Source organism: Dipodomys spectabilis, unplaced genomic scaffold (genome assembly GCF_019054845.1).
Source record: "Dipodomys spectabilis isolate Male_0828 unplaced genomic scaffold, ASM1905484v1 ptg000054l, whole genome shotgun sequence".
In the NCBI taxonomy this organism is placed as follows: domain Eukaryota; kingdom Metazoa; phylum Chordata; class Mammalia; order Rodentia; family Heteromyidae; genus Dipodomys; species Dipodomys spectabilis.
In genome coordinates, this window is record NW_024870731.1 from 29486822 (window position 1) to 29598928 (window position 112107).

The 112107-nt window shown below is 41.2% G+C and overlaps 3 protein-coding genes across 5 annotated transcripts; 1 reads left to right on the forward strand and 2 right to left on the reverse strand.

Moving 5' to 3' along the window:
- Window positions 1–29696: 29696 nt before the first annotated feature.
- On the forward strand, window positions 29697–39235 carry LOC122108101 (tropomyosin alpha-3 chain-like). The gene is made up of 3 exons (XM_042680075.1): window positions 29697–29717; window positions 34041–34080; window positions 38784–39235. Exons 1-3 carry the CDS (start codon window positions 29697–29699, stop codon window positions 39233–39235), a joined length of 513 nt encoding a protein of 170 aa, XP_042536009.1.
- A 1343-nt stretch (window positions 39236–40578) lies between these two features.
- On the reverse strand, window positions 40579–76652 carry Eogt (EGF domain specific O-linked N-acetylglucosamine transferase). Of its 3 annotated transcripts, none has more exons than XM_042679943.1 (18): window positions 76608–76652; window positions 75423–75598; window positions 74773–74824; window positions 71704–71923; window positions 69284–69384; window positions 68109–68217; window positions 66161–66255; window positions 65023–65127; window positions 60603–60709; window positions 56544–56647; window positions 53680–53772; window positions 53276–53347; window positions 53098–53184; window positions 51139–51207; window positions 48339–48400; window positions 46488–46607; window positions 44802–44904; window positions 40579–40653 (listed from the first exon to the last, which is right to left on the reverse strand). In XM_042679943.1, the coding sequence occupies exons 4-18, from the start codon at window positions 71908–71910 to the stop codon at window positions 40627–40629; spliced, it is 1461 nt and encodes a 486-aa protein (XP_042535877.1). In that variant the 5' UTR covers window positions 71911–71923; window positions 74773–74824; window positions 75423–75598; window positions 76608–76652; the 3' UTR covers window positions 40579–40626. The 3 variants fall into 3 exon arrangements, with proteins under 3 accessions (XP_042535877.1, XP_042535875.1, XP_042535876.1); XM_042679941.1 differs by lacking the exon at window positions 40579–40653 and adding an exon at window positions 43560–43863; XM_042679942.1 differs by lacking the exons at window positions 40579–40653; window positions 76608–76652 and adding exons at window positions 43560–43863; window positions 76350–76411.
- A 7729-nt stretch (window positions 76653–84381) lies between these two features.
- Window positions 84382–110476, reverse strand: Tmf1 (TATA element modulatory factor 1). Its single transcript, XM_042679886.1, has 17 exons — window positions 110301–110476; window positions 106426–107651; window positions 104669–104772; window positions 102098–102224; window positions 100136–100241; window positions 98613–98755; window positions 97336–97502; window positions 96937–97093; window positions 95294–95386; window positions 94250–94406; window positions 90622–90814; window positions 89067–89136; window positions 88764–88856; window positions 87748–87849; window positions 87438–87590; window positions 85509–85634; window positions 84382–84617 (listed from the first exon to the last, which is right to left on the reverse strand). Exons 1-17 carry the CDS (start codon window positions 110440–110442, stop codon window positions 84474–84476), a joined length of 3303 nt encoding a protein of 1100 aa, XP_042535820.1. The 5' UTR covers window positions 110443–110476; the 3' UTR covers window positions 84382–84473.
- Between the last annotated feature and the right edge of the window lie 1631 nt (window positions 110477–112107).

The following is a 112107-nucleotide window of genomic DNA, read 5'->3' on the forward strand; positions in this document are numbered from 1 at the left end:
TGCTGAACCTTACATTTGACCCTGCAGTGTTTGGCTTCAGAATTCAAGTCCTTCTTTCAATATTCAAAGTTAGAGCCAGCAGAAGCATTCTGAGAACACGTTGTAATAGCATACTTTCAACATTATATGCATAATATTTGGAAAGCATTACTGTGCTTGTTCACTGTCATTGGCTTGGCTTATAAACTGCTGGTTGGGCATGTGTGCATGTGTGTCAGTATTGGGGATAGAATTTAGGGCCTGAGCAGTGTCTTCATAGCTTTTTCACTAAAGGATAGCACTCTACCACTTGATCCACAGCCCCTCCTTCCACTTTTTGCTGTTTAATTGGTGAAAAGATTCTCACAGACTTTCCTATCCAGACTGGCTTTGAACCTCAGTCCTCAGATCTCAGTCTCCCAAGTAGCTAGGAATACAGGCATGAGCCTCCCGTGCCCAGCTCAATGGCTAGTCCTTGTATTCTGTACTGACATAAACTCATGGACCATTCTGCCTCAGTACATTCAGAGTACATTTGCCCTTCTCCATGCCTACTACTTGTACAAATTCATGGCAGACCCCTTGCTTCTGCTCCCCCAAGCCTTTGGGCTCCACCCATGTGCCATCATCATATTACCTTGCTGACTGTTAAACATTTTCAATCATTGACTCTTTTATTATCAAAATCGGAGCTTTGCTGTCAAAAGTCTTATTATCAAGTTGTCAACCGTTCAAAAGCTGAGGGTTAAAATTCCATGAAGGAAAAGAGAAGATTCAAGCAAAACCTGAAATGCATGTCAAAACATTTCCACACCATTCATTCATTCACTCCACAAAATTAAAGCTCTACTCCCTATCAGGCGAGGTCACAGATGCTAGCATATACAGAAGGAAACATAACACAGATTCTTTCCAGTGGGAAGACAGGCCATTAAAATGATAAACAAGTGAATTATGAGAGTGTAATCGAAGGTATTACAGAGAAGGGGAAAAGGGGAGAAGAGGAGATGTGTACCAGTGAGGAGGCAACTTTTTCAGATATCACTGAACAAAGACCTGGAAAAGGTGAGAGATTGAGTCACTGAGAACAACTTCACATTCATTCATTCACAAGTGTTAGTTGATGCACTGGCATCCATCTGTATGTTTACTGAGGCTTTTGTGTTCTGATCTTCAAGTTTTCCTTGACTGGGTGTTTTTGTCTTCACAGGGAAAAACAACCATATAGGCATCTGTGTGTAACTCAGTCAGACACCATAGTCTCCCATTATGAATATTTTGTACTGACAGTGTGCTACAAACTATCCCTTTCCTCGAGTTCATGGGTAGAAGACTCAACTCTTACTAACACAGAATATGACCTTATTTGGAGACTAGGTCATAAGAGAGGTAATCAGGTTAAAATGAAGTCTTTAGGGTGGCTTTTAACACAAGATGCCTGTGTTCTTATAAAAAGGAAAATTTTGATCTGGGTACCAGCAGCTCATGCCTGCGATCCTACCTCTTCAGGAGGCGGAGATCTGAGGATCCCAGTTTGAGGCCAACCCAGACAAGGCAAATCCATGAAACTCTTATCTCCAGTTGACTAGCAAAAAGCCAGAAATGGAAGTGTGTCTCAGTGGTAAAGTGCCAGCCATGAGCAAAAAGAAAAAAAAAAGCCAAATGAGAGCACCCTAGCCCTGAGTTCCAGCCACAAAACTGTTGCAAAAAGAAAAGGAGAAGGGAGGAATTGGAGACACACATGAAGAACACTGTAACATCAAGGTAGTGAGTGGTGTGGTTTGTCTACAAAACAAGGAATGTCCGAGATGACCAGCAAATCACCAACCAAAAGAAAAGGAAGATGTGGGATTTTCTTACAGCAGCTCTCGCCGGCTCAATCATGTGTGTATGTGGGTGTGGGTGTGCACACATGCACGCACACATCTATGGAATAATGGTTCAGATAGAGGATTTATTTGAATATTTCCAGTGAACTAACATCTTTCATAAAGAAGCAAGAAGCAGCATAGTATGCCAAGGTGCAATGGACCCAATCACTACCTAAAAAGAGAGGGCAAATAATGGGACCGGAACAATGACATATACATTTGATCCCAGCTACTTGGAAGACAGAGATCAGAAAGATCACAGTTCATGGTCAGTCTAGGCAAAAAAAAAAAAAAAAAAATTCAGACCCTATCTGGATGAATAAACCAGGCATGGTAGTAGACATCTATCATTGCAACTATAAGAGGGGTCCTTTCTACCATCCATTTTGCATCTTTTGAGACCCTGTAAAAATCAATGTCTGTAACATGAAAATGGAGTCTATTTACTTGTTTTATTATAAGAATCCAGGAAAGCTGAGCACCAGTGGCTCACGCCTGTAATCCTAGCTACTCAGGAGGCCGAGATCTGAGGATCATGGTTCAAAGCCAACCCTGGGTAGGAAAGTCCATGAGACTCTTATCTCCAATAAAACCACTAGAAAACCGGAAGTGGCGCTGTGGCTCAAGCGGTAGAGCGCTTGCCTTGATCTGAAGAGCTGAGGGACAGCGCCCAGGCCCAGAGTTCAAGCCACATGACCGACCAAAAAAAAAAAAAATTCAGAAAAGTCATACCATCAGGAGTTTGAACACTCCAAAAAGCTCACATACACCTGATTGGTATGCCTCCCTGATGCCTGTACCTAGGGCACCACATGAGTTCGACACTGAGCTTGTTTTTCTTCGTTTATATGACATTTAGAACACAATTATGTACATCCTGATGCATAATCAATATACCAACACAACTACCAAGGAACATTCTGATTCTCCTAGGCCTATTGATAAAATCCTCTTGTTATCAGGCAAAGCTCTAGTTTTAAATTTTTGAGATGTTCTTGTATTTAGACTGTAATTTTTCCTTAGGAGATTAATAAAACCAACAGCTAATATCAGTTTGAAGACTGTATACTGGCTGTGCTAAATGCTACACAAAAACCATGCTCACAACTCAGTAAGGTACATTCTCCTCTTCTATCAGAGGAGAAAACTGGAGACCCAAAGGGGTTAATGAGTCCAAAGTCAAAACCACTAACTTAAATGGTCATCTTCTGCCTTTGAGACAATCTCTTTTGACTAGAAGATTGTGCCAGGGTAGCTAGGCAGAAACAAACAAAACAAGCACAGAAAGAATACAAAATCTATTGGTCTAGTCCTTTGCATTTTGTCTTTGAAAATTTCAAAGTGTTGTTTTCCAACTTCCTTTTATTTATCATCCCCAGCCCTCTAGCTTTCAAGTTCACTTTTCTAGCCAGATATTTACTTTGCTTTCCTGCGCATTAAACTGGCAACTTTGATAAATGAAACGATTGATAGTTTTTCGTTTCCCATCTATCTGTCCCTTAGCTTCACGCTTCTTAGAGCTCAGCATCCTTGGACACACATTTGGTACAAGTTGTGGGGCCAGAAGTCAAGTAAGGGCACTCTTAAGTCACAGACTTTCTACCACTTGAGACACAGCCCCATTTCCAATCCTTTGTTGGTTAATTGGAGATAAGATTCTCACACACTTTCCTGTCCAGGTTGGCTCTGAACTGAGATCATTCCATTTCAACCTACTGAGTAGGTAAGATTACAGGAGTGAGCCATCATTGCCCAGCCTGACAACATCTGTACCTTCCATACTGAAAAGTTCCCTAATATAAAGGGGCACCCTCCCCTTACCCAAATAGTAGGAAAAAACCATCTTACTAATCACCAAAGCAAACACTGGGCAACAGTGTTCAGTGCCAACTCTGGCCCTCTTTATACAGATTCTAATAGAATGTATCAATCTCCCGCTTAAGAATGAACATCTAAAAGTGTTTGCAGCTGGTCTTTGTGAATCACTTTCTATTCTCGTGGCTTCCCCACAGTCCTGGTCAGGGAGAAAGCCCAGTCAACTCGGAAGGATGAAAAAGATGTGCAGCTCTTCTACGGGATGCTGGATTCCCACCCCGGCTCAGGAAGTGGGCGGCCGTGTTAGCTGTTAAGTGACTTCCTGCCTTCATGGCTTGGTCAGGCTTGTTTTAGATTTCTGGAACTCAGACAAGGTGTCTGGCTATTTGCTTTGGAAGGCTCAGGTGGGTTTCATGATTCTTCCCTTTGCTGACCACAACCACTTCAATAATTTATACCTTGGGAAAGGACAGCACTTCAAAGCAAATTAGCATGAAAGGGATTTATGAACCTGAGGGAGGGCATTTTTAGAGATAACGTGGGGCCTGTTACCTCATGAGATACAAGCAAGGTTCTAATCAGGACCAGCCGCTGGGAGAATCACTAAACAAGTAATGCTCTTTTCAATTTTCTCTCATACTAGGGTTTGCAGTCAGGGCTTTGCACTTGCTAGGGAGGTGCTCTACCACTTGAACCATGCCTCCATCCTTTTAGGCTTTTTGATTATTTTTCAGGTGTCTTGTTTTTACACAGGAGCCAGCCTAAACCACGATCCTCCTCCCTATGTGTCCCCCATGGCTGCAAACACAGGCTCACATCACCACGCCTCGCTTGTTGGTTGAGAAATGAGTCTCACTAACTTTATACCTGAGCTAGCCTCTAACTTCAATCCTCGGAATTTTCAACTCCTATGTAGCTGAACCCCAGCCCTTCTCTCTCAACATCTCCTAATATGGTCATAAAATTGTTGCCTACACAAAAGACTGGTGTGGTCATTCATTCACTCACTCACTCACTCACTCATTCTTTTACTAATTCATTGAAAAAATATTTATCAAAGAGAAACTTGTGCTCATGGCAGCTTGCTTTCCAACAGCCAAAAGGTAGAAACAGCCAAGTCCTTCTAATAACATCTCTTCTTTGTCTGCTAACAACACTTGGCTTCTCCTAAATGATAATCTAGATAAAGACGGTAACCCAGACAGTCTAAGAGTTGAATATCTCCAAGATTGGATTCTGAAAACGCTGTCTGTATCTTGTAAGTTCATATTGTCACAAAAGAAAGGTGAAAAGAGAACTCCACTTTCAATCCTGAGCTGTCCTATTTTTATTTTTCTCTTAGACTTCTAGGGCAAAGTTTTGAAGAAAGCAAAAAAAAAAAAAAAGACAAAAATTGAGTTTCCTTCCATTTTCTCCCTCTAACCTATTTTAATACATGCAACAAAAGTCACATGCCATTTGACTTTTATTTGGGGACTTTATTTATTTTTACCTCTACCTTGGGACGACATTATTTAGTAAAAGGTCACAAATGTTAAAGTAGGATTAAGAAAGCTGCACTTAGACTTGTGACATTTGGAATCCTCTGGGTCAGGGACTTTCCTACCAGGAAAGCTAAAGCTCTCTGTGGACCTCAAAACCCAAGGATTTCAAGCTACCTGGGGTCCTAGGCATTTGCCTGCCTGCCAGACATCTCCTTCGGAGACAACACACCTGGCCAAAACCCTTGATTGCAAGTGACAGAAGCTCAGCAGATGTTGGCAGAGGCAAAAAGGGACTGCTAGCCCTTCACACATGGGAGACGCTCTAGAAGTATAATTGGAGGCTAATACTCCAAGAGAGGACTCAAAGTTGTAGCTACACCTTCCCCATCTCTTGGCTTTGTTTTTCTATTTGAATGGGCCTCCTTCTTTCTTACCACAAAGAGACTCCTGCAGGCTGGCCTTCAATAATGCTGAGCCATGTCTTTGCAGCCTGTGACCTAAGGCAATCGGAATTCTTCAACCTCAAAAATTTTAAATATGGCCCAGTTGTTGTTGTTGTTGTTGTTATTGTACACCAGGACAGAGTGAATGACAGCCCTGCCATAATGTCAGGGTTATAAATTCCTGGAAAAGGAGAGTAAACATTGGCAACTGATGCCCATTGAAAGACTCTTCTCAACCCACTGTTCTGAGTAATCAATTAAGGAGTCATGTTCTCTATTATGCAGTCTCACAGCAAAGGCGATTTAGATGAAGCCTGGGTCCATAAGCCTTGTCCTTACCCTCCAGACCATACCTCTCGCTTGTGTATTTTTGTCTAGCTGGAACAGTTACATGTGCCAGTCAGCCAATCAGAATGCCCACACCCTTGAAATTTGAATATGGGAATCCAAAGAATGAGTCACGTCCTTGAGGTAGTTGAACTGAAGAGCATTAACACAAAATAACAGGACGATCATTGTGGAAGCTGTGGTGTGAAAGGAAAGTCTGCAGAGTGGAGATGAGAGCGAAGAGAACTCAGATTCTGAGCCAAATCACCTCTGGAGGAGAGATTCACTGAGCAGATGCCTTGGGTCCCTGGGAGTTCCAATGCCCGGGAATTCTGTGATTTAACTAGATAATTCAAGTAAGAAATGACTGCTTCATATAGTAGTTCTACCCGTATTGTCTTATTCTCAATTTGTAGCAACTCTGTTACACAGCATTTATTTTTCTCCATTTTCTAGATGAGTTAAGTCCCAGAGAATCCATTTGTTGTTCCTTTGTCATTTTTTCCCATCCAGTAAAGTCTCTGCATCATGACTGTTTTTCCCACTTCTGAGTTGCCTCAGTTTGTATTGAGATCTCAGCCGAAGACATAGATTTGAAAATCACCTACTTCGACACTTAGAAGTGCTTACTAAAGCACAACTAGAAATCTACACCATCAGTCATCTATTGCTCAGGCCTTTGCTTTCCGGAGTCTCCAGGTTGCAGAAAGCAGATGGTGGAACTTTTCTACCTCCATAATTACATGAGTTAATACTTCATCATAAATCTTATTATATTCATGTGTACTTGTATGTGTTTCACTGGCTCTGTTTCATTAGCTAATGTGAAGAGAAGTTATCGGGGTGAATATGGTGACATCTCCCATCTAGTCTTGGGAAACAAGATTCCAAATTGAAGTGAATTTTCCCTGATGAATTCAAAACATTGTAATGTTTTTCAGAGATTTTTTTGAGGTGCAAGGGTCTTGTGTTGTATAGCTCCAAAGGACCTGAATTCAGTCTGTAGCCCATGCTGTCCTTGAACTTCTGACCTTCCTGCCTTACCTCCTGAATGCTGAAATTAGACGCATGTGCCACAATGGCAGGTAGATCTTTGACAAAAGTAAAGTGTGTTTTGTCACGCCAGTGCTTTAGTTTGCAAGGCAATTAGCACACATGGATATAACTTTTAAATAAAACAAATAACTGAAATTTGTTGAGATGAGTTTCTTAATGTCCTCGGTGTTCCCTTTAATTCTATGACCTTCCTTCCTTCTCAGCCCTCCACAAATTCCAGCAGCTAGACAGTATGCTTATAGCCTTAGGGAGAAATATACCAAAGCAAAATTCTAAGAACAAAGACCCAAAGCCATGGCTTATGAGTTTTGAAATAGGCTGCTGAAATTCAGGCCAGAGATAATAGTTTTGAAAGGATTTCTAAGCCCTAGAAGCTGGGCTTCTGAATATCAAAAAGCCATAGCATACCCTGAATAACAAACTTGGTAAAATAGCGTCAACACATGGGTACAATGAGTTGACAGGCAGATGGGGGAATATGTCACCTTGGTAAGGCAGTATGGACAGTCCCTTCACACTTCAGCCTTGTTTCTGAGATTGACAGCACAGACCTGGCCTAGAAGGAAAGTTCCGTTTCTCTCAACAATTGCCATTTTGGCTGAAGAACTCTGCATTTTAGGAGGCTATTCATGGTAGCATTCCTGGCTTCCAGCCACTAAATATGAATAGGAACTCTCAACTGTGACAACCAAAACTAACTCCAGATGTTTCCATTTTCTCCTGAGGGAGGGGACACAAAGTTATCGTCAATTGAGAGACAATGAGATCACATATTTAGAGATGCGCTTTATATAGAATGCTCTGAAGTATAGATAATCATTTTCCAAATAAAAAGGCATAGGGTGGGAGGGGTAGTTCACCAGTAGCACACTTCTCATGCAAGTGCAAGGACCTAAGTCCAAACCACAGTAACGCAAATAAACAAATACATCACCAAAATGATCAGTGATCTGCTCAGTTAGAAATGATCATCCATATTTTATCTGCTACCAACTTTGCCTATTTTATTTTCACAAAACCTAAAACTGAGGTCATGTAGGGTTCAAAATTGTTACATTATCTAAAGTTTGTTTTGCTTAACAGTGTCATGGCTTTGAATAGGAGAGCATTATTCCTTAATAGAACTGTAACATAACCCAACCACCCAAAGTCCTATTGTTGGATGTTCATGTGACTCGCAAAAGTTCATCAGCGTGAGTGATGCTTTGATGAACATCTTGAGACACTGGATGAATTCATAAGAAATGTTCTTGAAAAAGAAAACTCTAGATTTTTAAATCTAAAAATCTAATTTTAAATTATTCAATTTTTTATTAGGTAATTGTACAAAGACGTTTCAATTCAACAAATCAGTTGAGAAGTACAATGCATCTTGGTCACCTCCCCATCCTCCTCTCCTACCTCTCCCAAACTCACTCAGACTCTCAAGTTACACGCTTTCATTTCCACATACGTACATTGACTGTAGTGACTGTATTCACCCACCGGTCCTCTCCCCATTCCTCTGATCCTCCTCATTCCCACACTCCCTTCCTCTGCAAACGGGCCATCCAGAAACTGAAATGTACTCAGTTTAGGATCTCGGTGGTTTAAGGCTTATTTTGCTAGTTTCACCTGTATGTTCGGTATCTCTACTACTTTTAACTTTCCCCAGTTCCTCTCACTTTGCTAAGCTTACATACTGATGAGAATGTTAGCAGTAAGTAGGGGTTGAATGACTTGCCCGTGGCAAGTTGTTCAGCAAGCCTGAATATTCAGTCTCACCGGAGTCCTGGAGTTCTCTTCTTGTGCATATTTAGGCAGAATGTACTGCTAATGCTAAAACAGCCAAAGAAAAAATAACATGTCCTTTGCTCACAAAAGACATGGGCATTTGTACAGACTAGAATGTTGGAAACACTGGGAGTAAACTAAATGTTCAACAATGGGATTTTGAGTAGGTAAGTTACATTAGTTATGAATCCTGGCTCTAAGTACAACTTCATTTGCATTCCCAAAGGCCCCAAAACACTATGAAGGCTACTTGTGTGCCCCTTGGATGGGTAAATTGTCCCATTTTCCATGTGAAACTCTACAACCCATTGCATTTCCAAATGCAACTGCAAGGGTTAATATTTAAAGATGCAAAACCTCCAACATCTACTTGTTTCTTATCCATGAAGCCACATTCAGTTGGTAAGTCTGTTTTTACTTCCAGTTACATTCTAACACAGATTTATTACCAATTAATTTCTTATTGAGGAAAAACAAACCTCATCATAAGTATTTTAGATAATGACATCTAAGTATTGTGTGGTATTGCTTCAAGTCTGAGCAGTTAGAATAGAGAATGCATCTAGTGTTCATTACCTCTTAATGTATTTGCATTTGTTTTTATGTCTCAATTTACCAAAAAAAAAAAAAATGAGAATGCTATCCATTGCCTAAGACATTTCTTAGCTGTAACACAATTAAATAAATTCTGGGGATGGGGAGCACATAGCTAATAATGTTTTAAGTAGTCTGTAGAAATATTCTTTCTGCACAATCTTTAACTAAGTCCAACTTCTGCAATGCTGTTGAAAGCTGATGAACACCTTAATCACAGAGGGAAAACATGAGTTGATTAGAGACAGAAATCTGTTAGACCTCTGAAATACAGTTACAAAAACAGCTCAATTGCATGTAAAGACAGAGGCCATGACAAAGGTCATCCTAACATCTCATTGAGAATAAGTGATTTTTTTTTTTTTGCTCGTCCTTGAACTCAGGGCCTGGGCACAGTCCCTGAACCTCTTAGTGCTCAAGGCTAGCATTCTACCACTTGAGCCATACAGCCACATCCAGCTTTTTTTGTTTATTAGAGATAAGAGTTTAGTTTATTAGCGATAAGAGTCTCATAGACTTTTCTGCCTGGTTTCAAACTGTGATCCTCAGATCTCAGCCTCCTGAGTAGCTGGATTATAGGCAGGAGCTACCAGAACCCAGCTGTAAGTGATCTTCCTCACAGCCCACGCTGGGGTCAATTGACACTCACTGATTTAGTTAGACTTTAAAAGTTCCATATAAGTCTTGAACCAATTTCTCTTCATTCTAATAATGCCTTCTAAAAACCAAATCAGCTAACTTAGAAAATCATGTTAACTTTTCTACTTCTTAGAGCCTGGTTTATGCTAGCCCTTCTTCCAGCTAATCAAAATTCTTTTACAAGGATGCACCTTTACTTTATTTCCTTGGTACTGGATTTTTTAAATTTTATATTAACTTTGAATTGTTGCACAACAGGGTTAAAGATTTCAGTTCCACATGTCAATGTGCCTTTTCTTTTAATAAAAAAATTCAATAGACACTTCTAGAAATTTTATTTTTCTCTTCCTGATTATATGTCTAAGTCATTGAACTATTTCTTTCTCTCTCTCTCTCTCTCTCTCCCTCTCTCTCTCTCTCCATTTCTCTCTCTCTTTATTTATCTATCAGCTACCTTCAAATAGACTTTACAATAGTTACACTTTCAGTCATTTAAATGTAAATTACACAGTTTTGGTTGGTTTGATTTATCCTTGGAATCTCAGGCAACAGAATACACTAGAAATGACAGTGTTGGTCAAACAAGAGAAACACAATATAACAAGCCTATCTGGCTACATGCACCATTACAAACTCTCCAAGAATGCAAAAGCATAGGCAAGGCAACAATAAGAAGCATGAAAAGCTGACCCACACTATACCATGGATGAAACTTGAATACCTTCTGCTAAATGAAATAAGCCAATCACAGAAAACTTCACACTGGACTGTGACATTTATAAGAAATGTCTCCAAAATAAACATCTATACAGAGAGAAACAAAAGCAGAAGCCAGGGATTGGGGAAAAGGGTAACACACACTGGGATGATTAATGACTGGGGTTTCTTTTGAGGGTGAAGAAAATGTTCTAAAATCAAGTAGCAATAATGGCTGCACAACTCTAGCAACATATTAAAACCACTGAACTGCATATTTTAAAGGGGGTGAGTTTTATTGTGTGTGAATTATAGCTGGATAAAACCATTTATAAAAGAATTTAAAAGAAGAGATGAAAAAAGTGAATTGAGATTGATTGGGGCAGTGAATTCAGATACCAAGAACAATTTTTTTCTAAGTCTAAGGGTTTTTGTTTATTTGTTTGTTTTGTTCTGGTCTAAGTTCACTATTAAGGTTTCCAGGCACATGTAATGTGATTAATTAGATTTTTTTAAGCAAGATAAAATCAACACTGCTCAATGATCTAGATTCAGCAGATGTTGCCCTTTTACCTACTATAAACTAACCACATCCAATACATAGAGCACGGCTCTTTTGTTTTGTTTGTTTTTGGTGCTAGTACTGGGGCCTGAACTCAAGTTCTTGAATTGAAGGCCTCAGCACTGTCCCTTAGCTTTCTCTCACTCAAGGTTAGCATTCTAACACTGAGCCATAGCTCCACTTCTGGCCTGTTGCTGTTTGGAAATAATAATCTCACTGACTTTCCTGCCTGAGCTAGCTTTGAGTTGTGATCCTCAGATCTCAGCCTCCTGAACAATTAGTTATTACAGGCAAGAACCACCAGGGCCTGACTTGGAGTTATAAGCTTTTAACTAAAAAGTGAATTATTTTCTAAGAGGAAGGAAGTACACAAGAATGAGTATTCACTTTTTTTTTCCAGGAGTCTAGAATATAATGACTTTATATTATAAAGAAGGGGAAATTAATTTTTAAAAGGGAAAAGTATTTGTGGAAAATATGGTAAGTGCTTTGTTAGGGTAAAATATGGTTAAGTGCTTTATTGAAGCAACAGGAGGAAGGGTGAGCTAAGAATGTTTGGCCGATCTCATTCATTGTTAACTCCAATAAATGGGATTTGTGGGCTTGGAAAGGTCTGATGATGTTACTCCCTTCTCCAGGCCTACACCGGAGACTTCATGGTCCAAGAAAATGTAGTCAGCCCTTCTCTGTGGTCTCCACCCATCATTAGGGCCTGTCTTGAGCTTCAGGAAAGACGGAAAGACTGCTCACGAGTAGGAGTCAATAGGAAAGAATTAGCCTCTGGATTTCGGCCACTGGATACCAAAGCAGAACCTTTTAATGGTTGCCAAAACACATCATGGGGAGGCAGTGGCTCTGTCCCTGCAGCAGTAAATGCAACGAGCTGTACTCTTCATGCTGGGGGGCAGCCACAGGTGGAGAAAAGCTGCTACTGGCTCGCTTATTCTGCAGGAGAGATGGCCGGCTTTCCAAAGTGGAGGCAGGAAGCTCATTTATTACTGTGCGCTGCCCACTCCACCACAGTGCAGACCCCCACCCTGCTTTGCTGCGCTTGTACTTATCCCAGCCTTCTTTGATGGAAAGAAATAAACAGCAAAAGCCACATTGGCTCATACCCCTGGTCCATCTCTTCTCTGATTTGCACACGGCAGCAGAGATGAACTACTACAGTAAAGGAGGATGGACTTCAGATAAAAAAAAATCTAGGTTTGAATCCTGGCTTCATTGACTAGTACTTGGTAGTTATTTTAGCTCTCTGGGGCTTCCTAGTCTCCTCTATCAAGTGGGAAGGTAGCCAGAGTCCTAAGCCAGTGGCCCAACTCCAGGGGTTCCAACATAGCCCTAGTCACCCCCAACTCATCCCAAAGAGTGGAGTTGTGGTGATGGCCTGTGAAAGATTTGTTAACACACTGGCCATGTGAGGGAAATGGGCAGAAGCATTTCTACCCATCTCTGGGGTACAGACAGGAGCACTGGGTTTAAATAGAAGAAGATCTGGGTTAAGGGGAGAGAGGAATGCATGGTTCAGCAGTGCCTGAGGAAGTGTGGCTTAGTTCATAACCGTGTCAGTTCTGGTTCTGAGATGCTGTCTTCACTTGAGAGGAACAGTCTGGTTCTTACGAGATGATTCCTCTTGCTCCAGGATGCAGCTTCATTGTTACAGATCTTGGTCCTCATTTGGAGGTGGTCTGTCCTGGGAGACGCTCATGGTCCTTTCTTTAAAGATACTTTTGGTCTCTTGTCACAAAGCTGTAATCCATCAGTCCTGTCATTCCCCATCTCCAAGGTGACTGCAGGAGAGAAACTCCAAGCAAAGGAGACAGATGCAACAGAGAAGCAAGGATGTCAAGCTTTAGTCACAGTTTTGGTTAACTTGTGGGGCCCCAGGGAAAAAAATCAGTGACTGTTGTTTTTTTCTGGTTTTTTTTGTTGTTGTTGTTTTTGCTTGTGTGAGGACTTACTACTTTTTGTCTTGTTTTGTTTTTCAGCAAAAACCATTTCTAAATACTTGTAATTGGGACAATATTAACTCTTTTCTCAAAGTTGACTGTGATCCTGACTTGAAATAACATCAGTCACCTGACATCACAGGTATGGATCAGATTTGAGGTCATTTTTTTGTAGCTTTCCTTAAAAAGGATGCTCTAGGCTTGGTGTGGTTACCATGCCAAAAATCTTAGCTACTCGAGAGGCAGAAATAGGGAGACTAGTGGTTTGAGGCCAGGGTAGGTAAAAAAAAAAAGTTACAGAAGCACCATCTCTATCAATATCTATAGAAAGGCAGGAGATATGTAAGCTTAAAAATGCTAGAAACAGGAAGTAAATGGAATATGAGTCTTTGCACTGATTATCTTTGTTGACAACCTCTCCTCCAGTCCCAATCTATTTTTGCCTCTTGTCTGACCTATTCCATGCTCTATGAAGCTGAGCTTTATGGAACTGACAAGATCACCTACCTCACACATCTGGCTGGGCTTGCCCCTAGGTGTGTGTTCTTTACTATGCACTATCTGCCCTGTAGCTGGTGAAAGACAGACGCTAGGAGGTTTCACCACAGCTTCCAGATTTTCTTCACTCACACCACGCCTTTACAAAATGCCCGGTGACTTCATTCTGTGCATTCAAAATCTCTGAAATTTGCCAAACCTGTAATTCCAGTTACTCATGAGGCTAAGTCCTGGAGGATTTCAGTTCAAAGCCATTTGAGACAAAAAGTCTGAAAAACTCCATCTCGTATAAGCAAAAAGTCAGACTGGAGGCATGACTCAGGTGATACAGCACCAACAAGTTTAAGGAGCAAGTTTAAGGCTTTTGTTTTGAGATTCTTCTTCCACTAAAAAAAAAAAAGGCAGAGACTGGAGGTATGGTTCGGGCGGTAGACTACCAGCCAATGAGCAAAAGCGTCCGATACCAAGTTCTAGTGTTGGACTAAAACACACACACACACACACACACACACACACACACACACACACACACACACACACATACACTATTTAAAATTGTTTTGTGACTCTGTTGATATAAGGATATACATATATAATCCAAGTTGGATTGTGTTTATTTTTTTCCTTCTGATTTTAAAAGAAAGCAAAGCAGTTTCATGGCTCCTGACAGGATCTTGGGGATGAGGCACTGAGCTCTTAAAGGAAAGGAGAAGTCAGACCCAGCTGTTTTTATTCTGACAGATGCTGTCTCTTCTCCCTATGTAGCTAACAAGCAGGAACTAAACAGAAGCTCCCAGGAAGGTAAGCTCCTATCAGGAGAAAACCATGATCTCTGAATCAAATTCCGCAAACAGTGTACTGCTATTAAAGTGAGCCCAGCATTCTTATACCTAAGCAGATGCTATTTCTAAGTCACAGCTAGGATGAGGAACTAATAACCAATAAAATGGATGGATCTACTATTGAGTTAACGTCTAATACACTGACTATGGACTACATCGCAGTGACTCAGGGTACAGCAATCATATAGTTCATTAATTACTCTCCATTTCCTTAATACAAAGACATCACCCTAGACTGACAAAGAAGATAGCATTTCATATATGTATATATGTAAATATATACATTGTGTATGTACATATATGTATACACATATATATTATATATTCATATATATTCTCTCAGAAGGATCGCATTTTTACTCTCAGTGCAGCAAAACAGAGTTAGAATTTATTTTGTTTCTAAATGAGATCTGAGAATTTTTTGATGATGAATACTGCCTATAATTGGCAATTTGTTACATATCAATGATATTGAAGGTTATATTTAGGATTCTATTTGCTCACCCAGCTCTCAATTTGTGGCCATCTCATAGACCAGGCAGAGAGAAATGGAAAACGTGCAATTATGCTGGGAAGAAGACAAAGCTAGACAGCAGAAGTATTTTAAAATCTAAAACAAGCCGTTATTGATTTTCTGCTGGATATAAACATCTCATACCCTACGCAAATGTGGGACCGATACCACTTCAGAGCTTCTGCCTTTGTGACATCTTCAACTCTAATTGCAAGTCTGTGCCAAGCTTAGAGCCTTTAAATATGTGTCTTTCCCTACCCCTTCTCATTCGGTTCTCTGCCACAACAGAGGACTGACACGTTCCACCAAGGACAGGAGAAGCTGAGAATTTGCCCCTCAATGCCCAAAATATCATCCATAAAACTAATGAACTGTGGCAACTGAATTGTCTAAGTTCATTCCAAATTATGTCTTGGTAAAGTTCATCTTTGTTTTCAATTATCGTGCTGGAGTCATAAATGTCGAATCTAGGGAACAGCATCACAGGTCTCTGAGAAATGGCTGACATCCTTCTTCTCAGAAAGCTAACCGCCCACTACAGTGGAGATTTAAGGCAACTGGCACACGTCCTCTACTAAAAATAAATAAATAAAACAAAATAGGAGCTGGGAAGGTGGCTCAGTGGTAGAGTGCTTGCCTTGAATGCAGGAGGCCCTGGGTTTGATTCCTCAGCACCACATAAGCAGCAAAGGCTGGAAATGGAGCTGTGGCTCAAGTGGTAAAGCACTATCCTTGAGATGAAGAGCTCAGAGACAGCACCCAGGCCCACAGTTCAGGCCCATGACCAACAAAATTAAAATAAAATATACTTTTTAAAGCCTGGAGTAATGGCCCATGCCTATAATTTTGGCAACTTAGGAGCATGAATCAGGAAGGTGTGGGGGACGAGTCTGAACTGGTTCACAAGATCCCATCTCAATGTAAGAAACTGATAGAGACAGCCTGAAATAGGAGGATTGAGGTCCAGGCCCCAGCCCAAGCAAAAAACAAAACTCTATCTCAAAGTAACTAGATGAAAAACAGATCTGGAAGCCTGGCTCAGCAGTACCTACCTCGTACAAGGTCTTTGGCTCAAATTCCAGTGCATCCTCCCGCGAAAAAAGCAAAACAAAACAAAACAAAAAGCCTCTTCTACTTTTTAAAGAATAGATCTGAGAGTCAATGAAAAAAATATTCTCTGATTCCACACAAGAAATATAAGTACCTATATTCTCACATATACCTATATGTTTGTATGTGGAAGTTTGCAAAGCTAATTTCAAGGGGCGACCTCCAAGATGTGTGGTACACAAAAATAGACATATTAAATTGTAACCCCCTTATACAATAATTTGAAGATAAAATAAATATAGGTTTTAAAGTTAATAGCTGGGTGCTGGTAGCTCACACCTATAATCCTAGCTACTTAGGATCCTAAGATCTAAGAATTGCAGTTCAAAATGAGCCTGGCAGGAAGGTCTGTGAGACTCTTATATCCAATTAACCAGCAAAAAGCCAGAAATACAAATGTAGCTCCAAGTGGCAAAGCTCTGTCCTGGAGCACAAAAGCTTGAAAATAGCCCAGGCTCTGAGTTCAAACCCCAGGGTCAGCACAAAAAATTAAAATAACAAATAAAGCATAAATTTCATAGAAGTAAAGAACAGAATAGTGGTCACTAGAAGCTAGGAAATGGAATGAAGGAGAGGGACAGCTCCTAACTGAAACCCAAATACAGTTCAGGCAGAAGGATACATTCCAGGGTTTTACAGCACAGCAACACAACTAGTTTACAAAATTTATTTTATGTTTCAAGAGAAAGGCATTCTAAGTTTCCCAACACAAAGAAATGGTACACTGGGTGCCAATGGCTCGCTCCTATAATCCCAGCTATTCAGGAGGCTGAGATGTGAGGATTGCAGTTCAAACCCAGGCTGGGCAGAAAAGTGCATGTGACTTTTATCTCCAATTAAGCACCAAAAAACTGGAAGTGGGGCTGTAGTTCAAAATGGAAGCATGCCGGCCTTAAGCACAAAAGCTCAGAGACAATCCCAACCCCTGTTTCAAGCCCCAGTTCCAGGAAAAATAATAATATAATAATAATAATAATATACAAATAAAAGAAGAAAGGATCGATGGTTAAGGTATTTTGAATGACCTGATTTGATCATTATACCATAAGGATGTGTGTTGAATTATCACACTATGGTTTATAAATATGTAGAACTATTACATGTCAATTATAAGCTTTTCCGATTACCCTGAGTCAAACCTTTTTAACAGTTACTAAGGATAATGTTTTTAAGTACATTCCTCTTAAATATTTGTAGCCCATTTACAAATTCATATTTGTCTTTTTTTCCTTCATCTGCTTTTGATTGTATAACATTTACCTTGACAAGTTTATAAAGAATTGAGGTTGATATTTGATAGTCTTAGTAGAAATTAATCAAAATCCATCTGTTCCCTTCTTAGCCTGGACAATTTCATTACAACTAAACCAGGGATTAGAGGATTCTTACATCTTTTTTTTTCTAATTTTTTCCCCTCCACAGTTCAGTTGATTTGGAAACAATGATTAAAGCTGCTTACTTTAAGGAGGATTGTTTCCAATCTTCCCCTCTTGCAAGGCAGAGAAAGATGAAAGCATCTTGATCCTGAAATATTTATATCTAAGACTGGAAATCTGTATCGGAGGCATGATGAATGATTGCAACCAAAGACTTTTTATTTTAAAGTTGTAGAGTTCTTATCTTTACACTTTGATATTCCCACAAATACGAGGAAATGGGCAGCTGCTCTACTCACTGCCTGGATCTCAAGTAGATTTTCTATCTTTATTTAATTGTAAACCCAGTGTGGCATAATAAAGAGACTTGAAGAGAGAGAAAGAGATTACCTTTCTGACATGGGCTATTTATAGGGATAAATATCCCTTATCCTTATGCGCCCTTAGATGGCTGCTTTCAAAGGAATGCAGGACACAAATTAGAAGGAATGAATTTAAACCCCCCACAAGGGGATACCTTGATCTGGGATTCAAGAAATCTAAAGAATTAGAAGTGATTACTAGAAAATAATTCTGGGTTTACCTAGCCTCAGACAAGGGCTATAATTAACCATTCCCGCTCTTCTCTCTCCCCCAACCATGCCCTGTTAATTGAGATAAAACGCTCAGCTCTTATGTTTGCAGTTGGATGTGCTTTGACAAATGTAGGCGCCATGGAAGCAGCATCCCAATCGAGATCTAGAACATTTCATGTTCTTATTTGTTTTCCCCTACTGTTTTCAAAAAATGTGGGCATCGTGATAGCCTTCCACTACTAGGAACAAATTCCCTCTCAATCCCAGAAAGACAGAAACACCACCAAAGATCTCCACATGGGGCCCCTATGGAGAATATATGGTTTGAAACCAGCCCACGGGGAGTGTGTCCAAGGCCTTTTAACAACATAAGAAAAAGAGGAACTGATCTTGACCCAGGAAGAGGGGATGGAGTCCATCTAAACAAATATTAGATTAGAAATAGAATGACTCCCTGGGACCTAATGCAAGATCCTAGCAACCAGTGCAGCCTTTCATCTTGTGAAACAGGTAAACTGAATGAAGCAAGGCCAGTTCTGAGCCAGGCTAACTGTTCTACATAGACATGAAGACAGCAGACCTAGAAATTGTCCTTCTCTCCTTGACATTTCCTCCCTCCTGCACTAGCTCCTTTGTAAGGGGAGGCTGCAGTCCATGCTCAGACTCCGGGGCTGACCACTGCACCTCAGGGGTTCTTCCGCATGCCTAGGAATTCCCCCCAGATGAAAGGAGAATGAGAAGAAGCACCCATTCTTAGAAATGTGGAAGGGAAGACATACACAGCCCTGGGAGGGTAAAACTGCTCTTGACTTCATTCAGCAATCGCTGCACAGGAACTCTTTAAGTACAAAAATAAATGGTGAACTGACTGTAAAGTGTAATCAAAAGGAACTGAATTCCAGGGAGTTATTTTTGCCGACTTGTTTTTAAAGCCAGGAGTTTCTATACCAGCAAATGATACTGTTACCATATTGGGACACTGCTGTAGAGTTAAGCATCTCTGAAACCAGGCTATTTGGGTTCAAATCCTGATGCTGCCACACAGTCTTTCAGTAACTGAGAACAAATTATTCTGGCTGTTTCTCCGTGCTCCCATTTCTACCTGTGTAAAATGAGGACAATCACAGGGTTTAGTTCGACACCCTTTTTTCTATCAAGGGTCAGATACTAAACATTAGGCTTTGTGGTCATGAGGAGTCTGTCCCAAGGACTCAGCTCTATCTAGAAGAGTCCAAATGGCCACAGAGGTCAATAAGAGGCAAATAAATAGGTGTGGTTGGGCCTCAAGAAAATGTGATTGTCAACTCAGACATTTGAATCTCATAATTCTCACAGTTCAAAAAAGTTCTTTTTTTTTTTTTTTGGGTCCAGTGGTGGGGCCTGAACTCTGGGCCTGGGTGCTGTCCCTCAGCTCTTCAGCTCAAGGCTAGCGCTCTACCACTTGAGCCACAGCGCCACTTCCGGCTTTTTTTCTTTTTGCTTATGTGGTGCTGAGGAATCGAACTCAGGACCTCAGGCATGCAAGGCAAGCGCTCTACCACTGAGCCACCTTCCCAGCCCTCAAAAAAGTTCTTTTCTCTCTCCCCCTCTCTTTCTCTGCCTCCTTCTTTCCTTCTCTGGCCCTAAGTTCAAGCCCCAGAACTAGCAAAAAGAAAAAGAAAAAAAAGGGTATCATGGTCTTTCCTACATGGGCTGCCTTTGAATTGGGATTCTTGGATCTTAGCCTCGAGAGTACTTAGGATTCCCAGCAATTTTTTTCCCTCAGGGGGGAAAAAATTCATAGGGCTTGAACACTGGGCCTGGGCCATGTCCCTGAGCTTTGTTGCTCAAAGCTAGCACTCTACCACTTTGAGTCACTGTACTTCAGGTTTTCTGGTGATGAATTACAGATATGAGTCTCATGGACTTTCTTTCCTGGGATGACTTTGAACCCAGATCCTTAGATGTCAACCTCCTGAGCATGAGCCACCAGTTTGGGCTGACAGATTGAAATATTCTTTTTTATGATCTTGTTATTCAGTCACTGAAAAATATAACAAATTCTAGCACTTGGGCTATATGAATGAGTCCAGAGCCTGTCAACTCCTGACCTAGCTCATAGGGCTGTTTGAGTATTACCACAGTTCAAACTCTGACATCAGAGCCCTGCACGTTGTAAATGCTACCTTTGTGTTATTATTGTATCATTATTATCTAGTCGATGAATGTGGCTCTCTTGAGGGGTCTGTTGTAAGTACTACTTCCCAGCAAGTCAACCATATGGGCATCTAGTTTTGAGGGGAAAAAAAAAGAGAGAGAGAGGTCTTAAGAGATCTCCCCTCAGTATCTAGGAAAGATATAGTGAGCACTCATACCAGATATGGATCCAACATACAGGGTTTACCATTGCATATGGTTATCATCAATTGGGCAATGATTTTTTTAAGCCATCGCTGTCCATTTTTGCACATTAAATCCCACAAAGAGATTTATTTACAACATTAAATCATTTCTTTGTGCTGCCTGGCTACATTTTTAACTATTAAAATATTCATCACACACTCTAAGAACCTAATGCCAAGTGTTTTATGACCTTTTAAAGGATGACTTCTTTAAAAAAAAAATCACCTTCAAGTGTAGATGTCAGTTTGCAAGTGGGGCTAAGGAAGAGCAATCCACTGTCAAATATCAAGGGGATAAACAAGAGATCATTGCCCAGGAGGAAATACCACCAGAGATGGGCTGAGTAAACAGAAATGTATGTGATGGGTAAACAGGTGGACTGGTGGAGTAGGGTGGAAAGTGGAGGATTTGTTTGCTTCTTAGGTTGGAAAGCCCACAGCTGTCTACTGTCATGGTTTTCAACAGGAGATGTTTGGCTACGTGTATAGACACTTCCGGTTGTCTTAGTAAGTTTCTAGTGGCTAGGACTCATCCTTGATGCTATATATCCTGCAATGTGATGCACAGCCCTGCACAACCAAGAAGTAGCTGGCCCCAAAGGGTCAGTGAGAATGCTGGCAAAGCCCATAGCCTACCGGAACTACCCACTGATGCTCATCTCACAATTGACTTTGCTCTCTCTACTGTGATCTGGCCGTTATAGGCATGTGTTGAACAACTGAAGCATCCTCTAAGGATCACAACTCCATCTGAACTCTCCATCCACCCATTTTAGCAAAAGTATCATGATGGGGGGAAAAATGCAGGATTAGTGTTCATAGAAATTCCACAAATTAATTCAATTACCCTGAAGAAACGGGTACCAGATCACCAGACTGCTGAGCAACTGATGCTAATTTTGTAATTCAATTTACTAACAAGAATATGTGACAGATGCTTGATGCCTAGTCAGCTGTGGCCAGAGCCAAGCTATCCCAAGAAAACTGTTCCTGCTGAGGATCAATGTAGATTTTGCTCTTCACCAAAATGACTCTGCTTGATTTCCTTAAGTTAACTAAGGCCCAGTATAATATTAAAAGAAAGGCTCATAAGTAAAAGTCTATCCTTTTGCAAAGAATCAACACACTCTAAATATGCAGAAAACTGACAAAAAAAAATAGCTCCCAAATCAAGGTATGGAGAGCCCAATTCATTCTGGTTCCTCTTAATATAACTTACAATTATAAGTATACTCATGAACATTGTATATTTAACATCATTTTAAATATTTGTTTAAAATTTGCACTTGACAATAAAATTCTATTTAAATTAATCTATTTGGAGAGCACTTGACAAAGTCTGTTTAAATTCATCTGTATTGGAAGAGGGCTTTATAATTTATGAAGTGCATTCACATATATTGGCTCACTTGATCCTTAAAATAATTCTGGGAAGAAAGGATGGCAAGTATTGTCACCCTCGATTTACTGATGAAAAGAGAGGTTCTAACCCAATGTTACAGGTTGGATTTGGGGCTTAGCCAGACTCTACTTGTGATAAAGTGTTTCACAGAGTTGAGTTAGAAGAGAACGAAGTACAATCCACTCTGTCAGTTCTCTACTCCTGAGTAAACACCTCACCACTCACTGACTTCAAAACAACTTATCTTTTATTGAATCTTACACTTATTTTTTTTTGTTAGTCATGGGACTTGAACTTGGGGCCTGGGCACTGTTCCTGAGCTTTTTTGCTCAAGGCTAGTGCTCTACCACTGTAAGCCACTGCACCACTTCTGGTTTTCTGGTGGTTAATAGGAGATAAAGAGTCTCACCAGATTACCTGCCTGTGCTGGCTTTGAACCTTGGTCCTCAGATCTCAGCCTCCTGAGTAGCTAGGTTTACAGGCATGAACCACCAGTGTCTTCCCTTGAATCTTACCATTTGGTGAGATCAGAATACAGGAGAAGCTCACTGTGCATTATTTATGCTCCATGTGTTATCTGTGGCCTGGTCTCCATGGGCTACAGTCAGTGGGTGGGAGGAAGATTAAGACAACTCTGCTCACATATTTAATGGCTGTGTCCATTAGCTTGAAGGAGGGACACAACTGGGTCCCTCTCTTCACACCAACATCAAAGTAGTCAGCATATTTTTTCATGGTAGCTCAAGCACCAAAAGCAAATACTCTGAGAGGAAAAGGAAAAAGAACGCTTCCAGTCTCTCATGCCTGGGTTTGCTCACTCACTTCTGCCATCTTGGACTGGTGTTTCAGAGTTCAAGCAGACTTGAGAGGAGGGAGGAAGAGAAATATATTTCACCTCTAGAGAAATACATTTCACCTCTTTGATGGCCATGTTTAATCAGCCAAATGATCTTGAGAATCTTCCAGCTTAAATATCAAATGGCAACCTAGTGACTTGGGCTCCTGTTTTTGAAACACAAGACATTCTTCCCCAAGAAACTACAGTAGTCACCCCTTTATTTACAAGGGACATGTTCTGAAACATCTACTAGATGCCCAAATCTGTGGATACTGTGGAACCTCTCTTCTTTCTATCTCTACTCATCAACCTAATTATATTGTTTTTCCTGCACATACATATCCACAATAAAGTGTAATTTAACCATTAGACATAGAAAAAGACTAGTAATGTGGGTTTCTACACAGCCTTTACATCAAGGTAGTCAGATTATTTCTTCATAGTAGCTCAGCAATTAAAGCAAATACTCTGAGGGGAAGTAGTTGAGAAACAATTTTTATAACAATATACTGGAATAAAGCCTGTTTAAAATTTCATAAATCCTCTATTTCTGGAATTTTCCATTAATATTTTCAGTTGATTACAATGGGCACCAAACCTGCCGATACTGCAGACTACCATGATTACACTTAGGGTAAATACAAGCTGTAGGGGCATAAGTAAGGCTCAGCATCTGTGTGTTCACCTATATTCTCTGCTGATTTTGAGCTATCACTGATCCTATTCATTCCGATGGCTTCCAGTGTGTGTGTGTGTGTGTGTGTGTGTGTGTGTGTGTGTGTGTGTGTGTGTTGTGTGTGTGTTACTGAAGCTTAAACTCTAGGCCTTGAACTCTTGTTTTTGTTCATGGCTGGTATTCTACCATTTGAGTTACATCTCTAGTTCTGGCTTTTGATGGGCTACTGGACTTCTGGTGGTTATTTGGAGATAAGAATCGCATGGACTTTCCTGCCCAGACTGGCTTTAAATCATGATCCTGAGATATCAACCTCTTTGGTGGCTAGGATTATAGGAATGAGCTACCTCATTCAGCTTTCAAATGCCATTTTTAATACCAGTGAAGACTATTCTAATATTTAAGGCTGAGCATCCATCTGATCCATTTGAATACAGATAATTCATACTCAGCACGTCCATGATAGAATTTGCCGTCATGCCTAACAAACCTGCCTCTCCCTGTCTCTCTGTGACTTGCAGGTAATACAGTCATCTCTCCTGTTTCCCAAATCCTAGGGCCATCCTTGATTCTTCCCCATTCCCTGCATTCAGTGAACAATGAAGCCTGATGGATTCTCAATGCCAGTAGCTGCCTATTTTGTTCCATGTTCCCTGCCATTCTCCCACTCATGAACTTGAAGAGGCCAATATTTCTTCTGCTTCCCACTTTGCTTCTCTACGATCCATAGTGACCTTCCTAAAATCCAAATATAATGATGTCACTTGCCATTTTACTTGGAAGGCACGCTGTGGAGGATAAAATCCAAAGTTCTTAATGTGATTTACAAGTTTTGGTCTTGTGTGATTTGAAGATACCAAATGCCTAACATGTCTCTCAAGAACACTGCCCCTCCCCCAAAATGTCCATATTATCCATTCCTTCCAGTTAAGGCAGCTGAAACTCTTGTTAATTACACATGGTATCTAAAAGGAGGAGCCCCAATTAACACCTTATTAGCAGCCCAAATTAACATCCTATTAGCCATTAACTATTTTACTTAGGTAAATTCACCAAAGTAACTCCTTCCTTGTTTGAAGATGAGTCATAGGATAGATCCATTGTGAAAAAGGCTAACAGCTGTCCAAGGAAGTGTCTGAAGTACTTTCTGATGCACAGTAAACAAAATAATTTGCAGGTGGACATGAAGGTACCTGGAAAGACACTATATTGTGAAGTTATCTACATGTCAATTTTTTTTGGAATAAAGGTAGATATTGACTCCTAGTTAAAAGAAAAAAAGGGTATCCAGTGAACAGAATCATGGAAGCACTGGTAGAGTTAAAATTTCAAAGCCATCTAACTATCTTCATTTGGTAAGATTCAGTTAACCAGACTGTCAATTCAAGGATGACTTAAAATGTATTGCTTATACATAAATGTGCCATATCAATCCTTTTCCGGAAATGAGGGACCCATCAGACAAGACTTGAAAACTGTTTCCATATATAGCTCAACTTCTCCATTGTGGTATTATTTATTATTTATTATTCAACCTCTAACAGAATTTAATTTTTTTTTGTCGGTCTTGGGGCTTGAACTCTGGGCCTGGGTGCTATCCCTGAGCTCTTCAGTTCAAGGCAAGCGCTCTACCACTTGAGCCACAGCACCACTTCCAGTTTTCAGTGGTTTATTGGAGATAAGAGTCTCATGGACTTTCCTGCCCAGCCTGGCTTTGAACCGAGATCCTCAGATCTCAGCCTCCTGAGTAGCTAGGATTACAGGTGTGAGCCACTGGCACCCAGCAAGAACTTCACATTTTTGAAGCTCCAGTTCTTGGTCTAGTCCTCCCCATTGTCTACTGTTTCTGTTTCCCAAATTCTTATCCAGTTGCCTAAAACTTGAACACCCACCTGTGGCAATCATCCTAGCAAAATTCACCTCCTTCTCCTCTAGACTGTGAGTCCAGGCTGTTGATTGTGGCCACACCTGTGTGTCCTCATCATCACACTTACTTGACTGCTTTTTCTAAAATACCTACCACATTTTCCACCTTCCTCTTTTCCAGAAACTTTGAGATCTCCTGCATCTCGCCCAAGCTTTCAATACGTTTATTTGTCAGTTATCTTCAGAACCCAAATTCTACTTATAATGATTCATTAACATTTTCACCACTTTGATGTTATGTTGCCTGGAACCGTCTCCCATAATCCTCACGATGGTGTCTAAGCATCTCTTTTAGGGGATGGGAAACGGGCTTCGAGAAACCAAGTAATTTTACAGAAGCCTTATCATGAATCAATAATTTAAAGGTTTTCTGACGGTGCTGAATTAGCAAACAGAATTGACTGGGGACCAATCAGTCCAAACCACTTTTTTATATACTGAAGTATTCATGAACATAGTGATATCTAACCTTGAGGCTTTGTTTCAAAACAAGTGCAGAAGCAGGTAGAGTGAAGATGGAGACCAGACTTGCCATAGACTTACGATTAAGTTCCTCATGTGTATCTGCATATTCATCACACAATTCACACTACTGTTTTTTAATAGGGTTGAAATTTACCATAAAAGTTGGAAGAACTGAGGTTTGAACTCAGGGCCTTGTGCTTGCTAGGTAGGTACCTACCATTTGAGCCACATCCTCATCCCTTTTTTGCTTTCATTCTTTTTCTATTAGTCTCAAGCTTTTTGTCCTATTCTTCTACCTAAGCCTCCCCCATGCACACCACTACCCCCAGTCCTAAAAATGATTCTTAGTATCATCTTCTTTATACAATTACAAACAATCAGTACTAATCAGTATTCCGTGTTGGCAGATCATTTGTGAAAATCCTTCATTATGCACCTAGATTTATGAATACCTAATATGCTAAGAGAAACTCTAGGTTTAAATACAAAAGGTCTCAATTTTTGTCACACAAGTTTATTTTTTTTCTAGGCCTCTGTAATATGCATTACATACTTATCTTAGTGGAAGAAACAATTACCCAGGCATTCTGTCTAACTGCCTGGTGTTATCTTTTAATTAACCTGTGTAGCCTTTTTTACTTAACCTAGTTTAAGAAGTGACAGCCACTTGGGCTGTCTATTAAATAATGTATGCCACTGCTCTTTTATTGGGTTTATTCAATCAAAAACAATAGTTCCTGGGTGCATGGTCCAGCCTTTCAGGGCTGGTTATACTTCATGTGCAGACATAATCCTGAACATTAATGTTGCCACTATTCTTATTCACCAGAACACTTAGATTGTTTCAATCATGAAACAGATTGAGGTAGATGCATCTACTCAGTGTTTCTGGGTAAAGGCTACTTTGCCACTATACCCAAAACTTAGACCATCTGGAGCCATAAATATGGAGACTAGTTAGATACTCAAACTTCTGCCACAGAGTTACATAAACTAGCACCATACTTCTACATGGATCTATTTGTCAGTATGTAAGTAAAGCTCTACACTGCATATGTTTTGATGCTCAGCTGAGTCACACCAAGGAATTTATCCTAGGGACATAACTGGACAGATGCTAAGCTATTCAATGCAGTGAAATTCAAAAACACTATTAAGTAGACAGAGTTCAACTTTACATCATCATGAGATTGGCCCAATGAAATCATTCACCGACATTGCAAGTGTCCATGTAAATATGTCTATGGTCATGTAGAGGTAAGGTGTTCACTAAATCCTGTTTGTAAACATCAGGTTATCCAGAAATATGTATATTGTAAGTATAAACTATATAAATGTATATATGTAGTTTACATGTATATCTATATATATTTCCAGAAATGTGTGGATTGTGGCTATCTCTCTCTATGTATGTGTGTGTGTGTGTTTGTGGGGGTGTTGGAGAAGTATGCAGTCTAGACTGGATAATAAATGCTGTGATCTCTTTTCAGTGATTTTTCTTATCTATATTTTCACACATTTCTACAGTGAAAAACCACTCCAGGTAGTAGATATGTAACAAATACTTCTTTAAAAATAAAAATAACAGATCAAACTTTCTCTGTCTAAAATGTGTTGCAAGCGCTCAGATAAAAGGGAAGTGAAATGATGCGGAGAAGATGTGGGAAAGCTTCGGGGAGCACTGTTTCAATACAAAAAAGGCTTTCCATATTAATTATTGAATAGAAGTGATGGAAAAGGTAATGGGGGACGAAGCAGAGAGAAGAACAAAGAGTCACTCAGCAAATGGTGGTGATAGCTCACCTTGAATGCCGGCGCTGGGAGTTGGACATGGTCTCCAAACCAGTGATGGACTCCAACGCATTTTCCTCCCATTTCTGCAGTGCCAGAGCTTGTTGAAACTCCTGTGATTTCTGGGTATCATGTACTGATCTTTTTCTTTTTTTGTCAGTCATGGGGCTTGAACGAGAGGCCTGGGCACTGTCCCTGAGTTTTTTTTCACTCAACGTTAGCGCTCCGCCGCTTTGAGCCACACTGCCACTTCCGGTTTCCTGGTGGTTTAATTGGAGATAAGTGTCTCACAGATTTTCCTGCCCCAGCTGGCTTTGAACCACAATCCTCAGATCTCAGCCTCCTGAGGAGGTAGGATTACAGGCGTGAGCCACTGGCGCCCAGTCTCCTACACTGTACTTTATAGAAACTCTTCAAGGAAGAGCTATCTAAACAGTAGCACAGGTGAGTTCAATGTCTTTCCCCGAGTCAAAGGGCTGGCAGCTTAGTAACTGAGCTACCCTGTATCACCACATCAGCAGCTCCTCATGACAAAGAGAAGACTGAAGAAAGCTCACAGAAGGCAATGTCACCTAGCAAGCAAGGCCAGACAGACAGCATAGGAACCTCTGAAAAAGAATCAAGGTACACAGAGTTGTACAAGCAGCAATGGAAAAGCATTTTTTGGAGGGGGAAGCAGAAGTCAGTCATTGTGATTGTAAATTATGCAAGCTAGATGTTTACAATGAGCAATTTAGCTTCGGGCCAATATTAACTTCCGTTTCTATTACTATCAGATTAATTGCATTTTGTTGCTTTTTCTAAATACACTTCAAATCAGGAAGCCTATAATTCAGCAGTTAGTCATTAGAAAAGCAGTTGATCTGCCACTGTGTTATCTAGGGTTCATTTGCAAAATGAAAAAAAAAAACCTAGTGCCTCTTTTGGTACTACAGTAAAGAGAATATTAACACTAAGTAACTAGGATATTGTTTATCTAAGGCAAAGAAAAAAAAGCCTAAATTTTAAAATTTCTCAAAGAAAAGAAATCAAGGCAAATTCAACCCCCAAAAAATGGTTGCAAGAACTTGTATAAATGTTTATCATAATATAGGTATAGTATGATAAAAATAAAAATAAAAAATACAGTTGAAGCCAAGCACTGGTAGGTCATACCTACACTCCTAGCTACCCAGGAGGCTGAGATCTGAGGATCATGGTTCAAAGCCAGCCTGGGCAGAAAAGTCCAAACGTCTCTTATCTCCAATTAGCCACTAAGATGCCAGAAATAGAGGTGTGGCTCAAGTGGTTTTGCACAAGCCATGAGCAAAAAAGCCAAGGGAGACTGTGAAGCCTCCTGTTCAAGTCCCAGTACTCACACACACACACACACACACACACACACACACATGCACATATACACACATATCCATACACATATACACACACATACTGAAGTAGGGAGGTCAGGTCTGGCCAGCACCAAATTGGCTACATGGTGGATGGTAGGGTCTAGCATCTTGTCTTCATGCTGGGGAGGAGGCAGGGGCGGGCACTTGGCTGATAGGTTACTGAACCTGTCAATCCAGTGCCTGGGACAGGGAATTTCCTGAGACTGGGATTTCCTGAGACCCTGTCCCTTGCCCTGACCCTATTTAGGGCAGGAGGAACATAGGTACCATTCTTTACACATGCCTCCTTGTTTCCATCCTGTGACTTGTCTCCTGGCTCATCTCTGGTTACCATAGCATCCCAATTCAGCTCCGATGGTCTGTTGGTATGTTTCCTAGCTGCAGGCCTTTGTAACAACTGGCTGCCTGAAGACTGCTGTGTAATAAAGACTCCAAGATTCAATCCTTCAAAATGTGGCTTCTTTTACCTTATTATAATACACACATACACAACATACATATACACACATACACACACACAAAATATAGTTGAAAATTCTGTACCAAGGTTAAGCCAGAATTAAAGAAGTGTTAGTATTATCCGACAAATTCAAATGTTCAAGTATAAAAATCATCATGCTTTCTAAGCACTGTAGAAATAATACATAGATGTGTGCATGCATGTACACGCATGTGTGCAGACATATGTGTGCTCCATTGTTCTCTGTGATCTCAAGCCTTTACATGCAGCTAATATCAAACAGGGTTTCGTAACTAATCAATAAAACACAGTTTATATCAAATGACCAGAGAGTTGTCAATTTTTTAAAAATCCCAAGCCTCTCTTGCAGCTTGCTGACTTCAAAGGCATGCATTAAGATTATTAAGCAAGTAATGATTGATTTATTACATAACATTAAGAAATGTTTTCTTTGAAGCACAAATTAAAAGGTCATGCATGCCTGGATTTTTCTTCAGGTTGATAGTTAAACATGCAGAATAGATAATATCGCTGGCTGTGAAGGACACATGAAGGGCATTTGAAGTTAACTCTCCTATCTGGGCAATATTATAATGAAAGACTTGAATATTCTGCAGTAGACTAATGAGACAGTTCTCTATTTTCAAACAATGGGTGAACAATTAAGAACTATTCCTGAGGACAAATCGGTACTGCCGTTATTTTGATGATATTTAAAAATGATCCTTGCAATAGCAACATATTAATAAAAATAATCAGATAAATGAAAAATAAGCATTTATGTCAAGTGCATATAGTCATTTGTATCAGGTGATTCGGTGCAGATTTTCGTTGGGGGGGAAGGGAGGGAATGTGGCAGCTGCTATCCCTAAAAATAAAACTGACATTTTTGGATGAAAGCAATTTGACCAGCTGAAACCCAAACATGTTTTGTGCCATGCTAAGAAGGTACCCAGAATGCCCGCCAAAGTGCTAACGGATCCCCATAAAGCTTGCGAGCTGAGCAGATTTCTCAGCTATGTTTCAAAACACCCCCAAAGGAAGGAGACATGGGTGTAGTTCTTTGAAGAGGTCAGATGTGAGAGTGGAGGAAATGAATGAATTCCTGGGGGGGAGTCAGAAAAACAATGCATCAAAAATTTGGCAATTCATCGCCCAGTGGAGATTAACTAGGGAAAATGGCCCTTCACATCAAATTCCAAGTCCAGGCCAGCACTGCCTTAAACACCTGCACATCCTAAATAATCACTTAACTAGACTTCTCCCCAAGCTTGTGTAACAATACAAACCCAACACTAAATAGCCCTTGATTCCCATGCCCCCCTTCCGGTCCCCCCTGCATTGTAATGGAAAATGAGTATGCAAACTTCTACAGATGGTCAATGGAAATAAACTTGGTTTCCTATCCAAGAGTCAAAGTCAGGGAACTTTGTGAACTGTAATTGTTTCTTTATCTCAACCTTCCAATTCTACTGCACAGAGCTCTCCTCTTCCCTTCCCAGGCTGCAAAGTTGTTTTGCTTGCTATGTGAGCAAACTTCTCTAATTTAGTCCCTTCTCCCACCCCATCACCACCCCCACAAAAAAAGTCTATATGGCCAAATTGATGGGATACAATGATAGGTTTAAAGAATAATTCATTATACTATCAAGATCTTGGCATGCCAATTGCTAGGGAGACTATTTTGGGGCTGTCAGTTGTGAAGCACATATTTTTTCATTGATTGACATGCCAAGTGCTTGATGGAATAATGGATTGCTCCCATTGACATCACTGTCGCACAACCCTTGGGCTCCCGTGGCAGTTTTCCAGGGTGATGAATGTGGTCGCTCTGCCCCTGGTGTGTGAGGCAAAGAGCAAAAGGTCAGACTCAGGGACTCGCTGAAGAAGAGAAAGGAGGTTTAGGGGAGAAGGGAAGAATGGAGTGAGATTCAGAGATTGATTAAAAATGTCCACCTTGACTAGAATGAATCTCATCACATCCCATAATAAAAAAAAATGTACCGATGCACATTCTGACACAATTGTGGAAAGCATCTCCCAAATATTCTCCATTCTTGCCTGGGAAAGGTTTGAAGGTTCATTTCTGTATGTGTGTGGTGGTGTTTAGTTGGTGTTTTGTGTTTTGTTTTGTTCTGTTTTGATGTGGGAGAGAGTTGCTAAACCTACAGGCAACCTGGAAGTCCAGCTCCTCTGGCTTAGACTTATTATATGTATATAATATATAATATACATATATGTGTGTGTGTGTGTATCTATGTGTGTGTATATATAGTATCCTTATGGCTTTGTATGTGTATGCGTATGAGCCATTGTAACAATGTAACATTGTACCCTTGTAACAATACACATACATCCAAGCTAACCCTGTTGCTAAGACATACCTGCACCATCCACCATCCATCCCCACCTCCACCTCAGGAGAGACCCCGTCTCCACCAATTTACCCACACAGGACAATTTCTGAAAGCCTCCCCAGAGCAAGCTCATGAGCATCCCTTGGCAGTGACAATGCTTAACACCGACAAAGATCTACACAATGCCTTAACACTGAGTCACAATCCACAGAGATAGGCACTCATCCATCTGGCACTCGCCATTTCTGCCAAGAACTCTTCTCTACATAGCAAAGGCAATCTGGAACCTTCATGGAGACAAGTTTCCATTTGAAGGCTTTCCCTATGCATAAGATTGCAAGAACTATAGTAAGAACACTCTTTTCAAGATCCCACACACAGCACATAGCAACATCTTGAAGAAAGAGAAAAAGATCTCCCATCTTGATAGTCGTTTTCTCTCCTTTCATTGAAGATTTGAGATTATATCAAGCTTCATTGCCTTAGCCCATCTTTCAATTCTTCAGTGAGGAACAAGTCTTTTACGGTCCTCAGGATAAAGACTACCAGCCTTTGTAACAGGAACCTGCAGCATTTATGATATTTGTTTAGACTTTAAGATACTGGTAATAGCTGGGCACTGGTGGCTCATGCCTGTAATCCTAGCTACTCAGGAGACAGAGATCTGAGGATCACAGTTCAAAGCTATCCTGGGCATTATTGTCCATGAGACTCTAATCTCCAGCAAACTACTAAAAAGCCGGAAGTATAGCTGTGGCTCAAGGGGTAGAATACCAGCCTTGAACAGAAAGAGCTAAGGGATCAGTGCCCAGGCCCTGAATTTAAGAACCAGTATTAGCAAACTTGTGCACATATGCACATGCACACCACACGCGCGCGCACACACACACACACACACACATACAAATGATACCAGTAGAGTGATTGTCTAGTGAGAGCAAGGCTCTGGGTTCGATCCTCAGTACAGTTGGGGGAGAAAAAGGTTTTAGGATAAGGTCTTCCCCCAAAAAACATCTTTCCATCACAGTCACCAATTGGCCATTTTACATAAGTACACTATGGATTTACCTACCTGAAAATATTATTGCTTCACTTAATCAAAGACTCAATATGCACAAGTGTGGCCTGGATAGCTGTGGCTTAGCTGCCACATTCGAACTCCTGTCTTATGAGTCCAGGTGAACTTGGCAGAGAAGCTCCTTGTGAAGCGGTGCTCAGACACCTCTTACCAAACCACCAGAAGGCAGAAGTTCAAGTCCCCCAACCCTGGAGCTCAGGCTCTTTTTCTGGGCTGCATCTGTTCCTACCTGGCTTTCTAGATGCTTGTCGGATGTCTACCTCCTAACCTGCAGCTCACCATCTTTACAAGCAATCCGGGCCTCTCATCTCCGTACCTACTGTCACAGTACCGTGCCAGATTACAGTTCATCTGTGTGATGGTTTCTGCGCTGTGTGTCTGTTCCAGCCTTCTCTTCTTCATCTGCCTCCCTTTATCCTGTCTATCCTCCCTCATGGGATTATTGGACGGATATCGCTCTTCCCTATTCCGTCACAGTCCTATCAAAGAGACTCCTGCACAGAACAGGCAAATCGTCCTATCCTCTCAAGGGGCAGCATCCCTCCACAGCCCCCACTCACAGGCGGGAAAGCAGAGCAGGCCCCCGTTGGTTTGATGATGCTACTCCAGCCAGAAGTGGAAGCAGCACTGAGCCTGCGCGGCTCTCGGAACAGTATCTCCCAACAGAAAGCCTGGATGGGGGTGTCAAGAAAGATCAGTGGTGCACAGGCATTCTCCACAGGTGAATCTAGGTTCTCCCTCAAGATCCAGGGACAGGCCCCCAACATAAGAAGTCAAAAATCTGCTACAATTCTCTATACCTATCGTCACTTGTCTCTAGCATGCTGTTACCTAAGAATCAGCAAGTCAGTACCTTTCTGCAGGATTCTTGGCTAATAAGTGCTGTTTAGCTCCACCATGAGATCAGATTTATACCACAGCGGGAGGGGAGAAAGGGCAGGAAGAGAAGAACATGAGGAAGAGGAGGAACAGAAAGAGGAAGAGGAGAAGCAGGGCAGAAGGAGGAGAGGAAGAGAAGAAGGAAGAGGAGGAGGAGGAGAAAGAGAAGAAAGAAAAATAGAGCAAAATGGAATAGGAGAAAGAGAGGAAGAGGAAGGAGGAAAAGAGGAAGTTGGAAAAGAAAAGAGAAGAAAGGAAAATAGAGCGAAAGAGAGGAAGAAGCAAAAGAGAAGAAGATAGAGGAGGAGGAAAAGAGAAAGGTGGAAGAGAAGAGCAGAACACGACAGCTTTCCCAGCTACCAGAGACTAGGTGCCTTTTTTTTCTGGGTATTATTTTATTTCGTGGACCTACCATTGTATTATGGCACCAAGTAACAGCCACCATAAAACTCTTCTTTCCAAGAGACCATTATCTGAATTGCAAAAATGAGACCATCCAACAACGTATGATCAAGTAGAAAGTAAATAGGATAGAATTACAAAGCAACTTCTGAAGGCCATTCATTTGCATAGAGATGCCTGCCAAGCCAGGCCCAAAGCTCATCTCAGCCTTTAGCAACTACACAGGGAGGAACTCTATCATCACATCTCACTTTTAGTTGTATAGAAAAGCCAAAGTGGGGACAGCCTCCTACATGGAGGAAGGACACACTCATGGGCCATTTCCACAGGTAAACCATAAACACCTCGCAGAGCCTCTGCGTCAATGCTGTCTGTGAAGGTTGTTGAATATTTCCTGTGTGTTTGAAAAATGATACGGAGACAAAGGTATTTTTCAGAGCATTTCCATTTTCCGATCATCGTCAAAGCGCTCTTACTGTGAATCAGGGCTTGGCTGTCTTTTTGCTCCATTTACCACCTGCCTAGAGATTCGCAGGTCTCCGTGGTATGAGGTGTTGTTTTCTTACAGTTTTCCCATTTTCCTTCCCATCTTGCCTTTTTTGCATCTGGCTTTCAAATGCTAATGCTGGCCTTTGCCTGCCTGGTCTTAGGTCTGTTTGATATCCCTTGTCCTTCTCCCCATTCATTCCATCACCTGCTTTATTTACATGTCTACAACAATTAAACTTCCAGTTTGCATCTGGGAGTTAGGAAAGTCACTTATTTTTTGTATATGGGAGGAAGGGGGTGCAGAGGGTACTGGAGTTTGAACTTAGGGTCTCATGCTCTTGCCTGACTTTTTCTGCTCAAGGCTAGTGCTCCACCACTTGAGCCACAGCTCTACTTCCAGTTTTTTTTTACTTAGTTAATAAGAGAGTCTCATAGACTTGACTGCCTGGGCTGGCTTCGAACCCCAATCCTCAGCTCTCAGCCTCCTCAGGAGCAAGGATGACAGGCGTGAGCTACTGGTGCCCATTCTAAAAAGTGAACTTCATCTACTGGCTGATTATCATGCAGTTCCCTCACCTTTTTTTTTTCTAGCATCTTTATTTAACACTATGCCACTAAGTGCTTCAACTGGATTGTATCATTGTAATTTATTCTCCAGGTTTCTTTGGAAATCATAATTGTTTTTTTAACCTACACTTGTCCTGCTGAACCAAATTCGAGAGGCAACAAGGCCTTCATGTGGCTGGTTGGCATTTAACATGGAGGCCCACGTCCCTTGCCTGCGGTCAGTTACCACAGTGTCGTAAGAAAGATTGTTAAGAAAGAGATAATCCAGTTTAGGAGCTAAATAGACACATGGTCTCCTGAGTAACTGAAAAGTGGCTCATAGCCGACTCCAACAAGAGGAGCGCCAGTAGCTCAGACTGACATTTTTGTACCAGAACTTTGGCATTCTCTTTGCAGAAGGAATCCCAAAGGGCCATCGCTTAACCTTTACCCTTTCATCTTGTAGCTTCCCGATTGGACAGACTGTAGCTCAGCTATTCATCCTTGGTCCAATCAGCTGTGACCAAGTAGCACCCTTGACTTCAACAAACAAAATGCAATTAGCCAGAGCAACGGTATGCTAAAGAGATAGCCAGGGACCCCTACAACCTGCCTGAGAACTGCAACTTCTCGTGCTATTCAAAAAACAATGCAGTGTGACCAGGTGCTGGCGGATCACGCATGTGATCCTAGCTACTCAGAAGGCTGAGATCTGAGCATCTCAGGTGGAAGCCAGCCTAGGCAAGGAAGTCCAAAAGGTTACCTTTGATTAAGCAGCAAAAAGTCAGAAGTGGAGGTATGGCCCTAGAGTGGTAGAGCTCCAGCCTTGAGAGAAAAAGCTAAGGGACAGTACCTGGAGTTCATACCCCAGTATGCATGTGCACGCAGACACACACACACACACACACACACACACACACACACACACACACACACACACACACACACACGATACAGCACAAATTACATCTTCCATTGAGAAATAACTCCTATTGACAGCAGCTTCACAGGTGCTGACTGAGACCTCAGGATTGTTACTGCCACAAGCTTTATTGGTCTTCTCAAAGTCAAATTCATCCAGGGACATTAAACCTTGTGGCTCACTGCTAGACATACTGACTGGCTTGGTCTGAAGCAAACTTCTGCCGAACAGAATTCAAATTCTCCAGGTTCTACACCTTTAAATAATGTCTTATGGTCATAATATAAACTTGCATTGACTAAACATATTCTATGAACCAGACACTAAATAAGCATGCTTTAGTTTTCTTAAGTTTACCCTAACACATGCCCCTGCCAATCAATGAGAACTCCAAGCTCCGAGAAGCTGGATTGCATGCACATGGCCACAGACACTGTTCATGAATGAGTAGATGCCATGTAAAGTGGCCAGAGGTGAGGAATAAATAAATAAATAGCCCCGGCATTCTGTGAAACATAAATTATACAAAACCCTTTGAGAACTACACCAGGTCAAACCCATAACAAGATTCAGTTCTGCCACTACTATGCTAAACAGTGCTCGTAAAGGGGGGATTGATCATTTGTCAGACAAAACAATGAAATTCTCATGTCTGTGATAAACTGTAAGCCCAACACATGAAAGAAATTCGCTCCAAAGAAGACAGGAAAGGTTAACATGCCATGTGCCACCCCCAGCAGAGCTGGAACCCAGCTCATCTCCCTAGCAAAACAATGAGAATGCATCTTGCCCAATCTCCCCTGACGTGGGGATCACCTTCTAGGGGCCAAGCCCACCTTCCACAAGGTGACCAGAATCTCCTGGATGAGAAGAAAGGCCCCATTGAAACTATTGCTGACCATCTTCTCACAGCAATACTGGGAAAAATCCCAGCGCAAGCCAAAGCCAGCCCCTGCTCCTGGAATTCTTAACACTCCACCTGCGGACACACAGGCCATTTGGAAGGGCTCGCCTGCCACCTGCTGGTAAAGACTGTATACTGTGTAAGGCGGGTAGGGACAGATCAGGAGCACGCCACCATAACGCACTTTTCCCCCTTTATGCCCCTAAATAAGCTGCAGGGGAAGAAAGGCCTTTGTGGGTTCCAGAAATGTCACATGCTTTGGAGAAGGTTATTTTAAACAATGGTTTTCTCCAGAGAAGTCATCCCCGGAGCCACTTCCATGCTTCTAGTGAAAAACTTTTTTTTTTTGTTTGGTGGGTTATGGGGCTTGAACTCAGAGCCTGAGCAGTGTCTCTGAGCTCTTTTGCTCAGGGCTAGCACTCTACCACTTTGAGCCACCGCACCGCTTGCAATTTTCTGGTGGTGAATTAGAGATAAGAGTCTCATGGACTTTCCTGCCAGGGCTGGCTTTGAACCACAATCCTCAGATCTCAGCCTCCTGAGTAGCTAAGATTACAAGCATGAGCTACCAGCACCCAGCTAAAAAACATATTTTCGAGTGTTCTCTATATTATATTAAAGAAAGCTATTTTGTAACTTCTTTCAAAGGCCTAACTAAGCACCAGGACTATTTTCCCCATTTCTACTAGCTCCCAATTAACTTTCTTCCCTTCTTTCCAGCACTGCACACTATTACTATCGCTGGTTAAACTTTTTCATCACAAATACCCTATCCCTAATCTGTCTGCTCCTTAGAAGTTGTACAGCTTTGGGTAAATTAGCATCTCTACTCTATTGAAACATCTTAGTCTTTGCATTTTAATAAATATTCTAAAGGCAGAAAAAAAAAAAACAAATTGTATGCAATAGAGATCATATGTGGTTCACAAGGCCTAAATAAACACAATTGGCCCTTGTTCCAAGATATAGAAACCTGAATCTCTTGCTAGCCCACCAGGCTACCTACAAGCCAGCCCCACAGCGCCCCACTGAGGCCCCATGTGTTTACTACATGGCAGTTCAATTTCTCCCTCCGCCTATTCCCAGTTGCTGATCCTCACAATCTTCCCCCATTAAACACCAGAATCATCCTCATCCTAGCGTCTATTTCCATTGAACATGATTTCTCTGTACAGCCTAATCCCCACATAGCAGCTACAAATTACCCTGCTCACAACTAAGGCTTCTTTGCCCAGAATCCTACAATGACTGACATCTTAGCAGCAGCAAAGGACCAGAGCTGGCCACCGGCATCCCTGCCCCATTGTGTTTGACCTCAGGGCTTTCTGCTACGGAAAGCTTCGTTCAATGATCTGCAGATGTCTCTCCCTCTCCTCCTTCCAGTCTCTCCTCACATGTCATATCCTCAGATGAGGACTTTGCTGACCCCTTAATTCAGTGCTGTTCATTGCTCTATCCCCAGAACCCAGACTGCTAACTGGTAAATGACATGAGCAAGAGAAGAATGAAGGACAAAAGACAGGAGATTGCAGGCCTGTGATCTTTAGGGAAGTACCTTACACAGAAAACCATAATACATCATTTGGGGAAAGTTTATGTAACATTGTAGAAAAATGGATTTTTAAAAACGTTAGTCTTTGTTCAAACTGTGGTGTGTGTATGTGTGTGTGTGTGTCTGTGTGTGTCAGTGTGTCTGTGTGTGCCAGAACTCAGGACCTGGGTGCTCACCCTGTGTTTTGTTTTGTTTTGTTTTATTGCCAGCCCTGGGGCTAGAACTCAAAGAAGCTAAGCACATTGCAGAAGAGGCAGATAGGAAGTATGAAGAGGTGGGTCATAAACTGGTGATTATTGAAGGAGATCTGGAATGCACAGAGGAAGGAGCTGAGCTGGCTGAGTTCCATTGCCGAGAGATGAATGAGCAGATCAGACCGATGGACCAGAACCTGAAGTGTCTGAGTGCTGCTGAAGAAAAGTACTCTCAAAAGGAAGACAAACACAAGGAAGAGATAAAGATTCTTACTGATCAATTCAAGGAGGCAGAGACCCGTGCTGAGTTTGCTGAGAGATCAGCAACCAAACTGGAAAAGACAATTGATGATTTGGAAGATAAACTGAAATGCACCGGAGAGGAGCACTTCTGTACACAAAGGATGCTGGACCAGCAGCTGCTTGACCTGAATGAGATAGAGCTCCCCAGTCCCACCTGCCGCTGCTCCCCCCTCTAACCCCGACCTTGAGACTGAGGGCTGATCTTTAACTGAAAAAGGCTGCTTTCTCCTTTTGCAACCCTTTCTACCCTTTCTCCTTCATGTCTTTTTTCGCCTAACTGTCTCAGCCTCTTCCCAGAGATTCTAGCTGGGCTAGAGGCTGTGCACTTTGGGGAACAACATTTAAGGGACTGTGAGCACAATGCGAAATGTCTTTAAAAGCATGCTGTGATGTACATGTTGTAATTAATTTTTTGTGTCGTCCTAGCAGCCATTTGTAAAACATCCCAAATATTTCCACAGCTTTCGGAAGCAGCAGTCGAATTCCTTTCTCCCTTTGGAAGGTTAACTTCTCAGCCTAATGCTTACTGCCCCCCAGAGGAGGCTAAAAGGTATGGGCCTGCCTTGTTGAGAGCCAAATAGAGCCCAGGGAAAGAAAGACTCCACCATGGAAAACTTCATTGCTCTGTACAAAGTACCAGCCAAACCAGATAGGTGATTCTAGGAGTTAGCCACAAAATGAAAACAAGTATCATATCATGCTGTTCCGGTTTTCAGCTTTAAGGTATCTTTGGACAAGCTTATTTTTATTTACTTTCTTTTCATCAGAAGGGACCAAATAAGGATGCTGAGATGTCTGAGAACCTCCGTCACCTCCATTTTTCCCTTACTGCAAAGCTGGGGATCAGTGTAGGCAAGTGCTCTGCCTTGGAGCCACATCTCCAGCCCTGCGACCAAATTTTTGTCTCATCTGTGTCTCCTTCCTACGTCTTCACAGAATGGATTATGTGTCCCTCAAGTGTTGAGATGACCACGTAACTCCTTCAACTAAATTAAGAAAATTATGTTTTTGCCACTGATTTAGCCATATAAACGCATCACCCTGTTCTGGGTCTGAAGCCGCTCTTTAAAGTGCCATCTCATTGTACTTTGCATCCATGCTGGACAAATCTGGAATCGCTTATGTATAAACTTTGTATATCATTTTGAAACGCTGCTTTAGGGTTGGGGAGCCCTGACCACTCTGTCTGGCTGTGAGAGTGTTCTACAGTCTGAGGACTGGCAGCATGCTGATCTTTTGGAGTGTCTTTTCCCATCCAGTTCTCACTTTTAGATGAGGTCTCTGTGAGGTCTGTTTGGTGTACATCCTGCAGCTTTGGCTTATAATGTACTCTCCTTTCTTTGTGGTCTCTTTGGGGCCAGTTAGGAGAAAGAGAAAACAATAATGCAGCACTTTTGAGACTGAATATTGACAAGTGTCTTCTTGAAATAAAGTACCAGTCCTTCCAAAAAAAAGAGTCTCATAGATATTTCTCAGGCTGGCTTCAGACCTTGATCTTCGTATCTCAGCCTTCTGAGTAGCTAGGATTGCTGGCCAGTGGTTGGCCACACTGAAACTGAATTCTTTATCACTGGGCTCCTTTAAAATTTGTCATCTAGGAGATACCAGATTACAAAAAAAAAAAGAAAAACAGAAATGAAAGAAAAGATATTACATTCAGAAAGAGAAAACCCTGAAAAATATTCAGATATTTAAATGAAACATAAAAAACATTTATTCCAAAGCCATACTTGAAATGTACAATGAAATCTCATCCCTTTTAAGACTCAATAAAAACAGCAGTATTTACATTTTAAATTTTATAACACTCTGAGGACATTCTGTTGCTCCCAGAAAAAGGAAATCTGATAAAAGTTAATTCCATAATTAAAGTGTCAAAGTACATTACTGCTTATATAAAATGCATTCTCTTCAAATGCAAAATAGTCAAATACAGTGAAATCATTTTCAACGTCTGGAATTCTCATTAGTCTATGGAATCACATGTCTACGTACTTCTTAAAATGAAGTAAAAAAGTAAATATTGAGGGTTTTTTCCCCAAATAATTTCCCAAACAATTATATCTCACTGACTTGTAACATCATCTTTTATGGTTGGTGTGTGTGTGTGTGTGTGTGTGTGTGTGCGTGTGTACCTGCACACACACAACAGTATGACATTTGAATTGAGGGCCTTACACTCTCCCTTAACTTTTTTGTCAAGATTGGTACTCTACTACTCTAGCCACAGCTCCACTTCTGGCTTTTTGGTGATTAACGGGAGATAAGAGTCTCATGGAATTTCCTGACCAGGCTGGCTTTGCACCACAATCCTCAGCCACAAGACTCCTGAGCAGCTGGTGTAAACCACCAGCACTCAGTATAACATCTTTACAATTCCTTTCCTCCAGAAACTTTTCTTCATATTTCCTTAATATTATGGACCAAAAAGCATCAAAATACCTGTCATTTAAAGTTTATAGTTATAATCGTTTTATACAGTCTCATGATCCAAGTCAAAAGTATTACTAGGCCAATACAAATTTTCATTATAGATCTTTTCATAAATATTGCTAAACTCTATAGAGTTCTCTGCATAATCCTTTGAAGCAAAACAAGGGTCAGCAGCCTTTGACAAGGTGCAGGTATAAATACTCTCTTTTGTGGGTCACTTCTCTGTTGCATTTTTATTTAAAAACTAATTTTTTTTAAAAAATTCTTAAGTTTTGCTGTTAATGTCTAACCTCTAATTGAAAAAAACACAGAACTAGTCTCTACTTTAGACAACTCAAATGTTAAAGTTCACACTGGGCAGTGAAATGAATACATGATTGGTAACATCAAAACTGAAAGTTGTTACACATAGATTACAGCCAACAGAAGTATTTGTTTCAGGTTTCTTTTTAGTCAGTGGAAATTCTTACAGCTTTTTTTTTTGGTCAGTCGTGGGGCCTGAACTCTGGGCCTGGGCGCTGCCTCTCAGCTCTTCAGCTCAAGGCTAGCACTCTACCACTTGAGCCACAGCGCCACTTATGGCTTTTTCTACTTATGTGGTACTGAGGGATCGAACCCAGGATCTCATGCATGCAAGGCAAGCACTCTACCACTGAGCCACCTTCCCAGCCCCTCTTACAGCTTTTTATTTTGGCTGGATAATACACACACCTACTTTTTTTGTTGTTTTTTTAATGATCTTCCTTTTCTATAAGGAAAAAAGTCTCTTTATGAAGCTACTTCAGTTTGTAAAATCAAAGACCATAATGTTTTGCTAACAGAGGTAGATTTGTACACACACACACATACACTGTGCACTTGCAGATACGTGCGTAAGAATAACCACTGGTTCCACTGGATGCTTAGGAAGCATCAGCAGAGACCAGCAATAAGGTGTGTGGGGCAGCACGCCAGGAGGTTTGGATGGGCCTTTATCACATGATTTGAATACAAAATGAATCCAGCGGCATGACTCAGATTTTTTTTTCTTTTTGTGGCAGTACTGAGGTTTAAACACAAAACCTCACACTCCAAGACTAGAGCTCCACCACCTGAGCCACATTTCTAGCCCCAATTTACTCAGGTTCTTTTGTTGTGGTTGTTGGTCATGGGGCTTGAACCAAGGGCCTGGGTGCTGTCTTTGAGCTCCTTTTGCTCAAGGCTAGCGCTCTACCACTTTGAGCCACAGCTCCACTTTCTGGTTTTCTGATGGTTAATTGGAGATAAAAATCTCATAGACTTTCCTGCCTGGGCTCGCTTTGAATAAGGATCCTCAGATCTCAGCCTCCTGAGTATCTAGGATTACAGGCGTGAGTCACCAGTGCCCAGGTGCACTCGGCTTCTTAATAAATACAATGTAGAGCAGACTTAACACTGATCTATAACACTGTCTAATGGCTTGGAATTGAGTATTACAACTCAGTGTGTTCTGTCCTTTTTCCTTTCCTACAACAATCAGTATTACAAACAGATTATGGCAAAAAATAAAAATAAAAAAAATAAACAAAAACGCAAACCTGAATGTGCCCCTGTATGTCAAAAACAAGTTGGAACACTCTGGAATTACAATCATATAATATTTTATATTAAAAATTACAAAAAATTCTAAAGCTGAGAAAAAGTTGAAAACTTTGGTGGCCCTAACAAGAAGGCTCAATTATGTGAGCCTCTGCTCCTAAAAGTAAGAATTCTCAGTGCAAAAATATTACTGCTCTTGATAAATAACAATGACTTGATAATCACACGAAACACTTAAAGACAATGAAAGACAAAATATCCTGAAGATCTGCTTTGGCAGAGATCAAGTCATTTTGGGACCAGACCTGGTAGCATATAGCTGTAATCCCAGCACTATGGAGCCTGAGGCAGGGAAATTGTGAGTTCCAGGTCAGCCTTGGCTACATAGAGTCCATATCCAAAAGAAAGAGAAAGAGCGAGTTAGAGAGAGAGGAAGGAAGGAGGGAGGGAGGGGGGAGAGGAGAAGGGTAGAGAAAGGGAGAGGAGAAAGGAGGGGATGGGAGGGGGAAGAGGGAAGGAAGAAAAACAAGAAAAGACAGAATAAAGGAAAGAAGAAAAAGAGAAAGGTCATTTTTCACTTTGGACTAGCAAATACCACACAGTCGCCTCTGAGCTGCGAGGATGGGTATTTAGATGGTCCTCCCTCCCTGTAGACAGACTGCCCACATCACAGCTCATCCCGGGTCTTTTTAAATGGCCATTTTGGGTGTTGTCGCACATGATCTGCAGCCTGAAGGACCAGGAACATGAATTCCTCTACATCGAAGGAGTAGTTGGTGAATTTCGGGTGCTCCCCAAGGGTTGGATGGTGACCCTATAACAGCAAACCAGATACAAGGCCCTCATCAGGCAGGCACAAGCCGCTTCTCTACAGAAAGGAAGTTCTTTTACTCTGGCTCAGCAACGATTTAAACTTCAATGTATAACAGAGGTCAGCAAACTGTTTCTAGAGAGAACCTACTAGGGCCAGGAGCCTAGCTACTCAGGAGGCTGAGATCTGAGAAGTTAGGCTCAAGGCCAGCCCGAGTAGAAAAATCCTTAGACTCATCTCCAAGTAATCATTCAAAAGCCAGCACTGGAGCTGTAGCTCCAGTGGTAAAGCACCAGCCTTGAGTGAAGAAGATAAGGAATAGCATCTAGACCCTGATTCAAGGCCCTAAACTGGAGAGGGAAGATGGGAAGGGAGAGAACAGGGGGAAGAGACAGAGGGGAGGGAGGGGGGGAGAAAAGGAGGGAGAGAGAAGGAGGAAAGAGAGGGAAAAGAAGGGAAAAAGAGGAGAAAAAGGGGAGAGAGGAGAAAGAGGAAGGGAGAGAGGGAAAGGGGGAGAGGGAGATAGAGCAGAGAGAATGTAAATATCTTCAAGCAAGTAATAAACACCTTCAGCTCTGCCCCAACTATAAGTACTCAGTCAATTACTGAGTTTGGCCACAGACAAGCCATAAATAGGTGAACCTGATCCCAATAAAACTTTATTTACAAAAACAGCAGGCGGGCCAGCTTTGCTCCCACAGAGTTGCAGTTCACTGACCCCTGCGATAAACACAGTCTATTAGATCTCCGTACGCCCCACACTGCCTTCCCAACATGACAACTGTCTCCCATCGGCAAAGATAAAAATCCAACTCTTATTTTAGAAAATAGTTCATCTTTCAAGTCCAATGATTGCCTCCCCCCACAGACCCTATTTTAATAACTGGACAGTGGAAGCCACATAAAAACTGCAGACAAGGTGAGTTGCAGCTGAACTTTACCTTATCCTGAGGAAATACTTTGTTCTGCCTTCGCCATGTGATGTAGTGGACGCCTCGCAGCCTGGCCAGGTCTAAGTAGCAGCGATCATCTTCACAGTTGTATCTAAGCACACAAGGGTGATCAACCTGTCACCTGATCAACTTGTCTCCTGATCAGCCATTCTTGGGGAGGGGGGGTGCATACATATATATGTATGCATATACATATATATTAACATGATCAGAACCTTACCTTAACTTTTCAAACACAGAGAGATGAGGAATAGCTTTACTCAACAGGTCCTTCTGCCCATGAACCTGATACTACTTTGTAAGATGTCTTTCTCCTTGGGGAAGTAGACTGGGGAGCGAACACATCCAAGGTTGCACAGCTAGTTCACACGTGAGGCAAGCATCCCAGGTCTACTGAGCTCCACTGTCCCTGGTACATTTCCCCACTAGCCTCCTTCCATCCATCACTTCATCCTCTAGGAGGATGAATCCACAATTATCTGCCTACCACATTAATAGTTATTTTTACATGTTTTGTAAAGCAGAACATGGGAGCTAGAGATATGGCTCAAGGAGTCAAGCACCTGCCTAGCAAGTTCATGGCCTTGAGTTCAAACCCCAGTACAACAACAAAAGGCCAGTTGTGTAAGCACTCTCCTATAACCCCAACTATTTGGGAGGTGGCAGGAGGCAGATCACAGTCTGAGGCCGACGTGGCAAAAGCACAAGGCCTTACCTGAATAATAGCTAAGAAAGAGCCGGGGCATGGTTCAAGTGGTAGAGCACTTGCCTAGAGCGCCTGAGTTCCCGAGTTCAAATCCCAGTATAAGGAAAGGACAGGGAAAGGAGAACCATCAAGGTATTCAGACACAATGGGGAAAAGGAAATAAGGCGAATTGCTACCAGTAGCTCAGAAGCCCAAGGTAGGCCTGGTATCAAAAGTCGAGTTATTAACCCTGTTCCATAACTTATCACTGAGTCAGAGGGATGCGGTGGCTAAATCATTTTCACTCCTGAGGGCCCATTTCCCTGATTAGTGACTACTAAACAACTATTAGTCTCTCCTCCCTCTCTCTCTCCTTTACCCTGCCTCTCTCCCCCTTTCTCTTCCTCTTTCCCCTCCCTCTCTCCTCTCTCTCTCCTCTCCCCTTCCCCCTTCTCCTTCTCCCCCTTCTCCTTCTCTTTCCCCTCCCCTCCTTTCCCTGTCTCTGTCTCTTTTTCTCTCCTCTCTCTTTCTCCCCCTTTCTCCTCCTTTCGCACCCTCCTTCTTTCCCTCTCCCCCTCTTCTTTCCCCTCGCCTCCTTTCTCTGTCTCTTTCTGTGTCTCTTTCTCTCTCCTCTCTCACTCCTCTCTTTCTCCCTCTCCCCCCCACTTTCTCCCTCTCCTCCCTTCTCTTTCCCCTCTTCTTTCCCCTCCCCTCCTTTCTCAGTCTCTGTTTCTCTCTATTTCTCTCCTCACCTCTGTCTCTGTCTCTGTCTCTCTTTTTCTCGGGTTGTACATCACACCCAGGACCAGTGCATGCTGGGTAAGCATGACAACACAGTAACACTAAACACTGATTGTAGGGAGGAGCTCACAGTTAGGAGAGGCAAATAAGAATGAAGTCAGTCAGGAAATCATACACCCACATCTAAAGCACGTCTAAGGCTTAGCCTTACTATTTGTCTCGGTAGAAAGCTGCCGTCAAACACTTACAGTTCAAACACAGCGGCCCAGTCTGGAAGGAAGAGTAAATGGGTGAGACCAGCTCCGTGCATTCCGATAAATATGTCCGTGTTGTGTGTGATCCTCAGCTGATCCAAAAACCCGAGCTCTCTGTAACAGAGAACAGCCCAGGAGAGATGAAGAAGGAAAGACCATGCATGATCATGAACAATATTGACACACACAGATAGGCTGGTTCCAATCACACGCCGCATCTACCTTCTTGCCAATTTCAAGCACACTCTAGTAATGAATAACTTCATTCCTTACTAATTTGACCTTTTTTTTCAAAGTGAGCTCACCTGTCTTTCTGTTCTTTGTTTTAAACTCAGGTCTCCTCACTAAGCAGATGCTCTACCCCTGAGCCATGTCTCCAGCCTTTTTTTGCACTAGTTATGTGAGATAAATAAAAATCATGGTTTTTCTGTCTAGGCCTGTGCTTGGAATTTCATTTAAACTAAAAAGTTTCCATAAGGTAATAAAAGGATCTTTATTAAACAAAAATAAGTTTCTTTTCTCAAGATGTGAGTTACTAGTGCCAACTAAGTAGATTTAAAATAATCTCAGCAGGCTGGGGACATGGCTCAAGGAGTAGAGTGAGTTCAATTCTAATATCACCAAAGACTCACATAAAATATAAAAATAATCTCTGAGACTATCAAAGCATCCTTCTACCTTTGCAGTTCCATTCTTGGCTTTTTAATGGTTAATTGGAGATAAGAGTTTCATGGCCTATTCTGCCTGGGTGGTCTTTAAACTGAGCCCCTCAGATCTCAGCCTCCTGAGTCCTTAAGATATACATGTGTGAGCCACCAGCTTCCAGGAAACATATTTTTTATTTTTTTCTGATCCTGAGCCTTGAACTTGAGCCTCTACCACTTGAGCCACAGCATCACTTTTAGCTTTTTCTGAGTGGTTTTCTGGTGGTTTATTGGAGATAAGAGTCTTATAGACTTTCCTGCCCAGGCTGGCTTCAAACCATGATTCTTAAACTTCAGCCTCATAAATAGGATTACAGGTGTGAGCCACTGGTGCGGGACCCAGTTAACAGTTTTAACATGACACAAACTATTCATTATCACACATCTGGGAAACAGGTTGGTAATTGTGGCTGAGCGAGGAGTAGAGACAAGAACTTTTCCTTTTCCCTTTTATCTTTCCCCTTCATATCTTGCATAACACCAGACTACAACCAGGATCTGTGCTCCTACAAAAGCAACTGGGAGAGGGGTCTGGGAAGTTGGCTCAGTGGTAGAGTGCTTGCCTCGAATACATGAGGCCCTGGGTTCGATTCCTCATTACCACAGAAAAAAGCCAGAAGTGGTGCTGTGGCTCAAGTGGTAAGGCACTAGCCTTGAGCTGAAGAGCTGAGGGACAGCGCCCAGGCCCAGAGTTTAGCCCTCAAAACTGACAAAAAACAAAAACAAAAAACTTTAAAATAAATGAAAATAATTTTTTTAATTCTCATGCTATTCTATGACCCTGAAATTATTCTCTTAGAAATAATTTTAGGGGAACAGTTGAAACTTTGTAGCTAGCAAAGTCAATAAAGCCTACAATGTATTTTTTTAATTCAGAACTACCTGCCAAATTTTAAGTCTTTAGAAATTTCAAATGCAAACCTGGACTCACCACTTCTTTTGAGTAAGAAAGACAATGTCACAATATCAGACCCTACAACTCCAGGCCACCATGTATACTGGAGGGTTTTGTCCACTTTGTTCACCAACTGGTGTGTGACTGTCCTTTCTCTACACCTGCCAACAGCCCCCACTTGTGACCCACCATGAATTCATTGAAGCAAAAGTGTACAGCACCTGCCCAGGGGTGACTGTAACTCACCTGTACTTGTAATCGACAATCTGGACTTCGAACGTCGATACTGTCTTCAGCGCATTCACAAGCTGGACAAACAAAGACACAAAGTAGAACCACTTTCCCTCCTTTTCTGTTGTACCTTCCTTCCAGAAGCCTAATATTTCTGACATTTTTGCATATATTTTTCAGACATTGATCATCTTTTAGGTCCGTGGTTCTGGGTGTTAGTTGAGGTCAAATCCTGGCTCTTGAGCACATGACCCGACTAACCTTGCAAAACACTGGGTGTGAGGAGGCTGAGGAGCCACAGCCCAGAGGCACAGCACTCGATACCCAGCACTGGAGGCTGCCATCACCATCATTTGCTAGTTATTCCTGCAGCTTTCAATCTGTGTGGATTGTTCCTGCCATGTTCCAGATGCTACAGTAAAATTTCTTCCCTTCCACATCCTGCTTCAGACAATTGTTTGAAGCACTTTGCTGAAATCTTGACAGAAAAACATTTCAGCCTGATGCCAGCTGTTATCCTGTTATGTCTGTTATCCTAGCTACCCAAGGAGGATGAGATCTGAGGACTGAGAATCAAAATTAGCCCAGGCAGGAAAGTCTCTGAGACTCTGATCTCCAGTTAAGCATCAAAAAGCCAGAAACAGAGCTGTGATTCAAATGGTAGAGTGCCAGCCTTGAGCATAGAAGCTAAAGAACAGCGTGTAGGCATTGACTTCAAGCTCAAGTATACATACACATGCATGCACACATGCACATGCACACACACACACACACACACACACACACACACACACACACACACACACACACCCCACTTCAATAATTCTACCTAGAAAAATGATTAGTCGGGACTGGGAGTGTGACTTAATGGTAGAGTGCTTGCCTAGCATGCATGAAGCCCTGGGTTTTGAAACCACATACACACACAAAGCCAGCACCACATACACAGAAAAAGCCGCAAGTGGCTCTGTGGCTCAAGTGATAGAGTCCTAGCCTTGAACAAAAGAAGCTCAGAGACCATGCCCAGTTCAAGTTCAAGCCCCAGGACTGGCCCCCAGGACTGGCCAAAAAGAAAAAAGAAAAAAAAGAAAGAAAGAAAAATGATTAGTCTTCTAGCAAACGGAAGGTAACAAAACATAATTAATGTATTACCAAAATCATAGCCACAGTTCTCCACACCCCTTGCAAGCAGGCTAGTGCAACTCAACACTGCAGATCACCACCATTCAGCAAGTTCTGAACTTGCGTACAAACAAGAGGCCTGCAGCACACACCATATACGATACTGCGACAGCCCCAGCACTGGGGCAGTGGTGAAGCTCAATGGTGGAGTGCTTGCCTAGTGTGCATATCTGGGTTCCTTCGCCAGCACCACACACACACACACACACACTTCCATAAACACACACACACACACACACACACACACACACACACACACACACACTTCCATAAAGCAGGCATTTTCAAGGTACCTTAAGCCTACTAAGTATTCATGTAACAATCATACCATGTCAGTAATGTGACTGCTATGCTGGTCATTTTGTAAACGAGACAGGGAAGGCTTAGAGGAGTTAAAAACTTCCAGCGTAGGGGCTGGGAAGGTGGCTCAGTGGTAGAGCGCTCGCCTTGCATGCATGAGGCCCTGGGTTCGATTCCTCAGCACCACATAAGCAAAAAAGAAAAAAAGCCAGAAGTGGTGCTGTGGCTCAAGTGGTAGAACAGTAGCCTTGAGCTGAAGAGCTGAGGGACAGTGCCCAGGCTGAGTTCAGGCCCCACGACTGGACCACCCCCCCCAAAAAAAAACAACCTTCCAGCATACAATGCAGAGCCCAAATTAAATCTAGGTCCTCTGACTCCAGAATCTGTCATCTTTGTGTGTGTGTGTGTGTGTGTGTGTGTGTGTGTGTGAAAGAGAGAGAGAGAGAGAGAGTGCATATGCATATATGCACCAGTACTAAGGCTTGAACTCAAGGTCCTACTCCTTTGTTTGGGTTTTAATTGTTCAAAGCTAGCACTCTACTGCTTCAACCACACCTCCACTTCTGACTTTTTGCTGGATAATTGGCGAGAAGAATCTCCCAGACTTTTCTGCCCCATTTGGCTTTGAACCTCGATCTTCAGATCTCAGCCTCTGAGTTGATAGGATCACAGGGGTGCACCACCGGTGCCCAATCTATGATCTTAACCAGGGTACTCTGCTCTTGTGTGATGGAGAGCAACAGACAGTGAATACCATCTAATTCCTGCTACACACACACAGAGCTACATAAACAAAATTTCTCCAGTCCCTGGACTTCCTTGACTATATTGCTCACATTCAACAGCTGCAGACTGATAGGGGATGTTGGACAGCACATAGCCACCTCTCTGGTGTGGCTAGAAATTGTGACACAGGGATCCCAGTGCTGTGGGATTGTCTCTTTTTATAAGGAACCTCTCCTCATTAAAAGACCAAGGTTCATGTAAATTCTGGCTATAAAGAATCCTAATCATGATTAGAATTCCTCAACTGTTGGATGTGAGGACAAATATTTCATGATCTGCTACATTCAGGGCAGGGTTCTGTTTCTGTCACTTTCCACTCTGAGTTGGTTATAGGGGAACAAAGCAAAGTTGATTTGAGCATCAACGGTTGGTGACCTCCATTAGGTACTTATATCCAATGGCCATGCTAGACCATTTACCAGACCCACCTCTCCTAAAAACTAGTAGTTTCATATCAAAACTTTGAATGGGATGTGAAAAGCCAGGCTCACGAGTCATAGGAAGACAAGGGTACTGTGATAGGAAAAGTGCACACCCAAAAACTCACCTCATTTTGATTTAGTATTTTCCTGTATTCTGTGCTCCGAGCAAGAATGGTGACTCGAATTTTTCCATCCTGTAATAAAATGGAAAGACAAAATGACACTGCAACCTGTGCCAACACTGAAGTGTGAACAAATGAACCTAAAGTGGGATTTTCATGAAGAAATGCAGCCCAGTAAAAACACACTTAGGCAGTGATGAGGTTTTCAGCCCGATTCTTAAGTCATTCTTCCAGAGAATAAAAAAAGTTTCCGCTTTCAAAGGAAATGTGATCTGCATGCATGATGGAGTATTACTCAGTCATTAAAAAAATTAAACACTGTCATTTGTAGCCACATGAATAGACGTAGAAGACATCATGTTAAGTAAAATAAGTCAGCATAGACAGACATTACTGCAGTCCTCTGTGGAGGCTAAAAAAGTTGATCTCATGGAAGTAGAAAAATAGAAAAGTGGATGCCAGAGGCTGAAAATGGTGTGAGGGGAGACTAGAAAAGGGCTGGCTAATGGTCACAAAAAATAATGAAAGAGGAGGATTAAGCTTCACTACTTTAATAAAAATTGATTATATATTTTCAAACAGCTAGATTTTTCATTGTGCTTGAACAGAAAGATGTGATAAATGTCAGAAGCAACTCATGTGCTAAGTACCTTGTTTTTTAACTTTAAATTTTGTTCATAATCTTTAGTTATACAAAGGGGTTTCTACTCAACACGTCAGTTTATGTCAACAAAGCATCTTGACCAACGTCACCCCTGCCATCATTCACCTCCCCATCTATCCCAACCCCACCCCTCCCCTCAAGTTTCTTGGCCCCATTTTCATGTCTGAAGTACCCTGCTTTGATCATTACACATTCTATTATGAAATATGTACCATTATTAAGTGATGGTAAAATATATAAACAGATTGACTTTAGTCATAAAAGACAAAAGCTATTCATTACACTGTTTGGATGTTGGTTGGTAGATTTGTGTGTGTGTGTGTGTGTGTGTGTGTGTGTGTGTGCACAATACTAGGACTTGAACTCAGGGCCTGGCACTCTCACTCAACTTTTTTTTTTTTTGGGGGGGGGGGGGTCTGGTCATAGTCCTGAACTCTGGGCCTGGGCTCTGTCCCTCAGCTCTTCAGCTCAAGGCTAGCGCTCTACCACTTGAACCACAGTGCCACTTCCGGCTTTTCTTCTTTTTGCTTATGTGGTGCTGCGGAACTGAACCCAGGGCCTCATGCATGCAAGGCAAGCACTGTACCACTGAACCACCTTCCCAGCCCCTCACTCACTCAACCTTTTTAGCTCATGACTGACACTCAGTAACTTAAATCATACCTCTGCTTCTTTTTGATGGTTTAATTGAAGGTAAGAGGTTTACTTGCCTAGAGTGGGTCTGAACCTCAGTCCCCAGATCTCAGATCTCCTGAGTAGCTATAATTACAGGTGTGAGCCACCATCACCTAGCTGAGATGGTTTTGAGGGTTTTTTTCCTTAGCAGAGGTGTGTGTTGTGTGTGTGTGTGTGTGTGTGTGTGTTAGATAGGAGCTTAGCAGAAGGTAGAGAAATAGGACCAAAACAAAGGAGGAAAAAAGCTCAGTCTTGCAATAGCCTGGGGCTTGAACTCAGAGTCTGGGCATTGTCTCTGAGCTTTTGTGCTCAAGGTTATTGCTCTACCACTGGAGCCATAGCTCCATGTCCAACTCATTGGGGATAAGAGATAAGAGTCTCACAGACTTTCCTGCCAAGGCTGACTTTGAACCACAATCCTCAGATCTCAGCCTCCTGAGTGGCGTGAGCCACCAGCACCCAGCCCCTTAACGGTTTTTGATACCTGAATTCCAATGACTCTGGATTGAAAATATTAACACAGAAAACAACTGCCTCCTTCCCCGCCCCCTCAGGAATGGTAGCACTGATTTTTGTTGGGGATGTAAACAAGGCCACCTTAGAGCCCATCCTGTGTCCTTTACCTGAGGTCCCTCTTGGATGATGCCCAGTCTATACAGCACGTGCTGGGAGAAGGCCCTGAATAAGCCAGTGTGTTGACAGCCAGATATCTAAAACATAAGCAGCAGTATTACAACATGCACCACTGCATTCCAATTTCCGATGTTTTGAATAACACGAGTATTATCTGCAAGTGCTTACCAGAGGGGTGTTGTAGAAGAGCCCGTACCTCATGCGGGGCAGTAAGGAAAAAACAGCTTCTTTGAAACACACCTAGGAATAAAGAGATTTTAAAACATAAGAGAAGATCATTTACACCTTGACACCAAAATCACTCGCCTAATTTTTTCAAACTACATTTTAATCAGTCTCTGGTTTGCATCAGAATTGTCTGCATAGCATCCTATTTCAAAGAGAGTGAGATTCACATTTGTGGAAGCCTGACAGAAAGGTAAGAAAGCTACATGGTTAAAAACAACAAGAGTCAGAAATCAGAAATGAGTGGTAATAGCTAACTGTTATTCAAATTTAATAAGTATCACAAGAGTAAGACATGGGTATACCACAGTTGCTTACTACGAAGACTTCAGTAAAGTTTCCAGTACCCTTTTGCTATCGTAGGTTTTCAGATGTATGACATCATAATCCGTAAATGCTTTCCAGGTGTCAGAGAAGAGGTCACCGTATCCATAAGAACTCTGCAGGTGGAAACAAGCTAAGTTAGGGCAATGAAAGGGCCTGACGCGGCTGCTCAGAGATGTGAGGAAACACCCGGATAAGGCTGCTGGTGTCAGCTTCCACTGTGGGCCACAAACAGCTCCCAAGAACAAATGGATCTTCACCTTGGGCCTAAGCAAATGCCTAATGGGTGAAACAGCATCAGAAAAAACCACTACGGCTCTACTGTTAGTGTCAGTAGTGTTTGGTTTTCTGCTCTAACTCCTTAGAGTCTCACTTTTTGTTTCTTCGATCCTGGAGCTTGAACTCTGGGCCTAGGCACTGGCCCTGAATTCTTTTTTCTCAAAGCTAGCACTCTACCACTTGGAGCCACAGCTCCACTTCTGGCTTTTTCTGTGATTAACTGGAGATAAGAGTCTCATTGATTTTCCTGCCTGGGTTAGCTTTGAACTTCAATCCTCAGGTTGAGGCCTTCTAAGAAGCTAGGATTTCAGGAGTGCCACTGGTGCCTGGCTTAGGTTTCTCGTCTCTTAAATTATAATTGTGAGTTTTTTTTGTTAACTTTCTACCCATATCCATATCACAGGTAAATACAACACACACACGTACACACACACAGACTGACATGCTCAATAGCAAAAACTGGCAGAGTAAACAAATCAAGTTTGGAAAGAAATTTCAAAGCATGAAAATGGATTAAAAGCTTTAACATTAAAGATGTAATATACGTAGCCATAAGAGATTCTCTCCATTAATTAATGAAAAACACATGATAATTCCCCATTAACATTGATGAAGCTAATCATAATAACATTATATAACTACTAACTGGGCACAGTTCTTATGTACCAAGCACTTTAGGAAGCCATTAATATTAACTCTGTAAACAGACCCACAAGCCTAATGAGCTAGCTAATATTTTTATCCCTCTTGTAGATGAGGAAACTGGGACACAAATTTAAGTAATTTGTTTAAATTGCATTGCAGCTGGGCTATGGAGTTGGGATTAAACTCAGTTCGTGATTGCAGCCTTGACTCTCATGAGCACCATAAGAGATGTCTCTCAGATATTTCAAAACACATTCTGTTTGGAAAATGTAAGTTAATTATGAACTCCTACATCCAAAAGAAGGAAATCAATTAATTTCAAAATGGTGTAACTTAGATTGAAATATTCAGCTAAGAAAAATCAGAAATACATGTTCTGAGGTTCTATTCAAAGTTTACACTTATTACACTCATTATATAGAACCTTTTATCTTTGTAGCCTTACTTTGTGAATTTTGAAACTTTTATTTTGCACATAGTATCATTACTTTAAAGTTATTTAGAGCAGTTATAGTGATTTAAGACAAAATTCCTTCCTTAGGTATTTCTCGAATGCTGTTCAAATAACGGCCCTTCTCACAGAAAATAAAACACATTTAAGTAAATTTTTCTAAATTGCATAGCTGCTGAGTTACAGAGCTGGGATTATTACAGTTCTGGCTCAGTAACAAATAAAGGGCAATTGAAAGAAGTAAATTCTAGACAATTTCTTGAGATAAAACACGTCAAATCAAATAAGATGCCTTTTAAAAGAGTCTTTACAGTAAATAACCTTTACTGTTCCCCTATCTAGAAACCACACCATACTCCTTGGATGATACAATAATACAGCCACTTGCATATCCTTCACAATGCAGTGATTATATAGCACAGGATGGTTTACAGTATGCATCAGAGCCAGGCACTGGTGGCTCATGCCTGTAATCCTAGCTACTTAGGAGACTGAGATTTGAGGATCCAAAGTTCAAAGCCAGCCTGGGCAGGAAAGTCCAGGAGACTCATCTCCAATTTACCACCAAAAAAGCCAGAAGATCTGTGGCTCAAGTAGTAGAAAGTTAGCTTTGAGGGGAAAAAAAAGGTAAGGGTAAGGGATAGAGCCCAGGCCCTGAGTTCTAGCCCCAGTACTGGCACACAAAAAAAGGAAGAAAGGAAGAAAGAAAAGAGAAAAGAAAAGAAGAAACAAGCCAGGCATGAAAGTCATCATTCCAGCTTTTCCAAAGGCAGAAGTAGGAGGATCTCAATCCAAGTCCAGACAAAAGTTCAAGGCACTATGTAAAAAAATAGCTAGGACATGGCTCAAGTAGTAGAACATTTGCCTAGCAAGTGTAAAGTCATGAGTGCAAAACCCCAGTGCTACTAAGAAAAAAGAGACAGGAAGAAGGAAAAACATACCATACTGAAAACTGATAGCAGGTATATATGCATGCATGCTTATATACATGTCTAAGACTTGTCCTGAACAGCAAGCTGAAATATACAGCACAATGTGGCATGTGGCGCATGCCACTATTAGCAAAGACAGAGATAATGAGTGTAGCTTGGTGGTGGAGCCTTGCTTACAATGTGTGAGGCTCTAGGTTCAAGCTCTAGTCCTTAAGAAAAAAAAAAAAAAAAGCAAACAATAAATTCCAAAGGACAAACTCCATAGCAGCTCTCCCAATGTGCATTAGAGGTGGGGCAGATGAGCATTTTCCAGCATCTCCCTCACAGCAATTCTGAAACAACCAGGCTGAATTTTTGCTCTTGGAATCTCCACCTACTAATAAAGGGGGGAAAATTGTCCACTGCTTTGGAGAGCAAAGAAGCACACGTACATTTGTGTGTGGGGGCACTTGCCTGCATGAGTGTGAATACATGTGTATATTTAAATGTGTGTCTTAGACACGTATTTGTTTCACAAGGCCAGAGCTACAGAATGACAGAGCAAGGTGACAGGGCTGGAGCAGAAGGCACACTCACTCACCGTGTCCCACATCACCACATACACGTCTGTGCTGAAGGAGTTGTTCATGTGCTGAGTGACATAAAGATTGAGAAAATCACAGAAGTGATGATACATGTTCACACCTGGCATGGGAACAAAAGAAAGCTATGTTAATGAAACCCAAAGAACACAGGAATGAGCAGATTCTATGCTATACCCATTGCTCAGCGTTCGGTAAACTTTTAAATAATGGGAGAAAACAAGGTGGGCGGGATTTTTTTTTCCAGAATTGAAATGCTTTATACACAACTTACAAAGGTATCGGGTTCAAACACACTTTTTAGATGACTTGTTCAGAAAGTCAGAAATTCACTTTTTTATATATAATAAGTAGCAAATGATCAGTAAGGCCCTGGAGAAAGAATGTGTCAGCCTATTAAACTCGAAATGCACCTAACTCTAGTCAGTGTCCAGAAGATTAATCATTATTCTTTAGGATTGCTCTTTTTCTTAAAAATAAATCAAACAAGCCAGGTGCCAGGGACTCATGTCTGTAATCCTAGCTGGTTCAAAGCCAGCCCAGGCAAGAAAGTCTGTGAGACTCTTATCTACAATTAACCAGAAAAAAACCCAAAAGTGGAGCTTTGGCTCAAGTGGCAGAGTGCCAGTCTTGAGCAAAACAAGCTAAAGGTCAACACCCAGGCCCTGAGTTCAAGCCTCAGGACTGGCAGTAAAAAAAAGAAAAAGAAAAAGAAAATCAATCAAATAAGCCCTGGCCTTAAAAGCATAAAGAACACTGGCAACTACTAATATTTGCCAGTTTTCATTCTTGTACCATGTTTGCTCATACCATTCTCTTGAGCAAACACTAAACAACTAAAAGAAGTGAACGTCTAGTCCTCTAATTGAAGTAACTGAAGGAATATAAACACTGGAATCAGAAGAACCAGGTGAGTCCTAGCTCAGTTGCTCATAGGCAAGGTACTTAGGTATGTTTCTCAAGCCCATTTCTCCTATAGGATAGGAAACAGTATGAGTAAGTGCCAACTTGGTGAGGATGCACCTTTGAGTGCTGATCCCCGAGGTTCATGGGAAGACCTTTGTGGAGGGCCTCCCAGTTCAGACAGAGTAGAGAGGACTGAGGCTGTCACTATTCATAAGTTCACTCAAGTCACCAAAGAGAAAGAGAGCATGCACCCCTTGATTTAGGAATGCATCACCCGGAAGTCAACCTAGAAATAGAAATCCTAGATGGGAAGATGTTCAAAGAAGTGACATGCAAAACATGACTTTTCAGGCTGGTGATATGTCAAGAGTGGCAGGAGCAAAGCCCTGAGTTTAAACCCCAATATTGCCAGAACGAAAGGGAGAAAGGAGAGAAAGGAGGGAGGAAAGGAGTGAGGGAAGGAAAAAGAAAGAAGGAAAGAGAGAGGGAGGAAGGGAAGGATGGAGGAAAAAAGGAAGAAAGGAAGAAAGAGGGAAGGAAGGAAGGAAGGAAGGAAGGAAGGAAGGAAGGAAGGAAGGAAGGAAAGAAGGAAAAGAATTAAAAAACAAGCTCATGCATTTTCAAGGAAGGAAAAAGCTGAGAAAAAAAGAAAGCCAGTGAGTCTTAAACGCAGAAACTGCAAAATATTCTGACCTCATTTCCACAGAGAATAATAATATTGTGTGCCAGAAACAAAAGAGTGAAAACACCCAGTTTCTTTTTTCTTCCCAGTCCTAGGGCTTGAACTCAGCCTGGGCACTGTCCCTGAGCTTCTTTTCTCAAGGCTAGCACTCTACCACTCGAGCCACAGCACCACTTCCAGCTTTTTCTGTTTATGTGGTACTGAGGAATCGAACCCAGTGCTTCATGCACGCTAGGTAAGCATTCTACCACTAAACCACATTCCCAGCCCCAACCCCTACTTCTTTTGCAGGCTGGAATCTTACATAAATGTTTGGAAAAGTTCAAGTTTTTCCTCCAGGAAAGTCTTGGGAAGGAACATATTTTCCAATTAACAAGAAAATAAAGTTCTCATGGAACACATCCCCCTCTCCCCAGGTGAACCACAAAGCTCACATTTGCTTCCAGGTAACATTTAGTGTGTTCATTGGCTGAGAACTATAGTTGTGTACACAATAATATTTCTACCACAAAACATTCATAAATTCTCATTTATAAATGAGGTACCAAACATAGGCTTCATCCTGGAGAAATGTGCACCCTACTAAATTTTGTCCCATAGAAAGCTCATTCTCCCAAGGTAAAAGTTAAAAAAAGGAAAATTGGATGACAGTGTAAATTAGAAGGGAAAAAAAAAGTAATGATTATAGGAAAGAAATAGTGCATGTCTACCTTTGCTTCCTATTCCCACTTTACATACTTTATTGCATAAGATCTGCATAAATGTCACTGTTAACACATTATTTGCCTCTTTTGTAGGCAGATCACAGCACCTTCTTTGCCCCCTTTTAAATTTGCATATTTATAAAAATGAGTTAGAACCCTGAACATAGCATTTTCACTTGGTCTTTCAGAGACGTAAACTTGTCTGATCTCTGAATCTAACCCTTTGTAATATAAGAATTATGACTTCAGAAGACAGAGCACACTAAAACTATGATCAATAAATTATGCTAATCCTTGAATATTTATAGTAGCAGGCTTTCTATATTTCATCGTAGGCCCAGCCTCTTATGAATTTTGATATGACACTGCACAGTAATCTTTGTCACTCAGGATGAGTGACATGATACCCTACAGCGTGTCTCTTCTCGCCCAGGCAACAAGTTTACCAGACCTAGAGGCTGCCAACATAAATAGCAAAATCATTCTCATGTATTTACAAAAATAGACTGCAGTGGTAACTTCCAGGACAAAAAAAAAATTTTACTGTGAAAATACTATACAGAGGAGTTACAATTACATGAGCAAGGTAATGAGTACATTTCTTATCTAGCATTGATGCCTCCTCATTTGTTTCCCCTTCCCATCCCTTCCCATCTCCACCCCCACCTCCCTTCCCCCCCCACCACACACCAAAGTTGTAAAGTTCGTTTTTCGACTTAACAACTTATAGATCTCATTGTTGCAATGGGTCCACCTGTATCCCTATTTAAACAATTTGTTTTTTCTTTAGTCATGGAAACAGTAATACAAAGTAAGCATAAGAGGTAACCACCTTCTGATTCACAGAAGTCTGATAATTAAATTTTTTTTAAAAAAATCATATTGAAGCCAGACACTAGTGGCTCACACCTGTAATCCCAGATACTTAAGAAGCTGAGATATGAAGCTTATGGTTTGAAGCCAGCCAAGGCAAGAAACTTGGTGAGACTCCTATCGCTAATTAAGCACCAAAAAAGCCAGAAGCAGAGCTATGGCTCAAGTGGTAGAGTGCTAGACTTAGGATAGCACCCAAGCCCTGAATTCAAGGCTCAGGACCACCCCTACACACACACACACACACACACACACACACACACACACACACACACACACACACACACACACACACACACACACACACACACACACACACACACACACACACACACACACACCATAATGAGAGACTCTAAACCCATAGAAATCAGATGGAACAAATTTAGTTACAAAAAGTACACATATGTCTAGCTTCATCTTCTGATTGTGATTGAGCCACTTGCTATAAAAATGAAAGTTTCTTCTATAAAATCAATAGTAACACATAACTAGAAGTTCAAACTTGTTCTACTTCAGGGAAGAAAAAAGCCTTAAAATATTCATTGAAAAATTACATATATTCACCTATGGCTCATACCTGTAATCCTAAGGAGGCCAAGATCTGAAAATTATGATTCAAAGCCATCCTAGGCAGGAAAATCCACAAGACTCTTATCTCCAGTAAACTACTCAAAACAAAGCCAGAAGTTCAAGTGATAGAGCACTAGCCTTGAGCCAAAAAGTCAGGAACAGCCCTGAATTCAAGCCCAAGGACCAGAACGAAAAGGAAAAAAAAAAAAGACTGCTACATACAGAGAAAAAAATAGTCTCATTCGCCAATATATAAATGACAAACAGTTACATATTGATAAGTTGTAATAACAGATAATACCAATAGACTAACTGCTCACCTGCATCCAATTTCATGAAATAAGTCGGTTTTTCAATAATAACATCACATTGAGCATCTTCTATAGGTCTGAAATTGAGCTGAGTGTAGCTTTGTAGCTCAGCAAACCTGGAAAGATGGATTGTGATATAATTTCAGTGATTCCTCCAAACTCCCCAATGCAATGTTGTAAATGAGGATCTATCACTGGGCAGGCAGCTTTTATTTCTAGTATGAACAAGACATGAACTCTTCATTTATATAGCTTGATACCAGTTTTAATGTAAAGACAGGAACAAATCTATTTTAAATTTCACCCTAATGTACAAGACAGTTATAATGGAAATCTAAAACACCAAAAAAGAACTTACATATTAGACTGGTTTAATAGTCTACCAGTGAAGCAACAAGATTTGCTATATACACTGGGACAAGGTTCTGTCTATTGGGAGACTCAAAGGGCCAGAAAAGACAAGACCAGAAAGAGTCTCATGGTAGATTATTGGATTCTGAGAAAAGATTGCATCCCCTGAATATCTAGTACCTCAGAAAGACAACACAAAGATAAACTTCTTAAAAGAACAGGAAGTCTATTTCTCCAAAAGGTCTTTCGAAGCTACATGATAGAATATTCTTCCAAACAAAAGAAGATAAACACAAGCATGTGAGAAGAGCTACCTAGAATTTACATGAAGATCTTTAACTCTTCATCCTTGTGCTCACATTACATGTAAATATATTTGTATCAAACAGATCCTTTTCAAAGGCAATAACAAGCTAGTCACCAGTGGCTCACACCTGTAATCCTAGCTACTCAGGAGGCTGAGATCTGAGGATCACGGTTCAAAGCCAGCCTGAGCAGGAAAGTCCATGAGACATTTTTGGTGGGGGGGTCTGGTCGTGGGGCCTGAACTCTGGGCCTGGGCGCTGTCCCTCAGCTCTTCAGCTCAAGGCTAGCGCTCTACCACTTAAGCCACAGTGCCACTTCCGGCTTTTTTTCTGTTTGCTTATGTGGTGCTGAGGAATCGAACCCAGGGCCTCAGGCATGCAAGGCAAGCGCTCTACCACTGTGCCACCTTCCCATACCCGAGACTTTTATCTCCAATAAACCACCAGAAAACTGGAAGTGGCGCTGTAGCTCAAGTAATAGAGCACTAGCCTTGAGCTGAAGAGCTAAGGGACAGTGCTAGGCCCAGAGTTCAAGCCCCACTATCGACCACAAAAAGACAAAAAGCTCAAATGCAATATCAAAAATATCATGATAGCTTCAAAAACATGTCCACCATTAGAACAAATCATGTTAAGTGAGGTAAGCCAAGCTCAGAGAGACAAACAATGCATGTTCTCTCTGACATGCAGAAATTTGCTCTAAAATACACTGGATTATGATAAATTGCACAGGACTCTAGATACACCAATGAAAGCAAGAGAGGATACTCTTAGGCGAAAAACACAAAGGCACAATGCCTAAGTGCCTCTTCATATTTACATAAAATTATATCTATACATATATACATACACTATGGAAACAAGAGATCTCTCCTTTCTTTTTTAAAAAGTTTAAGGTTTCAGTTTTTTTATTTTCTGGTGATTCCGTCCTCTTTTTCTTATGTTTGGTGTATTCACATGTATACCTTTGCGAGGTAGAACTCAAGGAAAATAGGGTGAAAAAGTGCAGCAGTGTAACCCATTGGAAATGATGAAGTGAAGTATATAGCTCGAGAGCGGAGGTGGGAGGCAGGGGCTGGGAGAGAGCGAGGGGATAGAAGACACTGTACGAAAAGAAACGGACTCATGGGGCTGGGAGCATGGCTCAGTGGTAGAGCGCTTGCCTTGCATGCCTGAGGCCCTGGGTTCGATTCCTCAGCACCACATAAACAGAAAAGGCTGGAAGCGGCGCTATGGCTCAAGTAGAGCGCTAGCCTTGAGCTGAAGAGCTGAGGGACAGCGCCCAGGCCCAGAGTTCAGGCCCCATGACTGGCAAAAAAAAAAAGAAAAGAAAAGAAAAGTACTCGTTACTTGACTCATGTTGTTGTAAACCCTCTGTACAACACCTCTATAATAACAATAAAGTATATTAATTTAAAAAATACGTCCACAGATTCCTTCGTATTTCTTTCTCAAAGAGGTCGTTGTTCATTCCGTGCCCTTGACTTCAGGCAAAATTTAGTGGCTCATTTCTAACTGAGAACCCAGGAGAAGGGAGCATAGTTCACACCTGAGAGGACTTTATATGAACGCCGTGGCCTCTGTCTTGAGCACATGCTCTCTGACACCTCCTGCCTCAGAAGCTAGCTGTCTTGCTGTGAGCAGAACTGCTATGAGAACCATGGAGTAATAACTGCATTCACTGGCCAGTAATCAGAGAGGAAATGAGGCTTACAACACCCTGAGTGAGCTTAGAAATACATTTTCTAGGTGTAGTTGAGTCTACAGATGGCTGGCTACAGCCCTGGCCAACCATTTGACTTCAACCTCACAAGAGCCCTAGTTAAGCTGATTGCAAATCTGGACCATCAGAGGCAGGTTTTCAATTTGTGTCTGTATCAGTCAGTCATTTGTTACACAGCCATAGACAATATATACAAATGCCCCTAAAGTATAATTGGAATAATGTGCTACACAGCAAGAAATAACCGCAGAGAACTATGATATGGAGTCAGATTTCAAAATATACTAGGAATGAGCCAGGCACTAGTGGCTCACGCCTGTAATCCTAGCTAGTCAGGAGGCTGAGATCAAAGCCAGCCCAGGCAGGAAAGTCCATGGTACTTTTAGCAACAATTAACCACCAGAAAACCAGAAGTGGCACTGTGGCTCAACATGGTAGAGTGCTCACCTTGAGCTGTGTACACACACACACACACACACACACACACACACACACACACACACACACGGAATGAAAACACTCAATAGAATACAGGAAGTATCTGTTGCAAACTTCTGTTACGTTACAGGGGAAACTTCATTGCACCGAATTAAAGAAGCACAGATTATTTTTCTCAACATGGAAGCTAGGCCTGGAAAACTAACATTACATAAGAGAAGCTTGTGAGTATGTCGATGGCTCACACCTCTAATCCTAGCTGCTTAGGGTGCTGAGATCTGAGGATCATGGTTCAAAGCCAGCCTGGGCAGGAAAGTTCGTGAGATGCTTATCTCCAATTAACCACCAAAAAGCAGGAAAGTGGAGATGGCTCAAGTAGTGGAGCACCAGCCTTAAGCAAAAAAGTCCAGTGGAAGGGTAAGGCCCTGAGTTCAAACCCCACTTTTTGTATCTTTATTATATATTTCAATCCATGCACATTTTCAAAAGTTTTCCCCAAAAGGAACCCTATTGCACTGCTGGTGGGAATGTAAACTAATACAACCACTCTGGATGGTAGTTGGAAGGTTCCTCAAGAAACTAAACATAGAACTTTCCCATGACCCAGCCAGACCACTCTTGGACATCTTCCCAAAATATTACAAGTCAGAATATGATAAAGACATTTGCACATCTATGTTCATTGTTGCACTATTCACAATAGCCTAGTTACAGATATAGCCCAGATGCCCTACAAGAGTGGATAAAAAAAACTGTACCTATACACAATGGAATTTTAAACAGCCATTAGAAAGAATATTATATCATTTGCAGGGAAATGGATGGATCTAGAACAAATCATGTTAAGTGAGGTGAGCCAAGCTCGAGAGACAAATGACACATTTTCTCTCATATGCAGATAAATTATACAGCATTCCCACAGTGAGATCAAAGGAGGATACTCTTAAGAGAGAAACACAAAAGCACAGTGCCTATGTGCTTCTGATTATGTGACATTTATTGAAATGAAAACAAGAGGGCTTTTCTTGGTTGTTTTCGTTTTCTTTTCTTTTTGTCTTGTTTATTCATGTATTTGTCTTTGGAGGGGTAAGCGGGGCACAGAAATGGAGGGAAAAAGGTTGGGTAGACAAATGCAGCAGTGGTACTCACTAGACACTATGTTGAAAATTAAATGTGCAATGTATGGGTTGGGATGGGAAGGAAAAACTGAGAAAGATCAAGAGAAGGGGGGAACCACTGTCCAAAAAGAAATGTACTCAGTACCTGACTTATATAATTGTAACCCCTCTGTACATCACCTTGATAATAACAAAAAAATTAAGAGTTTTCCCTAAAATACATGTAGCAAATATGAGTTAATAAGAATTCATTTTGAATGGATTTTTCCTTTCATTTACAAATAATAAATACTATATGATACTTCCCAACATTTTATAAACATATATTCACTTCAGAGACAAATGAGGAGCTCAACTGTAACCATCACACTTTAGAAACAAAAGTGTGTACAAATTGAGGATTTCCAGTTAAGAATCCTCCCCAAAAGTTGAAGCATCAAAAGCAAAAGGAAATACTTTTAAAACATATGTTTTAAGAAAAAATAATCATGTACCAAGATTGCAGGGGACTTTTGTGCTGACCTTCAGACATCAATGCACGAACATCAAGTTTACAGCGTCCTCCAATTTCACCACTCTTGAAGAAATCTTCTTTGAATCTAGTATATAATATAAATAAAGTTGAGTTGGTTTTTTCTGGTTTTTTTCGGGGGGAGGGTGGTGCTTGATATCAGTCCTAGGGCTTGAACTCAGGACTAGGCACTCTACCTTAGCTTTTACACTCCAGGCTAGCACTCTATCTCTTGAGCCACAGCTCCACATCTGGCATTTTACTGGTTAATGGAAGATAAGAGTCTCATGGACTTTCCTACCTGGGTTGGCTTCACACTGTGATCCTCAGATCTGAACTTCCTGAGTAGCTAAGATTATAAGCATGAGCCACCAGTGCTCAGCAGAATATTGTTTTCATGACTCAAACTTCTGTGTTGTAACTAAGGGGAATTACTGGCCTCCCAAACACATCTGATCCGTGAACTGGATTCGTGATGGTGCTCCCCTAAGACCACATCTCAAGTAGCAATGTGGCTATCCTAGTTTGTGATAGTATACTCTATGATATTTACCTAGCAGTAAAGTCACCTAACAATACATTTTCTTTTCTTTTTCTTTCTTTTTTTTTTTTTTTGGTGCCAGTCCTGGAACTTGAACTCAGGGCCTGGACTCTTTATCAATGAGCTATTTTGCTCAAGACTAGCACTTTACCACTTGAGCCACAGTTCTACTTCCAGCTTTTTGGTGTATAATTAGAGATAAGAGTCTCATGGACTTTTCTGCCCAGACTAGCTTTGAATCACCATCCTCAGATCTCAGCCTCCTGAGCAGTTAGTATTATAGGTATGAGCCACCAGTGCCTGGCTTTAACAATGCATTTTCATAATGCATTGCCATCATTAAGGGAAACAAGGCTGTATTTAAAATAGAAAATGGAAAAGCAACTCAAAAGTAGGAGAATCATATAAGGGATTCGACTTGACCACAACACAATCAACTCCAAACCAATCGGAGTCCCTATTCCTTTACCCATTGCCCAACTCCTCAGCTAGTTTACTATGAAGAAGTCAATCCAGCGTGTAGCCGGGACCTAAACATACTTCAAACTTTGGCTATATTCTAGTATCATCATGTAAGTACCTGTCATGATTTCTCTTGATGCTCCTTAAGTCAAGGTAAAGGTTAGTTGCTCTGCAGTACTGAAGGTAACGGGAACATACCAGACTTGAATCGCTCTGAAATAAGGTCAGGAGAAAAAAGAAATACAAAGCAGTGAATTAACATTGCAAGGAGTAGCAGACTCTACTAGACATGTTGGCAGTGTGAACCCGCCCAAAATGATGGACAGTCACTCCACAGCCTACCTCTGTCTTGAATTGTCTCAATTTTTTTTCTTGAGACATAATTTTATTTTCTTGACACAGTCTCACTATGTAACACAGGACAGCCTTAAACCTATAATCTACCTGCTTCTACCTCCTGTGAGTTTGAATTACAGGTTTGCACTGCCTACCCAGCTTGGCTTCAAGAGTTAGAGCCAGAAGTTATATATATATGATTCAGTTCACTTTCCTTTACAAAAAAATTACCCAGAACCATTACTACCCTCAGCTATGTTGAAAAGATGTTTTTCAAAGATGAGCCAAAGAAAACAAGCAAGAATGCACAAGAAGAAGACATTTAAATGCAAGGCTACAAACAAGGACAGTTTGCCTATTTTAATAAGAGGTACTTTCTGCAAAGCTTCCCATAAGCCTGTAAGAGTCACCATCTCAACATTAACAGGAAAGTGATTCTCTCTACATAGAGAACAAAATAACTGAAGTCAACTGCAGAGCCCGTTTCAATTTCAACCAATCTAATCGGTACTCGAAGAAGGGGGTGCTTCAAAAACTTCCCTGCTCTGGATTTTATTTCGGCATTTAAATGTTCTTTGATTATTTTTCTCTCAAATATCCAGTGACAATGGAGAAGTTGCTCAGCTCCTGTGAGGACCCTGTTTTCTACTCTTGAAAATTCTATCAGAGCCTGGCACCTATGGCTTACTCATGTAATCCTAGCTATTCAGGAGGCTGAGATCTGAGGACCCTGGTTCAAAGTCAAGCAGGCAGGAAAGTTCCTAAGACTCTGACTACAACTAGCCATCAAACAAAGCCAGAAGTGGAAAAAACTAAGCAACAGCTTTTAGGCCCTGAGTTCAAGCCCCAGTAATAGCGCGCACGCACATGTACAGGCACACATGCACACATGCACACATGCACACACACACACACACACACACAAATTTGTATCAGTGTATCATTTGTATCTACTGTAAGGCTTGTGAGACTCAAACTAGACAATATACAGAAAAGCTTTCTTCAAACAATCAAGTGGTAAGCAAACATTTGATACATTGCCAGTCCCAAATGATCTGGGAAGGCATTTGTTAAGAGTCTTTCAGTCTCTCTTTTCTTCCTTTCTTTCTCTCTCTTCCTCTCCTTCCTTCCTTCCTTCCTTCTGCCAGAGAATTTAAACTCAAGGACTAACACTTAGCTTGCTTGCTCACAGCTGGCATTCTACTATTTGAGCCACCCCTCTAAGCCCAAATTTTGCTGGTTAATTGGAGACAGTCTCTCAGCGTTTTCTGCCTGAGATACTGTCAAACTGTGATCCTCCAGATCTCAGCCTCCTGAGTAGTTACAGGCATGAGCCACTGATATCCTGCTCAATTTCTCTTCGTTAGTATATATGATGGGGAAAGGAAGGATTCCATTTTTAAAAAATATATTTCAGCTGCCTCAAAATACGACTATCTGATGTATATGTGAAAATGAGAACAAGGCTTCCAAAGAAAACAAATGATTTATTTTAGGATGTTAAATAAAATTCTGAGCCCAAGATGGTGGAGTATACTGATAATCCCAGCACCAGAGAGGCCAAAAGGTTAAGGCTAGGCTCAACTACATGATAAGACTTGTCGTGTAGGGTCTTGTCAAAAAAATTCTAAGCCAATAAACGAAACTGAGAGGTTCCTTTCATTGTACCACTTATCTTGTTTTTCTATTACAGTCTATGTGATAAAGCTTCTTTGTAGCGCTAAACACACCATTTCCTGTGGCTGGCAGAGTGCATGCATTCCATCCAGTCGCTCCCTGGCGTAGCCAAAGTCAGCTTGTTTCCAGAATATGTCAGCTGCCGATTCCAGGGTGTCCGTCCTATTTTATAAAAAAAAAAAAAAAAAAAGATTCTGAGGTTTTTTTTTTTCCTTTTCCTGGAACTTAAACTTCATGTGTATGTGTGTGTATGCGTGCACCTGTATTCAGAGCCTTACACTCTCCCTTGGCTTTTTTATTCAAGGCTTGCACTCTATGCTTGAGTCACAACTCTACTCCTAGCTTTTTGCTGGTTAGTTGGAGATAAGAGTCTCATAGACATTTTTGCCCAGATGGCTTCAAACCACAATCCTCAGATCTCAGCCTCCTGAGTAGCTAGGATTATAGGAGTGAGTCACCAGGGACTGGCTTGAACTTATTTTCTACAGGTTCAATTGCTAGAAGTCTATTTTATTCTTCTTCGAATTCATTTGATCTTATTATAGTTTGCCCACAACTATCCCTCTGTACATCAAGTTACTATATAATAAGTTAATTATAGATTTGATCCCTTCTAATGAAAAGAGAAAACAGAACTTTCTGAGCTCAGGGTCATCAGGAACTCCTGGCTACTGTATTTTTCTTCACCCTTTGACTCTGCATACATTGGAAGTACTAAATATAGTTGTCACTTCCTTCCACAACCCACAGGAAAGCATCCATTTATCTTCTAAGCTTGTACAGTAGAGCAAGAGTGGGGGAGGAGTCTTTAGCCCAGTGGTTTTCTCCCCTCTGGTAGAGGAAATGACAGATTTCTACCCCAGTGTGAGGTACTCAAGTTGAATTCAAGACTGGATAAGCAAAATAATATCTAAAAAACCATGATCTAGGGGCTGGGAAGGTGGCTCAGTGGTAGAGCACTTGCCTTGCATGCTCGAGGCCCTGGGTTCGATTCCTCAGCACCACATAAGAAAAAAAGCCAGAAGTGGCGCTGTGGCTCAAGTGGTAGAGTGCTAGCCTTGAGATGAAGAGCTGAGGGACAGCACCCAGGCCCAGAGTTCAGGCCCCACGACCAGACCCAAAAAAAAAAAAACAAACCATGATCTAACCATAAAAGATTCTGGCTGAGAATGAGGACATCAATATGTAGTTCAGGAAAAGAAAGGAGTGAATCTACACAGAAACTTACCATCCCAGGTCCACGTAGCTGCAGACAGGGTAACCAAATCTGAACTCTGGTTTGCAGGATTTCTCATAACCCCAGCAGGACTTTAGATTTGTTAAGTGTTTCTAGAACATAGAGTGTAGACATTTAGATTGGTCTTCCTTCTAATGTTTAGAGAAGACTCTTGGCTTTCTTTTGTTCCACTAAGAAAGTAAACCTTCATAGACCTTTAACATTTATATTTTACAACAAAATGCATATGATAGAAGTGACCAAGGCTAGGCACTGGCGATTCACATCTAATCCTAGCTACTCAAGAGGCTGAGATCTGAAGATTGATGTTCAAAGACAGCGATGTTCAAAGACAGCTCAGGCAAAAAAAAAAAAGTCAACAAATTCTTATCTCCAATTAACCAGCAAAAAGCTCTGAGCAAAAACAAGGAGGAGGAGGAGGATGGGGAGGGAAGAGAGAGGGAAGGAGAAGGAATGGCAGAAGGAGAGGGAGGAGAGAAGCGGAAGAAGGGGAGGAGAAGAGAGGTGAAGGAAGAATAAGAAGGAGAAGGAGGAGAAGGAGAAAAAGGAGGAGGAGGAAGAGGAAGAAGAGGAGGCAGAGGAGGAGGAGGGGGGCAATGGGGAAGAAGGAAAGAGGAGGAGGGGGGGGGAAGGGGAAGGCATGATACCCATTAAACCACTCCTCCAACCTGTTTTTTACTGGTCATTTTTAGGATAGGGTCTTGCCTGGGCATATGCCTGAGCCTTAATCCACCTATTTTAAGCTTCCCAAGGTGGCTGGGATGATAGGCATGCACAACTATACCCACCTTCCCTCTATGGAGATGGAGTCTCATGGACTTTTCTCGCCAGGGCTGCCCTGGATCCTTCCAATCTCAGCCTCCTACATAACTTGAGATGACAGGTGCACAATACTGCACCCAGCTATGGGTTGAGAAAAGAGGGTGTATGAATTTCTTTTCCCAGGCTGGCTTCAAATTATGTTCCCACCATTCTCAGCCTCCCAAGTAGTTAGGATTGCAGGTGTGAGCCACTGGTGCCTGGACAGTCTCAACGTTCTTACAATGGTCATTTCTCACTGTCTCGTCAGTTCTCCCATCAAAAGCCTTATTTACCTAGACTGCCAAAGACCAGTGTGGAATTGGAACTTCTTGAAGGAGCTTTTAAAAGCTACCCTTCTCAGAGAGCAAATCATTCTAAAATCAGTCCCTAAAAAAAGGGCGGGGAGGCGGGGGGGGGGAAACCGAAGGGAATTTTCTGTTATCCAAAACAGAGTTGAACTAAATGGATCGCTCCTTTAGTCATCAATTAAGGTCAGAGACACCGGGCAAGGTCAACACACCACAGCCCTGAGGGACACAGCTGCTGCCAGCCAGTGCTCCTCCTCTGTAAGGGCCCAGGAGCAAAGCTGGCCTGCTTCCAGGATTGTTTTTCCATCTGCTTCCTGTGCCAGCACCATGGGAAAGGAAATGCCACTTCATGCCCAGCTTTGATCTCCAAGGCCGCCCAGAGCCTCATAATGTGCTCGCCTTTGAGGCCTTTCCAAGCCCACCAGCTTAATTATTTGGAGACAGAGGCTGGGGCATCATTACTGAAATTAAGTGCTAAGAGACCTCTTTAAGTGTGGTGGAAAAAAGAAGAGGTGTGAATTTTTTTTCCTTTGAACAACATGTGCTCTTTCCAAATTTGCTTCATTCAGGGAATATACAGACGATATTGGCTGCCAATTTACTCCAGGGGTGCATTTGATTTTAAGTTTCACCCTTGTGACTAGGACATTTAAGCCAATTTTGTCACTTAGCAGTATTAGATAAAGATAATGACTGGCTCATGATGACAGCAGAAGGAATTCTACCTTCCATTTCAAGTTGTAAAGCACAACCAGCAAGCCGGTCTCAATTGCACCCTTTTAAAAATGGGTAAGAGGAGAGCCCTGATGGCTCACGATAGTAATTCTAGTCACTCAAGAGACTGAGATCTGAGGATCCCAATTCGAAGACAACCCAGGCAGGAATGTCTGTGAGACCAAAAAACAAAAAAAAGTACAAAAGTGGAGATATGGCTAACCTTGAGCCAAAAAGCTCAGGGACAGTACCTAGGCCCTGAGTTCGAGCCCCTGGACTGGCAAACAAACAACAACAACAAAAAAAAAAAAAAAAAACAGAAGAAGAAAAGACATAGCAGGGTGCTAGTAGCTCATACTGTAATCTTAGCTACTCAGAAGGCTGAGATTTGAAGGTTACCATTTGAAGGCAGCCCACACAGGAAAGTCTATGAGACTCTTATCTCTAAATAACCACCAAAAATCCAGAAATGGAGCTATGGATCAAGTGAGAGAGTGCTAGGCTTGAACAAAATTGCTCAGGGAGAGCATTCAAGACCCAGGATTGGCACAGGAAAAAAAAAAAGAAGAGAAAAGATATAAAACCCACCTTATATGGACAGTGTGCGTCCTCCTTGCAGACAGTGGCAATATGCCTGTTGTTGTGCAAGAAGAAGGGAATGTGCTCCTCGGGCAGGCGGACACTGGTGTAGTCGTACAGGGGCAGGCCTGGAAGGCTGTCACTCTGCAAATGAGCCTCATCCTGGCCACTCAGTAGGACTTCATGAAGTACTCCAAAGACAAGCAGCATTAACATAGCAACCTGCAATCTAGAGATGAAAACTTCTTTGTTAAGAAATGTCCTTCGTTAGGGGCACTGGGGCTCACACCTGTAACACTAGCAACTCAGGAGGATGAGATCTAAGGATCAAGGTTCAAAAGACACCTCAGGCAGGAAAAACCAACCCATGCATGAGATACTTATCTCCCATTAGCGACCAAAAAGGCAGAAGTAGAGTTAGCCTTGAGTCAAAAACACAAGAAACAATGCCTTTGCCCTGAGTTCAAGTCCTAGTACCACCACAAAAGAAAGAAAGGAAGAAAAGCAAGAAAGAAATTCCAAGCAGGAAACATAGCTATAGTATGTTTTGCCATAGCTTTCTACTAAATGTTTTTCTTTAGTCATTGTTCATAGTACACCTGTTGTGTTCCAGGCACTGTTAGGAGATAGCTATGCCTGGTGTCTGGGAGAGTAAAATATCCTACCCTGTAAATATTCCTTTGGTATATGTTGAGTTGGTTATTCATAGAAAACATAGACCTCTGCAGACACAGGGATGGCTCAGAAACTTGCACCTCTCTCCATTAGCAAACAGTGGGGCCAGGAATGGGCTTTTAGACTGGACATTCCCCTTGATGCCTAAGAAAAGTCTTTCCACCTAAAGAAATGGAGACTCTGACACCTGACCCTTTCCAAGATCACCACAAGTGGCTATTACCTAGATTTCATCTGCATATTAAGACAAGCCTTGCTTACACAGCACGTTCCCTCTCCCCACCAACTATTCACAGCCTCCACTACCTGCTTCACTTGAAACCCAAACCCTAGATTTTTTTTGGGGGGGGGTCTGGTCGTGGGGCCTGCACTCTCGGCCTGGGCGCTGTCCCTCAGCCCTTCAGCTCAAGGCTAGCGCTCTACCACTTGAGCCACAGTGCCACTTCCAGCTTTTTTTTTTCTGCTATGTGGTGCTAGGGAATCGAACCCAGGGCCTCATGCATGTAAGGCAAGTGCTCTACCACTGAGCCACCTTCCCAGCCCAAGCCTAGATCTTTTTGTTAAACTTTCCTCACTGTCTTGTCCATGCAGGAGTCTTTGACTAATTAGATTTACATGTTGGTTTTTATTTTCCTGTTTTCTGTTTATTATCAGTTTATTTCACAGGCTGGCATTACCAAATTTAGAAGCAAAAGAGTGAATGAAAAACTTCTCTGTGCAAGGGTAAACAAAACAAGAAAGAGCTTTGCTCTCAAGGAACTTATGACCTAGTATGAAAGACATAAGCAATCTAGCAAACAACTTCACATGATGATAACTGTAAAGCAAATAGTCCAGGAGCCAGTAGATTTTTTTTTTTCTGTAAAGAATAAAGTAAATGCATTTAGCTCTGCTGACTAGTGAATCTCTGTGGCAAACCACACACCACCTTTGTGGGAAAAGCAGCCACAGTTTAATGTAAAGCAATGAATGTGACTGTGTTCTAATAAAACTTTATTTATAAAGATGGAGATAAGGACTTGATATGACCCAGTTTGTCAATGACTGAAATAAAGTCAGGTAATATGAAAGACAACATAGCTTGCCAAGTTAAGAACACAAACTTTGAAGCTCAGTCACTGGGGTGGTTTAAACTTTCTATAGGACACTTTAACTTCCTACTTGTAAAACAGAAATAACAATAAGCCTCCCTCAGGGGCTTATGAGTTAATAACAGGTAAAGTGTTTATCTAGCACACAGAAAGTGCTATGGCAGTGTTTATTAAAGAACTGTTTAATGCCATTTGGAGCTGAGGGGGGTGGATTGTTAAATATCATCTGAGCTGAGACCTTACTATGAGGAAGGAATTTACACCAGCAAGGGAGAAAAAAAGGTTCTATTACTCTGAGCAAGTGCATATCTGCTGAATAAAAAGTGATAAGAACCATGGCAGGCAAGGTGGCACATGACTGTAAGCCCAGCACTTAGAGAGGCTGAAAGAGGAGGATTGCAAATTTGAAGGGGCTAACATAGGAAGTGCCAGGCCAGCTTGATCTACACAGTAAGACCTTGTCTCTGAAAATCAAAACCATCATCATTACAAATCATAGATGATCTATGTGCTCTAATTACAAGTATAGCAATGAAGGTGTAATCATGACCTCAGCTCATTCCAGGAGATAGTTATAACCTGTGGTATTTTCTATGGTTACATACTGCATTTCTAACTCAATCAGAAAGAGTCAAATATCTTGGGACAAATTCTCCTTCATGTCTCTGACAATAATCATGTCATTCTCAGTTTCCCTTTATTGGTATCAGAGCTGTTTTGAGGTTTTTGCTTTCGGTTGCTCTTTCCACCAGATGACACACATTGGCTGTTTCCCAGTAAGATCTTTCATTTTCCTGGGATAATAAAGATCAATACAACTTTCAAAATCAGTCTTTACTGACTACAGACTTGCATAGTTGTACACACTTGTAATCCCAACCACTTAGAGAGGGAAGCAGGAAGATGGTAAACCTGAGGCCAGTCCTTGCAAAGATAATAAAAAAATAATAATAATAATGTGATAGAGCTGAGAGTTTAGTTCAAATGATAAGAGCACTTGTCCAGCATGTATAAAGCCTTGGGTTCAATCACTAGTACTGGGGAAAGAGAGACACTGCTATGTTCAACAAACCCACAGTTTCAAGGCCACGAGATCATACTGAGCAGTGGGAGCACCAAAATGAAATTCTTTCCCCCTGTAGAGCAGTACATTTAGAGATTTTTCCATTTAGGCAGTCCTGTTGTAAATCTGATCTCAACGGATCTTTTCAGTTGGAACTTTCATCACACAGCGAATTAACAGCAACTTAATAAAGTTTAAAAATACAAATAAATAGCAACAATGATTCTATTTACAGTGGAATTTTTTTACCTGTATTCCTCAGAATCACTCTGAAGCTGTTGAGGTTTCAAGTGTTTAAAACCTGTCAGAAAAGAACACACAGCATCTTTAAAAGCATGCTCAAATAGATTTCCTCAGACAGGGGGTGTTTTGATTTCAAGGAACTACTGAGAGAAAATAATTTAATGAGAAAAGCCCTAACCTTGAGACCTGGCAGCTCAGCCTGCTCTTTCTTTTCTTAAGGAAAACAAAATTACAGGCATCGTACTAAACATCTAATCCAACAGACCAGATTCTAAGGGTGGGCAGGAAAGAGGTAGTCCACTTTTACAGAGTCATTAGCAGGCTAGGCCAACAGGAAATCTGGCAGCAAAAGCATTCCTGGGAGCAAATTGTGTTCCTGGTTCTCACTGCAGTAATCCTGCAGGGAATGTCAGGGCTCCCTGCAAAAGCCAGCCCTGGGTTCACAGACAGGCCATCCTATCCGTTTGGGTCATAAAGTTATTGTTAGGGTCCAAGAACTGAACTTCAGTCACCCAAGTCCATTGTCCTTCAGAGAGCTCTGGTCATGGCTAAACTCACCCATCCACAGATGCAACAGTTCAGCATGGGGTAAATAAAATATGTGAAGAGGCAGATCAGCAAGAAACCTGGCTAGAGAGAGAAAGGCAGGTACCCACTTGCTTAAGCTGGACGGGGGTGTTGTCTGCTGGAGCATGAAAGTACAGCCTGGGGCCTGGGGTTGGGTCTGTAGCTGCTCCAGGAGATGGAAGCTTTTCCAACAGATGCTACTTTTTTCCTTCTGCACAGGTGGGCGCCCTCCACTCCAGTACCACTTGATTGGATTTCCACAGGCCTAGGATGAGGGGAGCAAAGCAAAACATAGTTTGACAGGTGAAAGCGGGGTTGACAGGACTCACGATGAGCGCTTCCGGCCAGGAGTTTTGGAAATATTGAAAGGAGGAAGTAGATCGAGGAAGACAAATGCTTGGGAAGGCGGGGCGAGGGGTAGGGGTGGGGGGAGGTCCCCAGCTGGTGGCTCATGCCTGTAATCTCAGCAAGAGGCTGAGATCTGAGGATCAAGATTGGAAGCCAATCTGGGCAGGAAAAGTCTGTGAGACTCTTACCTCCAATTAACCAGCCAAAATTAACCAAACACAAACAAAAGAGAAAAAATAATAACCAAGAACAGAAGAGGAGCTGTGGCTCAAGTACTAGAACGCCAGCCTGGAGCTGGAAAAGGCTGAGGGGCAGCATGTTGGCCCTGAGTTCAAGCGCCAGTGTAAGCATAAAAAGGAAGGGAAAGGAAAGGGAAACTAAGCAAGAGTGCAGGGTCTTGAGTTCAAACCCCGGTACTGGCATGCAGGCACACACGTGTGCGCGCACCCACACGCACACGCGCGCGCGCGCGCATCTGAAAGTCCCTGACTCCTAAATGGATACCACCAACTTGTAATCACCAAGTCCCGGTGGACACAAGGCCGGCCTCGGTGCCCCATAGCGTCCCCGGTGTGGCTAGGATGCCGCACGCGGGTCCCCCAGCCCAGCAAGGCCTCACTCAGGGCAGCCAGGAGTGGGGGACCCCCCCCCCCCGGAGGCGCGCGCACCCCGGCTCCCAGGTGCGCCCAGGAGGCCGCGGCCCGGGGCTCAGCATGCTCCCCGCGCGCGGCGGGACCCCGGGACCCGCGCCCGGCTGCAGACGCCAGGACTGGCCGGGCGCTCGCTCGCTCGCTCGGGAGAACTCTTCTCGGAAGCGGATGCGCGAGCGGAGACCCGGGGCCGAGCGGCCGCAGCGGCCGGGGTTCGGGGGAGTGAGCGAACCGGGCGCCGTGGGCGCGGGAAGGGGAGCGCGGGGCGAGGCCCACCTGGAGCCCGGCTGCCGAAGAGGACGACGAGACGGCGGCTCCCGAGCTGGAATCGTCACAACCGGCTGCTGGAGCTCACCGGAAACCTCCGGCGCCAGCCGGCCCAGGGGGCGCCAGGGAGCAGCCGAGACACCTTAGCCGCGGGCTCAGGGCCGTGCGAGGCCCGCGGGGCCGGGACTCCGGACGCGCGCCCGGCCCAGCGCCCCGAGCTCCGCGGGACCCCGCCAGCTCCCTCCCGCCCCGCCTCCGCGGACACAGCCCGGGACCCCTCGCGCGGCCGCAGCCGCAGAGCCCTCGGCAACCTCGCCGCCCCGGGATCCCTGGAGAAAGAAAGCCACGGGGCCCAAAACCTGTGTGCTCTGCCCTGCCTGGAACACCGCCAGAACCTTGTTTTCGTTTTCATTTGGGGCAGGAGTTCCAGCTCTAAGTTGCAAAAATCAAGACTGGACACAGTTTACCTATCTATCTATCTATCTATCTATCTATCTATCTATCTATCTATCTATCTATCTATCTATCTATCTATCTATCTATCCTATACATATATTATATATACATACATATGTGTCTATCCATAATACATATATTAATACAATATGTGTGTATATATGGTATTGTGTATATAATGGTATTATTAATCCATGTATTCTTTAAAAAGAAGGGCCAGTTACTGTTGCTCTATTATTATACATTGCCTATTCCATACTAATAAGGGTAGGTAATTTGTTTTGATACTGACGATTGGAACCCAGGGCCTTAAGAGCTACACCCCTAGGCCAGCAGAGCAATTTCAAAAAGTGCTTACTTGGCTTCTCTTATTTTTGTCGTGCACAGGAAATGCAGCTTTCCTGTTCATGTAAAATACTGTAATCTTTTAAAGGGAATTTTTAAGCAAGCTGGTTTTGCACTGTAAACATACAAAGGAGAAAGGTTTCTAAAAATAAATTAGCCCACTTGCAAAGACATACAAACCAATCAAATACAAACCCAGGCTGGAACTCGGCCTGGGCGCTGTTCCTGTGCTCTTCAGCTCAAGGCTAGCGCTCTACCACTTGAGCCACAGCAGTACCACTTCCGATTTTCTGGTGGGTTATTGAAGACAAGAGTCTCACGGACTTTCCTGCCTGTGCTGGCTTTGAACAAGGATCCTCAGATCTCAGCTAGGATTATAGGCGTTAGCCACCTGCACCTGCTGCAATTTTAAGTCTACATTTTGTGTGGTTATTGAGACAGGAAATAAGATAATGGGATTTTAAGAATATGGCTACATTACTACACAGACATTCTCAACCCTGAATTTCCACCAAAACATCCTTGTTGCAATTTAATTATAACTGTCTTCAAATTGACAGTAACATATACTCAATTGTCTACCATAGGACACTGATTGAATAAACTATGTTGTGTCATCAGCTGTTACTGTAACAATTACCTGAGACAATCCACTTAAAGAGAAGAAAAAGTTGAACCAGGTGCTGGTGTCTCCTAGTTATCAGAAGGCTGAGGTCTGAGGATGAAGGTTCAAAGCCAAGGTCTGGCAGGAAAATCTGTGAGAGTCTTATCTCCAAATTAACCACAAAAAAAGGCAGAAGTGGAGCTGTGGCTCAAATGTTAGAGTACTAGCCTTGAGCACAAAAGCTCAAGGGCAGCACCCAGGACCTGAGTTCAAGCCCAGGACAGGTGAGTGTGCATGTACCCACATGCATGTATATGTGCACATGTGCGCATGCACACACATACACACAGAGAGAACACACAGAGAGAGACAGAAAGAGACAGAGGAGGGGGAGACGAAGAAATAAAAAGGTATTTTGGAGATTTCTGGCTATAGCTTGTGATGAAGCAGCTCACCATGATGGGAAATTTATGGTAAAGCAAAACCACTCACCATCCCGTGGTTAAGGAGTCAACAGGGAAGGAGCTGGGGGACCACTGTCCCCTAAAAGACATACTACCAAAGAGCTGAAGACTTCTCACTAGGCCCCACCTCTTCATTTCTACCATCTTCCCATTGTACCAAAGGCTGGAGACCAAGCCTGTGATACCAGGACCTTAGGTGACCTTCCAGAACCAAACCATTGCACATAGCAATTCCACACAATGGAGAACCATGCAGGCTTTAAAAGGAATCAGGGATAACCTGCACTACATTATAACCACGTAAACAAAAAGGAGTTTCCTTCCACCTGGATTGTTGCTGTGCCAATGGTTGGTTGGTGTGTTCAATCAAGAAAGGAAACACACAAGTAAGGTACAAATAGGACATTAGCCCCAACTACTGAACCCTTGAAGATTAATATTTGTACAATCATAATACTGTTCCTTTCTTCTTGTATGTTCAAAATTTTTTATAATCAGAACTTTTTAATTCTTTATTTAAAAAGTGGCCAGGTAGGTGCCAGTGGCTCACACATATAATCAATCCTAGCTACTCGAGAGGCTGAGATCAGGAAGATCCCAGTTGAAAGAAGCCAGGGCAAAAAACTTTGCTAGATTTTTACCTCCAAAATAACAAGTAATAAAGGCAGGCTGGAGGCAAGCTAAAGTGGTAGTCCCAACTGAGCAATGAGTTCAAACCCCAGTAATCTCCCCTTCCAATAAAAAGGCAACAAAAGGATTAACTTTAAAACATTAAAGTGGAGCATACAATTCCTTTTCTACCAATTCTTGTGATTTTGCTTTGCTGGAAGCCAGGGCCATGCACTCAAGGCAAGTGCTCTACCACTGACCTACATCCCCAATCCCTGAATTCTTTTTATTAGAATAAGGACACACATCATTTGTTACCTAACATCCCTCCTGAATCCTAGGTCACAACTCCAGTGTCTCACACAGTATCTCTGCAGCAAAATGCATGGGTATGCACCCTGAGTAAAACGATAAACAGCCTCAATTCCATGCACATCAGGCACTACCATCTAAGTGGACGTGACAGCAAATAGGAAAATATATGGCTTTAAGAAGCATGGACAAAGGGATTATGATCCTGATCCTATGTAAGTGAATTCCCTACAAAGTGCCTGGGACAAGGTTGTTTGTATTATTGATGCAACCACAGACTTCTGAACATTATTTTCAAAAATCAAGATTGCAATTTTGAATAGACAATTGGCCCAACATACAAACTAAAAAGAGTAAGTCTATCTTCTGCACTGCCCATCACTACCAGGAAAAGCAAGAACCTTTGATTTTAAACAGAAAAACTTCTCATTGCCTCTGTATTATTTAAGCCTTAAATATTTCAACTTGGCATAGTTGGGAGTGGGACATTCCAGACGGTGATACAGGTAAACTTTATCACAAATGTGGACTACTGAAGCATTTCAAGTTGTTTAAAAGAAAACTGAAGTTTTTTTTTTTTTAATCCATTCTTTTTTATAAGAAGATCTTGATTTCCTAACAGGCATTCCTATGTATAAAGGCAAGAGCTTAATGTAATTTCAGGGATCAAAGTTATAGAGCTCAATACAAGCAATATGAACTGAGGATGAGAGGATAAGTTATGTTACCCTTTGAACACAGCAGGCGGGGGATCGAAGGGGAAGACACATGATCTACATGGTAATTACCAGTAAAGTAAGTAAATTCTTAGAACTAGGTTTTCCAAAAGCCTATGTTTATTAGAAAAACTAGGCCTAATTCTAACTCTTAGTAACTCAGAAAATTTTGTTTTGTCTTCATTTTCTTAAAACTATCAATTCCAAAGTTATAGAAGTTATATGACTTTCATATAACAATACTATCATGGGGGGCAGCACACACTTGGACTCTGGTACCCGGGGCTTGAACTTGGAAACTGGGTACTATCTTTAGCTTTTTTTGCTCAAAGCTGGTTTTCTGCCACCTGAGCCACAGTTTCATTTATGGCTCTTTGGTGGTTAATTGGAGATTAGAGCCTTATGTACTTTGCTGCTCAGGTTGGCTTTGAACCATAATCCTGGATCTCGGCTTCCTAAGTAGCTAGCATTATAGACATGAGCCACCAGATGCCCTGCTAACAATATTCTTCACTCACTGGTATTCACCCTCTAAAATGGTGTCAAGATGAAATACATGACTATTATTTTCTTTTTCGAGTCCGGTCGTGGGGTCTGAACTCTGGGCCTGGGCGCTGTCCCTCAGCTCTTCAGCTCAAGGCTAGCGCTCTACCACTTGAGCCACAGAGCTACTTCCGGCTTTTTTGCTTATGTGGTGCTGAGGAATCGAACCCCAGGGCCTCATGCATGCAAGGCAAGCGCTCTACCATTGAGCCACCTTCCCAGCCATGACTATTATTTTCAAACCTTTATTAAGATCAGGTTCATGCTTATTTACAAGAGCTTTCATTTAGAATTAAAATATCAATCTGTAATTTAAATCATTCTTTTAGCCCTTTACAAAATATATAAAGATTGTAGAGGTTAAAACTGACCTATAATAGGAGACATTGAATCAGCTTTTGTGAAAATGTTAACAGCAGAACATATATACAATGCCAACCAAATAGTCAAACAAGATAAAACATTTATGGTCAATTGCTTCTTTTTCTGGTGTATATATTCTGAGTACTACAAATCCTATGCTTATTAATAAGCATTCAAATAAAAATGACGAGGGCTCATGAGATAAAAGCTTTCCTGAACAATCTTTATTTACTTGTCTGCAAAACCTTGTGTTTTCCTACATTAAAAATTACCTATATTTAGAATACTTTAAATCACAATATGAATACATCTGGTACATTCTTCACACTAAACATGGTGCTAAAAATCTTGAAAAAACGGGGCAAAGAAATGGCAGTGTCAGTTTAGCTTTCCAGAAGATTGATTGAAGGGGACTCTTCAATCTGTGCTATTACTCATGCTGCTTTTACTCTTTTATAAAATAATCTAATACTGGGCATGGTAGTCCATGCCTATAGTACTTGTTTCTCAGAGTTTGAGCTTGGGAGGGTTATGGTTTTGAAGCCAGCCCAGGCAAGGAAGTTTATTAGACCCCATCTCAGCAGAAAAAAACTGAGAATGGTCGTACATGACTAGCACCCTACCTACAGTAGGAAGCATAAATAGGAGGGCTGCAGTCCAGGCCAGCCTGAGAGGGGGAGGGAGGAAGGGGTGAAACTTTATGACAAATACATCTAACAGCAAACTATTTTTAACCCATTAAAATGAGTATTACTTTACTACAATATGAATAGAGACGTTTCCATGACAAGTAGTTAAAACACAGCAATCAATATTGAATACATATTCTGCCATTTCATTGGAGTTATACAAGAAATTGACTCGTCATATCTTTTCAATTTAGAAATGTACTGACAGATCTAAGTATACAATAATCAAAATAAAATCTATGTGAACATCAGCTACAAGCTATAATTTGTATATAATGCATATTAAGTAGTAATATGCAACCAACAGGAGGCTTAAGTACCTGTTTGTCATTCCCAAATTAAATTTAAAACACTATAAATTTTAAGTGAAATAATTTCAATGATTTTAATAAGGATTAAAGAAAAATATTTAATATGATAAAACTGATATGTATAGAAAAGAATTTAGACCATCTTTTCTCTGCAACTAGTTTATTTTTAAACTAACAGATGTTTTAAAGGACTATTTTATAATTCCTAAACACCTAGTTTCAAAACTTAATCAGAATTTTGAAATTTAAGTTTCCTATATTTTATAACTCTAACATTTATTGCTATTAGTCTTAGTCTTTCCCCTGAATATTTTTTGAAAAAACTGACAAACTCATACTGCTTTCAAACCACTAAAATGTAGGAAATTAATTTTATGAATGTGACTTTTTTGATATTTCTTAGTGCTATAAATCAGAGTGCCAAGGACAGAAATTCTATCTGGAATACAAAAAGAACAAAAATAAGGGCTGCGAAGGTGGCTCAGTGATAGAGTGCTTGTCTTGCATGCATGAGCCCCTGGGTTCGATTCCTCAGCACCACGTAAGCAGGAAAAAAAAAAAAAAAGCCGGAAGTGGCACTGTGGCTCAAGTGGTAGAGTGCTAGCCTTGAGCTGAAGAGCTGAGGGACAGTGCCCAGGCGCAGAGTTCAGGCCCCATGACTGGACCCAAAAAAAACAAAAAAAAGAACAAAAACAAGATCACTTGAATTATTCTGAAAAGCTCTCCAACAAGCTTACTTGTGGCTGTATATTGGATTACAAATGTTTTAAATTGGGCTGGGAAGGTGGCTCAGTGGTAGAGTACTTGCCTTGCATGCATGAGGCCCTGGATTCAATTCCTCAGCACCACATAAGCAAAAAGAAAAAAGCCGGAAGTGGCGCTGTGGCTCAAGTGGTAGAGCGCTAGCCTTGAACTGAAGAGCTGAGGGACAGCGCCCAGGCCCAGAGTTCAGGCCCCACAACCAGACCCCCCAAAAAAAACAAAAACAAAAACAAAAAACCAACAACAACAAAAAACAAATGTTTTAAATTTAACTAAAAATTAAAGATTTTGAAAGTAGAGTAAAATCCCACCTTATCAATAGAAGGCATGTTCCCAGATACTCAGTGAAACCATACAGAGGACCATGATGCTCATGTTCCACAGAAACTTCCTCCTTTTCTCACTTAATGGAAGTGCTGCCTGCCTTCCCCTCTGCATCTCTGCTTTGGGGCCATGTAGTAAAGGGTTCCTAGATACAGTTCTGCGGTGCTGTGAGGCCACTAAGTGACTAACCCAAGGGTGTACGAATGCGTTTAAATTTAGGTTTCCCAAGTATTTTTGTATTGTAGTTCCTGTGGGTTGATACCACAGATAAGGAGGAACTACAATAAACGAGTATTAAAATATTTTGCAGGTGTAAAATTCAACCCAGGTAACTTTTGAACAAAATTGCATTTGGGAAAGGATATAACTATTTTCTAAAGCTATTTCACACTCTTTTTAAAAATATTATTAGTTTAAAGCTTCAAGAAAAAAAATGAGAAATTACACAAGCTGTAAAATCTCAGATTTAAATTAATTCCAACAAATTTTCTATTTTGTGGTATATATTCCATTGTAGAAAAACAATTCATTATTAATGTGCCAAGAATATGGCTTTATAAAATGTATAAAGTAGTTTAAAGAATTATATTAATAATTTTATTAGTTTTGGTTCATTTTATAATGAGTGAATAATGCTTTCTCAAAATTACTTAAATGTTACTGATGGCATTACAAATTATCTTAATTTTCCATTATCCAATTATGTCTAGGTAATTTTGAGCATGTGTAGCTTTCTTTGGCACCAAAAGATACCAAACTTAGTTCACATTTAATTATGGAACCTGGATGATGTAAAAATCTCAAAAAAAAATTTTTTTAACTTTTCACTCTTTAAACTTCAGATAGTATCAGTGTAACTTCAACTTTTAAAGGAAAAAAAATCTTTAAATTTAATAACCACAGGTAAAGCAACTTTACTTGATCACTTAAAAAACATTTGATATATTGAAGATTTGTGTAAAGAGTTCAAAGTTTTAATATGTTAATATTACTTTTAAACATTCTCAATATATACAATAAGCATGTATAAATTATAGATACAACTAATAATATATGTACAATTATGTATGAACACCACTCTCTTCCCCTAGACATAGTGATTAGTGGATAAAGTAACAAGTCTCTGTGCTATTCAAGGCAAAAAAAAAATTGAATGCCTTAAAAAATAAATCTTTAAAGAATAGTTTTAAAAATAATGTTCAAATATTGCACAAAATAATTTAACTGCAAATATAACTACATACTGTAAAACAGGTATAAAAAATTTGCTCTCTCCAGTAAATCCTATTTTCTAATTCTATAAAACAATTTATTGGAAGTTTGCATTTAGATATTAGATGCTAACATTCAGCTTGACAGGAATTCAATTTTCAGAAGTTAACTAAGTCTTTGTCTTAAAAGTTCATCTATTTGAGTTTTATACATATTTTTCACATCTTCAAGATCTAACCGAAGTTCTTCTGCTTCTTCTGCTTTTTCTCCATACATCTGCAGAATAGTGTTGTATCTTTGATCCAAATCCTAAAAAACATATTTGCTTATGGTTTGAAAAATATCTATACAAAACATTGTTAGTTCACAAACAAGTCAATAGGAAATACCTCATAATTTAACTGAAAGTATATGGCCATCTCTTGGTTGGAAAAAATAGCAAAAAAAGAAATATTTAAAAAGGTAGGTGGCTGTAATTCTAACCCCGTCTCTTCATGTATAATTCTCCTCATCTATGACTCAATCTCTCCTAGCCTGTTAATTTAAGCACACTTGATGAAATTTTCTTTCTAATTCGCTGGTTTAACTACTATCTGGCATTTAGCTCAAAGAATAAGTCAAAAGAACATATATATTCACATGCTGCTGAGCAATGCCTCCTAACATTCACATATGGTAACTGTGAAGAAACATTCAACATAAAACCAAAATCCTGGGGCTGGGGAAGTTGGCTCAGTGGTAGAGTGCTTGCCTCGCATGTATGAGGCCCTGGGTTTGATTCCTCAGCACCACATAAGCAGAAAAAAAGCCGGAAGTAGCACTGTGGCTCAAGTGGTAGAGTGCTAGCCTTGAGCGGAAGAGCTGAGGGACAGTACCAGCATTCAGACCCCACGACCGGACCCAAAAAAAAAAAAAATCCTATAAAAGGTATAGGAGAGTAAATGTTTACTATATACAAACCTTGGCCAAACAAAGCCTAGTTCTTTTCCTACACTGGGACCAAACAATTTTATGAAAATACTTTGAATGTATAATGACACAACCAAAAATCTTTAAAGTTCCTTATTAAATAATATTGTCTTTAATGTACAAAAAAAGTCAAACATATACATATGTATTTTATATACACAAAAAAAATCTGTGATTTACTATAACTGGGTAAAAATACATTGGACTCATACTTAAGGTAAGAATACTTACTCTTAACTGAGTACGAAGTTTGGGTATCTCCTTTACTTTCTCCTCAAGTTCATCATTTTGATTTGTTAATTTAACTAGCTCTTCAGCCATTATTGCTCGAGTTTTTTCTAGATTACCAATTTCCATCTGAAAAACAAAAAAGATAAAACGTTTCTTATTGAATAGCTAATGTAAAAATACTTACAGGTTCTGGTGGCACATGCCTGTAATCCTAGCTACTCAGGAGGCTGAGATCTGAGGATGGCAGAAAAGTCCAATTAACCACAGAAGTGGCACTGTGGCTCAAGTGATAGAGCACTTGCCTTGAGCTGAAGAGCTCAGGAACAGGGCCCAGGCCCAGAATTCAAGACCTATGACCAAAAAAAAAAAGAAAGAAAGAAAGAAAAGAAATAGGAATGTCAACATACAACCCCAAGCTAGCTCTTTTTTTTTTGCCAGTACTGAAGCTTGAACTCAGGGCTTCAGCACTAGTCTTGATTTTTCTTTTGTGCTCAAGGCTAGCACTCTATCACTTGAGCCACAGCTCCACTTCCAGCTTTTTTATGGAGATAACAGTCTCATGGACTTTCCTGAACAGGCTTGCTTTGAACAGTGATCTCACATCTCAGCCTTCTAAGTAGCTACAATTCCCAAGCATGAGCCACCAGCATCCACCTCAAGTGAGCTCCTTTTAAAGTAAAAACAAGGCTGGGAAGGTGGCTCAGTGGTAGAGCACTTGTCTTGCATGCATGAGGCCCTGGGTTCGATTCCTCAGCACCACATAAGCAAAAAGAAAAAAGCCGGAAGTGGCGCTGTGGCTCAAGTGGTAGAGCACTAGCCTTGAGCTGAAGAGCTGAGGGACAGCGCCCAGGCCCAGAGTTCAGGCCCCACGACTGGACCCCAAAAAATAAAAAATAAATTAAAAAAATAAATAAAGTAAAAACAGTAGCAGAAAAAGGGTTCCAACTTTCATCAATACTATTCATAAGGTCTACTCTGAAAGAGAGATAAAGAAGTAAAAGAAACTGATCAACCATTTGTTTGAAAAATAAAGCCTTATATATTCCTGTAGTCTAAAGAAATGACACTTTCCTAATCCTGAGGGCTCTTAAGCACAGCACACTTGGGCTAGACTACCATATTGAGTATTAAGACTATTCTGACTTCTTTTTTCAACCAATTCATGTTGTTCTTTAATAGACCAATCATTCCATAGAACTAACAGCATATAAAGAGAACAGAAAAAAGTTTTACTTCTGAGTGTATCAAGTTTAACACAAAAACATTTAAGCTGACATATTTTAGTATTTCTAACTGCCAAAACGTTTTAAAAAGTAAAACAAGAGTAGCTTCTCCTTTGCTGTCCTTCCATATGCAGTTACAGTTCTAACCTCCTTCACCTTGACTCATTCCTTAATGAGGGAATTAGAACTTATCTAGGTATTTTAACAGGGAAGAATAAAAAGAGCTCACTCAAGTTCCTTTTGTTCTGAGGGGAAAAGCTGTCTGAGAGAAAGAGGCATTCTCTGCTTCTAAATGGGGAGGCTTACTCCAATCTAGCTTTTTTTTTTTTTTTTAATTTTGTGCCAGTCTGGGACTTTTAACTCGGCCTGGACAGTCTCTTAGTGTTTTTACTCAAGGCCAGCGTGCTATCACTTGAGCCATAGCTCCAATTCCACCTTTTTGGTGGTTAACTGGAGGTCAGAGTCTCACAGCCTTTCCTGTCTGGGCTGGCTTCGAACAGGCTTCCTGGCCACCTGTGCCCAGCAAGTCCAGCATTTCTTATGAGAATAGATAACATTGACTAATTCTGACAACTGACAGGCTTAACTGGCTCTAAGTTTTCTATCATTTCATCTTATTTTTCAGAATTCAGGTGGAAATGAAGGGTGTTACTTATTGAATTCCAGTATTTCATTCATTTCTATAGCACACTTAACTTTTCAGTACCTGTAAATGGGTAATTTCTCCTTCTCGTAGCTTCAGCTGAGACTGTAGACTTTCAATAATACTCGATCCTGCTCCCATCCTCACAGCATCATAAAGGTTGCTTCCACTTGCTGATGTAGCCATTGGTCCAAATGAATGATCATGAGACTCATCCTATGTTAAAGAAAGCTCAGTTAGCCAGTTATCATAGATTGTGTTCCATTTTCAGGATCAAATAAAATGTCTTCATGGTGGCCAATGTGCCAATTGCATATTCCCCACATTATAATTCAGTTCATAAACCACATGCATGGAAAAAATAAAACACTACCTGAGACAGAAAAGATGTTTGTAGCCCTGCCATATCAACTCCACTTATTGAACTTGAGCGTGACATGGTGGGAGTGCTGGAAACTGAAAATAGTTTTGGTTCCTTAGGGAGCAAAAAACAAAGTCTGTCAGATGGAAAACAAGAACTTTCCAGCTTTAATGGAAACAAAGACTGATTTCACTTTCCTTACAAAATGTATGGTGTCTAATGAAAGTCAGAAATCTTCCAAGTATAAAGAACAGCAATTAAAAGCATACTAGAACTTGTTTATATTACAATTGTTTATATTATAATTGAGCAGATTTTTTTTTTTTTTGGTCCGGTTGTGGGGCCCTGAACTCTGGGCCTGGGCGCTGTCCCTCAGCTCTTCGGCTCAAGGCTAGCGCTCTACCACTTGAGCCACAGTGCCACTTCCGGTTTTTTTCTTTTTTGCTTATGTGGTGCTGAGGAATCGAACCCAGGGCCTCAGGCATGCAAGGCAAGCGTTCTACCACTGAGCCACCTTCCCAGCCCAATTGAGCAGATTTTTAATGGAATGAGAAGGTTTTTGTTGAAACAAGTGTAGAAATTACTTCATATTATATATCACCAATTAAGCTTTTTTCTTTGAAATAAAATTGACCATAAAATTTACAAACCATAATTTTTTGCTTATCTATTTTAGTGTATTAAAAGTTCCAAATAAACTAAAAAGGCAATCCCATTTATACACATTTATTTTTAATGTGTTATGCTAATTCCTAGTATATTTTAATCATTTAAAGTAGAAATTCATTTGTATCTTTTATTAACCAGCAACAAAGTGAAAAATCCAGATCTACTGTAAAGGTGCCTATGGGCCAATTACTTCATTAGTTCAGTGAGAAATCACATAAATTACTCAAAAAAAGACTTAAGACTTTCTATATTGCAAAACTGAGAAACCTCAGACTTCTTTGTATATACTCAAACAATCAATGTTCATTACAACAGCTCCAAAATGGCTACATCAAAACAAAACAAAGAAAATTTGATACCTTCTCTTTCAATGCTTCCTGAGTGAAAATAGCTTTCTTCCTTTCTTGTTCAACTTTCAGTTTTTCCATTTCTAACTGACTATTCAACAGCGTCTAGTAGAGAGAGACAGTTAGATCATCTGTCACACTAGTCCATAGCATTACAATAAATCTACTGCAAAGTTTGAAGAATAAAATATAAATGCCAAAGACCAAGTTCTAAAAGTCACGGCATCACCCATTTCATTTGTCCTCCTTGGCTCGCTACCATCCCCATCCATTCTCTACAATATGCCCTGAGGGAGCGAACACTAAGAGAAATACCTTTTCTCTCCTTGTCTCTTCAAGTGTTCTTACATATTCATCTTTTAGGTTTTCTAATTCAACCTGGTACCTAGTAAACCAGAGGGAATTAAACAAAACAAAAAAGATGATAGCACAGACTATTAAAACTCACTACTTTTTAAACTCCAGTTACATAGTTAGTAGTCATTTCTACTACCAGAGTTCAAAATATCAGTGATTTTCCAACTAAATCTCCCATATTACTTGTGTTACATTCAGAAGTTATACAAGTACATCTATTTTTGTGCATTTTATTGATGACCTAGGATTTTAAAGAGACTTTAAAAAGTAATTTTAAATACCACCATCCATAATGCTCCAATTTTACAGGAGTTTAATAAAATGTTCATAAATTTCATTCTTTATAAATCATTTTTATTTGATAACTTTGTGTGTGTGTGCGTGTGCACACGCATGTGCATGCGCATAGGGCTTCTTTCTCTCTGTTTTTTCTACTCAGTTTGGTACACTACCATTTTATGACCCCAGTTTCAGCTTTTTGCTGCTTAATTGAAGGTGAGAATCTTGAGGATTTGTCTGTCCAGCCTGATTTTAATTGAGATCCTCAGATCTCAGTCTCCTGAGTAATTTATAGGATTATAGACATAAGCCACAGACATCTAGTTTGACTACATTTTTTTTGGGGGGGTCCAGTCATGGGCCTGAACTCTGGGCCTGGGTGCTGTCCCTCAGCTCTTCAGCTCAAGGCTAGCACTCTACCACTTGAGCCATAGTGCCACTTCCGGCTTTTTTTTTTCTGGTTATGTGGTACTGAGGAATCGAACCCAGGGCCTCATGCATACAAGGCAAGCGCTCTACAACTGAGCCACCTTCCCAGCCCCTTGACTACATTTTTAAAAGTAAAATTTCCTCAGAAATCAAAGGTAAGAAAACAGACAAGTTACAACTTTAATATAAATTGTCATATTTTACAGTTTGAGTTTTAAAAAAACCCAAACATTTATTTAGAAAGACTGGAACATTGTTATAAATAACTCTTGTAACATAAAATAATTTCTGTGTGTGGTCTCTAAACCACTAGGTGGTGTTATGGATAAACTCCTTTAAAAGCTACATTAGGGGCTGGGAAGGTGGCTCAGTGACAGAATGCTTGCCTTGCATGCATGAGGCCCTGGGTTCAATTCCTTAGCACCACATAAACAAAAAGCTGGAAGTGGTGCTGTGGCTCAAGTGGTAGGGCACTAGCCTTGAGCTGAAGAGCTGAGGGACAGCGCCCAGGCCCAGAGTTCAGGTCCCAAGACCAGCCAAAAAAAAAAAAAAAAGCTACATTAAAGGTATGAATCTTTTACCTGGAAAAACACAAATACACAAAAAACCACACGATTTTAAGACCTTCCATGAAATGCAATGGATCCCAGCTCCTCCTTATCATCTTGTCACTAATACACTTGACTTTTCACCAAGAAAAGCCAGTGACATATTTGTAAAATGTACTTTTATATGTCATTGAATCCCCCCTCCCCCCCCCCCGAACAAAAAAAAACAAAAAACACACACACAAAAACATGCTCACCGATTATTTTCATCCTCTAGTTTTCTTAGCTTACTTTTCTCTGATTGCAGTTGGGCTTGAAATCGACTGTTTTCTTGTCTTAAGAGAGCATTCTGTGATTCCACTGCAGACATCTGAATTTTGTTGGCAAGGAGTTCTTCTGTAGCTGCACGCTCTTTTTCAACTGCTGCTGCCAACAAGGTCTGGGATTCACCTAATGATAAGACAGGAAGAAAAACCACATATGTAGAGAGACCAAGATACCAAGCTGATTCTGGCTTCAAGTAGTCATGCTTAACAATGACTTTTTATATAAGACTGCCTATGGAGAAAAATGACCCAATCTTTGTATCTGTTTGATCATTCTTTTCCCAAAGTATTTTACTTTGAAATGTAGTCATGCAATAAAAGTGTAATGAATCAACAAATGGTCCTTGAGCCATAGAATAGCTGTAGGCAATAACAAAATAGATTCTCAACCTAAACATCACCTTAAGAAAATTAGCTCAAGATTGTTTGTAGGCTTAAAAGATATAAACCCCTAAAATTTTTAGAAAAAGAATTAGAAAATCAGGATAAGGGGTTGGCAAAGACTACATAGATCTGACAATAAAAATACAAGTCACAGAAAGGAAAAAAAATCAACAGTATGGATTCCTCTAAAACTTCTTAAACTTTTGCTCTATAGTATGTGGATCAAAGGACAAGCTAGAGACTGGGAGAAATGTACATGCACAGGACTAGTACCTACAGTCGTAAAGAACTAAAAATACAAATAATCCAGTTAGAAAATAGAAAAAGACATAGATACCTCATAATGATATTAAGTATATATGGAAAACAATCACACGGAATGATTTTCAACATCATGTGCCATTAGGAAAATGCAAAATGAAGCTACAATGGGATATAACTACATTTCTAAATGAACAAAAGAAATGTAGGGATAGCATAAAATGCTAACAAAGATGTGAAGGGCATGGAGAGCTCTCACACAAAAAGCACTATGGAAATAAGTAGTTGTTTTCAGTAAAAACTAAACATACAACTACCACAAACAGGCTTGCAGCTAAATCGCTGACATTTCCAGAAACATGTATCCCCACACTAAACCTGTATATGAATGGTCGCAGCAGCTTTACCTATCATACCCAAAAGCTGGACTTCATCAAGAGAATACCCAAACAAACTGGGGTGTATATATTCCATGGATTAACTCAGAAATAAAAAGACTGAACTGATGGAATACTGATAAGTTACATGAACCTTCAGAAAATTATACTGAGTGAACAAAGCCAATTAAAAATGTCATATAATGTGAAATTTTTATATTAATGTAATATTTTGAAATGACAATATTTTACAAATAAAGGACAGATTAGTAGTTTCTAGGGAAATAGGACAGGAAAAGTAGGGTTGGAAGGGTTGCAGGTATGTTTGTAAAAGAGCAATGTGAAGGAGCCTTGTGGAATTGGGACTGTTCAGCATGCTGAGGACTACAGTGGATTATGAACCTAAACAAGCAGTGAAATTCCATAGCACATGTACACATGACCATATAAGATCACGTTAAGTGAAATGAACCTCAAGATAGGGACACAAGTGTTTTTTTTCTTGCTTGCTATTGTTTTTAATGTATTTAAAATGTACTATGTGATTTTTTTTGTTTCTCTTGTATGTTCTTCCCCCACATATAACCCCTGGTTTCACTGTATTTGATTCGGGTGCCCTGCATCTTGTATATACATTTTTTCTAATTTGGGGAGTGGAAGATAAATAACAAAATGCTGAAATAAGGATACAGGCTGACCCATTGTAACAATGAGATGTACAAGACACCATGTTGAAAACAAACTTTACAACTCGGGGGGTGGAGAGGGAAGGGCTGGGGAGGTGGGGAGGGAAAAGATGGTAGGGGAAAAACAAAGGAGGTAACAATGCTCGATAGGATATGTACTCATTACCTTACTCATGTAACTATAACCCCTCTGTACAGTATTTTTACAATAAAAACCATTAAAATTGCATAGCACACACACATACACAAGAAAAAAACTAGAAAATTCTAAAATAAATAGATAACCAATGTCAATATGTGGTTATGATATTAAATTTCAAAATGTTAACATTTGGGCAAATTGGCCGAAGTATGCAAGGGACCTATCCGTATTATTTCTTGTAACTGTATTTGAATCTTTAATCCTCTCAAAACAAAATTTCAATGAAGTCAAAAGAAGCAGCAGCTAAGGTTCTAAGACTTAACCACAGCAACAATTTTCATACTCTTGCACAACCACAATAGACCTAGTAAAACTTCTTTTACAGTACTATTTTATTCAACACTATTATCTATGCTCCTTTTAAGGGCGTTTTATTCTGTTTTCTTTGTGCCTTGCCTATGTTCTTTCTAGCACACAAGCCCAAGTATGTGGAGATTCCACTCTTCAACCCACAAAAGCACTAGCTTCTAGCTTTAATTCACTGCTAACTAAATATTCACTTTCAGAGGTTAGAAGTATAGCTCAGTGCTTACGTAACAGGTATGAATTTGAGTCCCATCACCACAAAAAAAGTGTCAATTTCAGATGTTATACTTCATACCACATTGGTCTCAAAAAACTGTATAAATAATACATCTAAAATTTATACCTATAAATTTAAAAACATATAAAGATCAAGTTCAGTATTTATTTTGTAAGTAAATGAATCATGTTCTGGGCCAAACCTTACAAGGAATTCTGGAAACAAACAAACAAACAAAAAGTATACAAAGGAGCCCTTAACATTGAAGCAGTCTGGAAGAGCCCAATATCGTATTTCCTGAGCTTCCCTCTCACAAATTCAACTGCCTTAAAAGCATCTAATGTTCATGACATGCTATTTGAATGCCACAAGTCTAATTCACTTCTCCTGATTCACAAAGAATAGCTCAGAAAAAGTCTGAAGTAGGTAACTTGTCCCACACTGACTGGATGGTTCAAAACCAAACAAAGCATCAAGTCCCCCTCTCTCAACCCCACTCAGGCCTGCTCTAATTACAATGCCACACAACCTCTCAAATTACAGGTAGTTTTAGGTAAAGGCACATGATGAATTTTTCAGATTCTGAAATATCAAGTATATTCATATACTGCCTCTCAGTGATTAAGGGGAAATAACTTGGAAAAATACTTTTCTTTTTATTAAGAGCAAAGGCAACCTGGAACATGTCTGTAAAGAAGCAGAATATGGAATCTTAGGACTGAACAGTATATCTCTTCTATGATCTAATCTTGATCCTCCTCAGATCTACATATGCTATGAAATTCTACCACTGACACCTCCTTCACTAGTGAAGACAAATTAAAACAGGTCACATGTAACAACAGACAAGGAAAAACTAGAGTATAGTTGCCTGCAAAAATTAAAGAACAGGTAGTATTTTAGCCAGGATCTGATACATGGTATAAAGGAAAAAAAAAATGGCCTGAAAAGGTCACAATTAAGACATTAAAAAATACACACGAAAAAGGGGAAGAGGTAAAAATCTACCTGTGAGACATTAAATATAATCATGAAACCAAGTGAATTCTAGTTCCTACCATTATCCCTATTCCACAAACAAGATGAAAGGGCTTCTGCAACAAGCATAAAATACTAAAGCAGTTACCAAGCCTATCAGAAAGATTCTTCTCCACTTTCTCCCATGATGATGTCTGGGACCCTAAGGTAGCTTGCAAATTTTCTATTTGCCGAAGCAATGGCCTTGTTGTTGAAGAAACACTTTGACTCAGTTCTTGGTTTCGATTCTCTGCTTCCTGGAGTCTCTGAATGAAGGAATTATGAAGTTATTACCTCTGATATCAAGAAAAATGCTAAAAGCATTAGCAAACATTAACTTTATTAGGAATTTCTAGGGAAAAAAAATTTCTGTAAGAGATATTTCCTTTATTATATTTTACATATTATATTTATATTATTTTTTATTCAACCCTTTAGTTTAGACACCTGTCAGCACTCAGGACATTAAAGCAGGAAGACAGCAAGTTCAAGGCCAGCCTCATTATATCATAAAACCTTGCTCCAAAACAAACAAACAAACAAAAAGAAAAAAATATTGCAGTGTCTTTCTAAAATACTTCTAAGATAGTCATTGGTTATCTAAGCTAAAAAAAAGTTCAAATTACTCAGTAGTTAGCTCTTCGTCCAAATATGTAAGTATTTATAAAAACAGAAAGATTAACGTAAGTTGTATTTCCTCTTCCTTTTCTTATGCATGGTCTCTGACTAAAAAAAATATAGCATAAGCAAAGAAACCAAGTACTGAGTATCTGCCTCACAGTATCCAAACCTGGATAACCTATTACAAATCAAAAACAACACTAAAAGTAGCTGTGAAAATCAATCAGAAGCAGGAAAAGGGCTCAGTTTTGATTCCCAACACCAACTACTCCCCCACCAAAAAAAAAAAAAAAAGCAAATACAACAAATATACAGTAAACCTATTGTAAAAAAAAAAATCACTCTTCCTTTCAAACAAAATTGAGAACGTTCTTGAACATCTTTATGTGGTTCACATAAAGCCACAAAAATACAGCAACTGGTGACTATGTCAGCAATCCTTTCCATTTCCATGAAACTATCCCTGTGAGTCTTTTTTTTTCCTAAGAAAATGTGTACTTTTAGCTCGTGTTTAGGCAGCTGTTGGCAATACCTGCTGAAGCTCACTGATCTCGTGGCGTAAATAATCCTCTCTCCTCGCAGCTGCTTGCTCTGCACGTTGCAGTGCCAGTCTCAGGTCCCCCACCTGTAGGAAGAGAAAAAGCACACCATCATAATGGTGCATATATGTCAAGGGTGCACCATCGGTAACTTTCTGCTAACTACACAGCTGTGTTGCCATATATACTAATTTATATTATCCAATGAGCTTTTATTAACACACATCCTATTTAAGCAATCCCAAAACTGAAGTATAGTCAATATTTGCTTAGAATGCTAGCACTCTACCACTCTACAGCTCCACTTTTGGTTTTTTTTAATTGGTTAATGGGAGATAAGGAACTCATGGGCCTTTCTGCCTGGGGTGGCTCAGAGTCTTTAGAGCTCAGCTTCCTGAGTAGTTGGTATTATAAACATGAGCCACCAGCATCCAGCCTCATCTACTTCTAATGAGAATGTAAAATGATACAATTACTACTAAAAATGTGGCAGATCTGCAAAAAGTCAAACTTGACATTACCACATGACCTAAGGATATACATATCTAGAAGAACATAAAATGCATGTTCACATAAAAATGTGTACATGAGGGCTGGCAAGGTGGCTCAGTGGTAGAGCGCTTACCTTGCATGCATGAGGCCCTGGGTTCGATTCCTCAGTGCCACATAAGCAAAAAAGAAAAAAAGCCAGAGTGGCACTGTGCTCAAGTGGTAGAGCATGAGCCTTGAGCTGAAGAGCTGAGGGACAGTGCCCAGGCCCAGAGTTCAGGCCTCACAACCGGACCACCCCCTCCAAAAAAAAAAAGCAAAAATTGTGTACATGAATATTTATAGCAGTGTTACCATGCTATTACCAGGGCTTGAACTCAGGACCTCACTCACACTTGGTATTTTCATTCATGGCTGGTAATCTACTACACAAGCCACACTTCTAGTCTAGATTTTTACTGGTTAACTGAAGACAATCTCTCTCAGACTTTTCTGCCTGTGGCTTCAAACTGCAATCCTCAGACCTCAACCTCCCGAGTACATAGAGGTATGAGCCATGGGTACCTGGCTCATAGCAGCTTAATGCAAATAGCATAAACAACTCAAATGTCTAATAACTGACAAAACAAATTTTGTTTTCCTCCCTTCACCTGAGGTTCATAAACTGCTACAATGCTATGTATGAGTAAAATTTATTCTCTTGAAATTACATACAATAATTATGTGTATAGGATGCCCAGTTTCCAGGGTTTGTAATTTTTTAGTAGGGATACAATAGAACACAGAACCTTGAGCATAGAAAGCAGGAAAGTCTACTACTGAGCTATAAGCATCCATAACATTCTTAAGTATGAAATACACAAAAATAACTGCTCAATACTTCCACAATGCACACATCATTTTAACAGCTATTTTTAAAATGTACATAAAACTTAATTTTACACAATCCAGCTCTTTATTCTACAGTACTAGGGTTTAAACTCAAGGTCCTGTGCTTGCTAGACCAGCACTCCACCATCCAGGAAGATAATAACAAAAATCTGACACTTCTATCACTACATAAGGATCAATGCCAACTAGTTAAACAACTATTTAATGTAGAGGAATATAAACATATACAAGATAGCTTTAATCATCCAGCTTTTACCTGAATTGCCAATGTTTCTTGTTGCTGACGGGCTTCCTCTTGAACCTTATCTAGGGCTGCAGAAAGTTCTTCTTTAGCTTTCATTTCACGACTCAGAGCAGCTTCCTGTGCCTCACTATCCTTTGCAGCATTGGCTTTGTGAAGATCAGTAAGTTCTCTTAAAAATTCAGATTGATAACTTTTATTTAAAGCAATATACAGTGAACTACATACACAAGTGTACCACTTAAAAAAAAACACTATCATAAAGATTCTGCTGAACTCACTTTAAGTAATAACCCCCTCACTACTGACAAGTTCATAAACGTTGCTAAGGATAACATAGTACAAAAGGGCTCCTTCGACACCCTACTCTGATCACTGATTCTAAACTGGCTGCACACATTATCATTTTCTTACTTGTATGCACTATCCAGGGCAGCCTGAATACTGCGGTTCTTTTCTTCAAGTTCATCCATGTCTATTTGAAGTCGGCCAAGATCTTTCTCTTGGCGTTCTACCACAGAATTTAGTTTCTTAATATTTTCTCTATGTTGTTTCTCAACTTCTTCTTTGCCATCAAGGACCTATTTTTTAAAAACAGACAAAAGTATTTTTCAACCTATAACACCATGGTAGATGACTGTATTTCAGGAATCTCAACAAGTATTGTAATACAGAAAAAAAAATCTTACCATTGCCGGGTGCCAGTGGCTCATGCCTGTAATCCTAGCTACTCAGGAGGCTGAGATCTGAGGATCAAAAGCCAGCCTGGGCAGGAATGTCCCTGAGACTCTTATCACCAATTAACCACCAGAAAACCGGAAGTAGCACTGTGGCTCAAGTGGCAGAATGCTCGTCTTGAGGTAAAAAGCTCAGGGACAGCGCCCAGGCCCAGAGTTCAAAGCATCACGATATATTAAAAAAAAAAAGTAAAAATAGGCCAGGCAGGGCTGGGATGGTGGCTCAGTGATAGAGTGCTTGCCTTGCATGCATGAGGCCCTGGGTTCAATTCCTCAGCACCAAATAAGCAGAAAAAGCCGGAAGTGGTGCTGTGCCTCAATTAGTAGAGTGCTAGCCTTGAGCTGAAGAGCTGAGGAACAGTGCCCAGGTCCAGAGTTCAGGCCCCCCAACAGACAAAAACAAAAAAAAACAATAGACCAGGCACCAGTAGCTCATGCCTGTAATTCTAACTACTCAAGAGGCAGAGATCTGAGGATCTCTGAGATCAGAGATCAAAGCCAGCCCAGGCAACAAAGTCCACAAAACTCTTTATCACCAATAAACTATTCAAAAAGGCCAGAAGTAGTACAGCGCTACCTTGAGCAAAAGGAGCTCAGGGGGCTGGGAAGGTGGCTCAGTGGTAGAGCACGTGCCTTGCACGCATGAGGCCCTGGGTTCGATTCCTTAGCACCACATAAGCAAAAAGAAAAAAGCCAGAAGTGGCGCTGTGGCTCAAGTGGTAGAGTGCTAGCCTTGAGCTGAAGAGCTGAGGGACAGCGCCCAGGCCCAGAGTTCAGGCCCCAGGACTGGACCCAAAAACAAAACAAAACAAAAAGGAGCTCAGGGACAGCACCTAAGCCCAAAGGTCAAGCCCAAGACCAGGAAAAAAAAAAAAGTAAAAATAAAATATATAATAAGTATATATATATAAGTATAATCTATGCATATATAAAGAGAATACAATTTCTGCTCACCTGTTTTAAATGCTGCAACTCCTCTTCTTGCTCTTTAGCTTTTTTGTTCAGCTTTGCAATAGTATTTTCACTGTCTTTGTCTTTAATTCTTAATTTCTTAATGATATTAGAATTATGTAGCTGCTGCTTTGAAAGCTTTTCTCCTAGTAATGATTTTTAAAAAAGGATAAATCAAAATAATAATTCTTTCTTAAGAATCTGAATAGAATGGTTTATCTAACTAATAACATGAGAATTATTTTATATCATAATTTTTTCAAGCCCTAAAGTTAACAGCCATTTAAGCAGAAATTACCAATAAATGCCAAAGAAAGAGGAAAGTGCCAGTCTTAAAAAGGGTCAATTTCCACCTGTAAGTATGTATCACAAAGGGGAATATGTGCTTTTACAACAAAATCTAGCAGCCACCAACATACCTGGGAACCAACGGTGGTACCACCTGACATTCTGTTTCTACTGATGTGATACAGTGATGGATGTACAATATGAATTACAACACTTCTTACCAGAAATTTGATGAGTAATAAAGAAAAGTGATAAACTGGATATAGCCCATTCTGTAAAAGTATTTTTGGAATTCTACCAAGTATTCAGTGTCATGAAAAGAGAGAACTAACCACAATCGAGAATCTAATAGCTGCCAGATACCCATGGCTCACATGTGAAACCCTAACTGCTCAGGAGGCTGCGACTGAGGATCATGGTTCCAAGACAACGCTGGGTAGGAAAAGTCCATGATACTGTTATCTCCAATTAAAAAACACAAGTGGAGCTATGGCTCAAATGGCAGATGGCTAGCCTTGAGCAGAAAAGCTCAGGGACAGAGTCCAGACCTCGACTTTAAGCCCTAGGACTGGCAAACGCACACACATGTAATAACCAAACACCACAGATAACCTTTAGCTGGACCCTAGAGTAGTACAAATGGCCAACTATAAAAGGTATTTTAAGCCAGGCATGCTGGCACAAGCCTGTAACTCCAGTATGCAGGAGGCGGAGGAAGGAGGATCTTAAGTTTGAGGACAACCTGGCCTCACAAGTTCAACCTAAGCCTGAGTAACAGTGAGACCTTGTCTCAAAAACAGAACAAAACAACATTTTACAGACAACTGAGACAAATGATGGGATATATGATGGATCATACTTCTAAACTAATGCTGATTTTCTTAGGTACATTTATGGTCTAACACTTGTGATAGAAAATGCATTTGTGCTGGATGCTGGTGGCTCACGCCTGTAATCCTAGCTACTCAGGAGGCAGAGATCTGAAGATCACAGTTCAATGCCAGCCTGAGTAGGAAAATCCATGAGTCTTTTATCTCCAATTAACCCCCAATAAAACCAGAAGTGGAGCTGTGGCTCAAAGTAGTAGAACACTAGCCTTGAGCAAAAGAGCTCAGGGACAGTGCCCAGACCCTGAGTTCACCCCTCCCCCCAACCAGGAAAAAAAAAAAAGCATCTGTCATGTGCCAAGTAGCTCTCCTATTCTTATAGTATTTTATAATCATAAACAGAATACGTACCTTCTTCCATTAATCCTTGAATCTGTTCATCTTTCTCTTTTAAAAGGTCTGCAGTTTCACTACTATTTAATCTAGTAGCAAGTTCTTCTTTCATATTTTTTATTTCCTAATTTAAAATTAAAAAATAAAATATAATCAGTGACTAAAATGAAGAAAGTATGTTACACCATTTTCCTCCAGACTGAAAAAGCCATACTCACATACTCATAAATAAATCTATAAATATTGCTCAGTTAACTTACTGCTTTGGTTATTAAGACTAAGAGCTTTAAATATTGCACATAAAACACACATTCAGATATATCAGCAGGTCTTAATATGGAAATGGAAATGAAAATAAGTTAATTTTTGCCACCTTTCTTTAGAATGTATATGTTCCATAGGTTAAGCATTACATTTAGAACAACAGTACATAGAGACAGATAGGTTTGTTGATTAGAAAGTAGTTTCACATTATTGTTAAAGCCAGAAATGAGTGATTAAATCAAGCTTTAATTTATTCTCCTTTCTGTAGCAATCCACATGGGAAAATTATAAATTACTATTCATTTTGGCGAAGAAATAGGAAAACAACGTAATTGAGAAAGGCCAAAAGCAGAGACAAAGCTATCAGTAACAGTCAGGACTTGAGCTATAATTACTAAACTTAGTTATTAGCAATTTCTAAAATAGGTAATTATCCCAAATTAGAAACATTAAAACAACAGATTGTAACCAGGAATGACTTTGCTCCCATGATGACATTTTGTAAAATCTAGCAGCTGAGGTGGGAGAGGATACTACTGGAATGTAATGGGTAGAGGCCAGGGATGTTGTTAAACATTCTACAACATACAAAAAGAATAAACCCAGGGCTGGGAAGGTAGCTTAGTGGTAGAGCGCTTGCCTTGCATGCCTGAGGCCCTGGGTTCAATTCCTCATGCATCACATAAGCAAAAAGAAAAAAGCCGGAAGTGGCGCTCAGTGGGAGTTCAGACCCCACGACCGGACCAAAAAAAAAAAAGAACAAACCCACCATAGACTTATCTATCCCAAAATGCCATTCCATAGAGAGAAAGAAATTCTACATTAGAGCTAGTCAACACTATTCTTCTTAAAAGGAAATCATTCCTAAAAATTCGTATTTTAAAATTGCTTTGGAATAAATTAGTATATATGTGTGAAGTGGTATGAAAAAAATAAAGTAACAATAATTTTTTAAATGCATACTATACCATTTAAATTAAGTGTTATCTACTTTGGTGGAGTTATCATTTCTGTTGGCTTGGGTTTTGTTGTGTGTTGATCCTATGGCTTGAACTCAGGGCCCAGGCGCTGTTCCTGAGCTTTCCTACTCAAGGCTAGCACTCTACCACTTGAGCTGCAGCTCCACTTCTGGCTATTTGGGTGGTTAACTGGAGACAAGAGTCTCAGGGACTTTGCTGCTGGGGCTGGTTTTTCCAACCACAATCCTCAGGCTACAACCTCCTAAGTAGCTAGGATTAGGTGTGAGCCACCAGAACCAGGTAGACATCATTTATAAAACTTATCCTAGTGCTCTTTGTTTACATCTTGCAATGATTCATATGTAATTATACAAATTAACATCTGTTTAGATTATAAGTATGAATTATCAATTTAAATATATCAAAATCTAAAACTTAATAACACTTTTTAAAATCTTAACTTTTTTATTATAGAAATCTGATGAAGGCATTCAGCAAACTATTTTCTCTGTGGATTTGTTTTTTGTTTTTTTTTTTTGCCGGTCGTGAACTCTGAACTCTGGGCCTGGGCACTATTCCTCAGCTCTTCAGCTCAAGGCTAGCGCTCTACTACTTGAGCCACAGTGCCACTTCTGGCTTTTTCTGCTTATGTGGTGCTGAGGAATCGAATCCAGGGCCTCATGCATGCAAAGCAAGCACTCTACCGCTGAGCCACCTTCCCATGCCCTTTGTGGAATTTATGTTGAATAATAATTACCTTTTTAGCAGCATCTCTCTCTTTGCAGGCGAGCTGTACTTTCTTTTCTGCTTCTGCAATCCGCTGAGTAAACTCATCTTTCAAGGAAGAAATGCTGCTGCTTTCTTCTTTGACTCTGAACATTTCACTAAATTGAAATTATTTGGGAATAAAGATATACTGTTTATTTATTCCAAGGGTACCAAGCTTAAGTTCAATTCTCAAAATAACATTTTCTTCAGTATAAACCATAATGAAATAGATCAGTTTTAGGTCTGTTAACTTTTTTGTTTCGGTGGTACTAGGGCTTTGAACTTTGCCTTCAGCTCTGATTTTGGCTTGTTATTTTTGAGACAGGATTTTACTTCCTGCCCAGAAAAGTATCAGGGTACAATCCACTTATGTTAGGCTTCCTGGTAGCTACAAAACCCCAGACTCTGACACCACTGGGGTCTTGAGTACTATCTTCTGTCCAGGCTGGCCTCAAACTGTGATCTCAACAATTTCAGCTTCCCAAATAGCCAGTAGTTAGGATTACATGCACTGGTACCCAGACGACTTTTTTTTGTTGGTGGTGGTGGTGGTGGTGGTATCAGGGTTTCAACTCATGATTTTGCATATGCTAAGCAGGCACTTTGTCACTTTAGTCATATCTGCAACCCTTTTTGCCTCGGTTACTTCTGAGAAGGCTCTTGCATTTTACCAGGATTTATGCTTCCTTCCATAGCTGGAATGACAGATGTATATCACCTTGCCCACCATTTTTCATTTTCATGAACTTTTTGTCCTGGCTGGTTTAGAACCATGATCCTCTTGATCTCAGCCATCTGAACAGCTAGGTTTAAAGGTATGAGTCACTGTATCCAGCTTTTATATAGGTGAGACTAGCCTTGCATTCATGATTTTTCTGCCTCTCTTGCTGAGGGGTTACAGGTATGAACCACCACATAAAGCCAGCCTATTAACTTGTAGATAAAAATTTATCTTTTAAATTTTTTATGTATGTATTTACTTGAGTAATTCATTCATTCAGTGTTAGAGATTGATCCCAGGGTTGGCAACATCCTATCCGAAGAAATGTTCTACTATTGAGCCACATACCCAGCCATATACCACATTTTTAAATATCAAATAAAACTCACTAGAAAGTAAAAGTATCAACAACACTTGATGTACAAAACTAAGAAAAAGGTAAATATTTCAATTCTAAATCTTGTGTCACACTTCCCTAATCTATCCTTAATACAAACAAAACTAGTATGTTTTTAACTATCAGTTTTCTTGAGACAACATTTTATACCTCTAATATTAAAAAATTATTAGCAGCCGGGCACCAGTGGCTCACGCCTGTAATCCTAGCTACTCAGGAGGCTGAGATCTGAGGATCGTAGTTCAAAGCCAGTCCGGGCAGGAAAGTTCGTGAGACTCTTATCTCCAATAAACCGCTAGAAAACCGGAAGTGGTGCTGTGGCTCAAGTGGCAGAGCACTTGCCTTGAGCTGAAGAGCACAGGGACAGCGCCCAAGCCCCACAACCGACCAAAAAAAAAAAAAGATTATTAGCAACAACTGGAAAGAATTTACTGTTTTTACAAAATACGTTTCAATGTCAAAAGTAGGAGTAAGGAAACGACTAAAGTGATACAGCCCTTACCTAGCAAGTTCAAACTCCAGTACTGTTAAAAAAAGAAAGAAAGAAAAAAAAGTATATTCAATGCCAAAGTAATATGGTAAAGATAATTTGAGGATAGAAATAAGCTTTAAGTTTATACCTGAAATGGTATTTGATTTTGTTATTATAAAGAAATTAAATTTCGAACATTTCAATTTCAAAAGCTTTCAGCTCTTCAGCTCAAGCACTCCACCACTTGAGCCACAGCATCACTCCCGGCTTTTTCTGTTTATGTGGTGCTGAGGAATAGAACCTAGGACCTCATGCATGCAAGGCAAGCACTCTACCACTGAGCCACCTTCCCAGTCCAGTAGTGTGTTCTTAACTTAGGACTTCATACTTGCTAGGCAGGCTATCTCTCAAGCCACGTCCCAGCCTTTTGTGCTTCAGTTATTTTTGATATAGGATTTTGCTGTTTGCCTGGCCTAGACTACAGTCTTCCTATTTATGTTTACCTCCCCACCCATCCTGTAACAAGGATGACAGCTATATACTACCATACCTCGCATTTTCTGGTGAGTCGAGGTCTCACAAAGTTTGTGCTAAGGCTGGCCTTGAACCACAATTCTCCCAATCTGAGACTAGTTAATAACTAGGTTTAAAGGTGTGGGCTCAAAACCATTTTTTTTTCTTTCTTTTTACTGGTACTGGGATTTGAATTCAGGGCCTCACCCTTACTCAGCTAGCACTCTACTGCTTGAGCCACACATCTAGCCTGGCTTTTTACTGGTTATTTTGGAGATGTAGTATAGCAAACTTTTCTGCCCAGGTTTTGAACCAGGATTCTCCTGGTCCTAGACTCCTGAATAGCAAGAATTACAAGCATGATCCATGAGCACCTCAAAAATATTCTTGAAAACCACAAAGTGTACATAGACTTCCACATTACGCATAACCTTATTCACATTTGTAGAATACTTACTCTTTCAGGTTATCATAAGCTTCTTCTAAAAGTGCTTTTTCTTTACTAAGAGATAATAACTGAGCCTCCCTTTTTTCCAGTTTCTCATTCAGAAATTCAATGGTCTGGATGAAGAAAACACAAGAAGTCAAAATGTTTTAAGTTTCAAAAAAGACAATTTGTACATGCAGGTAATGATTTGTAAAGGAACCCAATCATGGGAATAAATAAAACATGATTTCATGGAACAATGAAAACAATATGGGAACACAGTGCTCACAGGGCAGCAACCACAGGATGATGGGAGTACACACTGCTATACTGCTTGCTCTGGAAGACACAGGGGCAGATCAAGTTGAACATCTACATAACCCGTGATATAGAAAATGCTAGTTCTAGGTACACCTTGGAGGGAAAACTTGTTGATAAATTCAACAGGTAACATGTGTAAGAACACATTAGCTTTGCTATTTTCAATAGCAAAATCTGGGATGGTCTGTAAATCTGCCAAAAGAGGAGGAAATAGATGCAGTCAAAACAAGGCAAAAAGGGCCTTCAGCCTCTGATTATGTTCTTAGCTGGGTGGTAGATATAAATGCATGTATCTATAGTCTATATTATTCCTTAAACCAAAAATGTAACTTTTATATACCACATTTAAAAATAAATAATTTTAAAAAATAAAAAATAATTTTAGAAAACCTACAGGAAGGCATTTTTTAAATTTCCCCAGAATATATCAGTGTAAGTACAAAAAGTAATTCTAACCATATTTTATTACTTAAATCCTACTGAAGCAGTGATATACTTTGAGAGATCACTTAAGTACTGACATTAATTAAAGGTGGTTTTTAAGAAAGTGCCACTATGTATTTTTTAGCATGGTGCTATTACCAATTGTAGTTGCATGGCCTTTTTTAAAAAGCTAAAAGTTCAATAATAAAGACATAGCCGGGCGCTGGTGGCTCACGCCTGTAATCCTAGCTACTCAGGAGGCTGAGATCTGAGGATCTCGGTTCAAAGCCAGCCCGGGCAAGAAAAGCCATGAAATTCTTATCGCCAATAACCACCAGAAAACTGGAAGTGGTGCTGTGGCTCAAGTGGTAGAGCACTAGCCTTGAGCTGAAGAGCTGAGGGACAGCGTTCAGGCCCAGAGTTTAAGCCCCATGACTAACAAAAAAAAAAGAATAAAGATGTAAAATGGAAACATTTATGGTTAGTTATATTGCAAATACATCTGCCATCATTAGCTTTGAGAAACTTCAGATATTTGAAATTATTTAATAATTAACTGGTACACTGCTACCATCAAATACTGCTACAATGAAGTGACAAAAGACCTTTCCCTCTTTTTTTTTCTCCCAGTACTGGGGTTTGAAGTCAGGAGTCTGCACTTGCAAGTTAGGTACTCGGCTGCTTGAGCCACATATTCAGCCCCAAAAGATTTTTTTTTATTTTTTTTTTTTGCTGGTCATGGGGCTTGAACTCTGGGGCCTGGACGCTGTCCCTCACCTCTTCAGTTCAAGGCTAGTGCCCTACCTCTTGACTCACAGCACCACTTTCAGCTTTTTCTGCTTATGTGGTTTTGAGGAATCAAACCCAGGGCCTCATGATGCATGCAAGGCAAGCACTCTACCACTAAGCCACCTTCCCAGCCCCCAGATCTAGCTTTTTAATTCAGCACAAGTCACTATGCATCAATGAAAACATTTTTCAAACAAATGATTTTATCTCTAAATCAAACACCCAAAAAGTCCATTTCTACTCTGTACAGTTACCTTGCAAACATCTTCCTTCTCAGAAAGTACTTCTGGCTGGCTTTCTGCAACTTCACGCTGCTCAGATAGCTCATCTAAGGCAGTGTTACATCCTTCAGTTGTAGGCACAGAAGAAACCAGAGTATCTGGCTGTTCAACTGGCGTATCTGGCTGTTCACAGTTAACAGGTGTGGTGCTGCGTCCACTTTCCTCCATTTCTGCTTCTTCAGTGGGTATAACTGTTTCATCATTTACTACTTCTTCAGCTTTTCCCTCAATAGAGTCAATTATTTTAGTCTTTGGAGTGGAAGAATTAACTAGAATAGGCACTAAAGCATATCCCTTGCCTGACAGCTCATCATCTGAATTGATTTCGCTGACACTCCGGCTATCTAATGACTGTACACTAAATGAGTCTATTCTTTCAAAAGCATCAGATGAGCAGCAACTCTCGTTGAGCTTTTGGAAATCATCTAAACGATTATACTCAGGACAAGCAGATGCAGAGAGAAGCTGAAAAGACGTCTGCATCAGGTGAAGACTTGATTTGGCATCTGTAGTCTCCTGTCTTGAACTTGCTGAGCTCTCGCTTATTACACTTTCATGATCTAAAACTTCAATATCACTGGTGGTAGAAGTACCCGAGGAGAAGGTACTAGCAGGAGGAGAGGGTGTGTTGCTCTGTCTGTCTTCATGTTTCTGCTCCTTAGCTTCCAAAGCCATGTCCTTTGTTTCTGCTGGGAGAGACTGCGTAGACATGCTAGACACACTTTCTGAAGCTGTTTTTGCCTTAGTCACATTCTCAGACACCTTCAAGCATATAGCAGGCACCTTCATTTCAGACTCTTTATCAACAGTTTCTTCTTGCTTGCCTTCAGTTTGAGGTGATGAGTCCACTGCCACAGTTTTCCCTGGTACACACACAGGGTCTCTCACTTCTGACTCAGCTGTCTCTGTAACTTCTGACGGTCCAGAGATTAAGGATTCTTGTAAAGTGCTTTTCACTTCTTCTTCCGGTCGTTGTGATTTAGCTGGAGGCTTTGATACCACCGGACTGTTCTGAATAGTCTGGACATCCGTTGGAGAGAGAAAGGCACTGAAGAAATTTTCAGATTCATCTACTACAGTCCTTCTCACCGGCTTTGTGATGGCTTTAGGAGAGGCCGTCGGTGGACTCTGTGGTTCAGTGTTTGATTTCAATCCCCAGGTGGAAGTATCCCATCCTCCACTGACCTGGGGACTTAAGCCTTTGACAAAAAAATAAAAATTATATATATATATATATATATATATATATGCACATAAATATTTAACCATCACTATGAATCAATATAAATATAATTTAGGGAAAGTAAGAAAATGGAGAAAATACAGCCTGTAATTTACACATGTTAAATACCTTGCTGACTGTAATGTTAGTACCAGGTTAATTCTGGTTGAAGCCCTGCCTGAGAGGAACTAAGAGCATAGATAAAAGGCTAGACTTGGTCTGGCCTAGCAGAAGCAAGTATGTTATTTCCTCCTACAACAAATTATGAATGTAATGATGTCTTTTTTTTTTTTTTTTTGGGGGGGGGGTCTGGTCCTGGGGCCTGAACTCTGGGCCTGGGCACTGTCCCTCAGCTCTTCAGCTCAAGGCTAGTGCTCTACCACTTGAGCCATAGCGCCACTTCTGGCTTTTTTCTTATATGGTGCTGAGGAATCGAACCCAGGGCCTCGAGCATGCAAGGCAAGTGCTCTACCACTGAGCCACCTTCCCAGCCCTGGTATGTGTCTTATAACCCATGTTAAGGTCAAGATACATATGACTCATCTCACAAAAACTGGCAGCTCCCTCACTAACAGGTCACGTGCCACCACATAAAAATGACTTGTTCAGTCAGTTTCCTGCTAATTATATTCTTGTAACACAAAATAATAAAACATAAAACAAACAGAGGGGAATGCTCAAACCCTGTATCACAAGATACTAGAAACAAGTGTTCTTTTCCAAAGATCAAGTTAAATTGATGGGAACAGTAAGATCTAGTGAGCAAATGCATTTGCATCTACTTAATGATAAGCCTAATTTTCAAGTCCCACTCTCCAAAACCTACTTGAGGAGAAAATTTTGTTCTTTTATATTTGTTTCCATGTTCTAAATTATGCCATCAGCTATATATGGTCATTGTAAATTTCAGAAATGTGCATTTTTAGAACTGCTCTTTTGGTATAAAAGTAGATGACACAGGCTCACACCTGTAATCCTAGCTACTCAGGAGGCTGAGATCTGAGGATCATAGTTCAAAGCCAGCCTGGGCAGGAAAATGGTACTGTGGCTCAAGTGGTGGAGTGCTAGCCCTGAGCAAGAAAACTCAGAGCCAGGGCCAGGCCCTGAGTTCAAGCCCTGGGATCAGCAAAAATAAGTAAATAAGCAAATAAAACGTTTTAAAAGTAATTGACACTGGGAGTTCTTAAAAGTACAGAGAAAAAAAAACTATCTTCTAGGGGGGAAAAGTTATCACAACAGTCATAGCAATAGCAACTGCTAATAACCTGATGATAAAAAATAGGTAATGTTCAGTAAAATGTTAAACTAATTTTTTTAAAAAAACATCTTTTTCTAAATTAAAAAATGACTGGGCAGAATGGTCACAAATCCTGCACAATTAGAAGTGATGTAAAGAACACAAATAACTAAGGACTAGCTATCAATTTTTCAGCCCTAAAGTAGCCTGATTTCATATGAGTTCAGTTTGACCTTCATTGGTATCACATGTGAAAAGTCGCAAACAAAAAGGCCAAAGTTAAAATGCAAATGAACTAGCAAACAGAATCTACTGATTAGTTCATCATCCTAATGCAAAACCATCCCATGAGTTATCTGGCTTCCATTTAACCTACTCCAGTCTGAAGACTATGGTCCTCTTTGCCATCTAGGACACAAGTGATAGGTAAACATGAGTAGTATGGATAACCTGGTTTTAAAAATAACCTATATAATACATTCAAGCCCAAGACTTCTTAGAAACCAATGATCTAAAACTTAATGGTTCAAAATGTAAGGTCCAAGAGAAAAAGCCAAATGGAGCTACTCAAGCAAGATCGCACAACTTAGTACTTTGACAAGTACTAAGATCACGACATACAAACATGAACCAGCACATCACAAAATGAGAAAGCCTTAATTTGCAACGATGAACACTAAAAACAGAAACCAGAGTCAAGAGCTTTAGTCTTTCCACCCAGAGGTGTATATCCCCCTAAATCTGCCATTGTTTGTACACATCAAAATACTAGACAAGTCCTCACACTTAAAAACACAAGAGCAACGTTAGGTCCTGAAGGATTTCCGTGGAGTGAGACGAGTCTCTGCAGAAATGTGGCGGAACTTAAACTCCTTGGACCACACATTCTACTGGCAATACCTCCGGTATATTCTGCGGTGGTACCTCAAACAAGTGTCAACTTGGCCACCCCTCACTTTCCAATTTGGCAAATAAAACAAGGAGTCGTTCTGATGCTATCCAAACAAACTTGGGCCCTAGGAGGCACAGAGCGCTCCTCCGGTGTGAGCTGTTTTTCTCCCTCTCCTCCCTGTTCCTTCACATTCCTCATAAGGTGCAGTGACACGAGGCTCCCAGAGGCCCAGCTGGGTCCTCCGGAGAAGGGCTGGGGGCACAAGTGGCGAGCCGAGTGCCTGGTCGGCTGAGATGGGTCCGGGCGGGCTCCAGCGCCGCGGGCGGGGGAAGGCGGGTCCCCGGGAAGGGGCAGGGGCAGGGGCAGGGGCAGGGCGGGCTGGCACGCGGGCCGCGGCAGGCCCCGGCCCGGGCACCCCCGCAGCAGGACTGCCCAGGGGACGCTCGGGGCAGCGGGACCCCGACCTCCCAGCCCGCCGGCCCCGGCGCTCGCCTCACCCGGCTCCCCGTAGGGAATGGTGTCGGCCCAGGTTCCCGGCTCCTCGTCCTGAATGTCCAGGACCCGGTCGATGGACTTCTGGGCCTGGGACAGCGCCTGCTTGGCGAAGCTGGAGAGCTGCGAGGCGTTGAACCAGCTCATTGCCGCTCCTCGACCGCCCCGGGCGGCGGCGGCGGCGGCGGCCCACGGCGGGGAGGCCCGGAGCGGGCCGCGCGGCCTGAGGCTCGGAGGAAGGCCCGGCGGATGCGGCCTCGCCCCGCTTTTCCACGCCGCGGGCCCGGTCAGCGGGCTGCCATGACCCCGGCGGCCTCCCCCGAGCCCCAGACGGACCCCTCGGCTCGGCCCTCAGCGGGGTCGGAGCGCGCGCGTGCGCATGCGCCGGCTTCGTCCACGTACACAACCACCAGATCCGGGAGCCCAGAGTTCCGTCCGCACGGAAGAACAAGGGACGGAACGCGGACGTCACATCCGGGCGGCCGCGGTGCCCTTGGTGACGGAGCGAAGCGGTTCGGTTCCCACCGGGAAGATTCGAGTTCAGAGCCGTTCTCAGCCTGAGGGGGCCACGGCGGCGGAGCCGTGCGCGGCTGCGGCTGCGTGTCGGCCGCTCGGAGCCCGCGCTGCGCCCGCCATGACTCCCGACTAAGGCAGTCGTGGGCCCGGCGTCCGAGTGTCTTAACCAGCTTGCGGAGGCGAGGACGCCGCGCCTCACACCTGGGACTGCTGCCAGGGCCGGCCCGCCAACACCGACCGGCGCGTCCGTCGGCCCCGCGTCCGTCAGGCCCCGCCGCCCGGCCCCCGCCTCGCCCAGTCCCAAGAGGTGGGCCTGGCGCACGCGCGGCCCGGGCGCCGGCCCGACGCGGACGCGGGCCCCGGGCCGGAGGAGTAACAGGTGAATTACCGTCTCTGCCCAGCAAGGCCTTCCGCGCCGTGCAGCGCGCACGCACAGCGACTGGGTGCGGACCAGCCACGCACGAGACGGAAGAGGCCCACAGCAGACAGAACCTGCTGGCGCCCTGACCCTGCATGCCCAGCCTGGGAACCGCCCCGCAGTGGGCCAGACGCTAGGTCAGTCCCAAGCATTGTCCCCTTCTGCACCTCCCCCTCCCCCTACAGTCCCCCCCACAGAAATTAAACAATATATAACCTTTTTAGAGAAAGCATACATATATATAATTTTATAATAAGACATGAGGGCTGGGAAGGTGGCTCAGTGGTAGAGCACTTGCCTTGCATGCCTGAGGCCCTGGGTTCAATTCCTCAGCACCACATAAGCTAAAAGAAAAAAAGCGGAAGTGGCGCTGTGGCTCAAGTGGTAGAGCGCTAGTCTTGAGCTGAAGAGCTGAGGGACAGTGCCCAAGCCCAGAGTTCAGGCCCCACGACCGGACCCAAAAAATAAAAAATAAAAAAATAAAATAAAACATGACTTGTTAACACCCAAGTAGCAAGATTAATAAATGGGATTGAGGGTATACCTTGGGAGGTAAAAAGTTCTTGTCTAGCATTCAGGAGGCTATCAACAGGAAAAAGGAAAGAAGGAAAACACACCAAGGAACGCTGCAAATAACCTAACCACAAAACTTTTGTATAGAAAATTACCACCAGCCAGGCGCTGGTGGCTCACACCTGTCATCCTAGCTACTCAGGAGGCTGAGCTCTGAGGATCACGGTTCAAAGCCAGCCCGGGCAGGAAAGTCCATAAGATTCTTATTACCCATGAATCACCAGAAAAGGCATTGTGGCTCAAGTTGGTAGAGCACCAACTTGCCTTGAGCTGGAGTTGAGACAGTGCTCAGGTCCAAAGTTCAA

Excerpts from the sequence above, each read along its gene's own strand:
- LOC122108101 (XM_042680075.1), top strand. The coding sequence starts at position 29,697 with ATGCAGCTAATATCAAACAGG. Across the intron at positions 29,718-34,040 it reads TGCAGCTAATATCAAACAGG|AAGATAGAGGAGGAGGAAAA; the intron begins GTTTCGTAACTA and ends GCAAAAGAGAAG. Across the intron at positions 34,081-38,783 it reads GAGAAAGGTGGAAGAGAAGA|AACTCAAAGAAGCTAAGCAC; the intron begins GCAGAACACGAC and ends CCCTGGGGCTAG.
- Tmf1 (XM_042679886.1), bottom strand. The coding sequence starts at position 110,442 with ATGAGCTGGTTCAACGCCTCGCAGCTCTCCAGCTTCGCCAAGCAGGCG. Across the intron at positions 89,137-90,621 it reads CTAGAGGATGAAAATAATCG|GTACCAGGTTGAATTAGAAA; the intron begins GTGAGCATGTTT and ends CTGGTTTACTAG. Across the intron at positions 84,618-85,508 it reads AACTTCGTACTCAGTTAAGA|GATTTGGATCAAAGATACAA; the intron begins GTAAGTATTCTT and ends TATGTTTTTTAG.
- Eogt (XM_042679941.1), bottom strand. The coding sequence starts at position 71,910 with ATGTTAATGCTGCTTGTCTTTGGAGTACTTCATGAAGTCCTACTGAGT. Across the intron at positions 65,128-66,160 it reads ATCAAGAGAAATCATGACAG|ATTCAAAGAAGATTTCTTCA; the intron begins GTACTTACATGA and ends ATTATATACTAG. Across the intron at positions 44,905-46,487 it reads TGGGCCGCTGTGTTTGAACT|ATACAACTGTGAAGATGATC; the intron begins GTAAGTGTTTGA and ends TTGTGTGCTTAG.